The 102,336-nt window shown below is 47.3% G+C and overlaps 1 protein-coding gene across 1 annotated transcript; it reads right to left on the bottom strand.

The window, feature by feature from the left end:
- Positions 1-5,106: 5,106 nt before the first annotated feature.
- POU2F3 (POU class 2 homeobox 3) lies at positions 5,107-90,876 on the bottom strand. The gene is made up of 13 exons (XM_040258184.1): positions 90,755-90,876; positions 83,569-83,637; positions 59,541-59,575; positions 26,934-27,038; positions 25,618-25,720; positions 22,530-22,612; positions 19,609-19,791; positions 19,061-19,202; positions 16,716-16,852; positions 14,580-14,741; positions 8,638-8,704; positions 7,255-7,390; positions 5,107-6,305 (listed from the first exon to the last, which is right to left on the bottom strand). Exons 1-13 carry the CDS (start codon positions 90,780-90,782, stop codon positions 6,266-6,268), a joined length of 1,290 nt encoding a protein of 429 aa, XP_040114118.1. The 5' UTR covers positions 90,783-90,876; the 3' UTR covers positions 5,107-6,265.
- Between the last annotated feature and the right edge of the window lie 11,460 nt (positions 90,877-102,336).

Genomic DNA, 102,336 nt, shown 5'->3' with positions numbered 1-102,336 from the left:
TGGCAAGGGAATAACTTTATCATGTTCTCAAGTCCTTGCTACTCCAATCTGCATTACCTGAGAGTTTGTTAAAAACACAAATTCTCAGACCCTAACCCTGGATCTACTGAATCAAATCTGCATTTTTAACAAAGTCCCCAGCAATCTGTGTGCACATTCAGGCAGCGGATCTCAACCATGACAGTACAACAGACTCACTTGAGGAGTTTTTGAAAGTCCCATTTCCCTGGGCCACATCCCAAGCAAAGTAAATCAGAATGTGTGTCAATTTTTTTTAAGTTTCCCAGATAATTCCATTATCTGTGTAAGCAAAGTTCAGAATCACTGCTATATAGATACACAATGAAAATCAATATAAAATGGAGAAGACAACCTGTCACAAGTGGATTGGAATGGACCAGATAAGTAACAATAGCCTGAAGAAAGAAAACAAGGAGAGATCCATTTCACCAAATGAATAGATGGTATGCATATCTCAACTTTTTCCCATTTGTTTTTGTTACAGTTCTTCTAGTATCTGAATCTGGAATTATCTTCTTGCTGCCACCATTTCTCAGGAAAGAACAGAATATGAATTAAAGGCTTCAGGAGTCTAATGGCTGAGGGCATGAGGGGAAGTGCTAGTTCTTCCAGTTGAGCCTATATGGGACCTTTATCCTAGGGTGGCTGGGATTCCAGGCTCAAACTCCATTACCTGGGATTAAGTTTTATTAATTTGTGTATCTTTGGCCACAATCCTTGTTCCACCAAATCACAGGGTTGTCAACCGTGGTGTTCCCCAGGAAAGTTCTGGCCTGTTCAGGGAACAGGAAGCTCTCCATCAATTTATTTTACTAACAATAACAATCATAACCATAATAATCACAATAATAACAGATAATACTTATTAATCAAGCATTGTTCCAGGCACTTTACAAATATATACATATTAAGTCATTAATTCTCACAACAACTCTTGGAGATGGATATTGTTGTTATCCCCATTTTTGCAGGTGAGAAACTGAGTCACAGAGCACTGAAGGAAATTGCCCAAAGTGACATGATTAGTAGGAGGCAGATCTGGGTAATGAACCCAGGCAATATGGCATTGGATGTCATACTCTTAACCACAAAGGTAGGCCGCCTCCACTCCCCTAGAGTCTCCTCCAAGATGGTACTATGTGTTCTTCATTCATAGCTCCTATCAGAAGTTGTTTAGAGGTTAAAAGAAAGAATTCAAGTTTTGAAAACCTGAATTGCCTATTGCGTCCTTGTCACAGTACTAGTCATGAGGATACAGAGAAAAAGACAGACAGCTACAAGGAGCTCCCCACAGTCTATCAGGAAAACAGAAGAGTCAGCAAACACAGTCCATGAATGTAGCCAGGGGAAGCAGAGTACACAGTGGGAAGGGGCACCAAGCCAGCAGTCTGGGGGCCCAGGACAGGATTCTTTGTTTTTTTTAGCTTATCTACTACTATTTTTTTAATTATCAAAGATTATCATTGTATGATATTGAGAGGTATAGAACAAAATACAATTATTGGAGGACAGTTGCTCTTCAATATTGTGTTAGCCTCTGCCACACATCAACACGACTCAGTGACATATATCCCCTCCCTCCTGAACTCCCTCCCATCTCCCTCCCCTTCCCACCACTCTAGGTTGTCCCAGAACATTGGGTTGAGCTCCAGGACAGGATTCTTAATTTGAGTCTGCAACTAAACTCATCCTCTCACCTCTCAGTTGGACCAAAAGCTCTTAGTATTAGGAGCCCACAGCTGAGCCCATCAGTCTTGAGTCTACTAAAGATCAAAGTTTGAAAGTTCAAAAAGCAGCAGCAACAATTCTTTTCCCCTTTCTTTCCTCCTAGACAATGACTGGTTGTTGCCCTTTGATTCTCTTGTGCCTAATTAGATGCTGAAGAAGCTAACCAGGCTTCAGTTAAACTTGACTGGAATGATGAGTTTTACAGGATCTTGCAGACATGAAAAGTGAATTGGTACCCCCTTTTAGGTTTGAGTCTGTTCAGCAACATTCCAAGGCAACAGTTAATGGAAGCTGAAGGAGGCTGAGCAGGTAGGCTACAATTCTGTTTATTTCTTTTATAAAAAGCATGGTCAAATAGACCCCCATAAATATAGCCAACTGATTTTTGACAGAGGAGCAAAGGCAATACAAGAGGATAATGATAGTGTCTTCAACAGATGGAGCTGGGACAACTGTACATCCACATGTTAAAAAATGAACCTAGACTCAGACCTTACACCATCACAAAAGTTAACTCAAAATGATCACAGGCCTAAATGTAAAACACAAAGCTATAAAACTCCTGGAACAGAGGTCCCCGACCTCCAGGATCTAATGCCTGATGATCTGAGGTGGAGCTGATGTAATAATAATAATAGAACTAAACTGTGTGATAAACATAATGTGCTTGAATCATCCTGATATACCATGATGGTAATCATACCATGTGCTCCCCCCTGGTCCGTGGAAAATTGTCTTCCATGAAACTGGTTCCTGGTGCTGAAAAGTTTGGGAACTGCTTTTAGAAGACAACGTAGGAGGAACCCTAAACGATGCTGGGTATGGTGTTGCCTTTTTAGATACAACACCAGAGACAGACCATGAAAGAAATAATTAACAAGCTGGACTTCACTAAAATGAAAGACTTCTGTTCTGCAAAAGACAATAGCAAGAGAATGAGAAGAGAAATCACAGACTGGGAGAAAATATTTGCAAAAGACACATCTGATAAAGGACTGTTATCCAAAATATACAAAGAACTGTTAAAACTCAACAGTAAAAAAACAGACAACTTGATTTAAAAATGGGCCAAAGATCTTAATAGACATCTCACCAGAGAAGATACACAGATGATAAATAAGTGTGTGAAAATTTGTTCCACATCATATCATCAGGGATATGTGAATGAAAACAACGAGATACCACTGTATTCCTAGTAAAATGACCAAAATCCCAAACACTGACGACAAAGGCTAGCAAGGATGCAGAGCGACAGGAACTCTAATAAAATTGCTGGTGAGAATGCAAAGTGGTACAGCCACTTGGGAAGACAGTTTGGTGGTTTCCTACAAAACTAAATGTACTCACAATCTGGCAGTCACACTCCTTGGTATTTGCCTAAATGAACTGAAAATTTATGACTACACAAAATCCTGTTCACAGATATTTATAGCAGCTTTATTCATCATTGCCAAAATTTGGAAGCAACCAAGATGTCCTTCGGTAGATAAACGAATAAATAAACTGTGGTACATCCAGACATTAGAATATCATTCAAAATTAAAAAGAAATGAGCTAGCAAGCTCATGAAAAGACATGAAAGAAACTTAAATGCATATTACTGATTGAAATAAGCCTATCTGGAAAGGCTATATACTATGATTCCAACCATGTGACATTCTGGAAAAGGCAAAACTATTGCGACAGTAAAAAGGCTGTAAGGGTGTGGCAGGGAGAGATGAATAGGTAGAGCACAGAGGGTTGTTAGGACAGTGAAAAATACTCTGTATGATACTATAATGATGGATATGCGTCATTGTACTTTTCTCCAAACCTAGAGAAGGTACGACATCTAGAGAGAACTCCAAGGTAAGCTAACAAATGTTTAATGCTGGACTTTGGGTAATTGTGATGTGTTGGTGTAGATTCATTCTAGGTTAAAAAAAAAAATTACTTTCTTGTGAATAACGTTGATCATGGGGAAAGCTATGAATATATGGGGGTAAGAGGTGTACAAGAAATCTCTGTAGCTGCCTCTTAATTTTGCTGTAAACCTAAAACTGCTCTGAAAAAATAAAATATTTGTTAAAGGGTCAAATGAGTGAACACCAGACTCATGGACAGTGCAGGACGTAACTTTCAGCACTCACCTGAACAAGGTATCAAAGTAGCCAATACTGCTGCAGGAAAGTGTCTACTCTGGCACCCACAAGGGTACAAAGAACAGTGCACACACAAGCGTGTATGCACAGATGGGCCTATGGGTGGCAGAGTAGTTTCTTTATACAATTAAATTATTGCTGCAGGCTCCTCTTGTCTCTTTGGTGCATACCTAGCTCCTTTCAACTAGATCTTTTCTTGACAAAGTAACCACTACCAATAGGCTTTCTCCCACTTCACCAAATGAAATATTACTTTTTATATAAGCCCCATCCAAAAAAAAAAAAAACCAGTTAATTTGCGGTTATTTGGATATAGATTTCCCCTTTGGATATTACTATTTGCAACAAACGTTTAATGCTAATTTTAGTTTCTTCCCTTCAGTCATTACATTTTTGAAGTGTCTCCTTTTCCTACAGCTCAATGTTTGCCTCAAAAATGGTTAAGTATTTAAATTTTTATTAATCCAAGAAAGACCACAAGGATAGCTTCCTTGCCTCTCAACTGCCTCTTCAAAAGTCACAGGGCATTCAAAAGCCAAATATTCTTGACTTTTGAATCATCCCTTGTCTCAAATATCTACACTTTCATGACCTTTAGGATTTCTGAGATATGAGAGATAAACCCCAGACTTCAACTCATAAGTCTCCAAACAACTTGACCTTATACGTTTACGATTTTCCCACTTACAAAATGAGGAAGCCAATCTCGTCCCTACACTTTCCTCAAGGCTGCTCAGTCAAAAAGAGTAGAATCTCTGACCTCTCCAGAGCCCTGTATTAATGTATGTCATCTTCAGCATCAGTTGGGGGAGTAATAGACTTAATCCACCAATCTGAAACACTTTATCCATCCTGTTTCATTATATGCATTCACATTCCCCCACAACAAAAGACACAGAATAATCTAAACCTCTTCTTACCAATTGGAGAAGGAAACTGCAACACAAGCCAGCATTCTTGCCTAGAGAACCCCATGGACAGGGGAGCCTGGTGGGCTGCTGTCCACAGGGTCACACAGAGTCAGACACGACTGAAGTGACTTAGCATGCATGCATGCCTTGGGGAAGGAAATGGCAACCCACTCCAGTGTTCTTGCCTGGAGAATCCCAGGGACAGAGGAGCCTAGTGGACTGCCGTCTACGGGGTCGCACAGAGTCGGACATGGCTGAAGCGACTTAGTAGTAGTAGCTTCTTACCAATAGTGGAATACTGTATATATCATTATACAAATTTATTTAGGAACAGAGAGATTCCTTTGAATCTCAACATTTTCTTGGCTATGCAGTCTTTAAAAAAAAAAAAAGTGACCATTTCTACAATGGCTTCATGTTACAGGTCTACACACTGGCCCACAAAGAAAGAGACTGGAGAAAGAATGTTCCTGCAAAAATCAACAAGGATTCCCAGCCCACATGGGAACTCCTGTGGAAGTTAGCACAGTAGTTCACACTTTGGTTTCTTTTTTTTCTTTCATTCTTTTTTGTTAAAGAAGATAATATATTACAGAGACATCTTCAAAATTCACACCTGAGTTAAACATTTTGCTGGAAAATTCCACATTAAGGAGAGAAGAACATAATGCAAAAAAAGGAAAGGGCTATATACAGGTATGTTGCCAGCATAATTGTTGTGTGTTTGCTTTCGTGTTCCTCCTTCTGCAACAGGAGACAGAGGAGAGAAGGAGACACACAGGGAAGGAGAGAAGAAACAAGCGTTCCTGAACTCTGGAGCAGACAAAGCAGACACAAGAGCACCTGTGGGCAGAGAAATGTGCCCAGGGGACTGAGTAAAGAGGAGGGAATTTGGAGAACATGATTATGAATGGATTTGGTTCTAGAAAAAGGGACCGAGGCTAAAGAGAAAGTGGGAGGAAATGAAAATTTTGCTGAACAGAAAAAATATCAAAGCTTTGGTGGAGACATCAGATTCAAATCTTTTCGCAGATTCTAGAATCAGTTCTCAGACCGTGGCTAAGTTCAGAGTCAAAACCCGTTCTCTCCCCTCTGGTAGTTTGGCACCAGGTGAATGGCTGTGCCCAGAATGAACTGGAGACGAGCTGGAGAATAATAAAAAGTCCTTTTTCAAAGGCCACTGCAGCAGGAAAACTGTCTGAAATATTTAGAGAAGGGTGTAGGCGAGGAAGGTAAAAATGACCAACTCCTAGGAGGGATGTGCGTTTCAAGAGCGCTAGGAGTCAGCACACGGTTCAATCACAGTTTGGATCTCTGGAGGCGCTTGCTCTGAAGAAGACAAGAGTTTGGGTTCGTCCTCTTCCGCTCTCTCCTGAAAGTAATCTGTCCATACAGAGAAGGCATGATTCCCTTCCTTCTGGTGGGGAATACAGGGCCAGGTGGCAGAGGAGAAACTTTTTGGTCTCAGTGGAGGTACGTGGGATGACTCCATCGATACCAAGATCTAGAAGGAAGGAAGGAACGAGTCAATTGGACAGCTTCTAACCATGAGGAAAGGGGAATGAGCAGTGAGCACTAACAGGTACATATAGGGTTTTTTTCTAGGAGTGCTGAAAATGTTCTAGAATCAGAAATGGCGACAATTGCACCATCCTGTGAATACACTAAAAAGCACTGACTTGTACACTTTAAATTGGTAAATATTATGGAATGTGAATTATATCTCAGAACAATTTTTTTAATGTCCATCATATGTTTTCCTTTCTTCTTTTTGGTGGGGGTGGTTGAGGAGCTCTTAGCTTTGGGGGTATGCCACAGTTGGCCCTTAAGAGCTGGCTGCCTTGCCAAACAGTTTGGGTTTTGACAAACGGGCTCATTTCTTCACACAAGCTCAGGTCTTTAATTGCCTGACTTGCAATCTCTTGTTTTGTTCTGTACTGGGGAAGAAACCTCTTGAGGCATCCACTCTGGGAACACTTTTTAGAGGAGAATCTTTGCATCAAGGCTCTGGAGGCTGCTTCTGTCATTGCATCCTGGGTGGCAGCACAAGGCTAGGATGGAGCACCCCTCCCCTTTCCCAGGGCATCAGCTACACAGGGAAGCTCAGGCTTGGGGCAGAACGCCCCCATTGCAGCTGGAACTGGCGTGGAGAGTTCTCCGAAGCCCAGTGAAGGACCTGGCCCTTTTTGACAGGAGTGTTTGGAAATTTCCACCCTCCCAGTGAGGATGGAAATTTTGGCTTTGTTGACATCAGCTCTTTGCCAGGACTGGCTGAGGCTTCTCTTTTAAATCCCACTCCCAAGGGATAGAGTCCAGTCTGGCTCGGCACTCCACCCTCTCCCTGCCTCCCCCGTGACAAGCCTTCTTCCCCAAGGTGTTGACCCCCAGACTCAGCTTCTCACATGTCCCTTGGCCCTGGAGGAGGTGTCTTGGAGCTCTTCCCTCCACCTTACCCTGAAGAGTTAAAACTGGAGGAGGAGTTCACGGCCACTTTGGAGCTATTTTGAGATGCAGTGGGGCTGCTGGCCTGGAGTCCTGAGCCGGGAGAAGATGGCCTGCTGTTGTTCCCAGGGGAACAGGATGACGTTACTGAGCATGAGGAGAGGCAGAAACAAGGGGGAATTAATGAGGCTGGCTCCAGGGACCTCGTGACCTTCAGGCACGTATCCCCCAAGGGGTTCCACCCTCTCCCTACTCCACTCCCCCTTTCACCCATCTGCCCACCTCCTATCATGGTAGCATCAACACCCGGCCCCAGAGGGGCCCTCATCATACATACTGCTCCTCGGCCCAGGCCCTGAGAGTGGTATGGCTGGTTCCACAAGTCCAAGACTTGCCAAACACAGGAAGGATGGATGCCAAAACCATCCCATTCCAAGGGCACACCCTGGTCTGGGTATATGCAGCCTGGGACCCAGGGACAGGATGAGAAAGAGAACCAGAAGCTTAGGGAAGGAAGCGAGGAGGAGAGACGAATGCTCGAGGAGGAAAAGAGAAGCTGAGAGCACAGACCAAGATGGCCAGCCTCTCTGGGGTTCCCATCTCCACATGGTACGTGGTCTTCCAGAAAGAGCATGGGAGGAGTCCCGGCCATCCACTAAAGAGCTCTGTGGCCTGTGGCAACTTGCTTCATTTCCCTGAAACCTCTTTGTGACCTCTCTAATATGGCAAATCTGGATAAAACTGAACTCCTGTATTCAGGTTTCCCAAACAACATTCCGTGGATAAGGTGACATAGATTTCATCCTCCAAGCTAAGATGATTTGAAGGGTCGAAGGCAATAGTATTGATAATGACATCAGCTCAGGGGACCATCATCAGATACTGGGGCTGTCCTGGGCAAATCCAGACATATGGTCACCCTATCTAATTCTTTGAAATAATTTTTGAAAAATAGAGTTCTGTAGAAAATTGGTTTAGAAAACCCTGCCTTCTGTTCAGCTCATTTTTATGTATAAGGCATTTGTATGTAAAGTGGGCGGAGAAGTGCAGCAATTAAAACAAAAACACTTGTTCAAACTTTACCTACTTAGCATTCCCCAAACTTACTTGATCACAGAAGACTTTTCCTCCTAGAAAAAACGTTAACATCTTCTGAAACACATTTTGGGAATGCTGAGGATGAGATGGTTGGATGGCATCACTGACTTGATGGACATGAGTTTGAGCAAGCTTCAGGAGTTGGTGATGGACAGGGAAGCTTGGCGTGCTGCAGTCCATGGGGTCGCAAAGAGTCGGACTGAGCAACTGAACTGAACTGACTTAGGTCAATATCTTGCAGTTCTGTTATCCCATTATCTAAAAGAATGTTAGTAGACCTTATTTTTAGAGCTCACCTGTTCCAGGCATGGTGCTGTGGACAGGAGGGACAGAGAGGGGGCCCAGAGATCCAGAGGGAGACACCTGAAAGGTGAGAGAAGCTTGTAAACATTCTCTTCTGCTTCCATCTCCATCTTCTGGAGCTTCTCCCAGGGTGCTGGGCCGTAAACTCCACAGAAATTAGGGCTTCACTTCCTGGATGGTTTCCTAATCCCAAACTGATGCCCTGTGCTCTGTGTCACAGGAAAGGCTCTGGACCATGTACACCACCCAGCTCTAGCCCTGCCCTGCTCCTGCCACTCCCTGTGGACCTCTGGCCAGGGCCTCTCTGCAGTGTGACCCCTGGCAAGGCTGCTTGGCCGCCAGACCAAAGAGGCCTTGCTCAGATGGCCTGGTGAGGAGAGGAGCATGCCTCCAGAATACTGCTGTGGCTGACACTGTGGGATGGCTGCTTTATTTCCAGTCCCTTCTTCTTCCTTCTTAAAAGACCCCTGTGGGGACTTCCCTGGGGGTCCAGTGGTTAAGAATCCACCTTCCAGTGCAGGGGATGCAGGTTTGATCCCTGGTCGAGGAACTGATAAGCCATGGGGCAGCTAAGCTCACGTGATGCACCTACTGAGCCCTCACACTGCCTCAAAGATCCCACATGATCAATGAAGATCCTGCATGCTGTAACTAAGATCTAATGCAGCCCAATCTACAAACATTAAAAAAAGAAGAATGGAATTGCTTGTTTTTTATTTCTAAGACCCCTGCACTTGCTTGGGCAGGAGAGCTCAGCCCTGACCATCCTGTCACAGTCTTCGCGTCTTGATGCATGAGTGGGCCATCCACTCTCTGGAGGTCCCTGGAGGAGATGAACTGTGTGAGGTCTCTGAAGCTTTGCATCTTGCCCTGGAGACCTCACAGCATCATCAACTCTGGGCTGGAAAGGGACCTAAGATACTGTAGCTTAACCTTCCCACACAGTCCAGGAATCCCTACCCTCGGTATTACTATCCTAAATAGACATGGGGGCCCAATAGATCTGGGAGTCAGGCCTGGCTCCACCACTGTCTGTGTAGCTGGGGCACATTACTTTAAGCTGAGATTTGGTTTTCTCATCCGTAAAACAGCAGTAACACCTCCCTCATATTTTCTTTTAATTAAGGTTTAATGAGATAATGTCCATTAAGCTTCTAACTCAATGCCTGGCAAAGAGTACCCGGCTTGTTAAATGTTAGTTCCCTGCCCTCCTGCAGAAGCTGTCAACTCGTGTGTCTTGAGCTGGTGTTTACCTCTTCACTGGAGCTGAACTCGGCATACTTTTCCTCCCCCTTCATCTTCTCATGCTGTCCTGGGACACTCGGATCAGCCTCCACCCAGGACCTCGCAGGGAGATTCTGCTCAGGGAGCTGCGACTGGCCACCCCTGCCCTCCCCTAGGTTGGAACATCCCGTGCCGACAGGACAGGATGCAGCATGTACTCATTTCCTAATCAGTCTGCAATGGTTCTGCTGCTTTCATTGACCTGCCCTTTCACAAGGAGCCTCTTTAGTAGGCTGGGGGCCCATGAAGGGTGGAGACAGGTGTGGGGCAGCATGGTGAGAGATGCTATCAATAATCTCCCTCCCTCTTTTCCTCTGCCCACCTATTGCTGCCACACCCCAAGCCATTTGTTGTTGTTTTTAAATAATTATTTCGTCACTACAACCAGCTTCTTCTCTTCTATCTGGAGACAGGCTATACATGTGCAAGCAGAGATACGGCTCTCCCTTTTTTTATATAAATAGTAGCATTCTGCCCATACTGCTCTGAATAATTTTGCCTTTTTTGCTTTCTTTATTCTTTTTTTTCTTTTGCTTAACAGTATATCTTGGAGATTACTTCACACCAGAAGTAGAAGAAACTATGTCCCGGTCCCAAGGACAATGTTCCAGTGAGACCTGAGGAGAAGACTGGATTAGAGCATTTTCTCTACACTCTTCCTTCAGGACTTCACAAGTATTGTTGTTGCTGTTCAGGGGCTCAGTTGCGTCCGACTCTTTGCGACCTCATGGACTGTAGCATGCCAGGATCCTCTGTCCTTCACTATCTCCTAGAGTTTGCTCAAATTCATGTCCACTGAGTCAGTGATACCATCCAACGATCTCATTCTCAGCTACCCGCTTCTCCTCCTGCCTTCAACCTTTCCCAGTATCAGGGTATTTTCCAAGGAGTCTGCTCTTTGCATCAGGTGGTCAAATTATTGCAGCTTCAGCATCAGTCCTTCCAGGGAATATTCAGGGTTGTTTTCCTTTAGTATCGACCGCAAGTATTAATGTGACTATTTATTTAACATCTTTTCTCCCTGACTAGGCTGGAGCCTTCATGAGGGGAGTGTGATGCTTGCGTGGTCCCCTGCTAGATCCTCAGTGTCTGCTGCAGCACCCAGAACTTGGCAGGTGCTCAGTATCCAATGCACGATGAGAAGGCATGATGCTCCTTTACGACTCTTCCATGCCTCCCACTTCTTTTCTCCACGTTGGTGTCCCCAGCTCGGATTGAACCGAGGTGATAGCTACCTCCCAACTATTCTAGACAAAGCCCCATCTTTAAAGATTCCAGATCTCTCATGGCATGGTTCGGTTTCCTTCACGTGGCCTACAGTGCCCTACAGGATCTAACCCGCCTACTGCTCCAGCCCCCTCATTCACACACTGTCTCCCTCCCTGTGTTCCAGCCCAACCTTCTGTGCTTCCTCTCCCTGCCCACCCCAGCCTCAGGGCCTCTGCACACACTGTTTCCTCTGCAGAGAATGTTCTTCCCAACACTCCCTCCGCCCCGCCATCCTGCTCCCCTTCCCCACCTCCAACTCAGACCTTTACCCCATTCGCGTCTACTCTTTCTTCTGCCATCAACGTGACCATCATTCCAAAGAGAAGTCCCTGACACCTGGACTAGGTTTGATCCCTCAAATACCCACCTGCCTTCTCTGGAGGCTTCATCACAAATTGCATTTTGTTTAATGTCTGTTTTCCTTGTTAGACTCTAAGCAGAGATCACCAATAATGATCTTGTGCACTGCCACATCTCAGTGCCAAATAGATGGTGTGTGCTCAATAAATATTTAAGAAATGAATGGTCAATGAACATCATATTGTCTCCAACTCCAAACTGTCAATGGCTCCTCATAGCTTCGAGGGTAATTTAGCATCCATGGTCCACCATGATCCACCTCTCATCAACCTCCTGTCTTAGGCCTAAACCCTTAGCTCCAGCCAGAACAAAAAGCTTGTGGTTCCCCAAATGCATAATGTTGTTTTAGAACTCAATGCCTCTCCCAGACTATTCCTTCTGCTGGTTATGCTGTTCTTGTATAAATTCCTAACCTGTTCTCCAAACAAATTAGGGAGTCAGCCCTCCTGCATCCCATCCTGATTTGGGGATCTTTCATCGGTGTTCCCATGGCAATCCTTCGGGGCTCCTTACAGCTGCTTCACCCACTTCATTGCAATTTCTTGCCTTTTCTGGCTCCACCTTCTCATTTTCTCCCCTTGGTCCTCTTTCTTTGCCCAGCCCTCAAATGCTGGTGTTTCCCAGGGTTGGGATTTCGATTTTCTTTGCTTCTTCTGTACAAATTACACAGGTGAGACCCTCCTGACCCAGGATTCCAACCACCACCTGTGTGCCTATGACTCCCCAGCTCACTTCTCTATCCTGGCTTTTCCTTCTGAACTCCAGACCTATTATTCCAAGTGCCCGGGGACTTTCCTACTTGGGTGACCCATAGGCCTTACTGTATATCACAATGGTGTAAGAACTAAAATCGGGACTTCTCTGGAGATGCGGTGGCTAAGACTCTGTGTTCCCAATGCAAGGGGCCCAGGGTTTGACCTCTGGTTAGGGAATTAGATTCCACATGCTGCAACTAAGACTCAGCACAGCCAGATGAAAAAAAACAAAAGGAACTGAAATCATTTTTTCCTACTCCTAAGCCAGCTCCTCCCCTGTGTATAATTGTTCCATCATCGGCACCAACTTCTACCCTGTCAGTCCGGCCTGAATGCAGAGAGGCATCCCAGAGTACTCTCTTCCCTTTATGGTTCTCCTTGCCCCCACCCAGTTTTCAAGTTATTAACCAAGACCTAATAATCCTACCTTCTAATTACCTCCTGAATCTCTCCCATCCCCCTCATTCTTACCAAATGGCTTTGCTTCGGCCCTCATCATATCTTTACTGGATAACTGCAGTCACATCTAACTCATCTCTGAAACCAAACCTGGTGCCTCCCAAGCCACCCTCTACGACTGCAGTCAGAGTGATGGTTCTAAAAAGCAAATGTGAACATGCCAGCGCCCTGCTTCAAATCCGTCAGCGATTCCCAAGCCCTCACCTCCCTCAGCCCTGCCCACAATCCCTTCCATCTGGCCCTTGCTGATCTATGCAGTCTTATCTGTCAACAGTCCTCCACATGGACCCACCTGCTGTTCTGTGCAGGCGCCCTCTTCACCCTGCTTCACACCACTGCACCATGGTTCTCCTACTTTCTCCTCTGGAACTCTACCCCCTACACACTTATTTGCCTCTTCACTCCTTCTTGTCTTTTTAGACTCAGCTCAGGTAATAATTATCTCCTTGGGGAAGCTTTCCCTATCCACCACCTCCCAAGGCTTTGTTAGCCGCTGCTCCTAAATCCTCTGAGAGAAACCATCGCGTTTGTCATTTGTTTATTTGTCTGTCTCCTCTGCTAGAGGCAGTGAGGTCCTCTGGGACAGGGGACAAATATTATTTATTTGTGTATCTGCAGCACTTGGTACAAAGAACAATACATAGTAGATGGTTGATCAATGTTTGATAAAAGAATAAACAATAGTATGGCTTTATGAATATGCCAGGACGAGGCTGGATTTCAGCCACCCTTGAGTGCTAGAAACATGGGGACAACACCATTATCCCCACTTCCCTTAATCTTCAACCTTCATCAATCCCAGGGATGGAGAAGATATTTTCTACCCTCCAGGCCTCCCAGTCTGCCTGAACTTCTCCCAGCCCTGACTTCTCCCCTTGCACTCTAGATTCCTAGACATAACCATCTACTTGACACTTTCTCTTGGATGCCTAGGACGTTAAGTCTACCTTAATATAACCAGCTGTAAATTCTCTGCTCCCTCCTTACCCTTCAAACCTGTTCCTCTACAGTCTTTACGATCTCAGAAAATGGCAACACCTTCCAGTCTGTGACTCAGGTGAGAACCGCTGAGGTCATCTTGGCTTCATTTTTCATACTTCCTGTCTGAGCTAAGGGCACACATTGTTGGCTTCATGGTGGAGATCCATTTAGAGGCCAACCACATCTCCCCCACCATGCCCTCCACCCTCGCCCCAGCTTCCCCCCCTCGAAGCCTGATTGTTGTACCTCTCTCAGATGGTATCCTGCTTCCACACAGATTAATCTCCAAATGGCAGCCCGTGGCAGCTCTCTAGTGGTATCTTATTTCACTTAAGATGAAGGCCAGGGTCCTTTGATGGCCTCTGAGACCTTTCCTTGGTGAATTCCTTTCCTGTCACTTCTCTGCCTTCATCTCCCGCTCCTCACCTCCTTCCTTGCTCTGCCCTGGTGACACTGGCTTCCGTGCTGTTCCTCAAACATGCCAGGCCTTCTCATTTTCTGGTCCCACTACCTGGAACAACTCTTTCCTCCAGATATTTATATTTCATTCCCTTTCAATACTTAGATCCCTGATAAAATCTCACTTTATCAGAGAGGCCTTCTCTCATCCCTCTACTGACACATCAGCTCCTTACAATCACATTCTATCTCCTTATTCCTCTTTACTCTACTTTATAGTATATATATTTGATATATAGTATCTCTTTGCTTATTCATTTGCTCCCTACTCCCCCACCCCCATCTTCCTTAGGATGGGGAAGATTCTTGGCCCTCCAGGCTTCATCTCCCCCAGTGCTTGGCAGGCAGTTTGGCTCCTGGCCACTCACCAGCCGGGAACTGTACATGGGTGATTTGATGGGTGTGGCCACAGGGCAGTTGATTCGCTTCTCCTTTTGTCGTCGGTTGCAAAACCAGACCCTCACCACCTCCTTCTCCATGGACAACTGCTCTGCAATCATGGAGATCTCCTCAGAGCTGGGTTTGGGGTTCTACAGAAACCAAAGGGGCAGAGTCATCAGGAGGAGAAGGGAACAGGACCAAGAACCGAAGGTGGGGGAGAGAGGTTCCAGGAAGCAGGGCAGAACAACAGATGGAGCAAAAGCTTTAGAATCAGACCTAAGATGGAATAGCGGTTTTAGCCCTTACTCTGTGGCCTCAGGAAACTTTCCGAACCTCTCTGAGCCTCAGTCTTACCATCTATGAAAGGAGAGTAATAATGACCACTGTATAGGATTATTGTGGAGACTGAAGGAGGAAATGTGTGTCAACTGCCAAGTGCAGGGCCTGACACAGGGTGGAGGCTCTCCTCTCACTTCTTCTCCAGGAGAAGTTCTGAATAAAGAAGCTGATGAGGTTGGTGGGGCAGGCAGAATCCCCAGAACCCATGTTCCCCTCTTTCCTCATAATCTGAGGAAACCTTCTCTCAGCTGGTTTCTTCCTGCCTACCTCAGAATAGGAAATGATAGTTAAAACATGTGGACCTATCAAGACTATAGAGGATATAAGCTTGTGTGTGTGTGTGTGTGTGTTAGTCGATAAGTTGTGTCTGACTCTTTGCGGCTCCATGGACTGTAGCCTGCCAGGCTCTTCTGTCCATGGATTTCCCAGGCAAGAGTACTGCAGTGGGTTACCATTTCCTTCTCCATGGGATCTTCCCAACCCGGGGGCTGAACCTGCATCTCTATGTCTCCTGCATTGGCAGGTGGATTCTTTCCCACTGAGTCACCAGGGAAGCCCATACATTTGTATACACACTCAAATATATATACATATATATCCATCACTCCTTTGTTTTGACCACTTCCACTCTCAACTCAATCTTTGATCTTAGCCCCCCTTTCTCTCCTTTCTACAGCCTCCCTTACTCTTGCTGCTCTGAGAAACTTCAGCAAAAGGAAAAGCCAGCTCTCATCATCCTGCCAGCAGGACGCAGCCATCACGTCCTCAGTCACATGCATGGGGGAATCTGCTGGGGAGGCAGCAGTCCTGGAGGCCTGGGGCCTGCAAGGCAGAACGAGGCCACAGGCACATCCTTGAGGGACCTGAGCAGTGTGGATGGAAACTCTGAAGGCCGGTCCCTAAGGGACCCTGATTAAAGGCTCTTTAGGCCACACATGTTTATCCCTCTTCTCTTCCCCAGCTCCCATGGGGCACATAACTGGTATTATTAGCTTCCACATATTGACTCCAGAATACACTTTTGCTGCAAGTTCAAAACAATGTGTGTATGTAATATGATCACAAATATTTAAGTGTATGTGAAGTGAAAGTGTTAGTCACTCAGTCATGTCCGATTCTTTACAATTCCCTGGACTGTAGCCTGTCAGGCTCCTCTGTCCATGGAATTCTCCAGGCCAACAATACTGGAGTGGGTTGTCATCTCCTTCTCCAGGGGATCTTCCCGACCCAGGGATTGAACCCAGGTCTCCTGCATTGCAGGCAGATTCTTTACCATCTGAGCCACCAGAGAAGCAAGTGTATGCAGAAGAAAGAAATAGAAGGACATACATAGATGACATTTGGTGGTGAATTTTTTCCTACTTTCCTGCATTTTCCAAATTCTTTACAATGAGTATTTATTTTATGTATATAATTTGAAAAATACAAAGCAATGTGAGGAAGGTAAAGAATATATACACAATGTCCTGGCTTTGCTTCCTGTATCTCAACTGGATACAGATACAATCCTCTCCACTAAGATTCTAGATCCCAGTCTAAATCTCTCGGCTCAAGGGATCATGGGTACCAAATAGAGGTCAGAGCCAGCAGGGTCTGTAGGGGAGGAAGTTTCTGGAACCCAGCCTGTCACTCAAACGCCTGGAGAAGGAGCAGGTCTCTGTTTTCTGACCCTTTCCCAGGGCAGGTGTTGGGTGGCTCAGGGGTGGTGCCAAAGGACCTGTGCGTGTATGCTCACCCTCCTGTGCAAGTCAGCCCACTTGCCCCCACCCCAAGGATCTGCTCACATCTTGAAATCTTTTCTCCAGAGTCAGACGGATGTTGGTCTCGATGCTGGTCCGCTTCTTCCTCTTCCTCCCGAACACCTCGCTGAGGGCGGGGTAAGAGTTGGGGGTGCTCATGGAGGGGTCCGATGGGGAGGATTCTGCGTGGAGCGGGAGAGGAGAGGAGGCTCAGAGAGAGGAAGGCAGCCTGTGCAGGCTCTGTCTCCCTGGACGTGAGGTCCGCGGCCCCTCCCCGCGCAGGTCCGCGGCACCTCCCCCCGCAGGGGAGCAGGAACAGCCGGAGCATCCTGCTTCTCCTCGCTGCTCCAGGCAAAGGTCCTCCACGCCTCCCACCTCGGTGCCTCCAGTGTTTGCGGTCATGGTTCAGGGACACCCAGACATCAGCGGCATGTGTGGGTGTGAGTGGGTGAGGGCAGGGCTCCAAGTGGCACTCACGGGTCTGTCTTTTACAAGGAGGCCTGGATGTGAATCCTGAGGGAAACGGGAACTGGGGTTTTGAACTAAAAGCAATGGCCCTTGGCGGCCGGAGGCTGGTGTGAGGCCACTTCCTTGGCAGCGTGAGTGCTGCAGCTGAGGTGGTGTGAGGGGTCAACTGGGAGGGCCCTCCAGAAGCATTCAGGCGCAGACAGGAGTCACGCCAGAAGAGATCTGCAAGGTCCTTTCCCAAAGATCCTAAGACTCTCTCTGGTCATCTCAGTTCAGCGCCCCAGTCAAACCTGCCAAAAGGGCAGCCTGGTGGGGACGCTTCCTTACCTCTTCCCTTGTTTCCATGTGGAAGGACTTCCAAGAGGGCCCCACCCTCGGCTGCCCATCTCCCACTCTCCTCTTTCTCCATAGTAACCACTGGGAAGTGAAGTGTTAGTCACTCAGTCATGCCTGTCTGCTTGTGACACCGTGGACTGTAGCCTGCCAGGCTCCTCTGTCCGTGGGAGTCTCCAGGTAAGAATACTGGAGTGGGTTGCCATGCCCTTCTCCAGGGTATCTTCATGACCCAGGGATCAAACCCCGGGTCTCCTGCATTGTAGGCAGAATCTTTACCATCTGAGCCACCAGGGAAGCCCCGTAGTAACCATTAACCCACACTATCTACAGACTAGAGCCCAGCCCCACCACTGGCTCTGCTCCTCCCTCTCCACCAAGACCAATGGTTCTCACCCTGGGATGACTTTGAACTAACCCCATCCTTCCCCCAGGGACGTCTGGCACTATCTCGTGGCATTTTGGATGTTACAACAGGGGGCGGGCATCTAGTGTGTAGAGACCAAGGATGCTGCTAAATAGCCTATAATTCAGGGGACAGCTTCCATGAAAAAGTATTATCTGTCCCAAGATGCTGCTAATGCTGTGGTTAAGAGCCCTGTCCCGCGCTGTCCCCTGACACCAAACTCTTCCATTCATTATTCCAAATGTTTTGCCCTTGGCTTATACCCTGGGCCTCCTGGAATTGCCTCCATGGCCACCATGCCTGACTGAATCCTCCTGCAAACCCCACTCCTGCTGGAACGCTTTCCCAACCAGTCTGCTGCTGCTGCTGCGAAGTCGCTTCAGTCGTGTCCGACTCTGTGCGACCCCACAGATGACAGCCCACCAGGCTCCTCTGTCCCTGGGATTCTCCAGGCAAGAACACTGGAGTGGGTTGCCATTTCCTTCTCCCAACCAGTCTAGCTTTCAGTAACTTGCTGTCCTCCGAAAACCTACTCAAGAATTAGCTAGATAAAGATCTTTTGTTGTGCCTGTTGCCTCCTCCTCCCAGCCATGAGACCCTGGAGAGCCCCCTTCCCTATCCCCCTGCTCTAGACACAGTCCAGACAGTAGTCTGGGTGTGTTGGCTCTGCAGACCCCACCTTTGTCTCTGGTGAGCAGTCCTGTGGTGAGGCCAGGCAGGTCTGGAGTAGGGAATAGAATGGGGAAAGTCTTCGTGGCCACAGACCTAAAGCCATGTCCTCCATGGCTTTTTCCATAATGAAGCTGACATCTTCATCTCTATTAGCCTGTCCCGGGTGTCCTCTTTTCCTGTTGGTTCCAGACTCAGGAGGAGAGGAAAGGGCCTTGTGCACTGACCACTGAAAGCCCCAGCATAGACCAGTCACCAGCCCCTTTCTGCAGACCTTCGAAGGCAGGAGTCCCCCACCTCTGGGATCTAATGCCTGATGACCTGAGGTGGAGCTGATGTAATCATAATAGACATAAAGTGCACAATACATGCAACGCGCTTGAATCAGCCAAAACCACTCTTCAACCCTGGGTCTGTGAAAAAATTGTCTTCCGGGAAAACCAGTCCCTGGAGCCTAAAAGGTTGGGGACCACTGCTCTAAGGCACCATCCATCGTCATGTCCCCAAGGCCTACCTGCATCGTTCAGCCACTTCTCCAGCAGCGGCTTGAGCTTGCACATGTTCTTGAAGCTCAGATTGAGGGCCTCAAATCGTGAGATAGTTGTCTGGCTGAAGTCGTTTCCATACAGCTTTCCCATGGCCAGACCCACATCTCCCTGCACGTAGGGGTGGAGAGGGAGGAACTTGATTGACAGGTCCCTTCTCCCCTTTGTCCACATCCCCCCCCCCATCCTAGCTCCTCGCCACACCTTTAGCGCTCCCACCCATCACCCTGGCTCCCTTCCAGGTTTCTTCCTCTAAGATGGAAACCTGGTTACTTCTCTTCTTAGACTCTGAGTGGTCTGTGCCTTGCCCCTGGCCTGGCTCTCATTCCTTGCCCCCTCCACCAGCAGGGTCCCCGGCTTCCCCACCAATGGCAACTGTGCCGCATTGTTAGGGGACACAGATGTATAGTGGGTTTGTCCCAAACACCATGAGTTTGAGGTGCTCTTAAACCTACACTTAGGAAGTCCAGTCTCTATTCAGCCCAAGTTCTTCCACCTCCCCAGTCCCAAACCAAACCTGTGTGAAGCCCAGCTTAATGCGCCTCTGCTTAAAGGTCTTGGCAAACTTCTCCAGCTCCTCCAGGTCACTGGGCTCATCAGCTCCTCCAGCACTGGGGAGATGCTTGGGCACCGGGAGATGCTGAGATGCTTCCAGATGGGGTTCTAAAGAAGATCCTGGTAGCCCAGGGCGCCCAACTGCCTAAGAGGAGACACACCAAGCTCACCCACAAATAGTCAACAGATGAAATGGCATTCTCTGAGTTTTTTGCACTAAAGGCCCGCTTAGAGGCTAACAGGTTAGATTCCTATTATTTCATTGTTGTGGAAGTGGAAATCGGAGTTTCTGTGAAGGGACTGGGCTTCCCTGGTGGCTCAGTGGTAAAGAATCCCTGCCAACGCAGGAGATGTGGGTTTGATCCCTGGGTTGGGAAGATCCCCTGGAGAAGGAAATGGCAACCCACTCCAGTATACTTGCCTGGAGAATCCCATGGACAGAGGAGCCTGACGGGCTACAGTCCACGAGGCCGCTCAGACATGACTTAGCGACCAAACAACAACAACGTGAAGGGCCCAGCGGAGTAGCTGGCGCGGAAACAGCGGGAGTGTGGGGCAGGGCGGTGGCCTTCCTGGGTTTTAACCTATGACTCACAGTTTGACTCTGAGCAGGTAACTTCCTCCTTTCAGTTTTCCACCATAAAAGGAGCTAGCAGGGTTGTCTACAAAGATCCCAAAACAAATCTCAAAATAGGATAAGGGAAAGGTTGTCTGTCTTGTCTGTTCTTTTCCACAAAGCAAAGTGACCGAGCTGTTCAACAGGCATTAACTGAAGATAACGGAGGGCATCTGAGACTCATTATGTTAATGGAATTTCCATAAAATTCCAAACTCTCGTGACCACTATTTTACTTTCTAAACCATCATTTTCTTTTGTGAGAATATTTTGCTTTCTGCTCTTCTTTTTTTTAAAATCAAAGGTATTCCACTACTATCCAAGTGCCCCTTGATCACAATCATGGTTGCCAGGAGATGTTCTTTCTTTAGTTTATTTTCATAGAACAGACTCTTATACCTGGAATCCAATTTATGCCTACTGGGGTCAGGAGTAAATCCAACTCGTCCATGAAAAAGGAATGGAGCCCAGGCTTGGGGTCCTCAGGGGCTTGTATCCAGGGCAGCGGCTGCTACCCGTGTGGATGAAGTGGCCTAAGTCCACTCTTTTCCTTCCCAGTTTACTCCTTTCCAAGACTGGGGTTTTTCGTCTTTTCTTCAGGCCTCCCATTCAGACAGGCAACCTTGTGGTAACCAGAGAAAAGTTAAGGGCTCTTTTCCTCGAGGGAGGCTCTTTTAAAACAGAATGATTTGAAACCATTAGGCTTTGAACCTTTTCAGTGGGAGACTGGGTGGCGCAGACCAGACCCTCAGGAAAGAGCCTATCTCCCTCCTTCACATCCAATCAGCTGCAGAATTGCTTTGAGTCAGCTTCCCCCACATCCTCTGTCAGCCCCTCCTTTCTGCCCTTACTGTTGTTCAGTTACTAAGTCATGTCTGACTCTTTGACCCCACGGACTGCAGCACACCAGGCTTCCCTATCCTTCACTGTATCTTGGTGTTTGCTCAAACTCATGTCCATTGAGTCAGTGATGCTATCTAACCATCTCATCTTCTACCCTTATTGCTACCACTCTAAGCAGGTCTCTTTACTGCTGCCTCAGGATGATCTTAATAATCTTCCAAACAGTCTTTCTGCTTCTGGTCTCACCTGGCTCTTGTGTTATAAGTCATATGAGTTGATCTTCAGAACCTGCTAAGATTTATTCCAGATCTAAGTCTGTGGTGATGAGATTCTGCCAGCAGTAAGGAAGAGGTCTGAGAGCTTAGGACACTGGTGTCCTTGTTTCTCTTGGCCACTAGGTGGCACCCTCGGCTCTTCTAGAAGTTCAGTGGACTCCCGCACTGTAAAGTGAAGTGAAGTCGCTCAGTCGTGTCCGACTCTTTGCCACTCCATGGACTGTAGCCCACCAGGCTCCTCCATCCATGGAATTTTCTAGGCAAGAGTACTGGAGTGGGTTGCCATTTGGGGCAATCCACGGGGATCTTAGCACAGAGAAGGGATTAGGATCTCTGCAGTTGTTCCCAGCTCTTATACACGTTGGATTCTGCAGAGCCATCTCATGCAGTGGTGCAGGGGTTAACTGCACAGGGGCAGCTAAATGAGGGGGAGGGGTGGCAGCTCTGATGTAACTCCAGCTGCTCTGGCCAAGCCACATTCCCCACCGGCAAACAGGTGCTGTGGGGCGCCAGGGCAGCTCTGCAAAGGGCCCTCTTGCAGACCTCAGTCCACCTAACCCAGGCACCTGTCCACTACAGAAGCCTATATATATATATTTTGCCCTGGCATGTGGCACACGAAATCTGTTTCCTGACCAGGGATCGAATCTGTGCTCCCTGAAGTGGAAGTGCAGAGTTCCCTGGTGGTGGTTCCCTGGACCACCAGGGAAGTCCCTCAAAGAGTGATTCTTAAGAGAGGCCCAGAGATGAGAGACCCCGTCTTGGTGTTCTCCTGACATCAAGCCTGTGGATCTCTGGTCTCCCCCTTGGGACTTGAGAATACCAGGAGGGCTGGCAGTAACTTTGGTGTCCCTGGAAAGTTAGCTGAGCCCTGCAGAGGACTGATGCAGGGGCCTGATCAGGGATGGACTGGAATGCATGCATCCAGAGCAGGCTAGCCCAGGAGCTGGAATATCTGGCTTTTAATTCTGGCTCCACGAGTGACACTGGGTCAACTCATTTCCTCCGAATGTGGCTTGAATTTCCTCCTCTTTGTCAATGGGGACAATCCCTTGCTATTCACTCTCCCCAGAGGGAGAAACCAGGGAGCTTAACTCCATCAAGAGCTGAGAAGTTCCTAGAGGGGACAGGAGGAGTATGCATGTTTACCTGGGATGTGAGGCCAGGCCCCGTCTGCGGGAGGAGGAGCGAGCTCTGTTGCTGCGGAAAGGGGAGAAGATTTGGCTGCAGACCTGGGTGAAAGGGGAAGAACAAAGAAACAAACGCATAAAATCCAGGCCAGCTGAAAGACATGCTCTACCTGATAACTGTCCCCACCCTCCTGCTACCTAATCCCCCCAACCCCCAATGGAGCCCTGAGGAGAGGCCCCCACGGGCACTGTTAGGATTGCCACACACAGGTGGAGGTGAAGCAGACATGGGGATAAACAGATGTAAACAGCAGTCCCCAAACCAGTCCTTCTGCTTGCCTGCCTGCCTGGAGTGGTACAAAGGCTGAGGAGGGTCAAGGAAACCAGCTCTGGGATCTGATAACCAGGCCTGAAGAAACCCAAGGTGGAAAGGAAATGAGGGGGGTGACTACTCAGAATTCAAGCTGGGGCTGAGGGTTTTCGTTTTGCCTGCAGAAGTAGCTGGGATGGCTAGAGAGGCCTAGCCACATCTGCAAAGATGCCAGGTCAAAGGAACAGAGCAATACAGCTCTAAAGGGCAGCAGACAAGTGCCAGAGGCTCTTGGCCAGACCCAGACATTGTACACTTGGGAGGAAGGGCTAAGAGAAAGAAGGGAAGCGCCCAGGCCAAGCTTCCGGCAACTCTCTCTGGTGGTATGGACTCTACCTGCTTGTTCACACTGCCTGAGGTCTGCTTCCTCCTTCTTGCTCCAGGAAAACTGTCCATGAAGCGCTCTGCCTGGTTGGGGGTCATGACAATGGCCTCCCTCTAAGAAGAGCCACAGCCAGGAACTGTCACTCTCCTTATGGGAATGGAGCCATCCGACTACCAAAGCACGTGACGGGGCAGGTCACCCCATGCACTCAGCACAGAGAAGAACCTTGGGGTCTCTGTTGTCCCTAAGGTGTTCTGGGTCACTGACGTGTAGCATCTACTGAGGCTGAACACTGTACTCTTCAGAATGAAGAGATGCTACACATCAGTGACCCAGAACAGCTTAGGGACAACAGAGACCCTGAAGGCTTAATTTCTCCTTATTAAAATACATAGGCAAGAAAAGTAAACTACATAGGCAAATTTGCAGCAACATGAATGGACCTAGAGACGCTCATACTGAGTGACGGTCAGATAGAGAAGAACTATCCTATGACATTCTTTATACATGGAATATGAGGAGAAGTGATTTACCTGAGACAAATGAACTTATTTACAAAACAGAAAGAGACTCAGTGGCTTAGAGAACAAACTTATGGTTGCTTGAGGAATAATGGGGGGGAAGGGACAGATAGGGAGTTTGGGGTGGACATGCACACACCACTGTATTTAAAATGGATACCTAACAAGGACCTACTGTCTAGCACAGCGTACTCTGCTCAGTGTTTTGTGGCAGCCTGGATGGGAGGGGAGTTCAGGGGAGAATGGATACCTGTGTATGTATGGCTGAGTCCCTTCATTGTTCACTGGAAACATCATAACATTGTTAACTGGTTATATCCCAACACAAAATAAAATGTTTTTTTAAAAAATAATAATAAAGTTTAAAAATACATAAGCAAGAAAGCTCCTATAAAGAACCCTGTACTGAGAGTCAGAGGCATGAGTACCAACAGTGATCTGACATTTACGTTGCATTTTGAAATGTACAAAGCCCTCTCACATGCATTATTTCAAATAACTCTCAGTAACCTTGTGAGGCAGAGTTTTACTATGATTCCATTTTTAGGGAGAAGAAAAAGGAATCTCAGAGAGGTCAGGTAAGGTTCTCAAGGAGACCCAGGTAGTAAGTGACCTTCTTAAACCAATGAGTTTTTCTGATTCCAAATACTAAACTGTTTTCCCCCTCTGTGTCACACACTAGCCTCATTGGTTATATGCCTGAGCCAGTTTCACAGTACCATTTTTCAAAAGAAATAGAATTTACTGTTATCTTCCCTTTCCTATGCCAGGAATAGGATATATACTGTTTAGTGAATGCAGAGACTCACAGATTCACATATGTCCTCATTCATCATCATCATAACACTGATATGTCTTGGAAACTAAGGATACCTATCACTGGGGCAGGTGCTAAGGACAGAAGGCAAGATTGTGTTTTCGTCGGGTTCTGGATCTCCAAAGCCTCTCTTTGGGATTTGAACAGTGGAGGAAAGCTTAGACTTCATCACTCTCAGCTCTAGTTGGTGGAGGTGGGAGATGGCGAGGCAGTACCATGCAATGCCCAAAAAATGGGTTTCTGACAGTTATGGAACTTTCTAGTAGGTCACTGGTGACCTCATAGGACCACCTACCATTCGAGGTTATTTTTAAAGATGTCAGAAAAATCCCTCCACAGAACTCCTGGCATATCAAGCTCAAGAAATGTTAGTTATTACTGTGAATATTCTAATCTGCTTGCTCTTTCCAACGAGATTCTGCGAGGAACTTCCCTGTGGGAGGAAACGCGAGAATGCTCTGCATAGCCTGTGGGTGGCGCTGCCGCCCCACACAAATGGAATTCCAGCTTCCCGAGAGCCGGCGTCTGTTTCCACATCCTGAGTCCTGGGGAGGTTTCCAAGGAACTGGGACTGTGTTTCCCAAAGAGCTCCTCCTTCCTTGCTCTGCCCCGGCTCTGCCACCCTTTACTTTCGGTCTCAACTGGTCATGAAATTAAGGAAGAGGGGAGAAGAGGAGGATTCTCAACCTGAAGGGCAAACCCAGGTCCCTTCCTCGGGTCCTGAGCTGGATAAGCCGCTCTTAAAACCAGAGGGTAAGCCGATCACCCACCAACCCTAACGTAGCACTAGTGGTAAAGAACCCGCTTGCCTGTGCAGGAGACATAAGAGACTCGGGTTCGACCCCTGGGTGGGGAAGATTCCCCTGGAGAAGGAAACTGCATCGGACTCCAGTATTCTTGCCTGGACAATCCCATGGATTCTCCATAGGGATGCCAAGAGTTGGACACGACTGAAGTGACTTAGCACACACACACCCACACGAGTTGGTCATCCACACCCCACACTTGGGTCCCAGCAAGCAGGAGCAGCCCTTTACCGCCCTTATCTATATAGAAAACCCCCAGGGTTCTCACCTTGCTGCCCAGGCTGGCTCTGAGATAGCAGGAACTGGGAAACAGACTGTAGGTGTCCGGGAACCAGCACGAGCTGCTGGAGTGGGTGGAGGGAGGCCATGTCCTATGCAGGGCGACACAGACATCATAGAATTTACAAGCTGAGAGAGTGGGCTCCATCTACCTGCTACCTGTCTGTCCCAAGGGTATCCACTGGGAACTTGCCCTATGCCTCTGTGTGTCCCTGTATTTGGCACATAGCAGCTACCCCGTTAATGTTGCTATTGATACACCGCCTGCCCTCAGTCAAGCCGTGCCTTGCAGCCTGTTGTTACTTAACCTTGCCTTGTTATTTAACTTTCGTGTGTGTCAGAACTGTCTCCCAGCTAGACTGATAATGCCCCGAGGACACAGACTGTGGGTATTACCCATCTCTCAGAGGTTTACCCTAGAAATGACACGCAATACACACATTTTTTTTTTTAATCTCATGCCATTTGATTGTACTAAAAGCCATTTTCATCTTGGCCGTTTCCAGGGTCTAAACCATTCCTGGAGGAAGAAGCCCATTACTTGCTCTTAATAAAAACACTTTGATGAAACAGAAAGTCCATTTCCCCTTGGGGTTCCTCCCATTAGCCCCCGCAAAGAGAAATACCAGTCCCAATATCCAGGGACCTGGGAGTCCTCTGTGATCTGGACCCACGGGAGTCTGTGATCCCCACAGGACCGAGCTTAGGTCTGTGCACAAAGAAAAGACTTGGTAAATCCTTGATGAAAAGAAGTGAAAGAATAAATGTACATTCTATCCTTAAACATTTCCAGGGAAGGGGCGGCTCATTCTTCCCTGGGGGAATCCATATCAAATCAGGGACTCACCCTGTGGACATCCAGCCTTCTCAGACATTTGTCATCACTATTTCAGGAGCCCCTTTATTCCTTCTAGCATGACAAACTCTTGAGGAAGAAGAATGGGCTTATTGGGGACAGAAGTGCTCTGTAACCATAGCTGTCATCGTGGGGCTCCACTGAAGATGGCTGGCAGACCCCAGCCTTATAGCTGTGAGCTCTGTCATTTTGGCAAGACAGGCTCCTTTTTCTCCCAGAGAGGTGGAGACCTCCCTCTTTGCCTAAGTAACCAGGCTTCATCTTTCTGAGGATTGTCTGGTAACCCTAGCCCCACCTCAGACATCCAAGTTTCCCTGCATGGGATTCTTTGGCCCGATCTGGATGCACTGAGAGCCAGGTCCAGAGGTGAAGCGTTTTGCAGGAAGCTCGCCTGAAACTCACTGGCCTGCCGAGACTATTAGGGCTCCCCGACTTGAGCCGGCATTTACCCCAGACATTTGATTTCCGGGCATCATGGCAGGGCCTTGACTCAGGTGGCATGGTCGATGAGAGAGAGTCTGCAGCAGGGAGTCGCTGAGGTCCTCAGTTTTAATCTGTAAGCGGAGGCAGGGAGGAGAAGCATCAGTTCAGGACCCCTCAGGCAGACGGCAGGCGGAGGCAGGAGAGATAGATGTTCAACAAGCCCCGAGAGTCAAAGAACTCGCGCAGTGCCTATTGGGCTGCAACTTGATTTTCCTGCCTGTGTGAGTCCTTTAGGTCAGGGCAGCTGGTCAGGGACAGAGGTTGAGAGGTTCTCAGGGGTAAATGTCCTCAAGATGAGGGGAGGTCCACCTGGATTGATTGCTCCTGAACACCATGGCCTGTGCTGGTATGCACAGCAATATACGTTCTTCCTCACTAAAACTCAAAAAATGAGGAATTTTTGTAGTGACTTCAAACATTTCTTTCAGACTGTTATTCTTTTTTCGTGGGGGTGGCATGTTAGAATTTCTTTTTGGAAATGATAGTGCTCCTCCATGGTATTTTTATTCCATTTTATTTATTTATTTACGGCTGAGCTGGGCCCCCACTGCTGTGCAGGTTTTTTCTCTAGTTGTGGTGAACAGGGGCTGCTCTCCAGATGCAGTGCATGGGCCTCTCTTGTTGTGGAGCATGGGCTTTAGAGTGCACAGGCTTCAGTAGTTGCAGTTTGAGGGCTCAGTGGTTGTGGCGGGCTTAGTTGCTTCACAGCATGTGAGATCTTCCCAGATCAGGGATCAAACCCATGTCTCCTGCATTAGCAGGTGGATTCTTTACCACTGAGCCACCAGAGAAGGCCCCTAAATGGTATTTTTTAAACTCCCACTTTATAAAGTTTTAAAAAAGGAAAAGGCAGTTCTTTACCAATCTCCCTTATATTCTGTTTTTTATTTTCCTGGTCCACAAAATCCCAAAGTCTGGGAACCAGCTTCCCTCCATTCCCCCATGTTTTCTACACTAACCTGCCCTCTGCAAGCTGAGTTGCTTTGGCAGTCAGCTTCCTTAGCCATGCGGCTTGGGTGACAGACCTTGCCTGTCTCCCTACAGGTGGGGACATGCTCCCTCACAGTCACTGCTGAAGTTGCAGCCTGAGGGGCCTGTGGTGGTTTCCACACTCTCTCCAGCCTCTACCACCCTTCAGTGGCAGCACCAACCACCCACCTGTGGGTTTTCCAGGTGTCCAAGGGCAGGGCAGGAAGTTCTACCTGTGCCCACCCCTCCTCCCACCCTGAGAACAACTACCCTCTTGCAGCCTTTCAAAAAGTCCATTGTAGGGGTGGAGGGTGGGTAGGGAGTATGCAAGGGACTCTGAATTCATATAATACAGCAGGGAGCTTGGGATCCAGACAGAACCTTATAAAAGACATGGTGGGGGCGGGGGGTGGGTATGGCTCTGCTGGAAGCTCTTGTCCATAGGAATCTTGGCTTAAACCATTTTCTTGGTCTATGCTGGGAATATCACTGTCATCCTGGAATCTTTCATGTCTGCATTAGTTTAACACAAGTCAAAGGTTCAGACTAACAGCTCTACTTGTGCTCAACCGCTGTGGGAAATGGTGCTTTGGATCACTAAAGAAAGAACTCCCTATGGTTGGAGAGTTAGGAAGATCTTGTTGGTGACACAGACCAAGGGGGGAGCCCATGTCCTAAGTATGGTACTTTGTACCTAGTGGGAACCCAATGCGTGTTAAATGACTCAAAGACACAGAGTCTCTCTCCCCATCCTCCATCGGGATACAGTGAGGAAAGCATCGAACAGGGAGCTAGAACCTGTTTCTAGTCCTAACTCTGACCCTAGTTTACAACATAACCTTGAGCAATCATTTCGTCTCTGTGAGACTTGGTTTCCCCATTCTACATGATTTTTCTTTCGCTCCTCCAGGTTGCTACAGTGCTCTTAGATAAAGCACCAGGGAAGCCCTGCTTGTACCAAAAGTGATAGGAAGATGGTCCTTTTAGCGATGGTCTTTGTACGTCTTTCCTCTCTTCACCTAAGGAGACTATTCTGGAAACTTGGAAGCAAAGAGGAGGAAGCCAGAGTGTCAGAAAATAGCCTAGTGGGGGCAGAGAGTTAGACATCCAGAAAACTTCAAAGGCACTGCCCCCCAAGGAGTGATCTCCAGAACATCCTCCATCCCCACCCTCAATGCCCTTCAGCTCTCCCCACCCACCATACTTGGCATCTCCATCTAAGAAGCTCCAGTGACCTAGTTCTTCCCACAGAAGTTAGAGTTTTCACATCCTAGACTCCGGGGAAACATTCGTTAGCAGATTTTTGAAAGCTCAAAATAGATGATAAACTACTTATTTCAGATCAGCACCAAGCTCAAGCTTTGCTCAGAGAGGAGCTTTTACTTAAGCAAAGCCTCCCTTCCCCACATGCCTGCCTCTTGTGCAGCCCCTCGCGCTCCCGGGCATCCCTTATCCCCAGTGGGGATAGGTGAGACAGGATGGAGGAAGGGAGATGGAGGGAGAACATGGAAAATCGGAGCTCACAGCACGCTGGTGGAACCACCGCAGGCAGCTTGGCAGGGCTCCAGCTCGGAGGCAAGTGGCAGGGTTCCTTTATAGACTCATTATGCGCAATGGGGAGATAAGAAGGTGCAGCTATGACAGAGCTTGAAAACATGTGCTTTGCCTCCAACCTGAGTGCTATCTGTTAGAATCAGTGCCAGGTCTTCCTGCAACACTTAATTTCAGAAACCAGCGCCATCATAAAAGAAAATGCACCCTTTCATCTGCTTCCTGGATCAATTGCCCTCCACGCTCTTTAAGGGGCCCTGCCGACCTCCCACTTCTGAAAATGAGGTTCCTGATAGCCAAACATCCCCCTGGGTGTTGGCCTGGGGGTGTTCTGACAACTCTGTGTGTTACTCTTCTGAGTTTTTGCTTTATTGACACCTTATTCTTCCATTTTTCATCATTTACTACCCCTTGGATATGAGTTGCTGATGGTGAACCCCAAAGAAGGCAGTCCTAAACAAACCAATTTGAAAGACAGCAAAGCAGAAGACTTTTTCTGTGACAAGTTCTAAAATCTCCGCTTTGGTCACTGAGTCTCAGAAAGAGTTGAACTGGACTGGGAGGAGGAGAGACACAGCAGCAAGTCTGTCTGCCTCCCATGCCCCTCCCGCCCCCCTGAACACTTCTCTGATTACTCTCTGAGAGTTCAGAGGCTAAGAAATTAAGAAATCAAGTCCCTTCCAAATCCAAAAATCCCTCTCACGGCTGTAAAATGGAAAAGACCGGAGCCTTTCCAGGCAACTGGGTGTTGGCTGTGGATCGGGACGATGAGATAGAGAGACTTCTGTTCAATCCCACTGACTTATAACGTGAGAACCAGAGGCAAACTGGACGAAAACCCAATTTCCCGCATACTTGTGAAAACCCCACCAAACCCACAGCCTCCCTGAAACCGTGCAGATCATCTGCAGGGTCCCTTTGGAGCATCTTTTCACGCCAGTAGATTAATTCTCCAGGCCCTGTTGTGATGGACCGATCCCTGGGGACACGATCCCTGGGGGACATGAGCCACCAAGGCCCGGTCAAGGCCATCGATCACTCTGTCCATCTATTAGACACAGTTAGTTAGTTTAGGATCTTCTCCACCCATTGTGCTGTGCAAAGGTATTACACTGAGTCTTGGGTAGTGACCAGAGAGGTAAAGAGGTATCATGGGTGATTATCTTTTCTGATCCCAGCAAACTCCCTGACATCACCTGCTATAGAAAGCAATAAATAGTCTCGTTCTGGGAAGAGAGGGCCCTTTATGATGAACTGGAAACCCTTCAAACATTCCTTACTTAGCTTCACCTCCCAATCAGAAAGTTTGAAGACAAGTGCTTATCTTACTATCTCATGGAAACCAGGAGTTCTTCAGAGATGGGTATAAAGTTACACAACAGGACACTGGCTAAACCTTGACAAGGGAATGGTCCTCTGACCCTCCCCTGGCACTCTTGCTACAAAACAGTACTACACACTTTCCAGGGATGAGACAGAGAACAGATTATAGGTGATGGAAAAGGTGATGCTGTGGTCCGCACATACACTTGAACCTCCGTGTTAACCATCTGATGGGGCATGGGAGTACTTAGCCTTAGCCCCCTCCCCGTGACATTTCACATGGCCCTCTCCTGGGGGGGAAAACAGCCTGACACTAATGAATATATCACTGGCCATGAAAATGATCAAAGCTGTAGTGCCAGTTGCATAACTCGTTTGTGGAAAGTGTTTCATAAACATTTCACAAGAAGGAGAATTTCAAAGCGTGAACATCTCCCAACCTGCCTTCAATTACAGGCAAGATTTTTTTTTTTTTTGGTTGTTATTTATCCCTCCCCCCCGCCCCTTCTATACTTCTCCAGAGCAGTGAGGAAGAGTTTCTGTTTTGTAACTTATCTATAAAAGGGTTGACAAACATTTTGCTAATGGACAATTCTAAAAATACATTCCAAGTAGTGGAATGGGGCAGGCAGGTAACTCAGATGAACAAGGCTGAGAGTCCCCTAAGAGATGCTGGCTGTAAAAGCCCAAAGGACTCTCCTTTCTCCATGGCTCTTGATTGCTTCCCATGAGTCCAAGGCTCCCGCCCTTTTGGGTCCCCGTGGGAAGTGCCCGGGGAGAAGAGATGGACTGGATGAGGTCTAGTCAGGTCTATGACAGACTAGCCTAGATGCACCTTCTTTAAAAAGCAGTTTTGTGGGTGTTTTCTTTTCAATTAGGTGTGCTGGGTCTTCATCGCAGTGCGAGGGTTTTCTCTGCTGTGATGAGTGGGGGCTACTCTTTGTCGCAGTGCATGGACTTCCCATTGTGGTAGCTTCTCTTGTAGGATGGGCTTCCCAAGTACGTTAGTGGTAAAGAATCCGCCTCCAGTGCAGGAGATGTGGGTTCGATCCCTGGGTCGTGAAGATCCCTGGGAGAAGGAAATAGCAACCCACTCCAGTATTCTTGCTTGGGAAATCCCATGGACAGATGAGCCTGGTGGGCTACAAGCCGTGGTGTCGCAAAAGAGTTGGACACGACTTAGCCGCTAAACAGTAAGAAATCTTGTTGTAGAGCACAGGCTCTAGGCATCCAGGCTTCAAGAGCTGCAGCAGGTGGGCTCAGTAGTTGTGACCCCCTAGCTTAGTTGCTCCGAGGCATGTGGAGTCTTCCCAGATCAGGTACAGAACCCCTGTCCCCTGCATTGGCAGGTGGATTCTTATCCACAGTACCACCAGAGAAGTTCCTAGATGCACCTTTGCCTATACACTTTGGAATCTTCTCTTGGACAGCACTGAACTTCTAGACCAAGAGTGATGAAGTGAGGAGACATGGAGTCCTTTAATAAACATACAATTTCTTAGGAGGGTGGGGCCACTTGGAGTTGTTCCTTCCTGAAAAGAAGCTTTCCATAGAGGCCTCCTTGTTTTTCCTGCTTGTGCCTCCTCTGGAAATGCAATATGCTTATCAGTCCTGTCATTTAATGCTTTGGCTTCAGTTCTTAGCACATAGCACTGCTAGTACTGACACATGTCTGAAAAATCCCCATCATTTTAAGCCCATAAAAGTTTTCTTCTCCCTCTGGCATACAGGTCCGTGCATTCAAGTTTAGAAACTCTAGGAAGGGGCTGTGCTCTCTGGGAGGTCACATCCTCATAGATCATTTTCGGTGCCCAGGACTTAAACCACTTTAACCACTGTGCTGCTTTCTAGCCCTCTGGAGACACCAGCAGCATCTGCTTCCAGTGAAGAGCTGGATTAATGCTAGCTCTCTTTTAAGACCCCCCCCTTTTTTTTTTTTTTTTGCCTCTCCACTTGACTTGCAGGATCTTAGTTCCCTAACCAGGGACTAAACCTGGGCGGCAGCAGTGAAAGTGCTGAGTCCTAATCACTGGACAGCCAGGGAATTCCTAACCCTGATCTCTTTTGAATCAGAGTCTTCTAGTTATTCTCGCCACCTGCCTGGTCGATAAGAGGCATGGAGTGCCTCTCTGATTCTTTGAGTGGGAAGGAGTGCCACAGAGAACTGTTGATTCACCCCCATAGATGGCTGTTCTGCCTCCCAAATAAGTGAAATGGCCAGAAGAAGGGGTGGGGAGGGCTGGGGCTAGAAAGGCTGAGCATGGAATCAAAGTCTGAAAACCTTTTGCTAGTGGCTATTCTTGGGAACTATCTGATGTGTGAATGCTGGTTGTCGTCACACTGAGTTCTTCTGCATACACTGGGCTGCCTATCATGGAAGGACTTTGTGATTCATTTCAGAGCAGGGGTTGGGAAAAAAAAGAACACATCCAGGAAACAAGCACAAGGCTCAGAATTAACCAGGAGACCTGACTTTGGGCTCCATGTCTGCCTCTAAAGACCTACCTGATCTTATATTTAGTTATTTCACTCATCTTTCTAGGCCTAGATTATGCATCCATGAAAGGAAGAAAATACATCAGATGGAATCTACTTAAGAAATTTGTCATGTATAAAAGAGAGAGTTGGAGTTGACTTGTGAGCACACAGGTATGTTTATTGAGTCGCTAGACCCATTTCGGAGAAGGCAATGGCAACCTACTCCAGCACTCTTGCCTGGAAAATGCCATGGACGGAGGAGCCTGGTAGGCTGCAGTCCATGGGGTCGCGAAGAGTCGGGCACGACTGAGCGACTTCACTTTCACTTTTCACTTTCATGCATTGGAGAAGGCAATGGCAACCCACTCCAGTGTTCTTGCCTGGAGAATCCCAGGGACGGGGGAGCCTGGTGGGCTGCCGTCTGTGGGGTCGCACAGAGTTGGGCACGACTGAAGCGACTTAGCAGCAGCAGCAGACCCATTTTACTAGACTGAGGCTTAGAAAAGTTAAGAAACTTGCTAAGAGTCACTTACTGCTGGTAAGTCTGGGATTTCAGTCCACATCTGTGTGATTGCATAGTTCTGCATGAACCTGACCACCGTGTGTGATAAAACCAGAGCCGCTTCAAGGCAGCTGTGTGCAGGCTGCTGTCAAGTGCACGGCAGACATGCAGCAAGTGTTGGCTCCTTCCCTCTCCCATCAGAACTCAAAGGAGGTGTAGATGCAACCTGGTTCAAATGGTGCATTTTACAGCGCTGACTCTGATTTCTCCAGAGGAGAAGTCACCTATCAGGGCAACCCAGCTAGAGATGCAGTCAAGCCAAGGCTGGAGACCAAGTCAGGGCCCCTGAGAACAGGTCTCCTAACGTTCCACCCGGTGTTCAGTCCACTCCCCTACACAGTGGCATGACTCTCTCTCTTGCTTCTATCACTCTGGGGTTGTTGCCCATTCTGGCTCCTGAAGTAACTCAGTAGTAACCCTAATCCCATTGCTCTAATAAGATTTAATCTCAATCCTGCTTCAGAGTTCTCCATTACTACACAGGGTAAGGTTTAGATGCAGATAAAGCACATATCTACTTGACGTGTACCCTGATACACTTGGTTTGGGAACCAGCATTTTTGTATTCCCTTGACTTTCACACGGACAAATTAACTCCAGGGGGGTTGACATTTACTCTTTTCCTCCCTCATCATGAGGAAGAGAGGTGGGACAGGGAAACAGAAGGCTCAGACACACTACGATATTCTCACACTACTGTATGTTGTTCTCTGGGGTCCAAAGGAGACTAACTATACACACACACAGCACCAACTTGCAGTCATGAATTGCTACATAGATTAGTTCCAAGAGCATCAGCTCAAGAAAGGAAAAAAGTAATATTTTTAAAATACTTTAGGGCTTCCCTGGTGGCTCAGTGGTAAAGAACCACATGCCAGTGCAAGAGATGCGGGTTCGATCCCTGGACCAGGAAGATCCCACAAGTCACGGAGCAACTAAGTCTGTGTGCCACGACTACTGAGCCTGTGTTCTGGAACCTGCGAACCACAACCACATGCAGGCACATGTGCCTAGAGCAAGTGCTCCACAACATGAGAAGCCACCGCAATAAAAAACCCACACACTGCAACTAGAGACTAGCTCCTGCTCACCACAACTAGAGAAAAGTCCCCGCAGCAACGGAGACCCAGCACAGCCCAAAATAAATAAATAAAATTATAATAAAAATAAAAATACTTTCAAATGGATCAGCATTTGTTCCTCATGATAACTCAATGAAGAAAATAATCTTATCAAACCATTTTTACAGATGTAGGAACCAAGACTAGAGAAATTAATAGACCCATCACACAGCCAGGAACAGCAGAGCCTGACTTTCTATTTGCATCTTTGGCTCCCAGACCCTCCCTTCGTTTGCCCATACCACTCTGTAAGGCATCCCATTCTGTTTCTGCCTAGAATTTCCTACCTAAAAATGAACTTATTGACCTCTGCCTCCTCAGTGGGCCATGCTATTTTCACATGTGGTACACAGTTGGTGTACAGGTTTCCACAAGTGGAGCCTGGGATTTTTGCATGGATGTGGGGCTGACATAGTGATCAAAAGTAAACTTTCAACAAGTCTGAATGGGATTCTCTTTGGCATCCCCTGGGGAACTGCCTGTGACCTGGAAGCCTGTCTCTAAAAGGCTGAGTGTTGGCTATAAGTGCAAGTAAAAGGCTTTCCCTGGTAACGTTCATATTTGAGAATAGTCTTCGAAGTAAGGCTGAGGTCCTTGTCTCTTGTATTCTGGTACCCTGGATAAAGGGATGTACCTCTGTGGCCCTCTGACCCTGCGTCTGCTCCAGTAGCAGTGGAGCATATGGTTTTCCAAGTGGCTTTAAACATAGCTTTCTCTGCCCCGTAAAGTTCCCCTTCCCAGTTTAGTTCAATAAACATTTAGTATGCACCTACTGTATTCCAAGAGTAACTGTGACACAAAGGTGAACAGGGAGGTCCCAGATCAATTAGGAGATGGCAAGTAAAACTGCAGTCGCCTACACAGCCTGGCTAGGAGGGGAATTTGGGCGAGAAGGGATATATGTATGTGAATGGCTGAGACCTTTGCAGTCCACCGGAAGCTATCGTAGCACTGTTGATCAGTGCCACTCCAATATAAAATACAAAGCTTAAAAAAAATAGGTAAGTAATGAAACAAACAAAAACATCACCTACAGTGCAATACTGAAGGCAATGGGAAGGCGGTGCTGTGCTGGTTGCATGGGAAGGCTGTGAGTTGCTTTGTCAGGGCAGAGGACAGATAACCAGAAAAAGAGGGGTTACATAAGAAGGCTCCAGAGAAGAGAAATGGGAGCCTCTGAGGAGCCTTGAAGAATGAAGAGGGGTTCAGCAGAAGGGAAAGCAGGGCATGCCAGGAAGTGGGAGCAGCTTGTCCACAGTCACAGATAACGAAATGACTTCATGTTCAAGAGCGACGAGCAATTCAGTGCTGCCACAGCGTGGAGTGGGCGAGGCTGGGGCAAGCAGCCAGGGCCTGATGACAGGCCCTGTGGATCATGCGAAGAAGCTGAGGCTGGGCTCGGGGGCAAAGTGTAACTCGAGCAAAGGGCAGGGACATGCGAGATTTTGTAACAGCTGTACGGGATATGGATTTGAAGAGAGGATACCTGTGAGCAGGGGAATTAATTAAAGAGCTGTTTATCACAACAGTCTAGGTAAAGAGCTGCTGAGGACACACCTAAGGCCAAAACAGTAAGAACGGAGAGGCAGATATGGAATGGCACGTTTTTAGGATGGAAAATATATTTCCGCCCCTAAAGGTTTATCCTTTATAACAAAGGACTATTTCAGGAATTCTCTGTTGAATGCCTGCAGGACACAAAGAACCAACACAGAAAAAATTCTGAAAGACCAGAGTCAATCCAATTGCTAAGAACAGATACACGGAGGGTATTTGGGGTTCCAGAAGGTATTCACTAAGTCAAATATTTCTGTAATGTCCAAATTTTTAAAGATAATTATTCATTTTAAATTAGAAAAAAAAATATTAATAAGAATAAAAAGAGAAAGAACTCCAAATTTCAGTGCTTGAGTTTGGAAGATTTCAGTTCCTAAGGTATTCATTAGTGATAGTTTCCTCTTTTACCTGGTGAAAGAAATGTCTTGAGACATTTAGGGGCACATTTTCTAAATAAACACACATATATGCAGATAGATATGTTTGTTGTATGTGTGTGTGTGTGTGCTTTTAAATCAGTAACTGAGAATCTATCTCCTTCTCCTGCCATAACCTGAGTCATCGTCTACCAAGTCATCTATAGGCCACACCTGGATGTGGCCTATAGCCCTCACTTATACCTTTCCATGAAGTTCTACAGTTTACAAAGCACTTTCAAATATATCAGTTTGGTTGATTTTCAGAATATTCCCATGAGATTGAAAAGGCAAGTGATGGTATTCCTGTTTTACTGTTAAGGAAAACAGGTTCATGAAAGGTAAATGATGTATCCAAGGTACATGGCTGGTTAGCAGGAGAGCTCTGATTTGAACTCAGGTTATCTGATTTAAAAGTCAACACATCTGTCAAATTTCTAGGATTTTCTGAGGAAGCTTCCCAAATAAGTGGATTTTCAGTCCCTGAAATCTATCTCTTACAGATCCAAAGACTTTATTTCAGTTTTGGATAGCTATTTATTGGTTCCTTTTTTTTTTTTTTCCACCTTCCAGTATTTTAATGGGGATTGCATTATCTATAGATTAGTTTGAGGGAAATAGACACTTTTATTATAGTAGACCTTCTAAATTATGAATTTAGCCTGTTATTTGAATATTCTAATTTCTCTCAGCAATGTTTTATAGTCTTTAGAATATAACTATTGCACCTCTAGGATTTGATTTTTCTGATACTGTTGTAAATGTGTTTACAGTTTCATTTTTAACTTGTTTGCTGTGGAATATAGACATGTACTTGCTTTTCACATACTGATCAGATACTGATTAACTTTATTACATGCACTTATTAATTCTAATAACTTCCTTGTAAGATCTTTTGAATTTTCTATTTACACAATTTGGTCAATAGTTTTCTGTGAATAAAGATAGTTTTTTTTCCAAAGTTTACACTTTTTAAAAAAATTTTGTACCTTTACTTTATTGCTCTGGCTTAGACTTCCAAAATAATTGAATAAAAGTAATGGTAGTGGATATTTTTGTCTTTTTCTCAATGTCACATTTCCTCATTAAGTATGTTCAGTTCAGTTCAGTCTCTCAGTCGTGTCTGACTCTTTGCGACCCCATGAATAGCAGCACACCAGGCCTCTCTGTCCATCACCAACTCCCGGAGTTTACTCAAACTCATATCCATTGAGTCAGTGATGACATCCAGCCATCTCATCCTCTGTCATCCCCTTCTCCTCCTGCCCCCAATCCCTCCCAGCATCAGAGTCTTTTCCAATGAGTCAACTCTTTGCATGAGGTGGCCAAAGTATTGGAGTTTCAGCTTTAGCATCAGTCCTTCCAATAATGTTAGAGGTTGGTATTTTTTTGAAGATATCCTTTATCAGATTAAAAAAATTTTTTTTTCAATTTCTAGTTACTGAGCTTTTTAAGTTTTAAAACCATGAATGGGTGTTTAATTTTATCAAATGCTTTTTTTCTTCATTTTTTTGAGATAACCACACAATTTTTGACTTCTATTTGTGATTACTTACACAACTGACATTTTATTATGAAATCAACTTTGCCTTCCTGGAATAAATCCTACTATATGATTTTCTTCTCTTCCTCTTTCCTATTGGTTTCATTTTTGAACAGAGATCTTGTATCATATACATCTCTACTTTCCCCTAAAGAGTACCTGACAAAGAACTCACAAAAAAGAAAATTATAAGCCAGTATTACTGATGAACGTAGATGCAAAAATCTTCAACAAAATATTAACAAACTGAATCCAACAATACATTAAAAGAATCATACACTGTGACCAAGTGGAATTTATTCCAGGGCGGCAAGGATGGTTCAATATTCACAAATCAAAAAATGTGATATATCACATTTAATTTATTAAAGAATAAAAAATCATATGATCATCTCAATACATGCAGAAAAAGCTTCTGATGAAAGTCAGCATCTATGACAAAAACTCTCCACAAAGTGGGTAGAGAGGGAACACACCTCAACATAATAAAGGCCATATATAACATATCCATAGCTAACATCATACTCAGTGGTGAAAAACTGAAGGCATTTCCTCTAAGATTAGGAAAAAGATGAGGATGCCCACTTTTATTTAACATAGTCTTGGAAGTCCTAGCCACAGCAACTAGAAAATGAAGAAATAAAAGATACCCAAACCAGAAAGGAAGAAGTAAAACTGTCACTGTTTGCAGATGACATGATATTATACATAGAGAATCCTAAACACACCACCAAAAATCAAAAGAATATCAAAAAGAATAAAATATCTAGGAGTAAATCCAATTAAGGAGATAAAAGACAGGTACTCAAAACTGATGAAAGAAATTGAAGACGACATAAACAGATGGAAGGGTACACCATGTTATGGATTAAAATAATTAATCTTGTTAAAACGATCAAGGCAATCTATAGATTTAATGCAATCCCTATCAAAATACCAATGGCCTTATTCACAGAACTAGAAGAGGTAATTTAAAAATTTGTATGGAAGCACAAAAGGCCTTGAAGAGCCAAAATAATGTTGAGAAAGTAAAGAGCTAAAGGTGGCATGATCCCCTGACTTCAGACTATACTACAAAAATACAGTAATCAAAAAAAAAGGCATGGTGATGGCACAGAAACAGACACACAGATCAATGGAACAGAATAGAGAACTCAGAAATAAACTCACGGATCTACTGCCAATCTACAATACTGTAGGCAAAAATATACAATGAGGAAAAGGTGGTCTCTTTGATAAGAACTTCCCTGGCGGCTCAGATGGTAAAGAATCTGCCTGCAATGTGGGAGACCCAGGTTTGATCCCTGGGTTGGGCAGATCTCCTGGAGAAGGAAATTGCTACCCACTCCAGTATTCTTGCCTGGAGAATTCCATGGACAGAGAAGCTTGGTAGGCTACAATCCATGGGATCACAAAGAGTCAGACACAACTGAGTGACTAATACTTTTAATAAGTGGTACTGGAAAAGCTGGGCAGCTACATGTAAAAGAATGAAATTAGAATATTTTTTTCACACCATATACAAAAATAAACTCAAAATGGGTCAAAGACCTAAATGTAAGACCAAAACCCATTAAACTCCTAGAAAAAAACATAGGACAAACACTCTTTAACACAAATTGCAGCAATATTTTTTTGGATCTGTCTCCTAAGGCAAAATAAAATTTTAAAAATTAAATAAACAAATGAGACCCATTTAAGCTTAAAAAACTTTTGCGAAGGAAACCATTGACAAACCTAAAGACAGCCTACTGAATGGAAGAAAACACTTGCAAACGATTTGACCAATAAGGGGTCATTATCCAAAATATATAAACAACTCATAGAACTTAATGTAAAATAATCAAACAACTCGATTAAAATCTGGGAAGAACTGAATAGACATTTTTCCAAAGAAAACACACAGATGGCCAACAGACACATGAAAAGTATGCTCGACATTGCTAATCATTAGAGAAATGCAAATCAAAACCGCAGTGAGATATCACTTCATGCCTGTCAGAATGGTATCATCAAAAAAATCATAAATAAAAAATGTCGGTGAGGATGTAGAGAAAAGAGAACCCTTGTGCACTGTTGGTGTAAATGTAAATTGGTGCAGCCACTGTGGAAAACAATATGGAGATTCTTAAGAAAACGGAAAATAGTACTAGTGTATGATTCTGCAATTCCAGCACTAGGTATATATCCAAAGAAGATGAAAATACTAATTCAAAAAGATACATGCTCTCCAATGTTCATAGCAGCAATTACTTACAACTGCCAATATACGGAAGCAACCTAACCTAACTGTCCATCGACGGATGAATGGATAAAGAGGTGGAATGTGTATATGAGTGGACTATTACTCAGCCATTAAGAGAATGAAATTTTGCCATTTGCAACAACATGGATGGACCTGGAGGGTACTATACGTACTGAAATAAGTCAGAAAGAGAAAGAAAAATACTACATGTTACCACTTTATATTTAGAATCTAAAAAATATTGAGTTGGCCAAAAAGTTTATTCCAGTTTTACCATAACTTTTTTCGGAAAAACCCAAGCCAACCCAATTAAACAAATGAATGAATATAACAAAACAGAGAGAGACTCACAGATAAAGAGAATAAACTGGTGGTTACCAGGGGGGAGAGAGAAGTGGGGAGGAACAAGACAAGGGTAGAGGATTGCTGCTGCTGCTGCTGCTGCTGCTGCTGAGTCGCTTCAGTCGTGTCCGACTCTGTGCAACCCCACAGACGGCAGCCCACCAGGCTCCCCTGTCCCTGGGATTCTCCAGGCAAGAACACTGGAGTGGGTTGGGTAGAGGATTAAGAAGTACAAACTACTATGTATAAAATAAACAAGCCACAAGGATATATTGTACAGCACCCAGACTATAGCCGTATTATATAATAAATAATAAATGAAGTATAATATATAAACATTTTGAATCACTATGTTGTCTACCTGAAACTGATATAATATTATAAATAAATTATGCCTCAATTTAAAAAAAAACCCAATACATCTTTCAAAATTCCTAAGATTTCCTGAGAAAGCCTCCCCAAATAAGTGCATTTTCAATCACTAAAATCTATCCTTTTTAGCTCCAAGTCTTTCAGTTTTGAATAGATACTGATTGATTTCATTTTTGAATAGAGATCTTGCTAAAAAGTATCATACACATCCCTTCTTTTGCTTAAAGGGTACCTGAAAGGTAATTTAGTCAATGACGCAATCACAATTGTGAACACGTTTTAAAAGCAGTCATGCCCTCCGGGACACTGAAGTGTTTGGCCTCTGTTGGCTGTAGCACTAAATGGCTCTGAATTCCCTTTTTTTTTTTTTGCAGCTCTGCTTTTTTCCATGTTTTTTGCCTCCTTTCTCACAACCAGGTTTTTATTCTACTGTTGGTATCCTTGCTTCTAGCAGCCCCCCATGCCAGTTTAACTTCGCAACTTTTATTTGCTAAGGGCTAGAAAAACCAGATAGTTAAGTTTGTTACAACTGTTTCTAAAATAAGAGTTTAAGGCTCTTGAGAAATGTCTGGTTCCAAGTCTCACTGGCTTCCTTCTTACTCTCAGTTGGATTCTCAATAGGTGAGGCTGTGGGCTCTCTGGATAACTGAGGCACTGCAATGGCTCTGAGTAGCTGTTTGATATGGGGTTTGCCTTTTGGTTCAAATTTTACTGAGTACATATCTATCTTGTTACCCTTAATAGCCTGGGACAGGACTCCAGGCAAAATGGTTAGCTGAACCCACACAATTGACAGTGTAAGCTCAATTCTCTAAGGCTGAGGAGGAGCAGTTACAAAATTTATTGCCAAAAGGCAGTGAACTTAAGCCAAGGGACTTTCTGACAGTATATCTGTTTCCCTACTTATAGAATGAAAATCATCTTTGATTCCTGCCCAGGTGTCAAGGATTTAGGGATAAAGGTCTATAAAACCTGGGCTTCCCAGATGGCGCAGTGGTAGAGAATCTGCCTGCCAACGCAAGAGATGCAGGAGACTCAGGTTCGATTCCTGGGTCATGAAGATCCCCTGGAGAAGGAAACGGCAACCCCCTCTAGTGTTCTTGCCTGGAGAATCCCATGGACAGAGGAGCCTGGCGGGCCACAGTCCATAGGGTTGCAAAGAGTCGGACACAACTACATGCCTGAGCATCCACACACATCTATAAAACCTATTCTAGGAAGGACTTTCACTGCTTTTGTCACCAAATCAATATGAAGATGATGATTTTGCAGATGTATTACCTGGGATATTTATCTTGCTTGCCTGTCACTAAGCGCTTATTGAATAGACAGGGGACTGACGCATAAATACTTTCAATAATCCTGGAATTTAGGAAACTAGGTCTCAGAGAAATCGAAGGATTTCCCCAAAACCATACAGCTAGAAAGTGGCAGAGCTGGAATTTGAACCTAAGTCTAAGCAGATCTGGGCTCCTCAGGTGACTCAGTGGTAAAGAATCTGCCCTGTTCAATCCCTGGGTGGGGAAGTTCCCTGGAGGAAGAAATGGTAACCCACTTTAGTATTCTTGCCTGGATAATCCCATGGGGAGAGGAGCCTGGCAGGCTACAGTCCATGGAGTCTCAACGAGTCAGACATGACTGAGAGACTGAGCAGACCCAGAATCAACTCCCTTTCCATGGTATCATGCTGACTTAAAGTCACGCCAAACTAGGCTCATTTTCTTTTATACAGGGTTTTTAGAAATGAGAATCAGATGAATGCTATAATTATTATATGTATATGTATATATACATGTCCCTGGAGATCAAGATGGGGGTCATAAGGGCTGCTGCTGCTGCTGCTGCTAAGTCACTTCAGTCGTGTCCGATTCTGTGCAGCCCCATAGACGGCAGCCCACCAGGCTCCCCCGTCCCTAGGATTCTCCAGGCAAGAATACTGGAGTGAGTTGCCATTTCCTTCTCCAATACATGAAAGTGAAAAGTGAAAGTGAAGTCTCTCAGTCGTGTCCAACTCTTCTCGACCCCATGGATTGCAGCCTACCAGGCTCCTCCGTCCATGAGATTTTCCAGGCAAGAGTACTGGAGTGGGATGCCATTGCCTTCTCCGCATAAGGGCTGAGAGAGTGTTAACAAATCAATGTCATCCAAGGGGGATGTCTCCAATGGCATGCCATGGGACTCTGCTCATGGTCCAGTCTTGCTAAGAATGTCATCAGTACATTAGACTATGAAGAGATATGTACCTTGCATACTTAATACATCTCTATATGAGGAACAGGATTGGCTACTACTACTGTGCACAAAGACATCATGGTTAAAAAAAATAATCTTGGAAAGGTGCAAGGAAGGGAACAAAGTAATAAGATAAAGCATAAGAGGAAATATAAAAATCTTTTACTTAGAATATGAAAATTAACTACACAAGTTGAGGCAGCAGTTTGTAATTTTTTCAAGAAGACTTGAGAGGTGTTAACTGACACTTAAGACCATGTAAATTGAAAGTGTGATATAATTATCTTTTAAACAGTCTGTAGACTACTGTATAGCACAGGGAACTCAATATGCCGTGACAACATATATGAGAAAAGAATCTGAAAAAGAATGAGTATATGTATGTGTATAACTGAATCACTTTGCTGTACACCTGAAACTAACACAACATTGTAAATCAACCACAGTCCAGTAAAATTTAAAGAAAAAAATAAAAATAAAAAATTTGTAGGATAGGCTGTACTATTCTAATGCAATAGAGTGTGGAATGAGGATCCCCTACTTAACCATGCAAGTTCTACCTGGACAGGCCTGCCACTGCCTTATCTGGGCTTGTAACGGCTGGAATCAAGACACAACAAAGATGCAGCACCTGCTCAATTAAATTTCGTTGAATGAGTAAATGGATAAATGAATAAATCATCCAAGGTGTTCTGGCCTAGCCAGATATCGTCTGAGATTAAATGTTGTACACTTGTGGATACTATACCTAAAGAGGGTGACTGGCAGACCAAAACCTATGCATCTAAAGGCATGAAGGCAGAAACAAATTCAAAGGGTTTGTCACAGCATTGAACAAAAATAGCTGAAGCAACCTAATATCCATTGATAGGGTAATAGAACAGTAAAATTACACTGAAACAATAGAATGGCATGCAGTCATTAACAATAATCATAATCGACCCTATGGGTAACACCAAGGGGCAATCTACAAATCTTATTTTTAAATTTTAAAACAAATCCACAAAGAAATACACACTGTGTAATTTATACCTACCTACATATGTACATAGACATGCATTTTTAAAACTCCACAAATATTTATAATTTCCATTTGTTCCCATATCCACGTATGAGTGGAGAAAAGGTTCTTCTAGACACATACACACCATATTGATAAGAGAAATTCTCTCTGGAAAGAGGGCCGAAGCTCAACGAGGAACAAGAGTCTTCCTGTTTATCTGTATCATTAAATATTTCTACAAGAAAGCATGCACGCACTTTGTGTGTGACAGCAGCGGCAGCTTTAAGTAAGGTGATTAGAAACCTATATATGACTTTGCTGAAGGAGTTCTGGATGTTTACATGGAGAGGGGAAGAGCAGGGGTGACTTGTGTTGTGTTAGTTGCTCAGTCACGTCTCGCTCTTTGCCACTCCTTGGACTGTAGCCCGCGAGGTTCCTCTGTCCATGGAATTCTCCAGGCAAGAATGCTGGAGTAGGTTACCATGCCCTTCTCCAGATGATCTTCCTGACCCAGGGATCAAACCCAGGTCTCCCACATTGCAGGCAGCTTCTTTACCATCTGAGCCACGAGGGAGGCCCTGGTGTAGGTGGCAGGATGAGGGGTGACAGCTCTTCTCAAATACTGAAGGGCTGTCAGCTGAAGTGGACAGATTTAGGGCCTGGAGCACGTGGAGTGACAACCACAGGTGACCGTCACAGAGAATGGATGGGGTCTCAGGGGAAAGAATTTCCTAACATCACAACCTGCTGAACCCTGCAGTGAACTGCATTCTGGGAAGTGAGTCCCAAACTCCTGGGAGAGCTTTGGCCAGAAGTGTGGGGCCAGGAGCCTTCTGTCACGGATGTAGGCAGAAAAACGTTGCTCAAGGAGGTAGCTTAAGCTGGTTTTGAGGCTTATGCTGGTTTTGAGGCTTCCGACAAGTAAATTTATTTTTTTTTGGCAGAGTTCAGAGAGTGTTCTTTTATTTTGTCAAATAAGAACATTAAAGTAACCAGTATCACCTACTCAGGTCATCACTTCACTACATGCAACTGATATTTTAATACCCCAAAATGCAAAATCTCAGACTGTTAAAATTGAATATATTTAACTGTATAAAAATTTGCTATGTTTTCTTCTAAAATGTCACTGCAGGAAATTCCCTGGTGGTCCAGTGGCTAAGACTCTGCACTCCTAATGTGGAGGGCCTGGTTACAATCCCTGATCAGGGAACTAAATCCCACATGCTGCAACTAAGACCCGGTATAGCCAAATAAATAAGTAAATATTTTTAAAAAATGCTAATGCAGATGGTGAAAACTTAGTCGTAAAATGTTGTATTATGAATAAATAAGTGTATCCACAGACACGATAGGGGAAAAGAAGAAGAAAGCCTTGGTGCCAGACAGCAGAGATCTGTGGAACCCTTCTGGATACAGGGGACAAGGGACCTAAGGGACCCTTTTGCCCTAAGGGTCTATTTGTCTCTGACTCACTCCAGAGTTAGAAACACAACCCAAATTTGTCTCTACAGCTGATGAAAAATATAGTCACAGTGCTGTCAGGGGTGACTGGTTATCCTCAACCACACTTTCTATTGAAATGTCCAGTAGAGGGCAATCCTAGGAGAAGTTCAGTCCTGTCCTCCATTAAAGGGCATTTGTAAGGGGCCTCCTCTGGCTTGCGATTATGTAGCTTGGGACTGAACTCTCAACTCAAGGAGTTTAGAAAGCCAGGTTGGCCAGAGGCCTATATGCAGACCCCGGATGCCTAGAGGGTAGGCCCTGGCACCCAAGCAGCCACTGAGCAAACAGCTGAGATGCCTCAGCCAATAGCTCCTGGGACCCAGCCAGTAAAGCAGTGGAGTTGGGAAATATTTACCAGGTGGACTGGAGGGAGCCCACTGTACACGCTATATGCAGACACCCAACAAGCTCACCTCCCTGCGAGGAGGAGTGTGTTTCTGAGACTCGCTGGCTGAGAGAATGACGACAGGGAGCAGAGCAGCATGAGGAGCAGAAGGCCCTGAAAAGCAGAGAGGTGGGATCCTTGGCACCGGGATGGAGGGGCGGGTGGATAGGTTCATCACAGCTATCCATCAGTCCATTTATTTAAGAAACACGTACTGAATGTCTGCTCTGCTAGGCACTGCTTTACTGTAATCAATACAATACAGACTCTTTCCTCAAATATTTCCCATCTTCTAGAGGGCTACCTGAAGAAGAAGACATCTGAGCTGAGTTTGGAAAGATAAATGGCAGGGTGATGGAAAGTGAGGATGAGGCGGTGAGGGGGTAGGGGGTGGGCGGGTAGGGCTCAGTCAGAACAGTTGAGGACCTCCCTGGTGGTCCAGTGGTTACGAGTCGGCCTGCCAATGCAGGGGAACATGGGTCTGACCCCTGCTGGTGAGGCTGCACAAGCCGCGGAGGGAGGCCAGTGTACTGTGACTATTGAGTCTTGTCTGTGCTCTAGAGCCTGGGAGCCACGATTACTGAGCTCACACGCCGCAAATGCTGAAACCCACGCACCCTAGAGCCCGTGCTCTGCAACAAGAGAAGCCACTGCCATGAGAAGCCCGAGCGCCACAAGGAAGAGCAGCTCCCGCTGGCTGCAACTAGAGAAAGCCGTGTGCAGAGACAAAGACTCAGTGTAGCCAAAAATAGAATAAATTAAAAAAAAATTAGAAAGCAACAGAGTCTAGATGCTGCCTCTTCCACTGTTCCTCCCTATCTTGAGGACATTTCCTTATTTTAAAGAGGATCATTTCTGGGTGGTACTTAGAAGCCCTTAGGACCTGGGAAGTAGAGGGCCTGGAGGTCTCCTGTGAGGTTAGACGGATCCTGGCTGAATGGCCAGATTCTGAGCCAAGTCTCAAACCTCAGATCCTTCTACTCCCCACCCTGCTTTATGAGGGAAGAGTGTCTGTCTCTCAGAGGCCATGGGCCTGGCCAGGCTGGGGAGTGCCCTGAAGCCAGGAAGCTGTACTCCTCTGAACTGCCCAGCCAGCGTAAGGGGAAGAACCAAATTCTTGAAAAGGAACTTGGTTCTGGCTCACTTCAGAGAGAAAGGGACTCCATGCCTTTGGGCAGCTGCATGGCTTCCCTCGGGCCAGAGCGGTATTAACTCTTTCTGTCTGGCCTGGGGGCTCGTACCCTAGCAGCCACACCTCTGAGAGTCCCAGCCCCAGACAGGGGGCACAGAAACCTTCCACCACTGGCCCCAGCAGGAATCAGCGTTTACCCCCAAGGACTGGGTGTTCTAATCTTTCTGGGCTTCAGTTTACCAGCTACCCAACTGGCCCGCAAAACCCACTTCCAAGCTTTCAGATGAGTCCCGTCCACTGTGATGAGGTCAAGTTTAAACATTTCCTGGTTAGGATCACACACTTTCTTTGAGAAGATGTCATCGGGGAAAAGCCAAATTAATACAAAACTTACTTTAAGCAAATCCTATGGATGATGTTTGTTTTAATTCATTGTAAAAGGGCATTCTTTATAGTCTCTGAAAAGATTGAGCATAATATTGCTTTAAATAGCAGGCTCTTGGTGGAAAAAATTTAAATTAGTTGATAAAATTTTAACTTACATACAATATTTTAGGAACCACCCTCTCAGGTATGGAGAGGCATGCCTGTGTTTACCTGGCACCAACTGAGTCTGGCATATTTTTCTTATTATTCCTCTAGGAATGGGCTGAGTCAGGCACAAGGGCACAGGTTAGGGCACCCAGAAGAAGGCCTGCAGTTGGGGGAATCTGAGTGGAACTATCATCTAGAAAATGGTGAACCTTGGGCCTTCAGTGCCTCCCAAGAGCAGAGTTGGAGCAGGCTGATGTGAAACAGGGCAGCGAGAATCAACTGTGGCAACAGCAACAACAGCCAGTTTATTGAGCACTTACTATATCCCAGATAGCTTACACTCAAGATCTCTTTCAATCCTCATCCTAACAATACTGTGAGGTTGATGCTATTATTTCCCCGCATTTTGAAGAGGGAGAAACTGAGGCTTGGGAAGGGTGAGTGACCCCAGCTCCTAGTGGTAGAGCCAAGATTCAAATCCAGGTCTGTGTGACCCCAGGGCTGGATCTCTGACCACTACACTATCACTTGCAAGCCTAGAACCAGACACCCTACAGTAGTCCACGCCAGCAGTGTCTGGGGAGAAAATGCTACAAGATGCCAGTGCAGGGGAGGGGCTGCCAAGACAGAGAAACAAAACAGGATGTGAATCCTTGGGAGCTGGAAGCCAAGGGGAATTTAGTGGCCTCGCAGGGGGGAGGGAAGGGAGTCTTGAGATTGGATCTGGAAACAAGCAGCAGAGGCCAGAGGGGTGATGGGGGCGATGGGGGCAGCCAATTAGTAGAATAAGCTGGAATTGGAGACAGGAGGCCAGCAATGGACACAGCGCATATGATCAAGTAAACACAGAATAAAGGTAAATGGAATAAGTCCTGGCTCTGCCACTTAAGTGAAGTGAATTTACCATTTTGAGCCTAAGTTCCCTTGTTCATTGAGAATAGTGACTCTTGTTTAATAGCTGTTGTGAGAGTCAAACTGTTGGCTTAATGGAGTAGGGAACTGAACAAGGCCACAGCACCTGAGCCCTGAGCCCGGCCTCCGAAGCCACTCTCGGGCTAGACTAGGAGAGGGAAGTTTGAGGTGGAAAAGTTTATTTTCTGCCGCAGCAGTGATTCTAGAAGGAGAATCTTCTGGATACTAGAGTTGCCTCGACAGCCCTCCGACTGGGGGCACAGAGAAGCCAGGTCCCACCCCCTGCCCTGTGGGCACACACACAGGCAAACAGTCGTCTCCTCCCTGCGCCCTTCTCACGCACAGGCCAGGGAGGCACTCCTCCTCTCAGGGCAGGGGAACCCTCTGGGTGGGAACCCTGCTTCACCCCACCCCTCCCCTGGCAGCCTTCCCCGAGATGGCAGATAGCATCTCTGTCATGCAGGCTGGCAAGCCCTGGCCGCGAGAGGTCTGTGGTATGAGCACAAGGGCTGGGGACCTGTGGAAAAGTACCCTGCAGACTGCAGGTGGGGGGCTCTGGGCAATGTTAGGGCTCGTTGCTTCGCAAGATCTCTCTGTCTCAAAAACAGCCTGCCACAGGGTAGGGTCAGACAGGCTTGCTGCACATCTGAGCTCCACCTTGGGTAAATTACTTAACCGCTCTGAGTTATAGTTACCCGAGCTGTATAATGGGAATAATCACACTTACCTCACCTGGCTGTCGTAAGGATTAAGTAATATCAAATAAGATAGAACTTCAGGTAAAGTGCCTGGCACATTCCATCATCCACGGTTTGAATCCAGGAAAGTCTCTTGATCTATCTGGACTCCGTTTTCTCATCTGTAAATTGGGAATTCTAAAAGCTATCGCTCTGGGTTGCTGTGAGGTTCCAATGAGATACTGCTTATGGAAGGCAAGGCCTACTGCTTTTCAACTCAGGATGGTATTAATTTCTTATCCCATTCTAGCCAAATCCAGCTTCTTTTTCAAGATTCCTGCTCCAAAAAAGACTCCTACATGAGAAGGGGATGAACTGGCCCTTCCTTACCAGAATCTAGACCCATCAAAGGCAACTCATTCAAATCTCCAAAGAAAGCCCTCTTTTGGATCCCCGCAGAATCGGGGAGAAGGTGTGACACTTTCCTTCTCCTCTTGTGTCCTCTCTGCTCTCCAGCCGACACATGAGTGGAGAGGAACATTCGGTCTCCCACTCCCCATCTAGAGGCACCCGTGGGCTTGTGCCATTGCTGCAGCCAGAACGAGCTGGCCCCACACCCAGTGCCCAAGAGGGGCTTCGTGGTGGTGTTGGTGGCTCTAAGGTCCACCAGGGTGTCCCAGGACCAGGCCTCCTGAGAACTCTGGCTGCTCCTGTTCCTACCTGCTCCTCACAGTCCTGCTCTAAATAAGGCTCAATCCATCTAAATACCGAGGCTGCTGCCCAGGCCATGAACGGAGACCATCGACATCTGAGTCTCAAGCCAAACAGCAGTGGATGATTGGCAAAGGAGGACAAATTCCCACATCTCCAAAAGTGAAGACACTCATCAGTTGCTTCCCATCCAAGCTTGGGGTGGATAGGGGGAAGCTTAGATGGAGAGATCATGCATCAAGGAAAAAAACTTTCCTTCTAGTACCACTGGCAGCCCATCTAAACTGGTGCAAGCTCAGCAGAGCAGCCACCCAGGGAGAGAAGAGGAAGATAAAATTATGGGTTCTCATTCATCAGAAATAATAGCAGCTAATGTTTATTGGTCAATGACTGTATGTCAGAGCCTATTCTGTGTCTTAACTGTAATTAACCCTTACAACATGCCTGGAAAGGAGGCCTGATGACTGTTCTCATCTTCAGGTGAGGACAGTGAAACACAGGGAGGTTGACCAATACAGACAATTGGCTCAACTACATGGGACCACCTCCTCCCAGACAAGAGGGGCTGTGGAGAAGAAGAAGCATGGAGTCTGGAGTTTGGCTGGTCTAGCCTTAAATTCCCTACTTCTGGATGAAGTGATGTTGGGAAAATTCCTTAACCTTTCAGCGCCTCAGTTTTCTCATCTATGGAGTTGGAATGATCCCAAAGACCTCACAGGAGTGTTCTAAGTAATAAAAATAAAAACGAAGCACATTGCACTCAGCACCTGTGCACAGGCAGGATTTATTATCGTTTAATAATAATAAATATTTACTACTAATAAATATTTCTATTGTTATATTATCTTGACTATGATGGAGGAATCACTTTGGAGAAAGGAGTCATTTTGTCTCACCGACCATCTCCTGCCTCAGAATTCTGTCCTCCATCTACCCTGTGACTCAACAAGGCCCGCTTAGTCCCTGTTCAGGCTGCACTGGTTTACATACCCCTTGTTCTGACATTTTAACGCACTTTTCAGACCTGTCTCCCTGTGGAATAGCAAGCGAGTTCTCTGAGGGCAGGTCTGTGTGTTATTTGGGGTACCTTTTCCCAGTGCTGGGGAGCCTCCATATTTCACTGCCTTGTCTTTCTGTGTGGAAGGATCATAGCCACAGAAACACCTTGCCCTCCGCCTCCTGTAGAAGGCTCTGTGTCCCAGGTGAGTCTAGGTCAGCTCTCCTCACGGGGGAGTGGGATGGGGGTGAGAGGAAACCTGAAAGCCATTCTCTGAAATCTGTGTGGTGGGTTTTCTGTCTTAATAACTAAGAGGTTCTATTTGCATTTACCAGGCAGAGGACAGACATTCTAGACATCCTGTGATGCAGAAGACGGTAATAGCCAAGAAACACTTGTGTTCTGTACAACTTGTATCTGGCTTTCAAATACCCACCAGACGCTTGTGTCAGTAAATAGCCTTCCTATAATCACACGAGCTTAGAACCCAACTCCAGATTTTTTATTTTTCCATTTGACTGCTCCATGCAGCAGGTAGCATCTTAGTTTCCCAATCAGGGATGAACCCAACCAGTGATTGAACTCACATCCCCTGCACTGGAAGATTGGAAGTGTGAATCTTAACCACTGGACTGCTAGGAAAGTCCCCAATTCCAGTTTTTAGGCAGGCATACTGTACTTTTTGCACACTTTTAATATGCATTGCCTTTTTCTGGGATGCCATTTTCTGCATAAATTGAAGAAAGATTATATTTTACTTTGTTTGGAAGTTTATCAAGAGTTTGCTTAACATTTTGGAAAATCCTGGCTTTTGAGCTGCCAGCATAGCATACCAATATCAGTCTGTACTTGTGTCTGTCCCATTCATATAAACATCATACTATCTCATCAAACCTTCCGGGGGAGTCTTCACGAGGATTTACTTGCTGAAATATATATTATTTAATTTTTTTTCATTCTCCTTTGAGTCATTATTCAAATTAGAGTATCCTACTGATTTTTAGGTATGTTTTCTATAAGTTTCATTTGAGGATATTAAGGGGATTTTATAGCACCCTGTTATAAGGGATATTGAATCTGATAAGGCTGAGAAGCACGGGTTTAGAGTGAAATGGATATGTGTGACTTCTGGGACCTAACTCTTGGCTAGGAGGGTACTTGAAAGTATGTTCTTTACCAACTCTGTGTGTGCTGGGTGGATATATTTAGTTCTGGAGCAAGGTCTTTGAAAGTCCATTATGGCAACACATCAAAACCATGTCCCCCAACCAGTTAATTGAAAATAAGTTCTGGCCTATTGTTCAAGTGCAATCTTTTAAAATAAATTGTACCTTTATAAAGGATATCACCTAAAAGTAATACTGTATTGCTGTCCTTCTTCTTTTGTTTGACAAAGAAATAAGAGATATGTTTTGATGTTTACTATACATATTTTGTCCATCTAAGCTCTCTGATAGAATTAACCACTATTTTTGTCATTACTCTGTCTTTATAATTTTGTTGTTAAATGATTTTTATAGCAATGTTTCCTAGGGTGAAAGTTTCACTTTCTTTTTGGTAATAAAAGCACACTGAGTTAAAAACAAACAATCATGTCTCCCTTGTCTGTCTGACTCCTGCATCTGTGTTTTTCAATTGCTTTGGTACCTGGGCGGGAGAAAAAGAGGGATGTTATAGGTCAACATACTAAAACCCAACCTTACTGCTTCAGTTCAGTTCAGTTGCTCAGTCATATCCGACTCTTTGCGACCCCCATGAATCATAGCACACCAGGCCTCCCTGTCCATCACCAACTCCTGGAGTTCACTCAGATGCACGTCCATCAAGTCAGTGATGCCATCCAGCCATCTCATCCTCTGTCATCCCCTTCTCCTCCTGCCCCTAATCCCTCCCAGCATCAGAGTCTTTGGTTAGGGTTGAGCAAAATGTAGTTGGCTGGCTCCTCAATCTCTTACCTTAGTCTGCCCATCCACCATCAACAATCCTGCCTCCACCTGGAAGTACAGGACTGGGAGCTGGATTCTGCCACAGATGGAAACAAGCCTCAGAGGATCAAGACTTTCACGATCCTTAATTTTCATCCTCCGAGGTCTTTCACAAGGAGGTCTCAGAGTCTCCCTCCAGCTTATTGGGCCCCCTATCCCTAGCTCTATCCCTAGCGCTATCCCTATGCTCTAGCCCTTTCTGAGACTCCCTGAATCAGCCCCACTGGCATTAGTATAATGCAAGGGCCCCCCTCTCTTCCTTCCCTCCCCCTGCCTTCCTCCAACCCCCTACATCTTCCACTATGTTTTCTTCCCACCAACTGGGAGCTCCTGTGGGCAGGGACCTCGTTCTACCCTTCTCTGACTCCTCCTCACTACCCAAGCTAGGCACAGGTTTGTGGGACTAAATGGTCAAACGTGGTCAATTAATTCCCTCCCTCACCCTCTGGTGCTCAGCTACAGTGGGGCCAGCCCTCCTTGGGGCCCACCTTCTCCTGGGGGAAGACTCACTATGTCTTCACTGCAGACCTTCACTCCCCAGCTTGAGAGCCTGGTCCTGCCTCCATCATGGAAAGTGAAAGTGAAGTTGCTCAGTCGTGTCTGACTCTTTGCAACCCCATGGACCATAACCTACCAGGCTCCTCTGTCCATGGGATTTTCCAGGCAAGAGTACTGGAGTGCATTGCCATTTCCTTCTCCAGGGGATCTTCCCGACCCAGCGATCGAACACGGGTCTCCCACATAGCAGGCAGACGCTTTACCGTCTGAGCCACCAGGGAAGCACAATACTCAAGTGGCTTAGTGAAAGTGAAAGACGCTCAGTCGTGTCCGACTCTTTGCGACCCCATGAACTATACAGTCCATGGAATTCTCTAGGCTAGAATACTGGAGTGGGTAGTCTTTCCCTTCTCCAGGGGATCTTCCAAACCCAGGGATCGAACCCAGGTCTTCCACATTGCAGGTCAATTCTTTACCAGCTGAGCCACAAGGGAAGCTCCTCCTGTTGTAGGAGCAGGTGAGTTGAGAATACTGCCAGGCCTGGGGCTGAGACAGAACCCCAGGTTGGTGGCTCTCAGCTTTGGGGGAAGGATGCTCAGAGACAAAGATACCTGCCAACCTGCTTCAGACTCTCTTCTGGCTTCAGAGAGCTTTTGTGAAGTCTTCTGGCCAGACAGCATTCCGCAGCACAGGTGGAGACACCGTGCTGATAGTTCTGATGGACACCATGGCCCTGGACTGATGAGGGGCCCAGAAGCCATCAGCACAGAGCGGCGCCAGGCTGCCCAGGTGTGCGTGTGTCACTGTGGGCTCTCCAAGCCCTGTGAGTCAACAACACTCCCTAAAGTTCTTCTGAAGTTAGCTGCTGGTCCAAAGAGCAGGAAGCGGAAGTGGAGAAACTCCGGGACTGGAAGGCTGTCCCTCGGGCTCCTGAACTCGCTGGCAGGGCCCTTAGCCCTCCCCGCCGCCCCCCTCTTCTAGGCTAAATCCTCCATCCATGTCCTCCCTCCTCTGTCTCCTCTACTGCATCTCCCATCTCTCCCCAGGCCCACAGCCCCCCGAAGCCTCCCTTATCCCCCCAAACCTTGTCTTCACACTGTCTCCATCTTCGGCCAACATCTCCATCTCTTCATCATCCCACTCCTTGGAAGGGAATTCTGTAGTCCTCATCTCCATCATGTCCTAACCCCTCCTCCCCTCCCCCGCACCCCATAGCAACCTGGCCTCTGTTCTCATCACGATGCCACGACAAGGCCAGCACCGTTCACCTCACTGCCAGACCATGGCCACTTCCCAGCTGGGGCTGTACAACATCTCTGAGCACTCTGACGCTGTTGTCCCCGCCTTCGTGAAAATCTCTCCTCTGTGGGTGTGGTTCTCCATCCGTCCCTTTCACCACTCCTTCTTAGTCTCATCTATGGGTACCTGTTCATCAGCCTGTCCCTGACATGTTCCTTCTCTCCAGGTCTTCTTTGGATTCTCATCCCAGTCTGCACCACCTCCCAAGGTGACCTCACTCCTTCCCATCACTAGGATTAACACCATTCAATGGTGACGCCTCAGTATGCATCCTGACCTGTCTGCTGGCTCTAGATCTCATTTTCTCATCATATATTGAGCACCTATAGAGCATTATCTGCCCTTCTTCCTCCTCCTATCATCTGGAAAAACTGGCTGGACCTCCCATCCTCTTGATCTCTGATCACAGCCCCACTAATGTTCAGCATCCAAGCCAGAAACACAAGAATTGTGCCAGACCTTTCCTTTTCCTTTGCTGCCCATCTCCAATTTGTTGCCAAAATCCTCCTGATTGTATACCAGAAATATCTCCCAAACTGGACTGTCTTTTGCTCTGGGTTGGGAAGATCCCCTGGAGAAGAAAATGGCAATCCACTCCAGTACTCTTGCCTGGAAAAATCCCATGGATGGGGGAGCCTCGTAGGCTATAGTCCATGGGGTCGCAAAGAGTCGGACATGACTGAATGACTTCACTTTCTTCATGCTTGCTGACACAGGAATAACAATCGCAAATACCTATACAGTATATATATATTCTAGACATTGTCAAAGAGGTACACTAACATACACACACTCACAATAGTCCTGTGAGATAGGAACCAGTATTCTCCCCAGAGAAATACAGAAGTTGAAGAACTTATACAAGGTCACAATGCCAGGCAGTGCAAAGCCCAGGACTCAAATGCAGGCCATCTGGCTCTATGTCTGGGTGCTTCATCCCACTCCTTGGCATTGCCCACTTCCTCCTACTTCAACAGCATCCCGCTGGCCTCTCTCACATCAGTCTGTTCATCTTTCTTCCCTCCTCACCCATACCCACTTCTAACACTCTTCCATTACGTGAAACTAGTTTTGTTTGAAAAACCCTAGTGGCTCCCTACTGTCCACAGGATAGATCCAAACTTCTTTGCTGGGCATTCAAAGTTCTACACAATCTGTCCAGCCTCATCTTCCACCATCACATCCCATGCTGACCTTCTCATAGTTTCCTTTTATGTAGTGAGACTTCTTTCACAGCAACAAGAATATTCTTGTTGTTCCTCTCTGCCAGTCAAATCCCATACTCTTCCCTTGTCACCCGCTTTGGACACCATCTCTATGGTGACATCCCTATGCAGTATCTCAGAACTCAGCGCTTTTCTGTCTTAACAGAATTCACTACAGAGTTTGTTGGCAATTTATCATCTTACAAATGACACCTTCTATCTAGCCCTTAGGAATGATTAGTATTCAAAGAATGAATGGTTAGCCCCAGATCCAGCCTGCTGGGTCCTTCTGTCTCTGACCCTTAAATTTCAAAAAGATTCTTTTCTCTGGATCACACGAGATCATAAAGGCTGGAAAGATTTCATGTGACATTTTCTCCTCACTCTCTACAGCTTGGGGTAAAGAAATGGCCACTCTCTTCACTGTTTCTCTTCAAAGAAAAACATGAAAGGAATGCGGAAGCATAACCAAACAGAATATGGCATGAGAAAATTGATGGGACCATAACATAGACTGCAGGGGCTTTGGCGACCATGTCATGCAAACATCTTTCTTTTATTCATGAGGACACCAAGGCCCAGAAAGGAGAAGAGGATTGTGTACGGTGCAACAGCGCTGGCCCTCAGGACCTCCGACTCCCTGTCCAGGGATCTGGCCTTGTCCTGTTGCCTCCCGGCTCTGAATTAATCTTTCCGAGAGACTTAGAGGTGGCCCTGCTTCTGGGTCAGCTCACTATTATCTCCCAAACAGGCTCAGGCTGCTTTCCTGGGATCAGGAAGTTAACAGGCTCAGCACGAAACTTCCTGATGAGTAAACATCCCTTGTTCATGCAACCTCAAGATGGCAGGCAGTGTACCCAGAGCCTGGCTGCAATTCCCCATGGCACCAACTGGCTTGGGGTCTTCCAACCAGAATTTCTCCAAAGGCGGTGGCTTAGCCTTTGCTTTCCCGTGTCCGCCAACCCTTCTCGGTATCAGACACAAAGACGACTCCTACACAACACTGTTTCTTCCCCTCCCTGCTCCCTTCACCTCCCACTTCCTCCAGGTTAGTCACGGTGAGGTCATGCTCAGCTGCTGGCTCCCAGGCCTCTCCCTAAGGACAGTGTGCATTTTCAGGGAGAGGGGAATTGAGGGACTAGGGTGGAGGGTGCTGCAAGTCATCATGGGAAAAATGAGCTTGGGAGTCAAAGAGATGTGGGGTCAAGCCCTGGCTCTGCCAGTTAACCAATGTGTGTGACCTTTGGCAAATTACTTAACCTCTCAAATCCTTCCCCAAATCAGATGGGGCTGCCTGGGAAGCGATTTCCTTACCTATGTAAGGTGAGAATAGTGAGGATCAAATGAGACAAAGTGCCAGAAGCACCTTGCCTACTGCCTGAGGGTCTGCAAATGTTGGCTTACTTCCCTTGCCATGAAGCCCGAGGGTATCACTATCAATTTAGGGAACTGAGAAATTCTAGTGCCCACCTGCAGGTCCACAGGTGAGCTGGTGTGAATGTGAGGGTGTGGGTGCTGGTATCTGATGGCATCTGAAAGGCAGAATGAGAGGGAGCCAGGTGGATTCTTAGGGAGGGCGTGGATGTGTGTGTTTGTGCACAGAGGTGAGTGCCAGTCTAAGTGAGTAAAGGAGCGTGACCAGCAGAGCCTCTCTTACTCCAAAATTCCCACCCCTCTAAAGAAAAGGTCTCTTGTGGGACTTCTCTGGTGGTCCAGTGATTAGGAATCCATGTGGCAATGCAGGGGATGTGGGTTCGAACCGTGGTCGGGGAACTAAGATCCCACATGCCATGGAGCAACTAACCCTCATGCTGCAACTACTGAGCCCACATGCTCTGGAGCCTGTGTAACACAAATAGAGAGGCCTGTGCACTGAAAGAAAAAAAAAGGAAAAAAATCTCTTCTGTTTGTTCTTGTCATTAATGAGAAATGCAAAAACCCTTCCCAGGGGAGGGTGGGATTGCCCTCCTCTCTGCCCTGATGAGGCTTATCCAAGAGAAGCAAACTCCAGTGAGGTCCTCCCCTGACAGAAACCAGGAAACTTTCTCCCAACAGGTGAGGAAACCTTATCCCTAAAGAAGTTCAAAGGATCAGGGGCCTCTTGGTAGGCTGCTGGGCCCAGAGGGGCTGCCCCTAGCCTTGTCCTAAGTGCAACATTTTCCCAAGCTTCAAAAAGATCACACAGGCAGCCAAACCCACCAGGCCTGTGGAGCAGGCCCCCTCCAGGCTGGGCTAGTGCCGCGATGTCTTGGTGTGGATGGGCTACTCCATGAGCGTCTCATCCAAGGAACTGTGAGAGGCGTACCCTGGGCCACGATGCTCAGAAAGAACAGGCAAGGGGCCACACCCCAACCACGGAGGGCTCTTTCAGGGTCACAGAATCCTCAGGCATGTCCTCCATCCTCCTGCCCTGGAAACGCACCTGGCCATACTATCTCTTAGGTGAGAATCTGTTTCATCTTTTTTTTTTTTTAATAAATACTTATTTATCTGGCTGAGCTAGGGTTTAGCTGGGGCACATAGGATCCTAGTTGAAGATCTTTAGTTGCAGCATGTGGGATCTAGTTCCCTGACCAGGGATGGAACCTGGGACTCCTGCATTGGGTACTCAGAGTCCTAGGCACTGGATCTTAGGCACCAGGGAAGTCCTTGTCTTCTTTTTAAAGACGTTGAGAGAGAAGCTTATTCTACAGCCTCCTTCCCTTAGTAGCTCTTCTAGTGTTTGATAAAGCTCATTGGCTGCAAGTCCTTCCTCGTAGTTTACCTAGATGTGTCTTTAACAGAAGCCCACCCTTTTGTCTTCTTCCCAGGTGGCTTAGTAGTAAAGAATTTTCCTGCCAATTCAGGAGATGAGGGTTGCAAAAGCTCTTGAAATACCCCTACCAATCCTGAGAGTGATGAGTCTATAAATAAACACCCTTGAACACTTCCCTTAATCTTCTTTGTGTCCCCACACTTGACATAGTATGAATGACCCCTAAAATTTATAGAATAAATTTTTCTTCTGAATGTCCTTACCTGCCTGTTGAAATCTAAGCCATTTCGATCATTTCCTGAAAAGATAAAAAAAAAAAGAAAATATTAATAGCTAGCAAGATTGGAAGAGACTGAAAGTTAAACGGAAATAGGATGTCAGGATGAGCTTCTCTTTATTTTGAAAAAGTACACTTGCCTGCCCTGTGGCCAGATTCTTTTTGTTTATTCTGTTTCCTGGGACAGTCTTTGAAAAATTTTCTTCAAGAAGGGAGTAACCAGACAAGCAAAGGGGAGACTGACTTGTCCAAAGTCATCTAGAATCTAACTGGGATTAGAACTTGCCATACCAGAATGCTTCTGCCAGATGTCCTCAGACAGAAGTTCTGAAACAGGCTTTCTGGAAAAGCAAGGGATGACCAGCCACGGATCCTAAAGGAACTGCCCGAAGGCAAGAAGTCCCTCCACTATCCCAGCCCTCCAGGGTTAATGGGATCCTAATCATGTCAGGTAGATGACTGTCACCCCTGTTTCTATCACCTGTCCCCCAACTTTCATTCGTTTTATTCATCTTTTTCCCTTTATAGTAAATGTTCAGTTGAAAAATTAAAGGTGTGCTTAATAGAAAAAAAAATTTTATATAAAAAAAGTAGCAGAAAAATCAATTTGCAAAGAGCTACAATGAATATTTTTGTATATTTCATGACCTTTTTTATGCTTGCTTTTCCTAATTGATATATACCACTCTGTACAGATTTTTACTCTGCTTTTTCTAGTGAGTATCATAAACCTTTCTCCTACACCATTAAGGAACATCATAAACGTTTCTCCTATGCTTGCAAAGATAATTTTTAATGGCTATATAGTATTCCATTTATGGACATACCAAAATTTGCTTAAATATATACCTATTATTAGAGAAATGCTTCCATTCTTTGCTAAAATTAAGTTTCCTATTCATATACCTCCTCAGGGCAGAAGCTGCCAAACAATCTTCCTTTGTGCCTCATGGATAACTGGCTCTATAATGGCAAGAAAATGATATTAAATGCCATACACCCCAAGCCTAGCACTGGGCTTAGTACATAACAGGAGTTCAAATTATATTGGTTGTGACTTCCCTGGTCATCCAGTGGTCAAGAATCTGCCTGACCAAGCAGGAAATGTGGGTTCAATCCCTGGTCAGGGATCCCACATGCATGAGATAACTAAGCCTGAGCCACAATAAAGATTCTACATACAGCCAATAATAAATAAATAAAATTTTTTAAAAAATTTAAAAATATTGCATTGGTTGAATGAATGAATAAATGAACATGTGAATGAATTCAGACCTTAACAGATTTGCCACAAACGCAGAGGGTTCACATTTGGCTTTGGCTTGGTCAGCCCTTAATAAAAATGGCAGAATGCGACTTAAATAAGAAAAGAAATTCTCCAGAAAGTAAGAATGGTAATCATCTGGCATTGGGATGACAAAACTTACTAGAGGAAAAAAGAAAACCTGGACACAATGGCATTATGTAATAATGTATATTCAGGCCTATCACATTCTGGTAATCCTCGACATATTTGACAGTTTTTCATTATTATTATATTTGTCATGGTGATCTGTGATCAACAGTCTTTGATGTTACTATTATACTACGACTCGCCGAAGGCTCAGACGATGGTTATCACTTTGTACTAACAAAGTTATTTTTAATTAAAAAAAAAAATCTGCTTTCCATTGGTTCCTCAATAGCTTTGGAATGAAGTCCAAATTTCTTAGTATAACAAATAATTCCCCGTATGATCTGGTTTCTGCCTACCTTCCCTGCTCTGTCTTCCGCCTCTCATGATCTCACCTTCCTCCCTTCCAGGTACCCTGTGCTCCAGTCACATGGAAAGGTCCACACGTCCAAACATGCCACACCTCTCCCATCTCCATGCCTCCATGCACTGTTTCCTTTTACAAAGTTGGTCCCCCTCCCCTCTCTACCTGCGCTATGGCACCTGTCATGGAACTCCTTTTCTTGTCTGCATGTCTCTCTCTCCCTCTGGTCTATGAATTCCTTGAAAACCAGAATGATGACACCACTTTTGTCCTCAAAGACCACTGTAGTTCCTAACATTGGTCAGAGGCTCAAGAAGCACCTGATAGATGAATGAATGGGGTCCAGGAGAATCCTCTGGAGCTTTAACTGAAGCCCCCTTCCCTCTGCTCTGCTCTAAATGATAGATAAGCTTGGCCCTTGCCTGTATGATTGGTTGTGAAGCATCCCCAAGAGCAGCTGGGCTGGCAAGATGACAGCAGAGGTTAAGGGCTATAGGATTCCGAGAAAGAGGAAATAGGTGAGACAAGAAGTCATCTCTGAATAGCTGTCTGATTTTGAGGTTAAATAAACTAATCTGAGAGGGGAGCTAAAATGGGAAGGGCCCAAGGACTGAAAATAGTATGTGTGCAGAGACTAGACTTAAAGATAAAATTGCTTTTGTATTAAAAAAAATTTTTTTCATGACATTGTAAATGTAGCCTTGTAAGGGGGTAATTTTAAAATATGACCAAAGAACAAATTCATTCATTCCACAAAATACACTCTATATACCAAGCACTGTTCTAGGCACTTGAAATATCATGCTGGGAAACGAGATGAAGTCCCTGGCCACACAGAGCTTCTTTTCTAGTTGAAGAGACATAAGAGGAATAAGAAAACAAATACACAATTTCATTTAGAAAGAGTTACTATGGAAAACAGTAGTGATCGTCAGGAGAAGAGTGTCAGAGGCTGTTCATAATCAGGGTGGTCTGGGAAGATCATTCTAGACAGAGGGATTGAGGCCTGTGTGAGGCAAGAACAGGCTTGCCTGTTGAGGAACAGTGATGAGACCAGTAGGGCTGGAGAGAAGGGGATGGGTGTGGCCCAGGGCAAGATGACGTGGCTCTGGAAGGCAGGTCATGCCGAAGACTTTGGCTTTCATGCCAAGGACGCTGGGAAATGATCAGAGGGTTTTGAGCAGAGGAGTTACATGAACTGACTTCAGTGCCTAAACCTGCGGTGATCAGGGACTTCCCTGGTGGTCCAGTAATTAAGACTCCATGCTCCAAATGCAGTGGGCACAGGTTCGATCCCTGGTTGGGGGAGGATCCTGTATGTCATGTGGCATGGCCAAAAATAAATAAACCCGTGGTAATCAGCTATAGGGATAAGCCAGGGGGAGGGAGGCCATGCAGTGGGTCAGGTGAGAGAGGGCAGTGCACAGGACAGAAGGGTAGCCGTGGAGGTGGTTAGGAGGACTTGGATTTTGGATTGATACCTGACATAACTAGATATTTAAAAATATATTCAGTTTTGGCTGTGCTGGGCTGTTGCTGTGCACAGGCTCTCTCTAGCTGTGGCGAGCTGAGGCTATTCCAGTGGTGATATGTGGGCTTTTCACCCTGGTGGCTTCTCTGGCTGTGGAGCACAGGCCCTGGTTGTGGCACGTGGGCTCAGTAGCTGTGGCCCATGGGCTTAGTTGCTCTGGGGCAGATTCTAAACCATTGGATCGCCAGGAAAGCCCTACCACGTATTTTAGAGTCAGTGTTTTGTGTGTCTGTTTTCCTCATGAAATTGTGAGTTCCTAGAGGCCAAGGTTGGAGAAGGCAATGGCACCCCACTCCAGTACTCTTGCCTGGTAAATCCCATGGATGGAGGAGCCTGGTAGGCTGCAGTCCATAGGGTCGCTAAGAGTCAGACACGACTGAGCACCTTCACTTTGACTTTTCACTTTCATGCACTGGAGAAGGAAATGGCAACCCACTCCGGTGTTCTTGCCTGGAGAATCCCAGGGACTGGGGAGCCTGGTGGGCTGCCGTCTATGGGGTCGCACAGAGTCGGACACGACTGAAGCGACTTAGCAGCAGCAGCAGCAGAGGCCAGGGTTATTTCTTCTTACTCATTTTTGTATTCTGAGAGCCTTTAACAGCATTTAACACATAGTAGGAACTGAATAAATGCATGTTTAACTGATCCAAGTAACTAAGAAACTGACCTGAAATGGATCTCCTATTCAGATCTAAGAAACCATGGGTCCTTCCATCTGCAGAAATCTGAACACATTCTATTATATAAGCTCTGGCTTTGGAAGATGGCAGTCACTTGTAGGAAAAAACAAAGCAGGACAGACACCCAGAAGGACCAGTGCATTATTTTTAGAGTTGGAAGGATATTAAAGTCCAGCTTCAGAAGGAAGCACCTTGTGGTGGTCACACAGCCTCAGAGACTCTGATTTTTGGACTAAAGCTTGGATCTCTCAACTCCTATACTCATACAGTTTTCCTGATAAACTCACTGTGCCCAGAGTCCAACACAGAGGGAACCAAGTATTAGGCTATAATCAATAGTTTAGGCAAGTAAGCAGGATAGATGCTGATCAAACTTGGAGGTGATTTAAAGCAGGAAGCAAAATTAACCCAGAAAGCTGGATGATATAATCAGGATTAGAAAATATTTTGGTTGATTCTAATAGAACTGGACATGGAACAACAGACTGGTTCCAAATAGGAAAAGGAGTATGTCAAGGCTGTTTATTGTCACCCTGCTTATTTAACTTATATGCAGAGTACATCATGAGAAACGCTGGGCTGGAAGAAGCACAAGCTGGAATCAAGATTGCCGGGAGAAATAGCAATAACCTCAGATATGCAGATGACACCACCCTTATGGCAGAAACTGAAGAGGAACTAAAAAACCTCTTGATGAAAGTAAAAGAGGAGAGTGAAAAAGTTGGCTTAAACCTCAACATTCAGAAAACTAAGATCATAGCATCTGGTCCCATCACTTCATGGGAAATAGATGGGGAAACAGTGGAAACAGTGGCAGACTTTATTTTTTTGGGCTCCAAAATCACTGCAGATGGTGACTGCAGCCATGAAATTAAAAGACGCTTACTCCTTGGAAGGAAAGTTATGACCAGCCTAGATACCATGTTAAAAAGCAGAGACATTACTTTGCCAACAAAGGTCCATCTAGTCAAGGCTATGGTTTTTCCAGTGGTCATATATGGATGTGAGAGTTGGACTGTGAAGAAAGCTGAGCACTGAAGAATTGATGCTTTTGAACTGTGGTGTTGGAGGACTCATGAGAGTCCCTTGGACTGCAAGGAGATCCAACCAGTCCATTCTAAAGGAAATCAGTCCTGGGTGTTCATTAGAAGGACTGTTGCTAAAGCTGAAACTCCAATACTCTGGCCACCTCATGCGAAGAGTTGACTCATTGGAAAAGACTCTGATGCTGGGAGGGATTAGGGGCAGGAAGAGAAGGGGACGACAGAGGATGAGATGGCTGGATGGCATCACAGACTCGATGGACATGAGTTTGAGTGAACTCCGGGAGTTGGTGATGGACAGGGAGGCCTGGAATGCTGTGATTCATGGGGTCGCAAAGAGTCAGACACGACTGAGTGACTGAACTGAACTGAATAGAAGGCAAAAACCAACAAGATAATATGTAACAGGAATAAATCTAAGGCTTATATTTAGGTTTTTAAAAAGTCACCTGTATACATAAAAGATAGAGGAGCCTGAATTAAGAAATGATTAAGGTGCTAAGTGTTATGTTTAAATTTAATATTATATGTTTTTCTGCCTTTAAGCCTATCTATATATGATCCAGTAATCTAACTCTGGGTATATATCCAGAGGAAATGAAAACAGGATATCAAAGAGATAGCTTCACTCCCTTGTTCACTGCAGGATTATCCACTATAGCCAAGTTAAGGAAACAGTTTCAGTTATAGCTCATCAGTGGATGAATGGGTAAAGAAAATGCCATATATAATATTCCACCATCCCGTATGGAATATTATTCAGCCCAAGAAAGAAGGAAATTCTGCCATTTGCAGCTACATGGATTGACCTTGAGAGCATTATGCTAAGTGAAATCAGTCAGACTGAGAAAGTCAAGTAAATACTGCAAAGATCACTTATATGTGGAATCAAAAGAAAAAGAAGTCAAACTCAAACTCAAAAAAAAGTCAGAGAGTGGAAAGTGGGTTACCAGACACTGGAGGGGGGAGAAATTTGGGAAAAGTTGCTAAACGGGTAAAAACTTTCAGCTATTGGAGGAATCAAGTCTGAGGATCTAATGTATAACATGGTGGTGTTGTTATTTAGTTGCTTAGTCGTGTCTTGACTCTTTGTGACCCCATGGACTGTAGCCCACCAGGCTCCTCTGTCCGTGAGATTTCCCATGCAAGAAAACTGGAGAGGGTTGCCATTTCCTCCTCCAAGGGATCTTCCTGACCCACAGATGGAACCATGTCTCTTGCATTTGCAGGCAGGTTTTTTACTGCTGAGCCACCAGGGAAGTCTATAACATGGTAGCTATAGTTAATAACACTGTACTGAACAATTAAAATTTGCTAAGAGAGTAGAATTTAAATGTTCTTTCTCATACATAAAAAGGTAAATATAGAGGTGATGGATGTGTTAATTAACTAGACTGTGGGAATCCTTTCACCATGTATACACATACCAAATCACATGATATACACTGTAAACATCTTACAATTTTATTTACCAGTAACATTTCAATAAAGCTTAAACAAAAGACTCTGAGTTACGATGTGAAACCTCAAAGAGTTTTTTCAACAAAACCAATAACCAATCTCAAACTAAAATTATAGAAATAATCACAGTGAATAACTACAGTGATTAAAAATTCATGGGTGCATACTTAAAGGTAAATGACCATCAAAATATCTATACTCCATATTTCACATCTTCAAAGAGACTCAGTCTCCTAAAGAAATATAATACTGAATTGGCCAAAAAGTTCTTTACAGGGAAAAACCCAAGTGAACTTTTTTGGCCAGCCCAAAAGGAGTTGGACACGACTGAGCACTTTCACTTCACTTCACTTCAATATATCTCTCCCATCCCAACAACAACAAAAAAAAGATTCCCATTTCTGTTTATTGGCAGACATGTTTGGAAATAAACAAACTGCAGTTCCTTGTGGGGAGGGGAAGAGAGAGGAGGCTGGTGTTCTTCCTGTGAAAAAAGAAACTGGAAAAAGGGAGCATTTCAGTTGACTAAGCCAATGCTGGAGATGTGGGTTCAGTCACTGGGTGGGGAAGATCCCTTGGAGGAGGAAAAGGCAACCCACTCCAGTATTCTCGCCTGGAAAATTCCATGGACAGAGAAGCCTGGTAGGCTACGGCACATGGGGTCACAAAGGGTCAGACATGACTGAGCGTGCATGCACGCATGAAGCCCATATTGGCCAGAGTGTGCTACACGTGTGTGGTAACCTGTGTGTTAGCAGACATGCAGATTTGCAGATCTCTGCTGAGAGCATCAAGCCCAGTTCAGGGTACCATTTTCTAAAAGGGACCCTGATGAACTGGCTGTAGAGCATGAGGACCAAGAGTGGGGCCTAGAAGTCACATCAAATGAGGAAAGGATATCTAGCCTAGAGAAGAGGACACTTGCCCTTAGGTCAACCCTTCTTCCTAGAATGGCCACAAGAATTATGTGAGATTAATTTTGTTAAGTGTGATAACAGTACTGTGGTCAAGAAGGAAAATGTCTTTTATGGCTTAGAGACACATACTGCCATAATTTAGGGCTGAAATGTTTATAATTTCTATAGTTTGCAAGAAAATACTTCAGTGACAAGAATGGCAGAAACTTGATGGCTGTTGACAGTAGGCAATGAGTATATGGGGGCTCATCATTTTAGTGTCTACCTTCAGGTGTGTTTGAAATGAAAAGTTAAAAATAAAATATTTCCCTCTCCAAATGGATGAAACAAATATGGCAAGGTGGTAGGTATATGGTTGTTCGTTAACCTGTTTCTTCTCTTTTCTATATATTTGAAGTTTTTCAAAATAAAACTTTTTAAAGTAATTCAATGAGGGAACATTTGAAAGCTCTACTTGGCCCAATGCCTGGTACCTAGTATGTTCTTAGGTAAATGTCAGAGTACTTTTCTTTCCTCCCCAAATATTGGTTTGGATATGAAGCAGGCTTAACCTGCAGCTCCTAAACCCAGCTCCACAAGGGTCAGTGGTGGAGGCTGCCAGGAAGCAGGCTCACCTCAGGATAAGGAAGAATTGTGTCAAATGTGGAATTGTCCAGCAGTGAAACCCATGGTTTCGTGTCAATAGAGCTCAAGCAGAGACTGCTTATTTCAGAGATGTTATAGAAGTGGTTTTTGAATTGAGGGATTCAGATGGTAAAGAACCTGCCTGCTGTGCGGGAGAATCAGATTTGATCCCTGGGCCGGGAAGATCCCCTGGAGAAGGGAATGGCTACCCACTCTACTATTCTTGCCTGGAGAATTTCATGGACAGAGGAGCCTGGTGGGCTACAATCCATGGGATCACAAAGAGTTGGACACAACTGAGTATACACGCATAGTCAGTGACTAAAAGAGGGTAAAAGGCATCTTGAATTGGTGGGGAATACCAGGGTTCTGGATAGAATTTCCTTAGACCAGGATGGAGTAATGCTCAACATAGTCCCAGTGAGAAAGGTCAAGGATCTGTCTATAGGGGGAACACAGGGGTCAAGGCAACTTCCATCTCTGTCTCTCCTCCCTGGCATCTGGTGAACACCAGGTCAGCAGTCCCAGCCACCTGCAAAGACCCCTGTTGGGACCGGAGACAGGAGGAGCTGGCCAGCCCTCCGCTTTCCCACCTCGGAGCCACAGTCTTGCAGGCCCACTGATTTGCATGCTTTGGCAGCACTGGGGTGTGAGTTTGCCTGGGGAGCAATTCTCTGGGTGAGGGAGGTGGAAGCACAGGAATGGAGAACTGTTCAGCAGGATTTTTCACTCTTGACTGGTAAACACACAGGGAGCGTTCGGCAACAAGGCTGAAACGCTCCCCTTTCTGGGCTGCTTCTCTTCTCACCAGCTCCACTCCCAGGTAAACCCAGTAAGACTTCCCCTGTCACTTTATGACGACTTGGCAATGCACTGGCACTTCCTGGGATAGCAACGATTAAAATAACCAGCACCTCTGGAGGCCCTCCTGGGCAGGCAGCCACCAGAGCAAACCAAGAGACTTCCCAGTGAGATCATTCCAACCAGTTTTTCCCAGGACCCCACAGACACTATGCCTACCTTTTCTGTTACTTGAGATTCCTCCAAGGAACTGGGCACTCTGGCCTAATGGCCTGAGTTCTGTACAGAGAACACACGGTAAACTGAGCCCGAGGGTTACTTCAAAGGCTATTTTCTGCTGGACTTTGGGCAAGTTGCTTGATCTCCGTAGCCTTCAATTTCCCTTACATACTAAAACCAAAAATTCTGTCTGTATTCATGCCACTTTCTTCGTGGGAGCAAAGAAACGCCTTGGCTTTTCTTAGTTTCAAAGGAAACTGAGGCTGGCCCCTGAAGGCACCTGAAGAACAGGCCACAGGAAGACCTTGATGGGCTGGGGGAAGAATGCTGGCTTACGGGATGGGAGATCAGAGCTGCAGTTCTCCTGGCTGAGTGTTCTCAGCTGTGGATAGCAGGTGCAAAGGTGCAGCGAGGGAGACATCCCCTGGGCAGGCATCGCTGATGAGCTGCTGTACTCACTTCCTTCTAAACTCAGTGCATAGCGCCCACCAGCGATGATCAGAAGTGGCTCTGCTGAAGAAACCCACTTTCTACCCCAGGACAGGAAGATCTTCCCAGGCCCCCCCCAGTTCTATCTGTGGGTTTTCATGATTTAAAGCTTCTTCTCTAGAATGGCAGAGGAAACACAACTGAGGTCACAAGGGCAACATGGCCTGTGAGTGTCCCAGTGACTTTCTCCACCTGGGCCATTGTACAAGGCCTTGCTCTCCAGGCTCTTCTCACAGATGTCAGGGGCATGGGGCCGGGTGACTGTGGACAGAGAGTGCACACTCATCCACCTTTGCTAAAACGGAGGCCCAGCCTCCTCTGGCTTCCCTTTATAATTTGTTGTCATTATTTGATACATGAAAGGCTCCTCCCCAAGGTCTTCTAATTTTTTAGGAAATAGAATCCTCATTTCCTCTCAGTCTGAGCTATAGAGGGGACTCCTGGGACCCCCACTTTCTGCTGGCCACACACTGAGGCCCAAAGTGGGCAGCGTGATCAGAGGAGCTGAAGGAGCATGCGGGCAGACGTGTCAGGTTCCAATAAAAAGAGACTAGGGACTCGGGCCCTGGCCTGGAATGGGGTCAAAGGGCCAGGTTCCCCAGCCCAGTCTCCATTCATCATCCCTTGACCCTGGAAAACAATAAAAATCCAACTTGAAAGGAAAAACTCTGTTAAGGAAATCCAGTGTCTGGGCACAGATCAGAGAAGTACTTTGGCTGCTCTTCTTCTATTAGCACTTTCTTGTGCTGAACAGGATCACACAGACTCCCGGCACTGCACTCACCACTGACAGGTGAGGAAACTGAGTCCCAGACAGGATGAGTGATGAGCTAAAGGCCACGCAGGTAATGCATGGCAAAGCAGGAACAGAACCCCAGCTCTGATGCTCGAACTTGTCTTCTGACCACAGTCGAGGGGTTCCCTAAAGGTTTCCTCCAGACCAGCCCCCAGCCCACGCCTCCCCCAGTCCTGAGAGGGGAAGAGGTTTAAGATTGGTAAGAGACACTGCATAGACGCAGTGGGGCCCTGGGCTTCACACAGGCACACAGATGTCCTTTGTGGCTCAGAAGGGCATGTGTGCGGTGGGAAAGCTTAGACGGAAGAGGCTATCTCACATTTGTAGAACAACTCACACTTCCTTCAGTTGCCACAGATATACTCCCGCCTCACAACTTGTTTTACAGATAAGGAAACTGAGGCTGGGTCACGGAACCCAGCCTGGAGGGATGGAAATCTGATCTCTCAGCTCTGGAGACAGGGCCCATGGGCTGCCCAGTGAGCATGGGTCTTGGGAACTTGAGCTGGGTTTGTTCCTTTCTGGGCAGTACGCTTTCGTTTCCCATCCTTTAAGAGAGCCTCGCCTGCCTGTGAGGTCTACAGGGCCAGGGATTCCAGAACTCCTACTTCACCAGTGAGGAAACTTGAGGCTCAGAGACAGCGAGGCCTGTTAATGTCCTCTGCAACCAGACACCATGCCCGTGCGCTCACCCTGTGTCATGCCTCTTCCTCCCCTTATGGGGCCCCTGTTCCAAGCGTTGTAGCGGCCACTTCTGAGGGACAGATGACGGGGAGAGATGAGGCTTTGTCCAAAGAAACAATTAAAAAAACAAAGGACAGAGGACTACCTCTAGGATAGGGAAAGGCTTCTAAAGAAACAGGGATCTCAATCCTCTGCTGTGACCTTGGGGAAGTCATTCCCCTTTTTCTGACCCCAGTCTCTTTCCCCATAAAGTACGAGAATAGAACTAGACCAGAGCATTTTCAAACATTTTGGCAAGAGAACACTGTTTTCAAATAACAGGGATTAATTAATAGTTGGCATTTATTGAGCACTTACTATGCGCCAAGCTTTGTATTAAACATTTTATATACAGGACAGCATTTAATCCTCATCATCACCCTATGAGTAGGTGCTCTTATTATCCCACTTCACAGATGAGGAAAACTGAGGCTCAGAGAGGCTAATCAACCTGGCCCAAGGTTACCAGTTAGTAATTTGTCAAGTAGAAACTCAAGCCCACATCTGTCCACCAGCCAAGAATGACTACACCACAGTTTTTATATTATCTTTCTCCAGATGAAAACACTTAATGGAATTGTTACAGAAACCTGAGAAGGAAAAAAAACCTTTAGATTTTCAGAACTATAAACATCTTCTAGTCTCCTTGAAATCTGTCCAATCTCTAAGCACTGGGTGTGGGGAGGAGGGGTCTTGGCACTGGCTCTTCCCCCTCCTTCCAGTCATTTCTGGATTGCCTTATGTCAGTTTGTTTGAGGGCCCTTCGTTGACGCATGCTTCCTATTCCCAAGCACAGGTGGCTGTGACAGTGTGTGGGCCACGAGTGAATGAATTCACAGGTAGGTCCATTCAGGACACAGCCCATATTCCTAACAGAGGGTCCCCCGATTGGGTCACTGCTCCATCGTGTGGACAGTTTGTCCTTTTGATACTAACACTGGCAAATAGCATTCTTGTATTGCATTCCTGTATGGCAGGCTCCGCTCTAGGGGCTTCCCTGTTAGCTCAGGTGGTGAAGAATCCATCCGCAATGCAGGAGACCCCAGTTCAATTCCTGGGTCAGGAAGATCTGCTGGAGAAGGGATAGGCTACCCACTCCAGTATTCTTGGGTTTCCCTTGTAGCTCAGCTGGTAAAGAACTGTTTGCAATGTGGAAGACCTGGGTTCGATCCCTGGGTTGGGAAGATCCCCTGGAGAAGGGAAATGGTACCCACTCCAGTATTCTGGCCTAGAGAATTCCATGGACTGTACAGTCCACGGGGTTGCAAAGAGTCAGACATGACTGAGCAACTTTCACTCAGGCTCTACTCTAAGTGCTTTACAGATGTTGGCTTATTCAATCTTCACTGGAACCCTATGAGACCCATCTCTACTATTACCCCTGTTTTACAGTCTAGGAAACTGAGCTGAGACATTAAGTAACCAACCCAAGGTCTTATAACTAGTAAGTAGAGAAGCTGGGATTTAAATACAGACTCTGGCTCCAAAGTCACTGCATTTATGGCCTGCACCTTGGTAAGCTGGGGGACCGGGCTGCTGTTCCTAACACATTAGAGGAACTAGAGGTGCAGCAACTCACACCTTACAAATAACAACCGGTGAGCACATAGGATCAGCATGTGCTCACAGACTTCAGCATCTTAGAGCCGGAAGTGATCTCAGAGACCCTCAAGTTCAGATCTGGTTTGTCCAGTGCACAAACCCAGGGCCTGGAGACGGAGGTGATTTTTTGGCACAGGTTCATGGCAGAGATGACTCCAGAATGCCTGTCTCCTCACATCTCCTCAGCCGGACAAGGAGGTGCAGACTGCTTCTCCAGTTTCACTGATACAAAAACTGAGATGACCAGTCTGTTGTCAGCAGAGGGTAGTAGGCCTGAGCCCAGAACTAGAATTCATTAACTCACTCAATGGTTTTTAAGAATCCAAGTATCTTTTAGGACCCTGGGAGGTAAACTGAGTCTGGGACAGGAAGGGTAAAGACCTAGCCTTCTTCTGGGAGGCCGAGGCCACTAATACCCCGCCCAGCCAACCACCCTCAGCCTCCAGGGGCCTGTGGTGAGGGGGTGAGGGGACGGAGACAGGGGTGGGAGAGGCCAGCCCAGAGCAGCCGCCTCTCTTTGATATCTTGGAGCCCTGAGCAGACATTTCCCAGCTGGCTTAACCCCTTTTGTCCGCGCTTCCCTCCTCAAGAAAACCTTAATCACCCTCATTTGAATTTCAAATAACCTCTCCCCTCTCCCCCTCCTGGCTCCAACAGGCTTTGAGGCAGGGATATGGAAATCCACCCTGCAGTATGGAAATCATTGCCCTATGCAAATCAGGCACCAGTCCCCATCGTCATGGCAACCATTGGGTTTCCTCTCCTTAGGGTGACACCTTTCTGGGCTCCCCAGCTTAGATTTTTTTTTTTGTTCCTCTCCCCAGTCCAAGTAGGTGGGGTGGGCAAGCCCCCTGCCTACCAAGTAGGCCTCACTGCAGCCACCGCAGGCTAGTGGGGCGCCCCTCACCGAGGTGCCCAAAGAGTCCCAGACCTACCAGGCCACCTGCTTGCTTCTCTAGTGCAAATCTGGACCCTGCACACCCAAGCGAGGCCCACTGCTGTTTTTTTTCCCCAGGTTGGCCTAATTTAAGGATGGGCTGGGTGGTGAAAGTTCTGGAGTCTGGAGGACGCAGCGATGCTCCTAGAGGGGGTGACAGGAGAGAACAGACCTGGGGGGTTTTGGCCATGCATCTCCAGTGGTAGGAGATGGAAAGCAGGGCATATGTAAAATGCCATGCAAATTAACACCTATTATTTTTTGAGTCAACAGCACTACTGCTTTTTTGGGAGATGCCCGCAGCCCTGTTTCCCACGTTTCTGGCTTGGCATAAAGGCCTGCCCTCCCTGAGTCTCCCAGGGCCCTGCTGCTACCCAGGTCGTGCATGCTAAGTTGCTTCAGTTGTGTCCGACTCTGTGTGACCCCATGGACTGTAGCCCGCCAGGCTCCTCTGCCCACGGGATTCTCCAGGCAAGAATACTGGAGTGCGTTGCCATGCCCTCCTCCAGGGGATCTTCCCAAAGCAGGTCTGGAACCTGGGTCTCCTGCATTGGCAGGCAGACTCTTTACCATCTGAGCCACTAGGGAAGTCCTCAAGCCCTAAGACAACTCTAATTTGGCTGCTCATTTCTCTGCAAATTCCTTTTCCACTTGCTAAGCACTTTTGCACACCAGGTGTTCACTGCCCTAATTGTTTCTTGAGGAGCAAAGTAGCCCCAGGAGACTGAAAGAATCTACTCACAGCTTGAGAAGTGAGGCTGCAGTTTGGGTGCCTTAATGCAGGGATCCAGCCCAGAAGCTACAGTGTTGAGTTGAGCCTCTGGACACTGCTCAGGAGTGTGTGTGTGTTTGTGTGTCTGTGGTGTCATTCCATCCCTGACAGCAAAGGACTGCCTGGACCTACCTCTCCTGCTGGATCTCCCTATCACTGCTCCCACGACACCCACAGTAAGAGCAGGAGGTATGCTCAGAAGCCCATAAGATATATCCACTGCCCATGGGAGGCCAAAGGAAACGGGCATTCTTGGACACATCCTTATCCTCTAAGGCAGGGCACCTCCAAATGTGGTCCCACAACCAGGCTGGTCTGACTTGTTCATTGAGGTCTGAGACCAGATGCATCCAAACACAGACAGTCAGAATTTAGAAATGCTCACAGCACCCCGAGCACATGATTAGTGAGCACTCTCTGTGGACGTGGTGTAGACCAGATTGGGTCCTATTAAATGTGTATAGTGGGTATAAGCTTCATTACCAGTCATGGATGGTGGGACTGCAGACTGGTCTGTGACTGACCAGAAATAAAATGACTGGTCCTGCAACCCACATTATTTAAGAAGCAGTGCCCTAAGGAATGACCACTGATAAAACCAGGATGATAAAAGACAACATACTGACGGCCCCGCACGTGGCCACCTCACTTTACTCCCTCTTAGATTGAAGAGAAAAGGAGGTCCAAGCGCTTCAGGGCTGCTTGGGCAGGGAGGGCAGTTGGGCAGGGAGAGGGGGTACATCCTTCAAGGGACCCCAGAAAGGAAGAGGGACAGATGCCCGGCAGGACTGGCCCAGCCACCTATCATCTGAGCAGCATGGTTCTGCCCTGTAGGGTTGGATTTGGGACTAGACGGTGAGAAAGTGTCTGTGAGCTGTGCAGCACAGGTGTGAGCTGCTGCAGCAGCTGTTTTATTTGCTGAGGTTCTCTGTGTGCTGGAGGTAGATACCTCCCAACACCACAGGCTGCTCTCCTGAGGCCTCCAGCACACACGGCCACAGTAGGAAGCCTGGATGGTGAATGAGTACCTCCTAATCTCCCAGCCACAGAAACTGGCAACACGGTGAGATGGAAGCCACTTGTGGAAGGCTAGAACAAAAGGCAAGGAGCTTTTACTGCAGCAAGCGTGTCGTAGGCAAGAGATAAGGACATTCAGACACTGAGAACTGCATCCAGTAAGGATAGGTGGCCAAGAGAAATGGTGGGGTTAGCTTTTCTTAAGGATGGATGGTAAATGGGAAAACAGCTCTAAGAACAACAGATTCTTTCATTTTCCAGGGACAGATTTGAAATGTCTGCAAAGGAAGAGTGAGGCATGAATGAGATTCCCTCTCAGAATCCTGGCCTCCCCAGGAATTTGTCAGTTCCCCCTGGACATCTGCAGGGGCTGTGACTTCCTTTTTCTCCTCCAGAGAGGTAAGGGACAGAGTAGGTTCAGACTAAGGCACAGGCCCAGAGTCTCTGGGCTTGAGTCCTAGAGCCCACCTGGCCCATTCCCTTCACTTTATTCCTGCACCCAGCCCTCTCCTCCCCATATTGTGACAAGGAGACTCAGGTCTAGGGCACCAGCAGACTGGTCCCACACTGCTAAGGGACAAAGCTTTATCTTGTCTCCTGAATGTTTCCGATAATTATCAACCTAATGATGGATTATATTTGTGTGGTGACAGACACTTTGTAAAGTGCTTTCACACCTACTCTGTCATTTAATCATAAAAGATGTGCATGTCAGTGTGTGTGTATTTACCCCCATGCCTCATTAGGAAGAGCTATCAAGAGGAGACTCTTGCGCACTTTCCCCCAAGTCTCACCTCATCCCAGGTACTTCCTAGACCCCAGCTGTCCTCTGTGTCATTGAAAGAATAGTTTTATTGCATAAACATTTGGGTTAAAAACCATACACATCTCCAGAGTCTTCTGCCTGTTTCTGCCTGGAAGTGTATCTCTTGGTTGCAATAAGCTGTAGTTTCTTTATCCTCAGACTTTTTCTTGGGGATGCAGTGGGGTAGAGACAGTGAGGTCCCAGGAATAAACAAATTGAGATGGAGTTTCTCATCCTGAATCAGTTCCTCATTCTTTCTTTGGGCCTTTATGAGAATCACTAACCTCTCCAGGCTCCCCTATATAATTGTGTCCATTGCTTCTTAAAACCATGCAGAAAGCTGTCAGATTTAACATAACTAATGAGAGCCAGCAGTGGCCACAGGACTAGAAAAGATCTGTTTTCATTCCAATCCCAAAGAAAGGCAATGCCAAAGAATGTTCAAACTACTGCACAGTTGCACTCATCTCACACATTAGCAAAGTAATACTCAAAATTCTCCAAGCCAGGCTTCAACAGTACGTGAACCAGGAAATCCCAGATGGTCAAGCTGGATTTAGAAAAGGCAGGGGAACTAGCAAATTGCCAACATCTGTTGGATCATCAAAAAAGCAAGAGAGTTCCAGAAAAACATCTACTTCTGCTCTATTGACTATGTCAAAGCCTTTGACTGTGTGGATCATAACAAACTGTGGAAAATTCTTCCAGCCAGGAGAAATATCAATAACCTCAGATATGCAGATGACACCACCCTTATGGCAGAAACTGAAGAGGAACTAAAGAGCCTCTTGATGAAAGTGAAAGAGGAGAGTGAAAAAGTTGGCTTAAAACTCAACATTCAGAAAACGAAGATCATGGCATCTGGTCCCATCACTTCATGGGAAATAGATGGGGAAACAATGGAAACAGTGAAAGACTATTTTTGGGGGCTCCAAAATCACTGCAGATGGTAACTGCAGCCATGAAATTAAAAGACGCTTGCTCCTTTGAAGGAAAGCTATGATCAACCTAGACAGCATATTAAAAAGCAGAGACATTACTTTGCCAACAAAAATCCATCTAGTCAAAGCTATGGTTTTTCAAGTAGTTACATATGGATGTGAGAGCTGGACTATAAAGAAAGCTCAGTGCAAAAGAATTGATGCGTTTGAACTGTGGTGTTCCAGAAGACTCTTGAGAGTCTCTTGGACAGCAAGGAGATCCAACCATCTATCCTAAAGGAAATCAATCCTGAATATTCATTGGAAGGACTGATGCTGAAGCTGAAATGCCAATAATTTGGCCACCTAGTGTGAAGAACTGACTCACTATAAAGACCCTGATGCTGGGAAAGATTGAAGGCTGGAGGAGAAGGGGTCGACAGAGGATGAGCTGGTTGGATGGCATCACCAACTCGATGGACATGAGTTTGAGTAAGCTCCGGGAGTTGGTGCTAGACAGGGAAGCCTGGCGTGCTGCAGTCCATGGGGTTGCAAAGAGTCGGACAGACTGAGCGACTGAACTGAACTGAACTGAATGAGAACCTACTGTGTAGCACAGGGAACTTTACTCAGTACTCTGTGGTGACCTAAATGGGAGAGAAATCCAAAAAGGAGGGGATATATGTATGTGTATAGCTGACTCACTTTGCTGAACAGCAGAAACGAACACAACATTGTAAAGCAACTATACTCCAATACAAATTAATTACTTAGAAAAAAAAAAGTTCCCAGATTTAAGTGAGGAGAGATTTTCTGCAAAGGCTAACTTGCCTGGCTGGTCCTTCTGGAGAATGCGACACAGTGAGCAGTTTCACCTCACAGATAAGTGACTGAAGCAGAGAAGGGCAACAGGAAGGCATGACTGATGGAGTCCAGTCCCTGCCCCCTTTACTTCCTGTCCCCCTTCTCCTCCCCGTGGGTTCCCCTCACAGAGTCCTTCCTTTCCAGATCTCTGAGCAGGACAGAGTGCCGAGGCATTTGCTCCACTGTCGTCTGGGTCTGCAGTCCCCTCACCCCGCCGATGGCAGCTGAGTCTGCAGACTGCGAGTAGCTGGGGCCGGTATGTTGGTGAGGCTGGATGAGAGAAGAGAGAAGACACTTCTCTCTGAGGCCAGCTCCTCAGCCCCTACACTTCACCAAAGGGAGTGAGTAGACTCCAGCTCTTTCTCTCTCTTTCCCAGCAAGCGCCTTTTGGCAGCAGACAAGGCTTCTGCCTCTTGGAAGAGACTGCTCCCCGCCCCCCAACCCCCGGCCCGCCCGGGGTTGGCTCCCCTCTGGCCCTTTCGGCTGGAGCCACCCGCTCGTTTTAGCATCTCTCTGATGCTGCCACTGTCTTGTGTCATCTGTTCCTTGTTCCCCGTGAAGGTCTCCAGTCTTCCCACCACCTTCTTTAGGCGAAAAGACACTAGAAAGAGAGCCGCAACCAAGGAGCCCACGAGCCGCTACTACTGACGTCTGCACGCCCGAGAGCCTGTGCTCTGCAACAAGGGAAGCCACCACGATGAGAAGGCCACACATCACAGCTAGAGAGTGGTTCCCGCTCTCCACGGCTAGGGAAAAGCCTTGCAGCAACGAAGACCCAGCACATTCAAAAATAACTAAGTAAATAAAATTATTTTTTTTAAAAAAAGGTCCCTAGAAAGATCCAGGTTTAATTATGTCACTTGCTAGATTCAGAATCTTGGGGAGATTTGCTAACCAGCCTCAATTTCCCCATCGGCAAAGTGGGACGGTACCATCTAGCTGCACAGAACTGTTGTAAAGGCCAAATGCTTTGTTCAAAAGCACTCTTGGCAGATACAAGTTGGCCCTGTTATCCACTCCACCGTGACGTCCTGGAGAAAAGCTCCTTGAAGACAGGGACTGTTTCTTCATCTTTCTGAACCCAGGTTCTGACACAAGGGGACCTGCGAGCGAGGTCAGAGGAGAGATCGGAGCCTGAACTCAGCAAGGCAGCTGGAGGAGTCGGAGGAGAGTGGGCCGAGAGTGGATGTAGGGGCTGAGGCAGGTGATGGGGTAGACAGGCAGCTCGGGCCTGAGGAGGCCCACACACAAACGCACCACGTGGGTGTGCGAACCGATGAATGACAGTTTTGAAAAGCAGAGCTGTGCACACATCTTTAAAAATCCAACCCTTAAAGATTACCCAGCCCCAGACCCTCCTTTGTTGTTGTTATTTAGTCGCTCAGTCATGTCTGACTTTTTGCAACCCTGTGGGCTGTACCCTGCTAGGCTCCGCTGTCCATGGAATTTCCTAGGCAAGAATACTGCAGTGAGTTGTCTTTTCCTACTCCAGGGGATCTTCCCATCCCAGGGATCAACAACTCTCCTCACCTGTCTCCTGATTCTTTACACTGAGAAGCCCCTAAATCCTCTTTAATGGGGTGGAAAATCAACATCCAGGTAGGGAACACTTGCCCAGTAATCTGCAAGGAGTTAATAGCCTGAGTCAGGCAGGCCCGAGTTTGATTCCTGTTAGAAACTGTGCGATCCTGGGCTAGTTAGTTTCTCATTCTGAGCCACAATTTCCTCACTGATAAAAACGTGGATTGTAAGAATGAAATGAGGTGATGTAGTTACACCTGGCTCCATGGGCCTGGGTATGGGAAGGAAGCTCCGTGGATGTGACTGGCCTTTATCTTCCTCTTTCCAAGACCACCCCATCTGTCCTCCCCTGTGTTGGAAGCTACATCATGACCAGTGTGGTCAAAAGTCATAGGGTCAGCTGCGTGGGTGCTTGGGGCTGGTCAGTTACAGAGCCGGGGGCTTTTGAAGTGTGGGTAAGCTTATTTTCTTATCAACCACTCAAGTGAGAACAGAAAAAAAAAAAAAATGTATATGATGTCAGCTTAAGAAAGAAGGAAAAGTAAAAACAGGGATTCAAAGGAGGGATTCAGAAAAGTTTAGAAGTCTAGAAACAGCTTTGGAGAAGGCAACAGCAACCCACTCCGGTATTTCTTGCCTGGGAAAATCCCCTGGACAGAGGAGACTAGTGGGCTATAGTCCATAGGGTCACAAAGAGTCAGACATGACTGAGCGACGAAACAGCAACAATAGAAACAGCTCGGTTCCAGTCTTCTGGGCGGTGTGGAAACAGCACTGGACAGAGCATCGGGAGCTTTCTCTGGTCCTTCATGCTGTCATAAAGGCTCTGAATTTACCTCTGTCTGCCCAGACGGCAGGAAAGGGAAGGATGAGTGGCGTTGCCGGGTCTCTACCAGCCAGGGAGGTCTGTGTCTGGACCGGAGAACGCTCTCCTTTGTCAGTCTGGCCAGTGTGAACGGGAAATTCACTTCCCTTTCTCAGCTCCCACCGTGTGCCCCTTGGGGATTTCACACAACATGGAGGGTGTTCTCTGGGAGCTGGGGCTTTCTAGGTCACCCTTGTTTATAGTTCCTTTAAAACCCAGAGACAAACTACCCCTTAATTCATGCACTGCCTGGAAGGGTAATCCGCCTTTCAAAAATCCAAAGGAAGCCATTAAACCAGGCTGGTAACCACTGTGACTCATCATGAGATTTCCTTCATAAAAAATGAGTCAGAACGACTTTCCAGGAAGTTTGGTTACTTTAATTAGCTACCTCTTTCTTTCTTGCCCTTAAAAACATGCAGTAATTTGACAATCACCCAAGTATGGATGCTACCAGCTACCAAGCTGAGCCCCTAAAAGTGAAGGATCTGGGGGCACAGGTGTTCCAGACAACATGGACTAAAGGGTCTCCTTGGAATGTAGGACCCATACAGAATTCTTCCCTGAGTGGTGGAAGAAAGGAACAAAATCAATATCTAGGGTTGACCCTCAAGGCCTGAGTGAAGGGGTCAGGGCACTCTAGCTACCTGCAGCCCCAAAACACTTAGCAGAAAGGTTCGTTATGTATATTGCATCTTTTTTTTTTTTGCCCAGGTTCATGGCATGTGGGATCTTAGTTCCCCCACCAAAGATTGAACCCATGCTTCTTGCAGAGTCCCAACCACTACCAGGGAAGACCCCAGAATCACAAAACCTCAATGATGCCATTCAAAGAAATGATGGCCACAGCTGTCGTAACTGTGCTAATGGCTTTAAACATCCCAGCTCTCAACCTACTCTCTAAGGATGGACATTAATTGTCCCCTTTAAAAGAGATGAACTGGGACTTCCCTGATGGTCCAGTGGCTAAAACTCCATGTTCCCAACGTAGGGGGCCTGGGTTCAATCCCTGGTTAGGGAACTAGATCCCACATGCTGCAACTAATCAATAATCAACTAATCAACTAAGTACAGCCAAATCAATAGACAAAAATAAATTTTAAAAAGAGAAAAAGATGAAATTAAATTAACTTATCAGATCACACAACCAGTAAACAGCAAAGCTGTTTTCTTTACCCTACATCTGTTTGATTCTAAATCCATACTCTTCAAAGGTCATCTGTTTCTGCCTCTTGGGGAAGCAAAGTGGTCTAAGGTCACATTTTGAACTGACAGTCTCTGGGATGACAGTTGTATTTGAAAGATCCAGTTTATGTTCAGATTCTTGGACCTACAACCTAGTCTGTGCGAGCTCCTACACTCCCAGGCAGGAGGCCAGAACTGTAGAGATGGCCTGTAAAAAATAAACCTTCCTAACCCCACTCAGTCGTGTCTGACTCTTTGGGACACTATGGGCTGTAGCCCGCCAGGCTCTTCTGTCCACGGAATTATCCTGCAAGAATACTGGAGTGTGTTGCCATTCCCTTCTCAGGGGATCTTCCTGACCAGGATCAATCGAACCGTAGCTCCTGCATTGGCAGGTGGATTCTTTACTTCCCTGGTGGCTCAGCGGTAAAGAATTTGCCTTCCATGCAGGAGACTTGGGTTTGATCTCTGGGTTGGGAAGATCCCCTGGAAAAGGAAATGGCAACCCACTCCAGTATTCTTGCCTGGGAAATCCCATGAACAGAGAAGCCTGGCGGGCTACAGTCCATGGGATCGCAAAGAGTCGGACACGACTGAGCAACTAAACAACCAATCCCTACTCAGGATCTGAACTCCCTCCATCTCCTGGCTCACTTTTCAGGGTTTTATTATAGGTCCTTCTCACTCCCGACACAGGCACCTTGACTTGGTCCCATAACTAATAACAGAGCACCAGAGCTAGCCTGCTAAAGCGCACTCTTCCACCCATATGGACACTCTCTTAACTGTGTCCTCACATACCTGGGACAATACACTTGGCCCGGATGAACAGAGTTGGCTCCAGCCAGCCTGCTACAGGGGGAGGGTGACCCAGCTTCCCTGAAACAAGGCTTCTGGACTCTCCTTTTTCTAGGGAAGAGTTCAGAACAGAGACAGGCCTGATACTCTTCAGGAGAACTGATTTGAAAGCCTTACTTGAGTTCTGGAGATAAAAGGCAATTTTCTTCACAACTGGGAAGAACAGATGCCCCACTCCATAGACCCTATAGTAACACATTCTCAGCTAATAAATCAACTGGCAAATGTTTGCAATTGGCCCACCCTCTCCTAACTTAACTGTCCCCAGACACAAAGCAAAATATAAAACCTGTGCCACCACCTGTGCAGACACACTATCAGTACTAAACTGGGGAGGGGGGCGGGCAGGAAAGTTTATGGTAAATATATCCTACAGATGCCTCCACAAGACCCCTAGTTTTCTTGTCCCTGATCCGGAGACTTTTAGCTTTAAGAATGGAACTAGACTGCGACTTCCCTGGTGGTCTAGTAGTTAGGAATCTGCCTTCTAATGCAGGGGATGTGGGTTCCATCTCTGGTCTGGGAACTAAGATCCCATATGCCACAAGGCAACTAAGCCAGCCCGCCTACCCTACCGAACCCATGGGATCCCATGTACCACAACTAAGATCCAGTGCAGCCAAATAAATAAATACTAAAGAAAAAAAAAAATGGAATGAGACTGCACCTGAAGACTTAGGAAAAGATTTTAGCTCTGGGGGACATCGATTCTCTTCCACTTCTAATTTTCACACCTCTAATGATCTAGATGAAAGACTAATTGAGGTCTTGTTGGGATGCTATTAAAGTTATTTGGTGGTGTTACAATTTATACTCATCTTTCTTTAAGTTCTTTTTAATTATATGGAGCTTTCAAAGTAAGGATGACAGAGTTAAAAGCAGGGAGCTCTGAAACTTTCTTCTCAATTCTTTTCTGTTCTCTTTCTCTTATTCACAAAGCAAAATCATCTCCAGGCACTAAGCCTTCCTTTCTGGGTCTATTTACCACCCACATGCATGTAATTTGGAAGACGAACACTTGTACATGGGCCTCTTTGGTTAGATCTTGAGTAGGATTATTGAGAAATCTGGGGTTAAAAGGCCTTAGTTCCCATTTACCAAAGACAGGTTCTGCCTTCCATCAGCCAGTAACAGCTGGGAACACAGCCTGCTGTTTCTAGGAGTCTTGGATGGCAAATGAAGAAGTGAATCTCAGAACTTTCCTGGGGGTCCAGTGGTTTGATAGCAAGCTTCCACAGCAGAGAGTGTGGGTTCAATCCCTGGTACAGGGACTAATAATCCCATATGCTGCACGGTGCAGCCACAAAAAAAGGGGGGTGGGGGAGAAGGAGAAGTGACTCTCTTTCCCAACTTGTTTGTTTCTAAGGATCTAAGGCCCTTTCCTAGCCTAGTTCCAGAGACTTTGTTCTACTGTAGACCAATGTCTACTGTTCAAAGGCTCCAGGGTCATACCCACATCTCTAGGGAACCTCTTCACTTCCTGACTCAGCCTTTGGGTCTGATTGGCTGAAAGACCAAGCCAGAAAGGATACATGAAATGAATAAGAGATTCATTATTCCATGAATTTCAGTAACCCTCCCCTGCCCTTGCTTTTCTGTTTCTGTCCCCAGAAGAGAAGACCCTTACCTGTCTCCACCTGGCTGAGAGCACTTGGAGCATCTGTAGAATCTGCTACGTCCCCACTCATCTTTATATCTGCAGGGAAAACACAACTGATTTTAATAACAGGTCACAATTTTTCTCGCTCTGACATATGTGGCTGTAACTAAACAGTGAAGATGAATGTGTAATTACAACAATCATCAGACTTTCAAATTCCTGATTCCTGAACATACAACTATTAGAATATTCATAAGCTTGGGGGCACATATACTCTTCTCTCAGGCTAGCCTCCTGTCCCCCCTTTTCCGGGCTACTATAGCGTCTCTCCCACTTTGTATCATTCATTGCCACTACTTTCCATCGCCAGGCTCAGCTGGTAAAAATTTAAACAAGGGAAAGGGTACAACAGAGGGTGGGTGGAGCATGGGGGAGAATGCCTCCCATTCTTTATCCTCATTTCATTTGGGATCTGGAGAATGTAAGTAATTTTTAAAGTAGCATAAGAAATCCATCTCCCATCCTGCCCCCCACCCCCACCATAATAACTCTAACCTGGGAGGTAAGAGTACACTTGAACCAAGGCCTGCTCTTCTCCTCTTTCTCTTCCAGTCCTGCCTCTGTTCTCTGTCTGATTCTCAGAGGTCAACCCACTGTCTAGGGATCAAACCCTAGTATCTGTGTGGCCCTCTTTGGGAATCCTTACCTTCTCTCCTACTCCTTCAACCTTTTCAGTTCTTAGTAAGAGAGGGGTGGTGAGTGGGTCAGTGCCCCGCAGCGAGAAGACCTACACAAGGCCCCCTGTCTCAGTCCTCAAGTGCTGCTGGTCTGGCTTGTCTGCCCTGCTTCATTTCAATAAATTACACATTTACCCACAACAGACAGCTGCCACTACCTTAGAGGCTCCTAAGTCTCGTCCAGGGTGCACAGAGAGAAGGAAAGACGTAACTTTGAACTAACTCTTTCTCTAGACTCCTCTCTTTATTAAACCACTCAAACACTGAAGCCCTTAAAGACAGAATAATATTTTATTCAAATTGGGTTGACTCCCCACGCACCCACCCACCCACCTTACCCCCACCCTCTTTTCTGGGGCAGCATTTTAACTCTTTCAAATCTGATAAAGTCTGGTTGAGCCAATTTGCATATCCAGCTCCCCAGCCAATGTCGGGTAAGCAGGCCATCTTCATTTGCATCAGGTAATCAGGCAGTTGGCAGTCTGGATGCCTGAGGTCTGGAGAGGATCAGGATGAGGGAGAAGGGTGGACCTCCCCCCCCCCACCCCGGGGGAAAAGCGGGAAGAAACTCATTTATTTAGTTTATGGCAATGATGTGTGTGGCTCTGGCAGAGATTTAAATTGTGGTCCCAGGGGTAACAGTGACTGCAATGCAGAAGGGGTGACTGTCACAAAAGGCAAGACAGAGATGGGGAGTCCCAAGGCTCTCCAGATCTTGGAACACTCCAGCAGCAGGGGAGGGAGTAAGCAACCTGAGGAGCTGCTGTAGTTTGAGGAGTATTTTTGAGATCAGCCTAAGTGACCACTCCCAGATAAATACGTGGAGCTCCGTATAGCCCGCCTCAGACATCCATGCTGTCCTGTGTGGTTACAGACCTCTAGGGGAAACCCTGCAACCACACCCGCCACCCCTCTCAGCGCATGACACTTGAGAAAGCATTTCGTGAGCCTAACCAAAGTCCTTCCTGCTGCAGTTTGAAACTTTCCGTACAGTCTGTCATGCATCAGCGTAACTGTGGTGGGCCACCTGGACATACCTGCAAAGAACTTCTGCTAGCCCTCACTTTCTGCTCCAGTGGGAAAACAGGCTTTGCTTTGTCCCACCAATGAAGTCCCACCCTTGAGCTGGGCATTGCCTACTATAGACAGGCTCAGTCACACTCCCCCATAGGGATTCTCAACAGTGCTGAGAAAAAGCCAGAGAGTGACGAGGAAGTGGGGGTGGGGCGGGGAGGTTATGAGTTCTCACCCTCATCGGGCTTTTAAACCTGCTTCAGCAGTCCTGGGAATTCAGAGCACAGATTTTGACAGCAGACAGACAGACCTGGATTTAATCCCAGTGTCATCTTAACTAGCAAGGGGAACCCTGGCCACACATGTGAACCTGTTTTCTCAGCTAAAAAAGAAAAGAATGATACTTTCCAGAATTACTGTGATGAGCAAGTAAGATATTGAATGAAAACAGCCTGGCACAGCACTTGGCACAAGCAAAACATGTGATAAATGAATGAACTAACCAGATACTTAGGCTTCGAGGGGGGTCCCCTTCTCCCATTACAATAAACAGCTTTGGTTTTCAGTCTCAGCACTATCGTAATTTGTCCTTTACCTGGGAAGGCATCTGCATTCTCCAAATTCTGACTTCATTAGGAAAATGCTCATGGGGACAGGACGAGTTTAGTAGTAAGGCTGGGATGATAAGCAAGTATCCTGAATCAACTTATTTCAAACTTCTGACGTTTAAGAAGGGTAACTTTTTAGCTCAAGCATAATTTTATGCCTATAATGCAGACTCTCCTCCAAAACCCATTCCTTGCACCATCTTTAAATCTATCCAAAAGCCATCTCTCTGAACTTTTAAATTAGCATAAAAGGTAGTCCTAATCATATCGAAAAAAAACTTTTGAAGGAGTCAAAGGCTCACACTCTACCAGGACATCTACTTGTTCAACGTACCCATCATGGGAGCAACACTGTGATACTTTGGGATCAGACAGAGCTGTGGGTCTGCATGGAGGGGCAGGCTGAGATGATCTGTAAAAGCTCTTAAGTGCCATAGGATGCTAAGATCCTGAGAACCTGTTCCTGTCAGGTAGGAGGTTGAGGCTGATGGGCGGAATGAACTCTTGGGTCTCAGCCTAAAAATGGGCCAACACCGAAACTCCCCGAGAGGCCGTAACCCTTTGCCTGTAGGACAACACTTGCCGGAGGTGAGTGGGGGAGGTGTGGGGTGGGGCCAGACTTCTCTGCTGTTCTTATCTCAGTTGGCACTGAGTAGGCTCCTTGCCATCACTCCCTTCCCTGGGGAGGCTCAGCTGCTCTGTGTAAGAACCCAGATACCAGACAGCCCCTCATCTGCCTCACTGGCGCCATCATTCTCTGAAGCTGGGGCAAGGTGTTGGCTGCCAGCCTTGCCCTTCTGATGCCTTGGCATGACCCAGGAGCAGCCCCTCCTGACACACTGGTGAACCAGGATGTGTTTGTGAACCTGTAGGAGCAGAGTCCAAGGGGCAGCATTTCCCCAGGCTGCAGGCTGAGCGCCCGCAGTGTCCTGGACCTCCCGGACCCAGGCAACACTGGGAAAGCAAAAGGTCTGCTCCCCGCTCTCCTACTGTCCATCTTCAACTCTTCAGAAGGGACTGGAGCTCCTCCTGACTTCTCCTTCCTACACCCACTGCTGGGGGCACTTCTCACAGAGGCAATTCAACGGGCCCACCCATCCTACTTCTAAGCTAGCCATGTTTCCAACTCTTCTGTGGAGGAGACAACTCTCGCCCAGAGAAATGCACATCCTCTCATGAGACCTTCCAACCCTGGGGTCCCGAGCCATAACTGATATCAGTCTGTGAGACTTGAATCTTCTTTCCCAACCCTGATGGGGAACAGCTCACAGTGAGGAAAGGGGCAGAATGAGAGGTGCCCTGGGACTAACTGAGTGTCCCCCTTAGGCTCAATTCCACTGTCTCCTCTGTCTCTTCTGCCTGAGATTTTTTTTTTTTTTTTTTTTTTTTTTTTTTCTGGCTACACTGGTCTTTGTTGCTGCCCATCAAATTTCTATAGTTTCGGAAAGTGAGTAATGCTCTCTAGTTGCCGGGTGTGCAGGCTTCTCGTTGTGGTGGCTTCTCTTGTTGAGGAGCACAGGCTCTAAGGTGAGTGGGCTTCAGTGGTTGGGGTGCACGAGTTTAGTTGCCCTGAGGCATGTGGGATCTTCGTGGACCAGGTATCAAATCCCTGTCCCCTGCACTGGCAGATAGGTTCTTAACTGCACCCCCAGGGAAGCCCTCTGTCTGACTCTTGTCTACCCCTCCACCTGTTTGGGGCCTGGGAGGGAGGAGCCCCTCTTTGGTTGGGGTGCCCCTGTGTCTGGTGACCTCATGCATGCTCGGGTGTTTGTGTTGAAGGAGAGGCGCTCTACAAAATACAAAGTGCTGAGGCCCCAGGCAGACCTGGATCATGGCTGGCACCCAGGTTATCAGAGCGAAAAGATGGGCTGGCACAGGGGCTGACATGCTCGCGGAGCTGCTGAGTGGGGGACTTCAGGGTAGCCACACTCTACTTTGTGTGCTCCCATTCCCCCTCCACACCCCACCCCAAACTGTTGTAGCAAATCAAAGGAGGAGGAATCCACAAGGTCTCAGACTGGGAATTTGAAGGGCAAGTGCTGTTTATAAAGTATCCACAGGACACAGGATCACTAGGAGGGGAAAAATAGGGTTCAAAAGAGACCAGATTTCTGAATTTTCCTGGTGGTCCAGTGGTTAAGAATCTGTCTTGCCAGCCTGGATGGGAGAGGAGGAATGGATACATGTGTACGGCTGAACCTCTGCTGTCCACCTGAAACTATCACAACATTTTTAACTGTCTATACTCCTCTCTCTCTCTCTCTCTCTCTCTCTATATATATATATATATATATGAATCCACCTTGCAATGCAGGGGGCACGGGTTCGACCCCTGGTCAGGGAACTAAGATCCCACATCCCGTGGAGCAACTAAGCCTGCACATCACAACTAGAGAGTTCACGTTCTGCAATGAAAAACCCTTAGTGCCACAACTAAGACCCGACCCAGCCAAATAAATATATAAATAATTTTAAAAACGAGAGAGAGAGAGACCAAATTTCCGCCAAGAGGATCCTGAACCGAGAAACCCTAAAGAGGAGCCCACAGGGAGACACTCCATAGACGGATCCTCCCTCAGAGACCCCACAGCAGGGCCCTCAATGAAAGACCCTAAAAAGATGACCTCGGAGTAAGAAGCCCACTGAGAAGACCCAGCAAAGGGAACCCTCAAATGGAGACCCAGTCAGAGAGGCTTCACAGAAAGTCCCAAACTGAGCGGTCCCTTTAAGGTGCTGTCGAAGGGGAACCGGACGCCACAGAGGCGCCGAGAAACCTCACAGGGAGGCTGCACAGCCCAAGAGGAGACAGGCTGAAGAAGTGGGCTGGGGAGTGGCAGCAAGCAGCTGTAGAGAGATGACTCAGGTTGCCCACACCGGGTAGACGCAGACCCCACCTGAGGAGGCAGCACTCCTCAGGTTTACCTTAATCACCCCCTCGGTGTCTGCCTGCAGGGGACAGGGCTGGGGGAGGTGCCAGGCTTCTGATAAGCATCAGCCTGGAGCTTTCTCCCAGGCCAGGCAAGGAGGGCTCGGCCTCCTCACCTCAGCCTCACCCTCTAGAGCTCTCGGCAAGATCCTCTTCACCCTCAGGAGGCCTCCCTGCTGGGTGGCAGGGTCCCCCCTCCTCCCACTTCCCCCAGAGAAGGAGCCTCCAGAAGACAACGAGGTGGAAACCCCCTAGGAAGTCTCTGATCTTCCTGAGGTCTTGCTCCCCATGTGTGCCGAGGCCTTCTTGGTGGGAAGTGGAGGAACGAGAGCCCAGGATCGGCTCCTGGCCACATCCAGCTCTGTACAGGATCTGGAAATGGACTTTCCCCAGACATTGGATGATACCCAGTTGGATGGCTCCTTCCACCTCACTGAGCCCTTCCTGGCACATCCTGGAGCCCAGGGATCCACTCAGAGTTAACACCTCACTGTCAGCTAGCTTTCTCTCAGCCTCATCAGGACTATGTCTGGGGAAACTGGGGTCCCCGAGTCTCCCCCGTGCATCCACTGCTGCTTGATTTCAGGACTGGCTGCTCCAGGAAGGGCCAACAAAACTCTCCAGCCTGCCCTGCTCCTTGGGTTGGGTCTTGAGAATTGCTTCCTCCAGAAAGAAGAGCAGGTAACAAAATTCCACCAACAGCCCTGAAGTCCTTAATAAAGGCCATGCATTGGGTGCTGCCCCCTTTGAGAGGCAAGTCGCTGTTTTGAAATGGCTAAACCAGGTTCAGCTGTCTTCACCTGGAGTCCTTCTCTGCTCAGGACCTCAGACCTCCAGAAGGCCCGCTCCAACACCAAGTCCAGCCTCTGGTATTAGGAGCCCCTGTCCTCTCCTGGATGGGGAAGGAGGGATCAGCGGGGTGAATGGAGAGGGCCCTGGTTCACTCCATGCTCACAGACCTTTCATGCAGGGAAAACTGACTCCCAGAAGAGTATTTCTATGGCTTATGTTCCCACCCCTGGGGAGAGGAGGGCTTGGAATCTAAATCTATGGGACATGGAACAAAGAACAAAGGAATTGGGTACCCCTGGGTCTCCGCCGCCATGCACCCTCTGCTGATGTATCGCTCATGTCCCCTCTCAGACAGAGAGATGGAAGGACTTCCCACAGGCCCCTGAGCAGGCTACTCCTCCGGTGAGGTCCCACAGAGCTCCAGCCCAGCCCCTGCACATGGACTCCCCAACCCTGCTGTGCACCAGTCTGTAACACCATCTAGATCCACAGAGCTGGGGAGCAGGCACTCCTTCATCCATGGGGTCGGCCCCACCTCCTCTCCCAACATACCTGAGGACAGGTAACTCCCCTCTGACATTCACCAGAGGTACTTCCCTAAGCTCTAATCAATATACGAGCGGCGTAGCATCTGCCCTGGTTGTGCCTCTGTAAATGCCCAGCTCTGTCTGCTTCTCCTAGGCACCCCTAGACGGCACAAATGTCCATTTGGTCTCCACTTCATATAAATGCTGGGGACACCAAACACCAACATGTGGATACAAGTACTTCCCTCACTTCTGCACTCCCAGGTCCACACCCGTGGTTAAGCCAGTGAGCCACCCTTCTGCAGTAAGTGAACAGGGCAACTTCCCCGAGCCTAGGACAGCCCAGCATGCCCAGGTCCCACATAGCTGTGGCTCTTGGGGTGCTGCGAGCCCTCAGAAGCCCTGCCACCCCCACGCTGCAGCCTCCACCTGCATTCTTCCCCTAAGTCCCCCAGACATTCCCGCCGCCCGCCCGCCCCGGGTGACCCGCTGTCCACACCGCCCTCACCTGGCCGCAGGGGAGCAATACCCCCGAGAGCGGCGCCCCTGTCCTTCGCCCCTTCCCGCACGCAGGGACACCTGTCAGAGCTCGCGCCCTCCGCCCCTCACCTGGGTGCATGGGTTCCAGATTCACCATCCTGCCCCAGGCAGGGCCAAAGCCAGCGCCCCCCCAGGCCCCTCGCGTCTGCCCCAGCCGGGCCCCGGGGGAAGCCAGGGTCTCCTGCCTCCCGCCCCCGGCCGCCACCGCCGCGGGAGCCGCCGCCGGAGCCGTCGCCGCCGCCGTCGCGCGCTCCGCTGCTCGCTCGCGGCCGCCCGGGCAGCACTCGGCGCGGCGGGATTGCCACACTCCCCAGGTGAGCACGCCGCGCGGCGGGCGGGGGCCGCGGGCCACGCCCCCTGGCAGGGCCCCCGCGCCTGGCCCCGGGCCCAGGCAAAGCAGCGATTTGCATTCGGGGAGCCGGGGGGCCGGCGGAGGGGGCAGTCCGTGCTGCCGGGGCGGGTCCCGACCCTGCGGAACACCTGTCCACCCCAGACCGGCCGGCGGCCTCTCCCCACCGCGCCCGGCCCGCGGCGACCCAGGCTCCCGGTCCGGCTCGCCCTATTGAAGAACCCCTGGAGGATTAACCAGCGGGGGCCTGAGCTTTCCTCTGGATAGATGCCCCAGCTCTTCGAGGAGTTCTGGAGTGTCTGGAGAAGCCACGAGAATGTGCTGGAAAGAATCTAGAGTTGGAATTCTACCTCTCAGCCGCTTGCCGGCTGTGTAACAGGAGAGGAGGCTCATCACCTCCCTGAACTCAGTTTACTCATCCATAAAATGGGACAGGTGCTAATCTTAACTGCATCTAATGATAGGAACTTAGCAGGTGGCCAAGCTCACCTAAGTCCCCATGCATCCTCATCTCCTCCTGGGACCTGGAAGGGGCCCAGCTCATTATCACGTTTTCTAGGTGAAGATTCTGTCTCTTGCCTGCTCTATCAGGTTCCAGGTTGCTGTGAGGCTCTTTGAGAGAATGATGTGAAAGTTATTTATTGAGTGACAGGGACTGTGGGAGCAGCCACCTCCCTCGTGTACAGAGCTGGTAAGTGACTTGTCCAAAGGCAACACAATACCCTAGTGATGGAAGGAGCCTGGCTGGTGGTAGGATCTTGGCCAGGGGTAGGTCTCTGGCCTCCCACTCCATGTTCTCTCCAGCACCCATCATAGACTCATCCTCTGAGCTCCCCTACTCTTCTGCTCCACTCTTCAGGTCCCAGTAAGAGGTGCCAAGTCAAGAGACGACCTGCCTATAAGCCTAGGAAGCTGGGTGCCCCCAGCAGAAGCAGCCCTTGCCTTACTTTCCAGGCAGGTCTCCCTATCAAGCTGGTTACAGAACAGATCTTGGACTTTTCTGCCTCTATGCATTGTTTGCAGTGTTTTTTCCAGTTGGTATATCCACCCACCATCCACTCCCATAATCCCCGTCATAACATCCAGCATTTACTGAGCTTTCAGTGTGTGTCAGGCAGTGTGCTAATCAGCACTTTAAAGTCACTTGATTTTGTGTAGTCCTCATAACAACTACACATTGGACTGTTATATTTCCATTTTACAGATGGGGAAAATGAGGTTTAGAGGGTTTAGCTTGCCCAAAGTCACCCAGCCAGTAAGTAACAGGGCTCCTATTTGAAAGCTCTACACTCTATTCCCTCTGTACATAATTCAGATGCCACCTCCTTTCTGAAGTTAGAAGTTACCTGATCTGTTATTAAATTACCATAACATTTCAATGTTCCTAATAGCTCTTGTGGCCAGTTCTGTGGGACTTTTCTTATTCTTCCTCCTGGTTGTTAACTGATCGTCTTCCCCACTGCACCAAATACCATGTAGGATACATGTCAGGTGTCAGAAAGGGCTCAGTGGGTGCCACAGAGACCCTGCAGGGATAGAAAGTGTTTAATAAGCACTTCTTCGGGTCCATACAACCACTCACCCCCTGTCGCATCTTCCGCTCCTCTCTCCACCCTTGGCAAGAAGGCAGGAGACTTTCTTCCTGTATCTTCTGGCAGAGGAAAGAGACCAGTAGGTTTTTGGAGGCCTAGTGAACCCAGGGATGTCCCCTCCCCCATCTGCCTCAGGACACTGCCAGGCTGTCCCTTCCTTCTCTTCTCTTTCCTCTCCTTTTCCTTCCCTCCTCCACTTCAGGTTTGGCCTCAAACCTGAGGCCATTGCTTATCTATAACTGCACTTCACCTACCGTCATCCTAGAAAAATGCCTGCACATAGTTTATATACCCCTGTGTGCTTGCAATTTCCATATCTCTATTTGCATACTATTTGCATAGCCATGTGCACCAGGGGTCTGATTCTCTGACCACCATTATCTGGAACCTGTGTCTCTTTTCTATGTGCAAAGTTACATTTCTTTCCGGGGCTTTACTTTTCCAGAAGCCAGAGGAGCATGTACCTAATGACTTCTAAGGGACTTCCAGCTCTAGCAGCCTAGGATTCTCAGGTCCTGGGGTTGGGAGGGGTGGAACTCCTGGGGATGGGGCCACAGGGGAAGAGATGGGGCCGTATGGGGCCTTATAGGTTCATAGTTAGAAGGACAGCTGTGGGTTCCAGACCATGGGAGGGGAGATTGTGTGCGGGAAGGGAGATTGGATGGAGGATGGGAGGGTGGGAGAGAGGTGGCAGACAGGACTTCACCTTCATTCATTTACTCATTCATTTAATAAATATTGACTGAGCACTTCCTATATGTCAGGGAAGTTCTCCATGCTGGGCATATGTCTTCTTACTTCATCAGCACACCTTTAGGAGAAGCATACAATTTTTAGGTTCCTTTTATAGATGAGGAAACTGAAGTTCAGGGGGATTAATACAGCTAGTAGATGGGAGAGTTGAAATTTAGACTGGGTCTGCCTGACTCCAAAGCTGGTGCTTTTAATCCTGCTGTCCAACGTCTGAGTCTATCTCCTCGTCTCTTCTTTTCCTTTCTATGATCATATCACTCGAAGTAGAAGGAACCTAGAAACAATCATATGAGGGACCTTGAGGGACCTCCCCGAGGTCCCTTGCCCAGGCTTTCCAGGTGGCTCAGTGGTAAAGAATCCACCTGCCAATGCAGGTGACACAGGAGACTCAAATTCAATTCCTGGGTTGGGAAGATCGCTTGGAGAAGGAAACGGCTACCCTCTATTCTCTTGCCTGGGAAATCCCATGGACAGAGAAGCCTGGCAGGCTACATTCTATAGGGTCGCAAAGAGGTGGACTTAGCTGTGCGACTGGGCACACACGCACACAGGCCTCGCCCAAGGTCACACGGCAAGTATAGGAGGAACAGAGACCCCCTATTCTCTCTGTTCCTTCGTCATGTGTTCTTCCAGGGCCTTTGAAAGTTGGGTAGGGCGAGGGGCAGTGTTGGACAATTGTTGTTCCTTCCCTTTCTGGCTTGCTTGATGATCGTTTCCACTAGATGAACTGGAACAGGCGTGCAAAAGACCCCTTTGTTTCTCCCTCCTTCGTGGAGACTGTGAGTGCTTCTATGGAGCACTCAAGAGTCTCCGTGAAATCAGCTCTCCGAGTTCTGGGCAGATGGTAGGTGGTAGGCCCCAACCCCTGGGGCCTAATACTCACTCCAATCCTCTGTTTAGTGTGGCAGAGAAAAAGCTGTGGGGAGAGGAGAGAGATAGGGAATCGCCTAGAGGTTGGAAAGGAACAGAGGAAAGAAAAGGGAAAAGAAGCAAGGACAGGAAATTTCAGTGCCTTTGGACATCAAAAGCACCACATGCAAATCACATGTAAATTTTATGCAAATAACCACTTCCTCCTCTACCCCTACCCTCTCAACAGCTGGAAGGCTTTTTCAGAAAACAGCCAAATCTTTGCTCCAAGATCCTGTTGTCCCCAAATTGTTGAGGGATCAACTTGGATCCCTCCTGGGGTCCTTCTGGTCCTCCTAGAGTGACATCTGATCCCTTCGGCTGCACCTCTAGGAAGTCACTAGCCCCCCAGACCCATTTCTACTTGAGCAAGCTGTCAACTTCTTTTGCTTCAAGGACAGAAGGCTCTGGGAGTTAAGTCTACCCTTCCAGACACATTTCTGGAAACAAGCTTTACCCCTGGAGAAGGTGCTCAGGGAGGGAGGTGGGGCCACAGCCCTGTTCCCCACCTCAGCAAAGTGGACTCCTTAGCTGCAGGCCCTCCGGCTCATTCTCATTTCCTGTCATGTCAGCTGGATTGAGTTGTCAGGACTGGGAGAAGGGTGGAGAAGCCAGGCAGCCTGGAAGGCCACCAAGTAACAAGTCTCATCTCGTTCTTTCTGTCTGCCAGATGGGCTGTAGGGCCCCGAGTGTAGGGGTGTGGGGTGTGGGGTCAGCCCTCTGCCTTGGGGTGACCACAGGGAATGAGATTCAGCTCAGGTTTCCCACAAGAGCAGATGGAAGGAAGACAGAGGCCAGGAAGAAGTCCTGGGCCTCTTTTAAAATCAGACCTAGCATCCATCTGATGGCACCATTGCCAGGAGGCATATTGGCAGCATGGGACTGGAGGGGGTTAGTGTCAGGGTGATAGAGTGAGAGGTGCTCTGGGAACCAGAGTAAAGCAGCTTTCCTGGGAAGTGGACAGGAGAGGCCATGGTGGTCAAGACATAGCTGTTCCCTGCCGCTGATATCTGCAGTGCTGAACCCCAACCCCAGTGCTGAGCCCCAGCCCCTCACCCCCACCCCCGTCTAGGGGGAGTACACACAAACTTGTTGCCCGCTTTGCTCTTGAAGTTCTCAAATAATAGATCATAATATATCTATTTATAACTCTGATTTCCAATGAATTCTTTTGACCTTGGGGCCAGCATTGGTCCAAGGTCTGGCCACTCTAATCACATCTTCTGCAGAGCCATGCCTCAGTGAGCCCTTGCCTGACTCTGCCTCTCTCAGACCACGGAAGCCTCCCAGTCCCCCTGCAGACTCAGGGCAAGTCTAAGCCCAAGGCGCCCTCTAGTGGTGATGGGGATGTGATCCTGACTCGAGCCCTCACCCCACCTCTCTTCCAAGATTCTGGAGAGGTCTCCCCAGTGTCTCCTGTGGTGCCTGTCCATGTCTGGAGGGACCACAGGCAAGGGTCCCAGGTCCACGCCAGCTGGAGATATTGAGTGTTAGTTTCAGGCCGCTGCAGGGTCTACTAGTCCATGCTTCCCATCAAAGGCCAGACTTTACCATGGAAAGCCCAGTTGGAATCATCCAGTCACTGCCTTGGGGTGTCAGTCCTTTTGCTGGACAGCTCTGCTGGTTAAAATGTCCCACCTCCCACACTGCCCTCTGGAGCTTCTGAGCTCCATGCCACCCATGCACATAGGAGATCAGAGCCGTTTGTCTACGCATCCATCTATAGCTGAGAATTGAGTACCCCCTGCAGCTATGCATTAGGCTAGGGGCTGGGAATGGAACAGAGACCAGGCAGTGTCCCTGACCTCAGGAAGTTCATGGCCTGGTGATGCTTGCGGACCATCCTGGGGCAAGTCCCTCATCCTGGGACCTGTGTCTCAGGGAAACAGAGGGGACTATAGGGCCCACAGGGCTTCCCAGGTGGTGCTGGTGGTAAAGAGCCACCCCCAGCCGAGACAGGAGATGCAGGAGACACGGGTTAGATGCCCGGGTCAGGAAAAGCCTCTGAAGGTGGGCGTGGCAACCCACTCCAGGGTTTTGGCCTGGAGAATCCCATGGACAGAGGAGCCTGGCAGGCTATGGTTCATAGGGTTGCAAAGAGCTGGATGTGACTGAAGCGACTTAGCACGCACATGGGGCACACCTTACTTGAATCTGAGGGTAGGCATCAGGAAAGTCTTCTCTGAGGCACGGACATCTAAGCAGAAACCCCCAGCAAAGAGGAAGGAGGAGGAATGGAGTGTAAGCAGTCCAAGCAAAAGGAACAGCATATGCCAGGAGGATGCGTGGCACCCTGGAGGAGTCCACACAGTACAAGCCGGCTGGATCACAGAGTACAAGAGGTGGAAAACCACAAGCAAGGGAAGGTGATGATATTTGCACAGGGAGAACCTTGAATCGGGCCTAACTTAGGTGGAAATAATCCACTGGTTTCAGGAGCAGGTGACTTCTGCTGATTGCAACACAGCCTAGGCTTGAATGCCACGGCACGGGGCGGGAGCGCAGGAGGAGACTGGCAAGAAGGTTGACTGTGAGGGCACAAGGAGAAATAGGGCAGAGGTGGAGCGGGACTGGGGCTTGGGGTGGTTTTGATTTCTTTTTTAAATGGGAAAGAGTTAAAAACCTTCTCAGGGCAGATGGGCAGGAGGTGGGAAAGAGGGAGATGCAAGGGGAAGAGAAGGGAGTTCTCCAGAGAGGAAGGGGGAGCCTGGGATTCAGAGCCATGGAGTAGGGAGAGGACAGGTGGGAATCCTGAAAGGCCGGTGTAGAGGCAGCGGGTAGAGAGGCTTCTGCTCCTGGAGTGCAGGAGAAGAGGGGGCTGTGAGTGCAGGGTCCCTTCACTCCCCTGCCCCGCCCCTACCCCTGGGAGTCCACACATTCTCCCAGCAGGAGACACATGGCAGGAGCCAGGACCCAGTCGGTGAGACCACCATCTCTAGGCATGCAGATGCCACCCCAGAAAAGCTCTGGGCCCTAAGGTAGCTGGTGATCTGCTGTCTCTCCCTAGCTTCACTGGAAGCCCCCTGAGGTCTGGACTTCCTCCCAAGGATCAAATAGGCCTGTGCCATCCATGTTACTTTGGCCCTCTTCCCATCCACTGTCCATTTTTTCTGGGTCCCCACCTGGGATAGCTATTGTCGTCAGGATCTCTACAGGAAAACGATCAGCCTGACTCAGAGGTCCTTTGATGAAGGAGTGCTTATTTACAGAGGTGCCAGTGGCCTATGGTCTTTCCAGTAGTCATTTATGGTTGTGAGAGTTGGAACAGAAAGAAGGCTGAGTGCCAAGGAACTGCTGCTTTCAAACTGTGGTGCTGGAGAAGACTCTTGAGAGTCCCTTGGACAGCAAGGAGATCAAACCAGTCAGTCCTAAAGAAATTCAATCCTGAATATTCATTGGAAGGACTGATGCTGAAGCTGAAGCTCCAAAACTTTGGCCACCTGATGTGAACAGCTGACTCGTTGAAAAAAAACCTAATGCTGGGAAAGATTGAGGGCAGAAAGAGAAGAGAGTGACAGAGGATGAGATGGTTGGATGGCATCATTGATTCAGTGGACATGAACTTGGGCAAACCCTGGGGGATAGTGAGGGACAGGGAGGCCCGGCGTACTGCAGTCTATGGGATTGCAAAGAGTTGGATGCAATTTGGCAACTGAACAACAACAGTGGGGTTAAGGGACACTGAGAAGCTAGGGCTGAAGAGGACCAAGGAGGAATGGTGGTCTAGGAGCCCAAGGAAGTCTGGAGCCTTGGAGGGTGAAAGCCAGGGGCCAGAGCTATGGTTTCAAGGAAGCCAGGGGCAGGGAATCCAGGTCTCAAATCTCTCATCCTGCCCTATGACCTCTGCTGCTTCTCCTGGCTGAGCCACAGGTGAGGGAACGTAGGTCAGGCTGATCCAGAGGCTGGAGTCCTGGGACACAAAGCAGGGCAGAGGGAGGTGGAGAATGCAGGGGCCCAGGAACAAACAAGGAACCAGCACAGCCAGGCTCCTGTCTGTGGTCACTTGTTCATATAGGAGAATAAACTTGCAGAATACGCTGATGCTTCTCATAGTCAAAATACCAACACTTGGTGATAATATAAAGTGATAGCAGATGTGGTGGTGAATTTTCTGTGTCAGCTTGGCTAGGCTACCTTGCTAGTTGTTTGGTCTAATATTAAAGTAGGTGTTGCTGTGAAGGTATTTTGTAGAAATGATTAATGTCTAGTGTACAGTCAGTTGCCTTTCAGTAAAGGAGATGATCCTTGATAATGTGGGTGGGCCTCATCCAATCAGTTGAAAGCCTTAAGAGCAAAGACAGGTTTCCTGGAGAAGGAATTCTGCCTCAAGACTCAACATGGAAACTGAGTGAGTTTCCAGCTGCTGACCTACCCTACAGATTTCAGACTCAAGGCTGCCACATCAACTTTTGCCTAATCTGCCAGCTGCCAGGACTTGACTGGCCAGATCCCCAGTCTTATGAGCTAAAACCAATTAGTGTGTGTGTGTTTACCCTTGAACAAGATGGGTTTGAAGAGCCTGAGTACAGTTGTCTGGGGACTTTTTCAATGGTAAATACTGTAGTACCACACAATCCACAGTTGAATGTTAGGATGCAGAGCTGTGGATACTAAGGAACCATGGGTATGGAGGGCCAACTATAAATCATACTCAGATTTTTTAAAAAAAAATTTATCTATTTATTTGACTGCATCGGGTGTTAGTTTCAGCATGCGGGGTCTTTGGTGGAGGCATACAGGCTTAGATGCCCTGTGGCATGTGGGATCTTACTTCCCGACCAAGGATTGAACCTGTGTTCCCTGCATTGCAAGGTGGATTTGTAATTACCGGACCACCAGGAAGTCCCCCATACTTAGATTGTTGATTCTGTAAAGGGTTGCTCTCCTAACCCTTGCCTTGTTCAAGGCTTACCTGTATATTTGTTGTTGTTCAGGCGCTCAGTCATGTCCGACTCTTTGCAACTCCATGGACTGCAGCACGCCAGGCTTCCCTGTCCATCACCATCTCCCGGAGTTTGCTCAAACTTGTGTCCATTGAGTCAGTGATGCCAACCAATCATCTCATCCTCTGTCGTCCCCTTCTCCTCCCACCTTCAGTCTTTCCCAGCAACAGGGTCTTTTCCAATGAGTCAGTTCTTCACATCAGGTGGCCAAAGTACTGGAGCTTCAGCTTCAGCATCAGTCCTTCCAATGAATATTCAGGACATTTCCTTTAGGATTGACTGATTTGATTTTCTTGCTGTCCAAGGCACTCTCAAGAGTCCTCTCAAAAACCACAGTTCAAAGGCATCAGTTCTTCAGTGCTCAGCCTTTTTTAATGTCCAGCTGTCACATCCATACACGACTACTGGAAAAACCATAGCTTTGCCTATATGGACCTTTGTTGGCAAAGTGATGTCTCTGCTTTTGAACAGGCTGTCTAGCTGTGTCATAGCTTTTCTTCCAAGGAATAAATGTCTTTTAATTTCATGGGTGCAGTCACCATCCAAGGTGATTTTGGAGCCCAAGAAAATAAAGTCTGTCCCTGTTTCCATTATTTCCCCATATATTTGCCATGAAATGATGGGACCAGATGCCATGATCTTAGTTTTTTGAATGTTGAATTTTAAGCCAACTTTTTCACTCTCCTCCTTCACCTTCATCAAGAGGCTCTTTAGTTCCTCTTCACTTTTTGCCATTAGGATGGTGTCATCTGCATATCTGAGGTTATTGATATTTCTCCCAGCAATCTTGATTCCAGCTTGTGCTTCATCCAGCCCAGGATTTCACATGATGTACTCTGAATATAAGTTAAATAAGAGAGGTGACAATATACAGCCTTGACATACTCCTTTCCCAATTTGGAACCAGTCCATTACTCCCTATCCATAACTGTTGCTTCTTGACCCACATACAGGTTTCTCAGGAGGCAGGTCAGGTGGTCTGGTATCCCCATCTCTTTAAGAATTTTCCACAGTTTGTTGTGATCCACACAGTCAAAGGCTTTAGTGTAGTCAATGAAACAGAAATAGATGTTTTTCTGGAATTCTCTTGCTTTTTCTATGATGATCCAATGGATATTGGCAATTCGCTCTCTGGTTCCTCTGCCTTTTCTCAGTACAGCTTGTACATCTGGAAGTTCTCGGTTCACATACTGTTGAAGCCTGCTGCTGCTGCTGCTGCTGCTGCTAAGTCACTTCAGTCATGTCTGACTCTGTGCGACCCCACAGACGGCAGCCCACCAGGCTCCACCATCCCTGGGATTCTCCAGGCAAGAATACTGGAGTGGGTTGCCATTTCCCTCTCCGATGCATGAAAGTGAAAAGTGAAAGTGAAGTCGCTCAGTCGTACCAGACTCTTAGCAACCCCATGGACTGCAGCCTACCAGGCTCCTCTATCCATGGGATTTTCCAGGTGAGAGTACTGGAGTGGGTTGCCATTGCCTTCTCCACTGTTGAAGCCTAGCTTGAAGGATTTTAAGCATTACCTTGCTAGCACGTGAAATGAGTTCAGTTGTGTGTGTGTATCAACTGTACATATATGTGTATATATCAACTGTATATGTGTGATATATATACACATATATCACACATATATATCAACTGTATCACATACATATATATCAACTGTATATATATGTGTATGTGTATATATATGTGTTTATATATTTACCTATATATGTATATATGTCTGCGTGTATACACACATATAATCTGTTCTGATTCTCTGAAGATCCCTGACTGATACAGCCCCAATGCGGGGAAACGGGGCCTTTCACACACTGCTAGTGGTAATGTAGAATAAGCTGGAACAGCGCCATCTGGAGGTGATTGTATAGTATCTACCGAATACTGGCCACAGGATCCAGTCACAGGGAGCAATTCAATCGCCCAGCTTCTACGGTGGCTCAGAGGAAAAAGAATCTCCTTGCAATGCAGAAGACCCGAGTTCGATCCCTAGGTCAAGAAAGTCCCCTGGAGAAGGGTATAGCAACCCATTCCAGTATCCTTGCCTGGAAATTCCGTGGACAGGAGAGACTGGCAGGCTACAGTCCATGGGGTCTCAGAAAAGTGGGACACAATTTAACAACTCAGTAACAAGAACTCCGGGAGCTGGCGATGGACAGGGAGGCCTGGTGTGCTTCGATTCATGGAGTCACAAAGAGTTGGACACAACTGAGCGACTGAACTGAACTGACTGAACAAGTCAAAGGGCCAACAATTTACAGTAGGATGCCCAGCAGCCACTACATGGTGAATGCCAGCATTTGGGAAGATGCCCTAGAGAGGGCATCTGTTAGTGAGCAGATGGAACTGGGGTCTTGGAAGGTGGTGAAGTCATCCAGAGATGGGGCTGGGCATTGTTAGCCTCAAGCTTTGCTTCTGGGGAGCAGTCCCAGCCCTACTTTTGGCCAGATTCCTCTGCGGCTCCACCCACCCTATCCAGGTGCCTTGAAGACCCTGGGCAGGGGAAAAGGCTTGCGGAAGAATACCTCCCCTGCTTGTCCCCCGGCAGGACTGAAGCTGGTCCTTGAAAACAGGTATAGAAAGAGGCATATCCACTTGAAAAGGATATCTCCCCACCCCTCAACCTCTAACTTGACCATGGTTAAGCACACCTGGCTCCCTGCACAACTCTCTGACCAGCACAGTTCAAGCAGCAGCAGCAGACTGTTCTGGGGGTGCTGGGGAGCAGAATAACGGGGCAGCCCCTTTCCCTCTGCAATGTCTGTGGGGAAGGCACCTCCCTCTAAGGAACTGTGACTCCTGGAACTTGCCCAACCCTGAAACACTCCAGTCTCTTCCCTGTGCTCACATGGTCCCCTCTACCTTGACAAATCCTGACCAGCCTGTGGTCTCAACCTCTTCCCATCCCATCCCATCCAATCCCAGGAAACCTTCCCTAATCAACTCAGCCATGCACGTCCCTCCTCCTTGGAAGTCCTTAGTATCTGGCCCAGCACTTCATATTACAGCCTCTTTATACTAGGAGATACTCTGGAAGTGAAGAGGCCTTCGAGATCCTTGGCTGGGACTTGCCTGTTGGTCCAGTGGCTATAACTTCACGCT

The sequence above is a fragment of the Oryx dammah genome, unplaced genomic scaffold (genome assembly GCF_014754425.2).
Source record: "Oryx dammah isolate SB20612 unplaced genomic scaffold, SCBI_Odam_1.1 HiC_scaffold_17, whole genome shotgun sequence".
NCBI lineage: Eukaryota > Metazoa > Chordata > Mammalia > Artiodactyla > Bovidae > Oryx > Oryx dammah.
The sequence above is the reverse complement of the archived record's forward strand: the minus strand, read 5'-3'. Positions and strand labels throughout refer to the sequence as shown.

What these genes read in the sequence shown, in the direction of transcription:
- POU2F3 (XM_040258184.1), bottom strand. Translation starts at nt 90,782, where the DNA reads ATGGTGAATCTGGAACCCATGCACCCAG. An exon ending in TTAAGCTGGGCTTCACACAG is followed by an intron (nt 19,203 to 19,608) that starts GTTTGGTTTGGG and finishes CCCTACGTGCAG; the next exon opens with GGAGATGTGGGTCTGGCCAT. An exon ending in CCATGTACAGTTCCCGGCTG is followed by an intron (nt 8,705 to 14,579) that starts GTGAGTGGCCAG and finishes CTCACCTTTCAG; the next exon opens with GTGTCTCCCTCTGGATCTCT.